A 144,179-nucleotide genomic window follows, 5' to 3' on the forward strand; every position below is an offset into this window, starting at 1 on the left:
ACACATAAACATTCGACACATCTTTTTCCATACTCAATTATACCTCAAACTTTACATGCCACTTTAATTTGCTTTTGTAAATATTTTCAATCCTTTTTTTAATGTCCGCTTTCAAGTCATTATTTCAATATTCTCATATTGACAACAGTGCCAAACATAACATAACATAACAGTTCAAATATCTAAACCCTTTCAAATTTTACTACATTCCGTACGTACGTTGTGTTCTACTCATGATGTATTCTCATATATATATCAAAGGAATTTGATTACATATAACAGTAACACCTTTCCCTCGAGTTGGTCAATGAAGATTTGTGGCACAAACCATTATGAAGATCGAATCAGTCTTTAATAAATATTGATGTAAAGAAAACCTTAACACAGAAGAAAACCAAGATTCATGTTTGGAATGAGGTTGTCTCTGATATAAAAATAGAGCATTCTGTAAATGTCTGGTTCTTACTGAGGAAACTTTTGATGATGGCATTTGATTGTGATACATCTTACCTTAATGGATGCCACTTTTGCAGTGAGGTTTTTGATTTGGTTATCTTTTATTTGCCAAAATTAAGGGAAAATGAAAGTTCATGTCACATATGGTCCCCATAAATAAGACGTGATTCTGGTCCCTAGATTTTCATTGACTTATGCCAACTGCTATTGTACCTGCTTCACTTTGCATCGTTTGGCAAGCCAATTTCACCACTCCTTTTACCAGTTGGCAGTGCTCAGATTCTGTACCAATTCTTATTGTGTCCTACAGCTAACTCATTTTCACTGAATTATCAACAACAGCCAAATATGCATGTACTATAAAGGTCCACAAACACAAGAATTGCTATCCCTACGTTGCAGAATCATCCTCATCTCTCTGCGTGTCCTCAATGTATTGGGTTAAAGCAAACTCCATGATATCAAAATTGAACATTGCTGTGTGGATCTCAATATCTTGCACAAGTCACTTGGAGCCACAAAGGACATTTGTTAAAAAGACAGCTTTGTATGTAATATCATAAACAAAAACGTACGCATTATTCTCTTCTGCTCTTCTCAACCCTTCAATTACCATTCATTACTTAGGTTTAAACAAAATTGTCTTATCAGTATCATAGAAAAATATACCATTGTTAGAAATTCAAAAAGGAATAAACCTGATATGATGCTGACAAATTCTCAATGTTTAGGCTTAAAAAACCTAAAGCTGTTTGCCTCGCGTCTTTATCCTGTGCTTCGAAGAGTTTCGAAATTTCAAACCTACTTGTCGTTCCGTACATACCTTGAGTTTCATCAGAAAGCAACAAGTGGATCAAATTAAGCTACAAAGCACCACTTTGTTTCTTCAAACCATCTCAACTAAACATTTTCAATGTCAAGTGTTTGATGTTATTCAGTGAATAGAAGACACTCAGATATCACAAAGACTCCTTCAAACCCTGCAAAGTACAACACTTTTCGTAAATTTGTGATTTGATTAAGGTGAAAATCAGAAATGATTGAATTTAAATTCATGTTAAGAAATAAATTTTAAGTTTCAACAATATAAAACAGACTTATAATATAAGGTTTTCATCCTTTTATATATTATAAACATTATATACTTATTGTATGTCAAGTCCATAAGAGATTTTCAATAAGAGTTTCATATGATAGTAACTGTGTTTTGCGAACTCTGCAAGGTATGGCTTGAACAGTTACCTATCTTTTTTGTGTGTAATGAAAAAAGAATGGAGAGGCGAATCTAGATGTAGAGAATGTGACAGATTCACCGTGTTTAGAAATGAGCTAAAAGTGCATATGGGATTGTAACTGGTGAATATATCCATATATGAGGGATAGCTATAAGGTCTAAAGCTTCTCCTACTTACCAACCAAAAGTACTAAAAACCATTACCTCATAACTACTTTTCATTGCTGTTAAAAACTAATAAAACTCACTCATAAAGTCACCCTTTTAACTAATATTGTTCTTCATAGATCCAATTTGTGTTATAGATTACATTATAAGTAATCTTTGTTATTTTTCCTTGAGGATTATTCTCATGATTCAAAGAAAAAAGGAGCTTACCAATTGCGAAGAAGTTCAGCTTTCTGATAAAGAATTATGTCTATAATTACAACTGCAAATACAACCAAATTTCATCAGCCTATTATGAAAACTTGACTTTGTTTTTTAATTTTTTTTTCTTAGAAGTACTTATGTATAAATGGGTTTAAAATACTCAGATAAAGTTAGTTGTTTTACAGTGTGGGTGTTTTCATATTTTACTGTACTTCTAATCGTTGCAATGATGGTAAACCTGTTAAAGCTCCTGAAAAATGTTTTTAATGAATTTGACCTTGTATAACGCTTCTGTTTATAAGCTCTTTAACATGTTGATAATGCTTCCTTAAACTGTAATAATGAATCATGTAAGACATGTGCAAAATAGACAGGAACCCAAGTACGAGACAAAGATAAAGAGTCATATTTTTTAGAGGTTCATGTTTTATCGGTGTAGATCGATTAAGGACAAAAAAAATTCGTTTTTCGTGTATTTATACATAAATTTCTCTTGTACTTTAAATATTATTGAAATAAATTATTATAATTCAGTTTGAAATTTATCAATATTATGTAGTGTATTTTATTTAAATTTATAATTAAAATATGTCTTTAAATAATATTTTTTTTAATAAATATCCTAAAGCTATTATTCCTATCTACCCGTTGAGACGCTAACTGGATTAATAATTAGATATTTATTATTTTGGTTTTTTTTCGTTCGTCCTTATAACTGATGTTGTAAACTGCTCAATATAACTTTCTAAACTTAGCATGTAAATTTATTTATTTATTTTTGGTATTTTTTAATGATTGTTTCATTGATCTATTTTAATTTTAATTTTAATTCCTTTCTGTTTTGTTTTTTTGACTTGTCATACTATAAATATATTATGGTCATAAATTAGTCGACGAGATTATTAGATAAAGTTAAATTTTAATTTTAATTGCGTTTCTTGTTTCTTACAAGAATTTGAGTTTTCTAATTAAAAAACATCAATTCCTTAAAAAAAATTTATATATAATGGAAAATATAACTTAATATAATAATAATAATAATAATAATAATGGGAAGAAGTAAATATCACTTGCACAAACATTAAGAAAAATATATATGAAATTCTTTGAACTTTAAAGTTCTTTTTTTAATCGCATTATCTAACCCAAGGCAGTGTTGTTATTGAATAATCCAATAAAAATGCATTTCTCAACTAAAATCAAGATTATAGAAAAATATCACATATTCTAGATATTAATTATTAATCTCTTACTTTTCTAAATTTTAATGATTTACACTTTATGATTTTGTGGTTTTTATTTTCTATAAATAATTTTGAATATTTCCAATTAAATTATAAAAATTAATCTTGGAAGAGACTTTGCAAACTAGAGTTTTTTTGACTTAAATATAATTATATTTAGATTTGAATGAGCTACCTTTATTTGTAGATAGGGAGTTAAAATAGTTCAAAACTTATAATTTTGTCTATAATTTTGTCTAGCTTTAATTTGTATTGAGTTGAAAAAAAAAATTAATTAATTATAGTAAATTAAGATTCAACCCACTTATGATTAGACTTTCGCAATAAGTTGGACTGATATGTATAATTTACTAAACTCAATAAAAAAAAATTTAAATTAGACAGAAATATGCAGTGCAGCACAAGATGAATGTCTTAGGTGTAGAAAACAATCAAATTGTAGTTTTTCATTTTCATTTAAGAATGGCATGGACCGTCCACATAATATTTGGCCCATGGGCCTTCAGGCTAGCAATTACTTGTTTTATATTTATTTTTTCTTCATATAGTGTGAGATTTTAATAATTTTTGTTTTTATTTAATTAAATTAGTAAAAATAATAAATTTTATAAATTTGTTTCTTAAAATGAGTAATATTTTTATTTTTATAAATTTTAATTTTTATGTACAAATATATTAGAAAATTATTAACTAGTTAGAAGAAATGAACTTTTAGTTTAAATCGTTTTAATTTTCTATTAAAAGCAAAAGAAATTTATTTATATCTCAAGAATATAGAAATTATTTGAGAAATTGCCAGTATAAAAATAAAATTAAGTAAATATTTCTTACGCAGATAAAAACAATTACATTAAAATTTACAGCTATTTTTTCAACTTTGAAGTCTTTCTCATTGTACTTAAGCAACGCTATTATTTAAAATTCGAAAAAAAAGTTTCATTATTCAGTGAGAAAATAAGTTTACCAAATTATCTCGTATTTTAAGTAGATATCAATTTTTCTTTTTCTTTTATTTATTTCACTTTTTATTGTTTAAAAAATAGTATTTAGTATTTTTTAATTTTATGAATTTTTTATTTCTAGTAACAGCAAATATTTTATTTAGTAAAACTTATTGACTAAATCTAAAATAATATTATTTATATTTGAAACTAGATATTTTATATAACATCACTATTTTTTTAAAATATGTATTTCTACTTTGATATAAAATTATTTATGGTAAAGATAATAAATCAATGTTGATCATGTGATTTTTCACGTAAAGTAAATAATGAATTTTAAAGTAAACTATTCATTTAAATATTAAAATATCACCTCTTCTAGTATTATTTAAATAAAGGTTATGCTTTTAGTCTTCACAAATTTAAGATTTTTTAATATTAATTATCTAATATATTTTTGTGGTTTATTAATTTTTTAAAATTTTAAAATATTTCAATTAAGTCTTATAGTTAAATGTTGTTGTTAATTTTGAGTGTCACTTGCTTGCACAATTACTCCTTAAATATTATTATATAATATTTTGTTACAAGAGATTATAATGACGATATTTTTTTCAAATATTAATTGTATTAAACAAAATTATTTTTAAATTAAATTAAAATTATAAAATTCAAAAGAAGAAAGTAAAAAATATAAAAAATATGAAATTATGAAATACAAAATTATAAAATAAAAATTACAAAATTACAAAAAATTACAAAATTACAAAATTATAAAAATATATAATTTCATAATTTTAAAATTATAAAATATACAAATATACAAATATAAAAATATATAATTATAAACTATAAAATTATGAAGTTGTGAAATTATGAAGATACAAAATTATCAAATTGTAAATATTTTAATTTTAATTTTTGTAATTTTATAATTTTATAATTTTATAGTTATGTATTTAATTTTTATAATTTTTTTTATTTTTATTTTTAAATTTATAATTTTAATTAAGTTTAAAAATAAATTTCATTTCATATAGTAAATATTTAAAATATATCTCGTCATCGTAGTCACTTATGATAAATATTATGTGATGAGATTTAATAAAGGTGATAGTACAAGATAATTGACATATCACAAAGTTAACAAAAATTTTCACTTGTGAAAAATTTTAAAGTATCAATGATTTAATAGATCACCAAAATTTATGAGATACTCGGCTAAAATTTCTTAAATTTATGTGAAACTAAAAATATAATTATGCCTTAAATAAATAAATAAAACTATTTAACATGTTGAAAGTATTAAAATTATATTAATCTCTCCCTATATTATACATTTTGCGAAGACTACATTGCTTAAATTTTTTTTCTTACCATTTTTAAGAAGCTAGCGAAATATATTTTCACAAAATATCTCTTTAAGAAAAAGCTTATTCCCAACAGCATTTTTTTTTACATTGTTACACTGTTAATGAAAAAAGTGAATATATATATATATATATATATATATATATATATATGCTTCCAAATAATTTTTACATTATGTAACCAAGAAAAAAACTAGTAGTTTTTTTTACAATAAAAAAGTGTATAGAAATGTAAAATAAGAAATAACATGAAAAAATGACAGGAAAGTATAGTTTATGTTAAAGATTACATTTTCAGCTACTAATAGTATTTTTTACATGAAGTGTAGAGTAAATCGAGTGGCAAGAAGGGGTTCTCTTCTCCATGTCGACAAAGGGCAAAAGGTTTCTATCTGTGCCGGTGTTGGCAGTGTTTTCGTTAATGTGTTTTGTGTATTACAGTTCAATCTTCGTCTTCCTCCATGACTGGCTCAATTTGCAGAGTTCCCCTGCCACTTTGAATGCCTATCTCTTCTCTCTCTTTGCGTTTCTCTCCCTTTTCTCTTTCTTTTCCTGCGTTTTCACTGATCCCGGTCACGTGCCTTCTTCCTATGCCCCAGATGTTGAATTCTCCAAAGATGTAAGCTTTTCTCGCATCTATACAATGGGTATGTGTTGAATGAATCCTGGGGATGCTTTGCGTTTACATTTGCTGCTTCGGAATACGATCTATGTCTTTAAACCTGTAGCTTCTTTGTGTCCCTTGCGTGAATTGAGTAGGAAATTGAAGTGAATTTCTCTGAATTTTGGTTTATTTGTGAATCGTCAATGATCAATGCTGCAGGTGCTTCAAATTAGCTGTTGTTTATGATTATTGAATAGTTTATTGTGTTTAACGTATGGCTTTTTGATCTTGTGTATATCTTCTTGTGGGAGATCCCAGTTGAGTAGTAATATGACCAAAATAATGTATATATTATGAATGAACTTTTGGGCATGAGTTAGGTCCAAATTTGAATTTTATAATTTTTATGATTGGATTGGATTAGATTAGATTATATTAGATTCTCTAGCATTACCTTCTCACTCATTGTGATTTCTTGTGGCCAAGGATTTAGGTGTTGCTTTTACATTGTGTAAAGTTGTTGATGTGTTTATGACAGATTAAGGTGTTGATATTGTTATTTTTTCTTACATATTGATGATCTACTTTATTTGATCTGTTGCTGAGTTCCTTGATTAACTTGCTGCAGAGTGAAGCACCGAAGAAATGTGACAAGTGCTTTGTGTACAAACCTCCGAGGACACATCATTGTCGAGTTTGCAGAAGGTGTATTCTGAAAATGGTAGGTCAGTTGTTGTAAGTTACTTTGAGTTCGATTTAACATTTCAGTTCACAAAACAAGGATTTATTTTGACCTTTTTTTTTGTTGCTAAATTTGATGTAGGATCATCACTGCTTGTGGATAAATAATTGTGTTGGTTATTGGAATTATAAGGCTTTCTTTGTTTTTGTATTATATGCCACCATTTCAAGTATTTATGCTACAGTAAGTTTTCAATCTGGCATCTGCTGATTCTTTTGTGGATAGATTTTTATTTGACATAAGCATTTACAATGTGCAGGTCATATTTATAAGCTGTGTATTTCAGAAGGACTGGGACCTCATTAAAGGGAGTTCTCTTAAGATCTTTTATGTAAGTTAAATGCTATTGTTATTTAAAGATGTTCTAACATATATGCAATTAATTTGTACTCCTGTCAAATATATAAAAAAAAACTTGTATGCTATACATATTTATCCTTTCTAAAGGCTGTAGTCTGTTCATTCTTCAAAATCTTTCAACACATTTTTTACGTTTTGAATAATTAAGTTAATTTCAGATGCTGGAATCGTCACAGTTACTCGTAATCTATTCATGTTATTACATGTCTCCTAGTTTATTCAATTGCAAATAATTCTAATTTCATTTTTCTTCCACTTATAAGCTAAGGCATTCTCTTAAGTTGAGAGAACCCTTGTACCTTTCCTTCGTTCATTTGCTTCAATCACATTTTTTCTTCATCTTGCCTGATATATATATATATATTGCATGCACCGTAATGGGGTTATGTTGTAACTCTGACAACAACCACACTAGTCTTAACAGAGTATCCCAATGCAATAGCTACTACACAAAGTTAGCAATTGATCCAAATTATCATAAACTGAAAGAACCAACGGTGGCACATAAATTGAATTTCATCTCGATGGGATTACTCCTCAGTTTTTCCACGGAAAACTGATCCAGATCGAACTGCACCTATATTTTACTTTGGTACTGTGTCAGATTAATTTACTAATTTTGTTACTGCTTGTCTAGTGTTTCCTTCTACTAGTAATGGTGTTTAAGATTGGCTTAGCATAATTTCTATTTTAGAATTTGGACTATTTAGCATATAATGTCACGTATTGGAATTTTATGTTTGTCTTGGCATAATTTCATTATGGGTATTGGATTGTGTAGACAAGGTTTATTATGCTTCGGATATGATTATTGATGTGTGTACTTCATCATTTTTATTTATTTAAAAAACTGGAAATCAATCCAATTCAAACTTATTTAAATTGGATTGGACCAGATATGGTTAAAAAAAAAGCAAAATTGATCAAATGATGAAAGCTAAAACCACAATGATTGGAATAGGTTTTTTTCCCTCCAAACTAATCCAGTCCAAATTGTGAGCTTCTTTAAGTCTTATCTCTCTTAGTGAGATAGGTTACACGGATTACACAGTATCATTGGATATTATTCACCATTTCACCCGTTTTAGTAATTTCCTTTATTAGTATTGGATTGTATATTGTGTCACAAAATTTTATTATTTTTCCAATGTAATGATTGTGTTGTGTATTGTCACAATTTATTTATTTTCTTAATTTGAAAAACTGAAAATTGATTCAATAACTGATTTAAATTGGATTGGATCAGTTTTGAAAGAAAAAAAATGATCAAATGATGAAATGAAAAAACCACGATGATTGGATAAGGTAGGTTTTCTCCCATAAAACCGAACCAATTGAAATTGCAATCTCCTTTAAGTCTTATCTAAGTGAGGTAGGTTACACGGATTACATGGGATCATTGACTTGGTTAAAAGCCAAATTCTATGGGATATATTCAGCGTGTCATCCCTTTTAATGATTTCTTGTAATGTTGTTCTTGGCTTGTTTTGGGCATATCTATGTTGGAAGAAAACGGGATGGGCAATGGCTGATGGGTCCCAAACTGACCCAATAGTTAGTTAGTTAGTTAGAGTTGTTATAGTTGGGAAAGGGGCTTTTACTGAGACTGCTGATTGTTTATGTGATAGGAGAGTCTAGAGTCTCTTGGAATTTCTGTATGAATTTCATTTGCAATATAGACAGTTTACACACTTTGCTTATGCAAGCATGATGCTGCATAGTGATCCTCGGCTGTACCATTGTATAGCGAGGAGTCTTTGGCAGAGGGGTACATTAGTTTTAGACCCACTTTACAGTGAGTGTAGTCAGGAATTCAGTTCTTTAATAAAGTCAAATCCATGTTTCTTGTTAATTCTGCAGTCCCAATTGGCCTTAGAGTTCTTAGATCTAGAGAATGATACAAGATTCAATTAAGATAAGGGTTGTGGGAGACCACAAGACTCGATAATTTTGGCCAATAGGGATCTTCAAACCCATCTAGAGGATTTGTGACAGTAGGTAGAGGAACCACATTGATAGTTGGATGTGACGGGGAAAATCTCAAGACCTGGGGACATTGATGATTCTGGTGCAGAAGCTGTGCAATAGAAATCCTGTGGTGGGTATGGAACTGGAAGGATAGATTGCCTTTCTCCGTGGGGATTATGCATGAGCTTATAGGGAGAAACCACTTCGATTTGTTGCCCATGGGAAGTCTAGACTGATTTTCTGCTTGTGTCACTCAGGTGTTTGTTGTGAGACAAACCATTTCATACTCTATTGACACTCATCCCAAGGTTAGGTAATTTATTCGATTGTTTGAGATGGTGTCACCTTGATTATGTGCTGAGATGAGGCAAGAATCTACCAATTTAAGACTAAGGATTTGGCTCACCTTGTGAATTTTCTAGGTATTGTGATGGCTCAATCTGCCACTAGTGTTCCAATATCCTAGGCGAGTTTATGCTTGTTTGAAGACATTCCCATGGATCCAAATAGCAAGCATTTGCAGGACAAAAGAGTCATCGCATATACTTCTTTCTAGTACTTCTAATTTGTTGGAGATCTCACATCGACAAGAGATAAGATCAATTTAACAATATATAAATAAAAGCAAACCTCACCTTACAAGCCGGTTTTATGAGAATGAGTTAGGCTTAAACTCGCTTCCTAATTTAGTATCATAGTTTCCTCAAACGAGGTTTGTTGAGCCTATTGTGTCACTCGCTGTCCCCAAATGTGTAGAGTCTCATGTAAGAGATGTCCATGTCTGAGCTTAAATTTGCTTCCTAATATAATTTGTGGCAAATATGGTCTCTACCGTCACAGAGAGTGAAATACTTTAACACATTAAATAAGTGGTCTCTTGATAGACTACTTTCTCTATCCACAGTTATTTTCATCACAAGTAAATGATGAAGCAACCTGGTTTTATTTTCCCCCTTTTCTGATAATTATAAACTTATAATTTGCAACTTGGTATTAGAAAATGATGGGTGCTTTACATGGCTTTCTGTTGAGAAAACATTCTGAGAACATGAATAACTTGTTCTTGTTTTATTACTCTGTAATTTTCTTAAAACATAATCTAACAATAAGACTTATTAAATGGTGGTGTTCAGGTCTTGTATGGAACGATGATGGTGGGCCTGACCATAACCCTTTTGACTCTTTTTGGATGGCATGTCTACCTTGTCCTTCATAATATGACAACCATAGAGGTGGGTTTTCAGTTGAATGTACTCCACTAAAATACTGTCTTTATCTGTCATGGAAGATGTCATTTTGTGCCCTTTTCCCAGTATCATGAAGGAAATCGTGCAAAATGGCTGGCTATGAAGTCTGGGCAGAGCTACCGGCATCCATTCAACATTGGTGCATACAGAAACATTACTTCGGTCTCTCCCTAAACTGTGGTCTTTACTCCCACTAATTTGCATCTATGTACTCATACTGTTTCTTGCCTAACAATATGTGCATCTGTTTCTCCACCAGATTTTAGGTCCAAACATGCTGAAATGGTTGTGTCCCACGGAGGTAAGCCATCTAAAGGAAGGGGTTAGCTTCCCGACACCACGCGATAATTCTTAGGCCTTTCTGGTGAGGTCAAGTCCTGAATTAACAGCAGATGATACCTATGGATCTTGAAGTGAGGAATTAGTCCTGAATTAAGAGCTCATTGATCTGAATTAGATACCCAGGAAATTAGTCCTTTTGGCAAGGTTTGAAAAATCAAGGTTATGCAATGTGCTGATAGATATCTTTACCAAAATTGTTTTCCAATGTCACTCTTTCACCAGCTAGGCTCCATCATCGATTGTTGAAAATGGAAACTTTATCAGAGGATGTAAATCAGGTAGCACAATTTTTCTTTGATTTTATTCCTTACAGCAGAGTTGAGTCTTGGCATATTTAGAATAAATGCAGGCATGTCATAAAGGTTTTCTGATAGTGTTAATGGAAAATTTCAAGATTTTTTTTCATTTGTAGGTTTAGCCATAGCAGTTGCGGTATCTTTTTTGTTCATGTTATTGAGAAATGACCTTCAGTTTTATATTTCCTGTATTAATGACCTTCAGTTTGTATGTCTTCTACATATTTTCTTTTCATGTCGCTATATCGTGACTTCTATACATATTGTGAAAATTATTTCCATCAATACTTGTTCAAAGACGTTGCTATTATTCCCATTTTTACAAAGTAAACCCTCCCTCATGAAGGGAAGGAATATAATTGTGTCGTGTATTTTGGATATTTCATGCAGTTGGCTTTAAAATAATCTGTGGAATGCTGTCATGAGGTTTTACATTTATAACTAAATTACATTACTTTTTCTTTTGGTTCAACTGAAATATGAAGACTTTCCCTATGATATATTAGACAACTAATAAAGTCTCCTTTGCTGATGATGATGCTAGTAAACAAATTATTTGAAAAAAACAAAATAGTGTCTGTTCTCATTATTTTCATTGATACCAGTCAGTCACCATACATACGGAATATATTTTCTAGAGGAAGTTTCTTCCTTTCTGCACCTCCATAGTTTTCATCATCCTGCACCCCATATTTTTTTTTTTTTCATTTTCCCTCTTTTGGATTATATAATTTGAAAGTCTCTTTTTCCTTAGAAAAAAGAGAATTTTAAATTGGACAATCTGAAAGTAAAAAATGACTTGACTTTTGGATTGTTTAATGGAAAAATCATTTTTTATTTTTAGATTATACAATTTAAAAGTCATTTTGACTTTCGGAATGTACAATTAAGAAAAAAAAAGTCATTTTTGTCTTCCAGACAAAGGGTTTTGATTCCATAACCTGAAAGTTAAAAAAGAACTTTTAAGTTATACAATTTAAAAAGATAAAGCAGAAAAAATAAAATTAAGAAGGTGCGAAAAGAAAGTTGTGGAGGTGCAGGAAGAAGCCACCTTTCCTAAGTAAACCGAGCCTTATTTTAACCCTAATTATAAATATATAATAAAAAAATTAGTATTCCGTTACAATATTCAGAAGAATACTTGATGTTCATAAAACTAAGGGCCCTCAGAAGGGGACAGAAAAGAAAATGGAGAAAGTTTTGCAGTCAGAACATCATGTTTGTTTCAACCAGTTATGGAATATAATTGGACAATGTAAAAGTCCAAATGGTCATGATGGATAAAATTCTGAAAAGATAGAACGAAAGATCTTAATAATATAGTGCATTAAATAAAAAGGATCCTGTTTATAATTTTTCTTTCGTCTAATTACATTTTAAGTTCCTCATAGTTTTCTTAGGATTATTTAGTAAATTTAATTTTTTATTAAGCTCTTATTATTAACTTAGTGATGTAACATATTATTTTATAAAATTATAAAATTTTCTTAACGATATAGCATCAATGTTTGAATAGAAATCCTAAACTTCCTGGATGTCGTATTAACAATATAAATATATAACACTAAATTGTAAATAATTCTTCAATTATTAACACTTATTTTATTAATACGTTTATTTTGGTTACTTGATTTTATTTTAATATCCACGAAATTCATTAATATTAAAAATTGGATATCATCAACAAATAGATTCATTTTATATTTTATCCACAATATATCTCGGTAACAAATTTTTTATCACTTCATTGTTAATAACAAATATTTATTTGAATAACAAAAAAATATTGTTAAGTGGTGGACTTTAAACCTAACAGAGTCTTACATAATTAGTTCGTAAGACGATATACTAACTTTTATACTCTAAATTGATTTTATTACTAGTTAATATAGACCTTTCAACACACCCTCCTCATACCGAAATATATATATCTCGTGGGTGATCCAATAGTGGATGACACAATATTCTCAACAAACAATAAATTTCTCGATAACGGATGGTACAATAGACCTAACAAATGATAAATTTCGCTAAAATAGACCATAACTCATGACTCTCATATCATGTTAAGGAATAAACTTTAAGCTAACTCAATCCTATAAAATTAACTTATAAAATTAAATTTGTGATACTTATATATACTAATATAGGCTTATGACTAATCAACATAAGATTTCCAACAAATATTTATTTAAATGAAGGGATAAGATTATTGAATCACTATAGTTCATGAATGGCCACTCTAACTAATTAAATCATAAAAGATAGGGATATCCACATTCCACAATCTCCTAAAACCCTCAAGAAACCTCTTATTGACTTGAAGAAGCCCTTGCACAACCACTGAGGTAACTGTACTCTGAAATTGTGTTCACAAAAGTAATGATACGTTTTCTTATAATTATTATTTAATAATCTTCTTATCACTATCAGCAAATAAAAATATAATATTTTTAAAATATAAAATAGTATTACTTTGTTCTTTGATAATTAGAAAAGTTGTTTATAAAAATGTCACTTGGGAGAAGATTTAAAACTATAGGGTAAAAAAGGTTGAATTATTTGTCCTTTATGCGCAATCATGTGTGATGTATAAAGTGATTGAAACTTTACATTAACAAAACAGTTTCGGCTGAATATAATATTGACATGAGCACCCACACGTCATCATTCATTATCTGAGAAAAACTTCATAATTCAGACCAATCAACTCAATCCAATTTAAACCAATCCAATTTAAATTTGTTATAATGCATTTCTGATCGATTAATCTCATCGCCTAAATGCCTACAGGAAATGTTATATTTTATCTCAAAAGGTCTCATATATTTGGTTATTATAAGATATAAAAAAGTTAAATATATTTTTAGTGTTTGAACTTTAAATTAAAATTAAAATTTGTTTTTATTTAAAATTTTGATATATTTTGATTTTTAAACTTTAAAAATGAATGAATATAGTCCTTATAATCTAATTACGTTAATTTTTGTTAAGTGCGTTTCATGTTAGTATTGAAGTTGTTTACACCATTTGACACATTATCTACTGAAAAATGTGTTCGACACAAAAAAATTAACATATTTGGGTTAAAAGAACTATATTCATTCATTTTTAAAGTTTAGGGACTAAAATGTATCGAAATTTCGGACATGGACAAATTTTAATTTTGAATCAAAGTTAAGAAACTAAACGCATACTTAACAATAAAACCTGAGCCCAATAATATAAGGGATTAACCTCATTCTCAACACAATACCTTCAAATAATAGATTTATGAATTTTTAGGATACTCCACTCTTTTATTTTTATTGAAGCTGAGAAATAAACTTACATTTAGATTCCTAAGAGTCTCATTATACTTGAATTGTATAATTATTAAGAAGAAAAAGACCTATGCATTAACTCCGAAAAAAAAATCTTGCATATATGTATAGTAATTTATATAAAAAAAATTAAAAATCATAGTAATAATAACATAAGATTAAACGATTTTAATTATATTTTGAATAAGTAATAATTAGAGATGACAAATAAAGTCGTTTCCGTGTGTATTGTCCAAATTCGTCCCCGTTTTGATCGGAATCCCCGACTTTTTCAATTGGGTATGAGAATGAGTATGGGGATGTACATATTCCCGCCATAATATTCGTCCCCGTTTAAATTATTAAAATATTCGTCACTCTATTTTTCATCTTATCATAACTTTTATGTAATTAATGTTAAGATGTTAAAATGATGTATGTTAATTAAAAACATTTATGTCTCACATTTGAATATTTCTATTATTTTTTAATATTTTTATTTATTGTATATTTTCCTTTTACATAAGAATGTTTAATACTCTCAATTTAAGTGTTTAATATCACAAACCGTTCATTTACTAAGTAATATAAAAAAAATTCCTTATTATTATTAATTTTTGTTTCATTTAAAGAACTTTTTTGTTTCACTAAAATAATTTTTGTTATTTCTCAACCATTGAGTATATATGTTGATATTTGAAAAGTTTTCTTAGATGTCTAAAACATTTTTCATTTTATCATACCCTTAAGTATACATTTGTTTTCCGTTGTGAGATTTCTTTCAATAATCTCTTAAATTATTTCTAAACATTTGTTAACTTTTTAATATTTTTATTTGTTGCTTATTTTCATCATGTAGAATATTATTTCGTTATATTTTATCTAATTATTTTTTATTTTCTAAACTCATTATCAATTATATTATAATATTTTCACTATAATTGTATAAATAATTTTTATTTACTACAATATAAAAATTTAATGTAATTGCCATGAATATTTTTTATCACCATTCAACATATATTGGAGTTTCAAAGATAAAAGATCTATGTTAAAATTTTATTATTATGTTTATTATTTGTTCTTTGCATCATTTTGATCAAGTGATGTATTATAACTTTTATTAGTGTATAAAAAAAAGATTCTTTAGAATTTAAAAAAATGAAATAAACAAACATTTAAAATATATTTTAATTTGAATATTTGTTTTCCTTTTATATTTTTTTGAAAATATTTTAAAATTTTATCAACTAGGTTTCATTAATGTTTGCAAATTTAATAAATGTTTTGGTTCTCATGAAATTTTATTTGGTATTCTATTCTAAAATGTAAACAATTATAATTTATTTCAATGTATTTGATCTCCAAGAAACAACCATCGTCGTAATATTGAATATTTGATAATATTATGTTTCTTTTACCATACTTTTTTATTATTTTATAAAAATTAATTAAAATTAATATTGAGGTAATAAGAAAACGGGTACGGGTATGTGTATGAGATTATACTCGTTACTTGGTGGAAGTGGGATGAGACAAAAGTTTGATACCTGTTGGGTTTGGGTATGGTGATGAATTTTTTCTATGGGGATATCCATAGAAAAAAAGTTTAAATATATCAGGGACCTACCTGCAAAGTTTTAAAATTTATCAAGAACCTACCTGCAAAGTTTTAAACTTGATCAGGGACTCAGAAGCAAAGTTTTTAAGTTTATCATGGACCTATCTACAAAATTTTTAAATTTATCATGGACGTACCTGTAAAGTTTTTTAAATTTATGAGGGACCTACCCACAAACTTTTTAAATTTAGTAGGGATCTACCCGAAAAAGTTTTTAAATTTATAGTGACCTAACGTCAAAACTTTTAAATTTATCATACACCTACATGTAAAGTTTTTGAATTTATCATGAACCTAACTACAAAGTTTCTAAATTTATGAAGGACCTAACTATAAAGTTTCTAAACTAATCACAAACCTAATTGAAAATTTGTAAATTTGTCACGGACTAATTGAAAATTTTGAAATTTATCAGGGATCTACCTATAAAGTTTGTAAATTTATTAGGGACCTACATGCAAAGTTTTTTAATTTATGAGGGACCTACATGTAAATTTTTTTTTAATTTATAAGAGACCTACATGCAAAGTCTATAAAGTTATGATGGATCTACCCGTAAAATTTTTAAATTTATCAAAGACCTATCCGTAAAGTTTTAAAATTTATTACGGATTTACCTATAAAGTTTTTGAATTTATCAGGGACGTACATGCAAAGTTTTTAAATTTATAAGGGACCTACTTGCAAAGTTTTTAAATTTGTCAGGGACTTAGATGCAAAACTTTTAAATTTATCATATCAGGAACCTAACTGCATAGTTTTTAAATTTATCAGGGACTAATCTACAAAGTTTTTAAACTTATCATGTACCTACTTGCAAAGTTTTTAAATTCATCAGGATACCCAAAAACTTTTTAAATTTATCAGGAGCCTACCTAAAAAAGTTTTTAAATTTATCAGGGATCTAACTGAAAAATTTTTAAATTTATCAAGGAGTTACCTGCAATGCTTCTAAATTTATGAGGGACTTACATTCAAATTTTTTAAATTTATCAAAGATCTAACAAATTTTTTTTTTAATTAATTAGGGACCTACTTGAAAATTTATAAATTTATCAAGGACCAAACCACAATGTTTTTAAATTTAACAAGGACCTAATTGAAAACTTTTAAATTTAACGTAGAGATACCTGTAAAGTTTTCAAATTTTATAGGGACTTACCTACAAAATATTTAAATTTATCAAGGACCTACCTGTAAAGTTTGTAAATTTATCAAAGACCTACATGCAAAATTTTTTAATTAATGAGCGATCTACCTGTAAAGTCTTTAAATTTATAAGGAACCTACCTACAAAGTTTTTAAATTTATCAGAGAAATACTTGCAAAGTTTTTAAATTTATGAGGGACCTACCTGCAAAGTTTTTAAATTTATCAGAATTCTATCTACGTCCAAAGTTTATAAATTTATCTTGGACCTAATTACAAAGTTTTTAAATTTATTAGAGTTTATCTAAATGCAAAATTATAAATTTATTATCAACCTAAGTGAAAAGTTTTTCAAAATATCAGGGACCTAACAACAAACATTCTAAATTTATCAAAGACCTAATTGAAAATTTTAAAATTTATTATGGACTAATTGAAAACTTTAAAATTAATTAAAAAATTTTAAATTTATAAGGGGCCTACCTAAGAAGTTTATAAATTTATCAGGGACCTACCCGTAAATTTTTTAAATTTATGAGGGACTTATCGGAAAAAGTTTTCAAATTTATGAGGGACCTACCTGCAAAATTTTTACATTTATCAGGGACCTAACAACAAAATTTTTAAATTTATTAGGGACCTACCTATAATATTTTTAAATTTATCAGGGACATAATTTTTTTTTTAAATTTATCAGAAACCTACCTGCAAAGTTTTTAAATTCAATATGGACCTAACTGCAAAGTTTCTAACTTTATCAAGGACCTAACTATAATGTTTCTAGACTTATCAGAACCTAATTGAAAATTTTAAATTTGTTATGGACCAATTGAAAATTTTAAAATTTGTTAGGGACTGACACACAAGTTTGTATATTTATCAGGGACTTACATGCAAAGATTTTTAAATTTTTAAGGGACCTAACTGCAAAATTTTTAAATTTATCAGGGATTTACGTGTAAAGTTTTTAAATTTATCAGAGACCTACGTGCAAAGTTTCTAAATTTATGAAGGACCTACCTTCAAAGTTTTTTAATTTATGAGGGACCTACATACAAAGTCTATAAATTTATGATGGACCTACCTACAAAGTTTTTAAATTTATCATGCACCTACCTGCAAACATTTTAAATTTATCATGGACCTACCCGAATAAGTTTTTGAATCTAGTAAAGACCTAACTGCAAAGATTTTAAATTTATAAATGACTTACATGCAAAGCTTTTAAATTTATTAGGCAACTATCTGCAAAGTAAATTTATCAAGGATCTAACTGCAACATTTTTAAATTTATTAGGGACCTACCTGCAAAATTTATAAATTTATCAGGGATCGAACTACAAAGTTTCTAAATTTAACAGGGACCTAATTGAAAATTTTTTCATGGGCCTAAATACAAAGCTTTTAAATTTATCATATTAGGAATCTAAGTGTATAATTTTTAAATTGATGAAGAACCTAACTTCAAAGTTTCCCTTGACTTTTTATTATTACCATTCAGAAAAAAATATTTCTAACTTAGTCTCTAATTAATTAGTAACCAATTTAGCGACCAATTATAATATTTTATTCATAACACTGACTATAATAGTAACTAACAATTTTTTTTTAAATTAGTATCTAAATTGGTTACTATAATGACTAATAACTTTTGATTATTAAAATTAATTGTTAATTAGATATTCTTCTCCGGAGAATATTCACATGTTCTTCTTTTATATGTTATTCAATTTTTATTTATTTCAATTTAATAGAATTTTATAGAAAACTTTAAACTTATTCTTATATTTCAAATAGTCATAATTCTTACATAAACCTTTAACCTTATTTTTATATTCATAACTGTCATAATTTTTTATATAGAAGATTTATTCAAATATCACTAGTAGTAAATATAGACATTTGCCAACAGTAATAGAATCGCCCCCTAATAAGAGCTCTATGTTTTTAATATACATAGACAGACAAATATGAAATACCAATGGCATATGTAAGGTGTGATGATGGTGTATGTATATACCTTCCAAAAAGAGAGAGGAAAAGAAAATTGACAAGGCTATTAAAATAATACCTATTTGGAACTTTTTCTTACAAGACACTAATGAGACAAAGAGAAATTTGTATTTATATATTTTGTGAATGTGAAATATGACAATGCTATTATTTTAGAGAGGAATAAATAGTCTTGCATGCATAGTTGGTGTTGCCAAGTGATTGATTATTGATTATTGAGGAAGAAGGTGTGTCTTAGTGGTCGATTCTGACATCTGGATAAGCATGTCCCAATTCTACAAAATTAATATAATAATGTCATTGCATCTTGGTCGAGTTAAACACAGTATCTTATTACGGTTCTGCCATTTTTTTTTTCTTTTTTTGTTTTTAAGGCCGAAGACAAAATCTTCTGTAGCCAAACAGAATTGGGAATCATCACCATTGTCATTATTTTTTATTATTATTATTTTCATTTTTAAATCAAGCTTGGCCACATGTATATCATTCATTCATTATGTTTTGTTTTAACAAGAAATAAAAAATAAATAAAAAATCAACGACTTCATCAGTTATATCATACCAAGTGCAGAAATGGATTTAAATGATACAATCCAAAAGAAAAAAACCTTATTGCCAATCTTTTTATAGATAAAAAGCAAGTATAAATCAAAGATTGTGATGAAGATAACTTGCATTTATATATCAACCAAAAAAGAGAGACAAGAATAAAAAATAATTGTTTATGCATAAAAATCATTTTTTTTCTTCAATGAAGAAAGATGAAAGGTTGTCAACTTTGAAAACTAATACAGTATTTTTCATGATAACGTGCACATGTCTTGTAATGTTTTTTCCTTACCATAGGTTAAAAGCAATATTTTGCTTTTGTATGCATGTCTTATAATAATGTTTTCCCTGACATAAATACAACTATTTGCAATACTTTTATTCGGTATGATTCCCATTTGAGATCATGTGTTTATCATGTTCTTTTTTCCCTTTCACACTTCAAATTAATTAGTTATATATGTTAAAGTTATTACTCATCTTTCATAAAGTTATCATCCATTATACGAGTTGATGCATCTATAACGATGTATTGATGATACCTTTTATGTGTATATTTTGTTATTTCAGTTTTATTTTTAATTATTATTTTAAAAATTAATTATTTTATAAATAATTTATCTTTAATCTTTATGTTCTCCATACAAGATTTGTAACCTAATAAAATTCAATGAAAAAAATAGTTAGTTTTCGATTTTATAGATTTTAGGTTTGTTCAGATATTGATATTTTAGGGCAATTATTGTAGTTTGTATATTTGACTAGATCTATATCATTGAACACTTCCATAGTTCATGCCATTGTTGTTACATCGGCTACCGTTTAACTTTTGTCTTCACTGTCCTATTGCATATTAGTCTAGATCTACAAAAGAAAAATATTAACACCCTATTACTTTGTACGTTTCTAATCAGATGAGTCAAAATAAAACCCAATTCAATTAATAATTATAGTCATGTACTCTAACTATTTGCACAATATAAACATAATATTTGTCGTTTTAAATACATTTTAATTCTAACATTAAAAATAAAATTTAAGTTATAGACTTAAATCGCTTTACCAACTACTGTGATTTGGTTCACAAAAATTATACTATATTTTAATTGAAAAAATAGACAGCTCTATAGTTCATTATTAATAAATATATGATATTGACAAGGACAAATTTCAATATATGTAAATCTTACTTTAAAATCCAAATTTATATTATATTTAAAGTTCGTGACTTAATATAATATCAAAGTTATTTAGAGTTTTCTAAATGAGATTTATTATTTGTTGTACCTAATGTGTAACCTGTTGTGGGTTTATTATTAAACCAGTTACAAATATTAGTTTCGTATTGACACAGTGAATTTGTAATAGGGTTTGTGGAAGTGCATGAACTGTGAGTTGCGTTGATCTGTAGTGGAGTTTGCGTTGTTTGGCGAGTGTGCTTCTGTATTTGTATAGGAGGTCATTGTTTGTGCTCGTGTGACTCGCTGAGTGAAGCACAATAGAGATCTTATTTGTGTGAGTCGCGAGTTGCGATATGTGCATGAAGGAAGTGCTATGCGGTTTACAAATTTGCTTCAATTGTTCATACAATGTAGCTTGTGGATCTGGGTTGTTGTGTTTGTGGATATGCGTTGTGTCTGACTCTGATGAGGCGGGTGAAAATTGCGAGATGCAATAATGGCTTCTCAGGTGACGCGTGTTGGGTGGATGTCTGATCTCCAATGACGGTATTGACAGTGAAGATCAATGAATATGTGTTTATTTTAATCATGATGAAGATTGTTGGGTTGATGAAAATAATATGTCTTAAAAAGTCTTACGTCACCTAAGATAAACTAGGATGTTATTGTGTTATTCTCTTATTGGTATGCATTAGACAACATGTCATTGTTTTTCCTCGAGTTTCCACGTTATATTCTTTTGTTCCTTGTATTGACCTTATTTCTTTGATAATAGATGATTCTTAGAAATAAAAAAAGTAATGTTCTTAATCGATTATGTAGTTTTTCCAACTATATAAATGGTTAAAATTTTATCTTTATATATGGCCGAATTAATTTAAATAATTCAAAGTTCTCTTCTTTAATACCATGATAACCAAATTCATGTTATCATTATGTCATTTTTTTTATACAAAATGAGGCACTACAATCCACCACTACAAATGAACAGCAAGTTAGAGAATAAAATATACATTATGAAATAACTGTAGATCTGAAAGAGCATTTAAAAACTAATAATCACTCAAATTATTATATATGTTTTTAACAATAATACTATTGATATTATTAAAACTTGACATCTTATATTGTTTTAAAATATGATAAATATTTTGATATAAACTAAATATCTAAAGTGACGTATAATAATAGTCGTAGTAAGTATAACAATCACGTTGTTTGTCTAGACAAAAGAATTTGCTAGAAATTATGAAAAGGTTAACTAGTTCCAAAATAGAAGCAATTTGAACGTGGCATGGTATGTATGGTGTCTAAGTTCAATGTAACATCATGGAACTGTTCCACCTACCATATGTTTTACAAACAATTAAAAATTTCTGTTTTTAATAATTGTTGCCAATGATTTATCTATTATTTTTTAAATTTAATGAATCCCTTTATTAACATATGGAACGGATCAAAATTAGTTTGATTACATTTTCGTAATTAATTTCTTTTAAATGGATTGATATCCAATAAAATTAATGGATGAACTTAATTGAATTTTCATTAAACGAATAAGAATAAATTAACTTTTTGATAAATTAAAACGAATTAATTAAAACCAAAGTAGATTTATCTAACTCATCATCTTGTTATCCTTCTCTATGCATAATTTAATGTACATATCATTAGTGTAAGAAGGTTACACAGTCAATTAAAATTATTATTATTATAATGAATTTTAAAATAATGATTAAGTAATTAAATAACATTATTATTATGAATTTAAAAAAAAAAGTTTCTCTCTCTCTCTCTCTCTCTCTCTCTCTCTCTCTCTCTCTCTATATATATATATATATATATATATACACACACACACGCTAATAATTCAGAAGTATGACAAAGCATCTTATCAACAATATGTGAGATTATTTTAGAAAAATAATATCTCTAAAAGATCTGAAACTTGCATATTTAAACAACTAAAATAAACATAAACATAACCATTTTTTAAAAATTCAAGTTTTAAGCTTTCTAAACACGACAAATATTCCTTACTGTAAAATCATAAATTAAATACGGAAAAAGGCATATATCACTATGATTAAAAAAGTTATGATTGGAACTATTGTATGCAATAATGATATCATTGGTTAATATTTTTTGTCAAAATCAAATGACAATGACGGTGTAAAAGTAAATTAAATGTAAAAGTAGCATAGGATTTTCCAGAGAATAAATGAAGATAATGACAAGACAAACATTGCACTTTTTAAAGGAAAAAGTAGTATCCAGTTGAAAAGTGATATTTTAATACCTTTTTTTAAAATGATGTAATTGTTAAAAATATTCGTATTTGTGAAAAAAACAATGAATATCAAATAATTATATAAATTTATCAGGTTATAATATATAATTGTCGGATCTGTTTTGACATGGATCTGAAGTATAGTTAATGTGAATGTCTCCACACACGTTCATTCACATTAATTATTTCAGAGACAACACGTACGATATACCATAATCCTTAACGTCTGTTTCAGAGAAGCGGAAAATCGAAAGCGTAAGTTTCCAATAATTCATTCAAAACATCAAAATAATTAACCAAATTAACTGCTACATTGAACGCATTCTCAGGAATATCAGAAACATAAAAATGATTAAGATATTGGATATTTGTAAAATATATCAAAGTTCTGAGTAAAACTTGTATCTGTAAATTATATAATATCATGTTTAAATTTGTAAACAAAGTTCCTAAACTTTCAACATTGTGATGCTGACTGAACCTTGATTTGGTGATGAACGTGAACATGTATGTTTGGTGAATAAGGTTAGGTTACGTACTGGTTATTGTTTGGAACGTTGTTCACAGGAAGACCACATGTTTGATGTTTTATCATGCTTTGTTGTTTCTTTTGGGATCAAACAACAACACTCCATCACATGCTTCGGCTCATCTTTCAATAATTTACGGAGTAAAATTTGCTATCTTTGATTTAGATGTATGATGAAGATATTGGTGCATATAATAATAACTTGTGGAATTTTTAAATTAGTATTAAAAGGCATGGTTGATTCCTTTATATGATGTCTCACTTTATCCATTAACAAAACATACTCTCGGAATATTCTAAAGCATCTCTTCCAACATAATATTATGAAGCCATAATTTGTGTACAATGAGTGAGCATATGCTTCTTTTGGATTTTAGTTAGTTTTTTATAGAGCTGTTAAAACGGATAATTCGGCCCGACCCGACTCGACTCACAGCGGGTTAATGATTTAGTGAGTCAATCCAACTTGGCTCACTTTTAAGCGAGCCAAAAAAATTCGAACCCGGTCCGGCCCACCACAGGTTGACTCACGAGTTCACTTAATTAAAAAAAATATTTTTTTATATTTTTTCAGTCAAAACTAAATTGTAATTCTATTAAAATTTAAATAAACTCTAATACAATCCAAATACAAACCAAAATAAAAAAATTCAAATTATTTATGTGTTGGCTAAAAAAACAACCTAACATGACCCAAATGTAAAGTCCAACTTAATAAAAAAATACTTGTGTGACCCTTTTATCTGCAGGTTGGTGAGCCAATCCGGCTCACCACGGGTTCAACCCGGATGAGTCGGGTTCTAGATGAGCCGGGTCAAAAATCAACCCGTATTGAAATTTGTAAGAAAATTTCAACCCAACCCGACCCGAACTCGTGGTAAGCCGGGTTGACTTGCAGATTCCAACCTATTTTGACAGCTCTAATTTGTTAAAATAATTATTTTTAAAAGGTAAATTCTTTGGTTGTTTCGTCTTGGTAATAATGTTTTGGAGCAAGTAAAAATTAAATTAAAAAGCATTGTGAGTCGCTTGTGAAAAATAAATTAGATAGTTAAAAAACAAATGTTATCATATTTTAAGTTGACTTTAATTTGTGAATCTTATAAAAAATATATTTGTCATCACTTTATAATTGATTATTAGGTTATGTTTGTTTGAAAATGAGAGGAGAAAAAGAAATATTTGTTTATAATTTGCAAACCAAAGTTTTTTTGGTTTCCAAGTCATATACTTCATGATCTAAAGGCAGTAGTTATTTGTCCAAAACTTATCATCATAGTTGTGGAAGAACCTACCTTATTTTTTTATTGTCTCATTAGTTGATATACTTGATTTAGACCAACAAAACAATAAAATCTTCTTTTCATTAATAGATTCATCATTTAATAATGTGACCATTGGAAAAACAATGTTTTATCTATCTCTTATCACACACTTATGAAAAAGTGTCTATACCATATTGGGTATGAACATACACATCACTATATGTTACAAGAGTATACAAATATTCAAATATAATATACATTAATAAATATAAGTCCATGTATATATCAATTAGACAAAACTTTATCATGTGTATGTCACTTGAGTGAACTCATCTTAATTAAGCAACTTTTCTTCCTAAAATAAAAAAGAATATTTTTGTTTGACCAAATTGACTTCACTTCAAATGAGAAAACCTATGTGATCTCTCTCTTAATTATTCGCTTGTCACTTGAGTGATCATCTTCAAATTAGAGAGAATTGTTTTTATTTTTCTCTCACCTAAGTCTTTACTCATCACCTAAGTGGTTATCCATTTTTATGGCATTGCTCAAGCATCATAACAACGCTTGAGCGAGAAAAGATGTTTACAAGTTGTATAAAGCACTCTCACACTTTGATGACAAGACTAGAACATATATATAGTGTTATTTAAAACAAAAAAAAATTGTTTCAAGATCTCTCTCACTCAAGCCTCAAACCATAAATTAAACTATGTTTACTTGAGGGTCTCTCTTAGCACTTGAGCAACACTGATAATTAACATTATTATGTTTTATTTTTTGTTTGTTTTTATCTTTTATTGTTATTTTATTATCATCAGTGGCAGATCTTCAGCCAAAATTTTGGAGATGCCAAAATTTTGGTTGAATTACTCTTTTGGTTTATCTTTTTGTTCAAAATTGTCAAGTTGCTCCTTTAGTTTTTTTAAGTTACAATTTGTTTGCGATTTTTTAAAAATTGATGTACTTTGATCTCTTTCGTTAAATTTTTTAAAGTGAAAGAAAAAATTTTCATAAAAAATTGATACTAGGATTATGTCAATTACACCAACAAATCAAATAATCATTCTTATTCACAACTTTAATTTTGATGAAAAATCTGATTCAAGAAATTTAACGAAAATGACAAAATTGCATCACTTTTTCAAAAGTTAGAACTAAATTGAGCAAAAAAATAGATTGGAGGATCAACTTTATATTTTTGGGAATCAAAAGAATAATCTCAAAGATTTTATATAAACTAGTAAAAACATTGTATTCGTTTTTTCATAATAATAAAAAATAATAAAATTATAATTATTGTTATTATTATAATTATAAAATTAAATATAAATTATTTTTATAATTTTACTATAATTAATTTTTATTTATAATGATTAAATTTTAAAAAATAATCAAAATAAAAAAATAGTTAAATTACACAAATAATCATTTAAAAGATAATATTAATAAAATAATTATTTTTATTTAAAAATATTTAAAATATAAAATTAAAAAATAAATATGGACAACCCAACAAAACTTTTTCTTATATATAAGTATAGATGTATATAAATTTATTAGAATATTAAATATATGAATTATTTGAATAAGAATAAAGAATTATTTGAATTCGTACCCTTATATATATATATATATATATATATATATATACCCACTTATTTTTCAAATAAGAACAAAGAATAAAGATGGACAATCCAACAAAGCTATTACCCGTACCCCTGGATAAATATACGCTCTGTATTTGTATCCATATTTGTGCAGGTATCCGCTTATTTTTTTAATATCCGCGGATACTTGCGGATATTACAAAAAGAAAAATTTAATATTTAACAATATATTTTAATTAGAAATTCAAATAAAAATACAACACATAACATTTATAAATTTTAAAAAAGTGCAAATAACTCATTTAAACAATGTTAAATGACAGTTTACAAAAGTATGGAGATATTTTAAAACCAATTGATAAAAAAATAACCTATTCAATTTCAATGTGTTAATGCTTTAATCATGTTTTTTTTTAATTTTTTTAATTAAAATTATAATATAGCGGGTATGAGTATCTACACGTACGAATACTATGATACTATCATACTCGTATCCGTCCTATTAACATTCGGGTATAAAAAATACTTGTAACCGTTACCCACGGGTATCCATTTACAATATTCATTTACTACCCGTTGTGGGTTTTATTCGTGGATACCCGCAGGTGCGGATTTTTTTGACATCTCTAATTATAGTATTTAGAACGTTAAGGAGTAGCTAACCCCCTTATTCTCTCCATCACTCTTGTGTTCTACTTTTTCTTTTAACTGCATATTCTAGATTGATTGCATCTATACTCTTTGTGAATTCCACTATTCAATATAATTTTTTCCATCACTCTTGTGTTATATTCTTCTTTTAACTGCATATTATAGATTGATTGCATAGATAGGAGTACCTGCTGATTGAAAGATAGGTAGGGAAAAATTATTATGATAGAACAACAAATGCAGAAAGATAAATGTGAAACATTTACTCATTCATAACATCGTAATTTGATCATTAAGACGAACTTATAATAAAAAATTTTAGATATAGGATGTTTATTATTTAAGTTTAGACTTGTCGGTAAGACATTACGACTTGTTACAAAATGTGTGAATGCTAAAGAAGGAATTAAAAATACATTGTTTGATGTTTTTTGCTTTGAATTGAGTCATGAAACTCAATCCCAATGAAGTCTTTATCATATATTGTTGCATATTATATGTTTGATATAAATACAAAAAGAGTTTTATTTTTGTTTTTGTGAAATTTGTTGTTTAATTGAGTTATGAATTACAAGAATTGTCAAATGTTATACAAGTCTCTTGGAGAATGATTACATATTCGTGATGATATTAGTCCAAAATTACAAAATTTTTACATCATTAAATGTAGTTTCAATCATTATTGTACTAAATGTTTGTATCATCTAAAACACCAAATATACATTTTTTTTCAAAATTCACTTCAACTAAATTCAATTACTCTAATCAATAATACAAAATATATAGTTGTGTACAATTATACTATATCTTTAAATATATATATCATGCATTGTTTTTTATACTTATAATGGTTAATAAAAAATGTAGAGAAATTGTGGAGAATGTAAATAAAAAGCATATTTTTTATAAAGAATAAAATAGTTATAACTTATTTGAAATCTTTTTATTCTTTATTCAGTTAAAACATATTAAAAAAATCTCACGTAAAGGAAAAGGGGTTTTCACTTGTAAATATGTTCAAAAAAACAGTTTTTTTATAAGAATTTTGAAAAGGTTAATAATTGTATTATTCTATTAATAAACTGAAAAAAAAAAACATGCACACTTTCAAATTTTTTATGATAATAAAAAATAACAAAATTATTACTATTGTTATTATTATAACTAATAAATACTAGTGAAAATATGTGCATGTGTGTTATTTTTTATTTTAAAAATAATTAAAAATAATATTTTAATTTTTATTATAAATATTTTTTTATTTTGTTTGTAATTTTTTTATAAAAGATACTTAATTTAGTTTAAAAATGATTAATTTAAAAAATGAATGAAACAATTAAATTTAACAAAGCAATTACTTAAAAGGTACAAGTGGTAAAATATATATATATATATATATATATATATATATATATATATATATATATATTTAATTTAAAAAAGTTATTTATTAAAGAGTCAAATTAAGAATAGAAATTTGGACAAGAGTATCCCTTGATATATAGGTATAGATTATAAATTTAAATATACATAAGTTTTATAATTTTATCAATCGTGTGTAGTTTTTATTTATTTTGTAGGTAATTTTTTAAATCAAAATTAGTTAATTTTAAAATATGGTCAAATCGAAAAAATAGTTAAATTTAAAAATATTATTTAAGAATCTAAATCTCCTTTATATATATTTATCTAAATTGTTAAAGGGGATCAAACTCATAATCTTTTTCTATCTTCCCTTCCATCTAATCTATAAATCATCTTATCATTCCATTAGTTAAAAGAAGTTACCTTTTCATTTATTTATTTTTTTAAGATTAATCGTAAAGGAGTTTTATGAGTTCTTTAGAAGCACCAAACAAGATTTGAATTGTCTTTATAATTATTATTGTAGTGATGGTTGGTTAATATTTGGAGCTGGTGGAAGAAAACAATGAAAGATATTATTTTTATTATATATATATATATTGAATATTATTATGAAATTTTACGTCTCAAATATGCTCTGACAACTTAAAATTTATTAATTATTTATTTTTACATGAAAGTTTTTATTTAAAAAAAAATACAAAGTATGAGAACCACATCAAATTTATAATAAAAACTACATTTTACGAAATATAAATATATTATACCAATTATTATACTTTTTTTTATCAGCAATTATTATACCTATTATAAAACAATATAAATAATTACATGAAAATAAAACATTAAAAACTATTAAGAAATAAGTTTTTCTTATCTGCAATAACTATATCGTATAAACCAATATATGTAAAAAAAACAAACAAAACAGAAAACAACATGAAAAAAAAAACATTACGATAATATAATACTAGATAATCTCCACAATAAAACAGAATATTTTGTTTTAATTTTTTTTGAAGCTGTTATTGTTAATTGGGATAACCATAATTTGTGATGTAGTTCAAAGGTAGTTGTTGAATTCAAATTATGTCATTATCATTGTTCTGTATTCATATCTTTAGGAATAAAAGACTTGTCTATATTTAACTGATCTACTGTTATGAATTAAATCCATATTTCTGTTACATTCATATCACTTTTAATCACATCAAATCACTAAATAATCTGGTTCCTTCTTGCATATCTTTTCAAGTTATAATGATGATAATAATAATAACAGGTTTTTGAAAGATAAAATTAATAATTACTATTAAAATTATTATCAACTTCTTCTCATGTTATTAATTTTTTATAGTTGTAGATTATTCATATCTTATTTTACATTTCACTGCTCCTAAAGCACTTTTCCCGTCTTGAAAAATGCTAAACATACCCCCTGCCTATGAGCTCATATATTAAAGAAAAGATAAATAAAAGCAAAAAATAATAAATAAACACATAGTACAATAATATAATCTCACTAAGAGATAATAATGTAACCAAAATAAACGAGAAAAGTAACAGAAAATAATAAATTACTATTTTTCTTATTTGAAATGTATAATCTAAACGGGGATGATGATTTTGTCAGTTTAAAAGCTAAAGATATCAATAGCAATGAATATTCTTGTTATTCATCCAAAGAGTTCGAGAAACTAATTTTCTTAACTTAATCACATTATTTATTGTTTATTTATTTTCTCAGAAAATGTATAATACTATGTACTAGCTTTAAAATTTAAACAAATTTTTGAAAACGTAATGAATAATTTAGGTCAGTTAAACATTAAAAAAAGAAGAAGAAAGATGCAATTTAATTATTAACGTATGTACGGCATAAAAAATACATAATAAGTAATTAAATTTAGAAAAATAGATGAAAATAAGGAAAAAAATAAAAATATTTATTTAAGGTTAATAAATAATGCGTTTTAATTATAAAAAAATGATAGTTTCCAATGGAAAGAAAACAGTATTACCTATTACAGGGAGGATTGAGTCCCTCCAAAATGTGAAAATCAAATGCTTGTAAAATTATTATTATTATCATAAATTGAACAGGAAATACTGACGTGTAAGCTTTCTTTCGTTATCTTCCAATTAAATGCAAACGGATTACAGGACAACAACATTTTTTAACTTTACCAAGGGATTTTTTCTCATCGACTTACCTTAAATATAGAAAATTTTCTATAAATCTGTAACTGTATGATTTATTTTATTATTTTATAGCATTAGATATGATGATATAATCATATTGTTATACAAAAATTATATCGTAAGGTAACAGCTACAGTAGATAAAGTGGTTACTCGCAGCAGCATCGTATGATCTGAAGATTCATGAGCTCTTATAACAAACAAAAGAAAAATGGGGGCCCATGCCAGCATGACAACATGGGAATTGGCTATCTATTATCTCCCACTAATGTACGGCTACGATTGCTTATGTTCCTGCACTGTCGAAGACAGAGTACACATGCGCATAACAATAAACTGCTACACCTTCCATCATTCTTCTGCTCTGTCATCCCAAGTTTTTCACTTCACACACACACACACACACACACACCACCAAAATCGCTATAAGAGTTCCCAACATTCAGAGTGTAGTATCATTCAAACCACCACACAGCAAAGGTAAGTACCCACCTCTTTCTTTTATCTGTTTTTCACTTTCTTTCTCTGCAAAAATTTAAGGAAACATGTACAAAACAAAAACCATAAGAGGAAACACTTTAAAGCTCTTACCTTTTTTTCCTTTCCTGCCTTGTCTGTGTTTTCTGGTTCGACTTAATCAAACTGATGAAAATGCATGCATATGTAAAATCTTGCTGGATTCGTGAGTACAAGCTTCTGAGCAAGAATACTTCAAAGGAAGCTTTTTTAATCTCACCCCACGTGAAGTTTTTTGTTTTGGTATTAGAAAAAAAGGTTAAAGAATAGGGTAGGGTTGATCCCGTCGCAGATTTTATGCTGTGAAATTGCCTTGAATTTGTTATAAAGGTTTTTTCTTTCTTTCTGCTCGTTTTATGAGAGTGGTTATTCTGTGAAGGTGAAGTGTTGAAGAGGTTGAGGATTTTTGAACGGAGAAAGAGCTTGAAGGAAGATGAATAATTCTGTTTCAGAGAACAGTTTTATCATCGAGAGTGATGAAGAGGATGTGGAGAAGGATTCGAACAAAGGTGGAGGTGATGGTAACGATTCTGATTCTTCTAGCTACTCAACTGAAAACCCTCCACAGCGAAAGCCAAGTTCTTACAACATCTCGTGGCCTCAGAGTTACAGGTCTTCTATTTTCCTTGTTTTAACAACACTGGATTCGTGAATTTCTCATGATTGTGTTTTCTCATGTCCCTTTTTCTTTTATGTTTCTAAAATGTCTCTAATTTCTCTACAAATACGGTTAATTTTTTAGTTGTCTTTTCTTTTCCTCCTTTTTCATTACGTTTTTGAAAAGTGATTTTGCCTTTTTTAGGGTGAATGTAGAAATTGTTAGGAACCTTTTTCTGATTAGTTTTGGGTTTTAGAAGAAACCAGAACATGCCACTTGTGCTTGACATAGTCAACAAAACATGTCCTATGTTAAACTGAATACTTATGTTATTGTTGTTGATGTTGTGTTTCAGGCAATCTATTGATCTATACAGTAGTGTGCCATCACCAAACATTGGATTTTTGGGCACACCCTCATTGTCAAGACTAAGCAGTTCTTTCCTTTCTACATCACTAACAAGGAGGCACACTCCTGAAGCACTTCCTTCAGTGACAAAGCCTCTTTTACAAGAACCAGAAGATGAACAGCATCAGAGACGTAGCTCTCACACCTTGCTTCCTCCTCTTTCTTCTAGAAGGTCTTCTTTGATTAAGAAGGATTCCAAGGTTTCTCATGAAGTTCCCTCTCGCCACTGCTCTTTTGGACAAGCTACGCTCAATGGTAAATTCTTGTTTCTCTGTTTCTTATGTTCTTGGTCTGATCTATCTATGCCACAATTCTGTTCTATTATAAGAAAATAAACTGTTCAACCTTATCTTCTTAATAAATTGAAAGGGAAAAGGAAGGAAGAAAAAATTGAATGCATAATGAATGATACATGTACTGTATATGTTTGTTGCTTGTCATTATTATATACTATGTTTCCACATTTATATCAAAAAATTTGAACTTCATTATATAGTTGAACAATTTTTCTACATGCAAACAAAATTTGGTGTGTAGTGTAATTCTCTTGATGTACATGATTTTTTTTTCTTTTGCATTCGGGCATGATCATGATTCTGAGTTTATAGAGCTTTGAAAATTGATATAATGCACGACTTGCATTATAAAGAAGGTAACAAGCAGATAACACTCTAAAAAACAGCGTCTTTATGAGTTACATGACAAAAAAAAAACATGGTGGGTATATACTCTGCCCCACTTAATGGATTTGGATTGAAGTATGGATCAGATTTGACCAACATTTAAATTGGGAGGTGGGAATAGATTTGAGATATGGCCACTCACATAAACCATTTTAAACTGATAATGGTTCTAGTGTAACATATTGTACATGGAACAGAGTGTAAATAATTTAGTGATTATTTTCTAGAAAATTATTTTAAAAGAAAGGTAAGTTAACACTCCTAAAAAGTATACACGCTTGATAACCAATATATTAACATTTTAATTTTTAATTTAAAATAATAATATATATTATCATTTTGTGAAACTATCGTTTTTGTTCTTTATAATAAAAAAAATCAACTTCTAAAGAATAGTTGATTTTCGTATAATTTGTTTTAAATAGTTTATAATCATATTTATGTTTTCTGATTATTTATGGTTTTTATTATTTCAAAAATGATTTTTTTTAAAGAAGTTATTATTTTTATGACAAACTTAAACAAATATTCTCCGTGAAAGTCACTTTAAGCCCAAAACTGAGCACGGTATATTTATATTATATATTATAATAAAGTGAATAATAGAGTTAAGCTTCAAATAATTAGTTAAATTTATGAATTATTTAAGTTAAAATTACTTGAACAATATTTTATTAGAAGATAAGGTTTGGGTATTCATTTATTGGTGACAATGGAAATCATTCGGAACATATATTATTTTTTCTGCACTTCGCAATGAAGAAGTCCAACAGACATACTCAATGAATCCTCTGACTGTGGGGACAATATTAGGCAATGATGTAACTTTTGCTGCCTTATCAGGCCTACCCAAGTGATGATTAAACCACTTTGTCAGCATCACTTGTTCAAAATCCTACATAAACTCATTTTCTCATTTTTGACTTGACCATGATCTTATATCTAGATTTAATCTGCACTAAAGCTAATCACATGCATCTTTATATTCACTAGTATATTATAAATTTTGAACTGCATGAACCTGAATCATAACAAGTAAGTTTCTGTACCTTAAATTGTAAAATGAAACGGAAGATAAAATACTTTACACCATCTGGTTTGAAACTGCATGATTCCTTACCCATCATAGTTTGGATTTTGTAGGCATAAATGTTCTTTGTGGAGTTGGAATCCTTTCTACCCCTTATGCTGCGAAAGAAGGTGGATGGTTTGGGCTCTCAGTGTTGTTTCTTTTTGCAATTATTTCATTTTATACTGGGCTGCTCTTGCGTTCCTGTTTGGACAGTGATCCTGAGCTTCAAACATATCCTGATATTGGCCAAGCTGCTTTTGGTACTACTGGACGTATTGCCATTTCAGTAAGTCTTCCCTTCATGCTGCTTTATAGGAATCCAAGTGCTCTTTATAGGAATCCAAGTGTGAGTCTAAGTCTCACATTGAATAAAAATCTATAAACCCATTGCATTAAGGTTTTGGTTGAGTGGTGTCAATGCCTTACCTGGTTGGGCTCAGGTCTTGTATCTTTCCAGTGAAACTTCCTCCTCTGTAATCTTGATGGAGGGGGAGTGTACCAATGTGGTTAAAGGAACTCACCCTTGAGAGGGAGATTGTTAATCACTCATCCTCATTTAAGGTTTATGTTTTATGTTCATTTTATAGGTTGTGTTATAGTCGTGTCAGGTCTTGAAATTTTAAGATTTGTTATGTTCCCTTGTCTTTATCATACATTTCTAGGTGGACAAATGACATGTTAGTTAAAAATAACTATGTTTCTAATCATTTTTAATTCTTTCTCCTTTTTTTCTTTGGATGCAGATAGTGCTGTACGTGGAATTATATGTAAGTACAATTGCATTCCATTAGATGTCTCATCCAATGTAATTTGTTACAGCCAATGAAAAATGATGAAATTTACAATTGCATTCCATTAGATGTCTCATCCAATGTAATTTGTTACAGCCAATGAAAAATGATGAAATTTCTGTGGCTATCTGTTTGGATTTCACTGTTACCTTACATCTTATTGGATTCCTGTTATAATTTCTGTAAATTTATAGCAATTACTTTGCATATTTGAATGTTCCTTCATTCAGGCTTGTTGCATTGAATATATAATTTTGGAGGGCGACAACTTGTCTTCGTTGTTTCCAAATGCACGCTTGAATTTGGGTGCATTTGAACTGGATTCACATACACTTTTTGCTGTGATTACTGCCTTGGCTGTTCTTCCTACTGTTTGGCTCCGTGATCTAAGCATTCTCAGTTACATATCTGGTAAGTGCTTCTTTTTTGGTGCAAGAAATGATCACTTGTCCATTATCTGATTAAAAGTTAAAGCTTCGTCTCATCTAGGTTTGCCTCTAAGTCATTTCTCAAACAAGGTTTTATCGTACTTCATGTTGTTCTTTTCTGTATTGGGATAGGCTTTGTTTTTGCTGTGAAATGAAGTTCATGTGCAGCTTCTCAAATTTTATTCCTCCAATTATAATCATTTTGTGCTGTTGAAAGTTTCACATCGATCAAAGATAATGTCAATTTATAGTATATAAGTGGAGGCAAACTTAATTTTACAACTTTTTTTTAAAGTTGAATTAGACTTAAAGTTCACTTCTTAACATAATTTCAGAATTATGGAATAGAGTTTATCCTAGTGAAATTTGTTATTTGTTAGATCTAATGTTTTATGTTTTGGCAGACAGTAGTCATATATTGTGTTGTCATCATTATCTGAAAAAGCTTATTATAACCTTGTACCATGTTTTTCTTATAGCTGGTGGAGTTGTTGCATCAATTTTGGTGGTTCTCTGCTTGTTTTGGGTTGGCGTAGACAATGTAGGATTTCATAGCAAAGGGACCACACTCAATATTGCAACTTTTCCTGTTGCCGTGGGTCTTTATGGTTACTGCTACTCTGGACATGCTGTTTTCCCAAACATTTATACATCCATGGCAAATCAAAACCAATTCCCTGGAGTGCTCTTAGCATGGTAAAAAACTTTTGGCCATAATCTATAACTTGATTGTCACTAGTCCTTCTACTTTATATTAGATCTAAGTCTTGTAGAAATGCAACTTACAAGTATATATATAGAAGATATGATGATTTCTTTTAGGTAAACTAGTAGAGAAGTGTAAGCAAGGTAAATCACAATGCTTCAAGATGTGGAATATACCTGCATAGGATTTTTATTTTGTTCACTGGAATTTCTTTTTCTGAACCTAATGTACACAAGTGTGGTTTTTCCTTTCCTCAGTTTTGGTATTTGTACCTTATTGTATGCTGGAGCTGCTGTTATGGGATACACAATGTTTGGTGAAGCTATACTCTCTCAATTCACTCTCAACCTGCCTCAAGAATTGGTAGCAACCAAGATTGCTGTTTGGACCACGGTACACATACTCTCTTTGGACCTGTTTGTGTCAGTTTTTTTTCTATAAGCACTTCTAGGAGAGAAAAAGAAGATAAAAAAAATGGGATTTCTGCATAAGTTAAACTATATGAGAGGGCTTCTACAAATTAACTTATGCATCAAATAATTTTAACATGTGAAGAAGTTGCCATTTTTCAATTTTCGTATGCCTTGTTTCAAGAAGTTCTTTCTCATTCGTTATTCTCATACTATACTTAATTCTGTATCAGCAAATTATCAATGTTCAATAAATTACATAAATAACCACCATTTTATCTTTTTCTTTTATTTTGCAGGTGGTTAATCCATTTACCAAATATCCTTTTTATTGGGGCCATGGCCATGCATCAGTAGTTAAATACATGAGAGAGATAAGAACAAGAAATGGTTTTGTTTCCATCCTGCATTTTGTGAATTTGAAACTCCTTCTAAAGTGATATTTGAGAGAAAAAGGAAAAAATTATCATTTGCAAAATGCTGCACAACTGAAAACATTTCTACTTACCATCTTGCTTTACTTGGGGAAAAAAATTATAAAACTTGAGAAATGTTTCTCCTTGTATTCCTATTCATGTACAAAATGTTGATTCAATGTGAACGTATTTGACAGGAAAGAATGTGTTATATGAATGTGTGTTTGAACATGTGTTCTATGAATAGGAGTGTGAGCAAAGGAAGTTGTTTTTAACTTAATTAGAATCACATTTGCATTGACTATATCTCCGGTGGCAATGAGTCTGGAGGAGTTGATACCATCAAACCATTCCAAGTCTTATCTATATTCCTTCTTCATCAGAACAGGGTTGGTACTTTCCACCCTCGTTATTGGTCTCTCAGTTCCCTTTTTTGGTGAGTATTTCCTCCTCGAATCCAGATTCTATACTAAATTTTTTGGTACTGTCCTCTACTAAACATTAATATTTGTATTTTAAATTTTTTTTAATATATTTTATAACATTAAAATCAATGTCTATCTGTGTATTTTGAAGACACAGCATATGACCAGCACTGAAAATTCAATAGAGAATCTAAATTCTCCCTTCATATTCTCATGTGCTCAATATTATTTCTTTAATAAATCTGGTTGTACCATGACATATGAACAGCATATATGATTTTTCTCTTTTGCAGGTCTGGTTATGTCATTGATTGGATCATTATTCACAATGCTTGTTGTAAGTCTCATTCACTTTATCTGTTCTAGCTTACTGATCTCGGCATTTTATTAATTAAAATCATCCTTCATCACAGTCTTTGATACTACCCTGCGTTTGTTTCCTAAAAATCTTGAGAAGCAAAGTGACACGATTGCAGGTATGATGATTTCACTCTCAATAATACTGCTCAATATAATATAAATTTGATATCTGTATTTTTCCTTATAGTTTTAACTACTTAATATGACCTTACCATTTATCTATCTCTCATTATGAGAAATGTGTAAATCTTTAAGAATTACGTGGACAAAAGGTTATACTTGAAAAGAGAGAAAATTAGGTTGTCTTAAATTTCTAAATGGAGAATAAAAAGAAACAATTTTCCTTAAAAGATGAACTGATAAAAAGTATAGCATTGATGAGAAAAATAAACTCTTTAGGACTCTACAGAGTATTGAACATGGTGGCAGATGAATATTAACACAGCTTAAAACATACAAATGGAAAACAATTTTGAAGCAGAAAGGTATCATTTTGACACTAATACACTTAAACAAGACACTCAAGAATCTATGGCAACACCAGTAGAAATTTCATATCAACTGATAATTTTCTTGCACAACTAATTAAGTTCAAACATTACCTGAAGAGTTATAGTAAACTCACTTGCGATGTTTCCTTTTATTTCCTATGTCTACAGGCAGCAGTTTGCGTTACAATCATCATAGTAGGAGTTGTCTGTTCTGCTTTTGGAACATACTCTGCCCTCTCCGAGATTATCAAGAGTTTGAGGGGATGAACATATAGTCTGTCCAATTATTCTATATGTTTGGATTACACATCCACAATTTTGAGTCAAATTTTCACTTGACAAACTTTTCATTTATGTTTTTTGTGGTTTTTTTCTGGTTCATAGTACCTTGTCATAAAAGTTTTACTCATGCTTGTTGAGGTAATGGTAATCACAGATTGTGCAGAGAAACACTTAACAGTTTTTTAAAGAGAATTTTTTGCTCTATATTGAAAGTGTTGAGTGCAATGTTTTGGTGACGACGATAAAGGATCTCTATAACCATTGAATGCAGAAATGTTGAGTAACGAAAAGGGCTCCCACATAAATTATAACAGAATGAATAAATGGCACATGAGTAGTGTTTTCAACTTTTCATTGAAGACAGCAATGTTTGTTAGCTAGGGTTGATAGGTGCAGCTCATACTTGTGATTGTTGTCGAAGCTTACTTTGTTTCCTTCTTCTTTCTGCATATTTATGGAGCATCAAAACTTGGTTGAATAAACTAGATTCTCATCCATGAATATGTGGTTGCACTGGTGAAGCAAGTTATAACACATTAATTTTTCAAGTCTTCTTCCTTCATTACTCTTTCAAGAACCGTAATTAACTTCAACAACCATCAAAAGCTCTAACGTATTTTTTCATCACTCTGCCACTGATTCATTGAACAAATACTGTTACTGCCATCAAAATTAAATCATGCATGGCTGGAAAATTGTGTTCGTCAAAAGGTTAAATTATTAAGTTCGAGTAATTTTGTCAAACAGTTGAGATGTGAAAATTGATAATGATTTTTATCGTGTCTTTATCGACTCTTTGATCATAAAAATGTCTTTGAAATTAGTTTACGAGGTTTTAAATTACCAAAAACAATAATAATAATAATAATTCATGATGATTTTAAAATATCAGAATATTTTAATCAAATAATTACTTCATCAAGACCCAATTACAAGCTAGATTGAAAACATGTTGGAAAATTATCAAAACATCCTGATACTTAATCCTTTAACTAAAATTAAATCAATTATATGTTAACATAAAATTACTTATAAACCAAATTAACCGTTATCTCAGTTTAACTGTAAATAATTTATCAATCTAGTACAAACTACTTATTCAGCACCTCTTGCATTTAATACCTCTACCAGAGAATTCCTACCACTTGATTGAAATAACGAGAAAGCTTTAAATATTAAAGTTATATCATTATAATATATATATATATATATATATATATATATATATTATAAAGATATATATATATATATATAAAGAGATAAAAATTTAAAATATCCAATAAAATTAAATAATAATATTATTATTATTGTACTAATTTTAAATATTAGAACAAAATAATAATATTATATTTTAGTATATTAAAATATTTTTTTATTTTATCACATCGATAAAATCTTCCAGAGATTTTACTTCCAAATATTATCACTTTCACATCCGAATCTTTAAAATAAACAGCACGTATTCATCGATATGATAAGTAATGCTACATACTAATTTAAACAAATAAGTTATTACTCTTTTATTAATAACAGAAACGATTTTAAAAATCAATAACTTTTGTTTACAAAATCTAGACCGTCACTTAATTAGTTTTGTCCTGAAAATAATTAAAATATATTTATGTTCTCAGCTTATTATAAAATATATTTATTATTTTCTTAATCAGTCTCTAAATTTATTATTTTCTTTTAATAAAAATAATAAATTACAAATTAATAAGACTATTTTAGAAAAATTATTTTAAAAATGACATTTATTTTCATTCCTAATATGTCTGAAATAACTTTGACAATAATAGTAAGTGTGAGACGGAGAGAGTATCAATAAACTTTATTAAAATTACTCCCTCCTCCACAAAAACAGTTTTATTTATTTTTTCTTAATTTCCAATTGACCAATTATTGAAGTGTTAATTTTGTTCATTTTATATTATCCTAGCCAATTAATTATTATTGAGAGTAATTCAGTAAAATGTATTTAAAATACTATACATTTATTATTATTATTTGTAGGGGGCCGGCTAATATGCTAATAAGATTAAAGCGATAAAGAATAATAGCATAATAAACATTAGTTAATAACCGAATAGCATTATGTGGATCTATCCTTTATTTGACATTATAACTACATAATAATACCATATAATACTTAATAGTATTGTCATTTTTTGTATATGATATAAAAAAATTATGCGATTAGTTTTTCAAGTATAAAAAATTATAAAAATACTAAAATTATATCAAATAATCATAAAAAAAATAAATGTTTAGACAAAGTGGTTTAAAAGCACCAAATTTCGTTAGAAAGAATAAATCAATATAAGATTAAATATTATTTTGTCTCTTAACTTAAAAATTAGAATTAATCACTTTTCGAAATATTGTTTTAATTTAATTCTTTCAACTTTATAAATATATGAATTTAGTAATTTTAATAAAATTTTGTTGAGTTTATTTGACATTTCAAATGCGTTTCTTATATAACATGAAAAGATGTCAACTGGGATCAACGACTCAAAATGTTATTATAAAACACACTTGAAATATTAAATAAACTTAATAAGATATAGTTAAAATAATTAAATTCACACATTTTTAAAACCAGAGACTAAATTAGGTAGAAAATTTTAAAATAGACTAATTTAAATTTTTACTAAAAATTAAGAGATAAAAACATATTTAACCTATTAATATAATATAGTCAATCAAAATTCAACTTTTTCAATCCTTTTTACTCACACTGTGTTCTTTTGGGTGGATGTACTATTCACAAGGAATAAGAAATGGTGATTAATGAGTGAGTAGCGTGTTCTTTTGAGAGTGATAAAAGGAGAGAGAATATGATTAGGAAATTCATTGAAAATTCAATCCTAGTATCCATAGTGAGATTAGAGGATGACATGGCCAAATTTACCAAATTACTCCCTCACTTATATTCATTCTTCTTATCATAAAAAACAACATAATAAAAATTAGTAACACAAATAATAATGTATTATGATTATAGTAAAAAATTATTACTTCTAAAATTACTATTAAAAAGAAAAATTTGTCTCCATGTAAATAAATTATTTTTCACCTTATATATTAAATTTATTTTCATATAAAATATATTATATTATTCATTTTTTATAAATGATTTTTTTTATATTATCAATCATTCAAAAAATTTATAAAAATAACTCTAATATCATTTATATATAATTTTATATTACATATAACAATAGGGACATTTTGGTAATCTAAATTTTTTATATATTAAAATTTTTTTTAAAATATGTCACATCAGTCAACTTAGTGACAAACTTTTCCAAATTTCACTTCTTAATCCATTCTAAAATCATTCTGAATCCCTTAAAAGAAACATCACTAACTTCATACTTTAATCATTTCGATCTTTTCCTCTTTCTTTTCTTTTAATCATTCATCTAAAAAAGGTACAATCTCAAGTACAAGTAAGATTTACATAAAATTTCACATGAAAGCTCGCAATGAAAAAACATCATACAAAAAACTTATTGAAAAAATAAGAATCTTAAAAAAAATCATACAAAAGTGTGCTTAAATTAAAGCAAAACAATTAATTAAGTCATAATTGTTGCATTAATAATTTCATATATTATATAATGTAAAAATCCCCATTTCCCATCATTCTTTTTTCTCCAATTTTCTCTTCTCTTATATTCTTTCATTCATCTCCTCCTTCTATTTAAATTTATACTTGCATGAATATGATGATACCTCATAATAATTAAGAATTATAGAACATGTTTATTTGATCAGAATTTTATAGAAAGTTTTTATTTACTCAGGTTTATTAGTCAAATCAATTGAGAAAAGTGATTTTCTCACTTTTTTTCTTATTTGTATCATATACTGAAATTTATAAGGTTTTTGTTATGATAATAAATATTATAGGTAAAGAGGGCTATTTGTATTGTTGATAAAACCTTATAATAAATGTTGTAGATATGGAGGGCTATATTATCTTGAACTTAAGTGTTGTTAGGTTTAATTTGATAAACGATTATTTAAAATATTTTAAATTGAATATTGTTAATGTCAGTGGGATGTACTATCTAGATTAGAGTTTTCTCGATTAAAATTAAGTATAATGTAGATAAATAGAGTAAAATTATACAATATTTTATGATAGATTATGAGTTTAAACATGCCTAATTTGATCTAAGGGGACAAGATTGAATTGAAATGATTAAAAGATGAAGTTTGAATATGATTTAGATGAATAGATGATATTGTTTATGAGTTATATATTTAAAATAATTTTGAAAATTAATTGATTCCACTTTTTTAATTTTTTTTTATATTTTCGTCCAAATAAAAATACCACATAAACCCCCACTTTATTCTTGATCATGTTTTATTCAATTTTAATCCAACTAAGAGAATCTTAAATTCTCAGTTATTATGGTACAGATATATTACATTAAACAAATGGTGACACGTAGTACGTTAGAATTTGACTCAGACATGTCAATGAGTTAGTTACTCTAAAATTGCTTATTAATATCCCAATGAGTTACCTCTAAATTTTGTAATACACTTTAAACCTTTCTCATAAATGTTATCACTTCCTACCAAAAATTCATAGGAATTGGACCGTGCCTTAATTAAAAAATAAATAAAAAGACTAAATTATCCTTTTATTATAATTATTTTACGAGATTCAAAAGGCAAAAATAATTAAAAAAAAGCAAAAATTTGATGATCACTAACAATTATATATGTAATAACAGAAATGAAAGAAAAAGGCAATGTGATCAAATCGGCCCAAGGCCCACCGCATCATCATCATCATCTCTCTGCAAATAATCCCTTTTTCTCAGAATTCTTGTTTTGAAGATTTGGAACAGAAAACAAAGCAATTTCATTTTCAGCTTCCTCATCCTCACAACTCCATTCTGAACGGTAACTCTGATTCCCCTTTCATTAATCTCTGCAACTTGTTTTTCCTTGGAGGGAATCTTGATTGATTTCCCTGCTTGATTTTTGTCGAAATGTGCAAGATGTACGTGTTGATTTGCACGGGAATTGTCGGAAGTGGTTGTCTTGTCTTTTTTTGATAATGGGTTTCTCAATTTTTGTCTCAGAAAGGATCGGATTTCGGGCTTTGTTTGGGTTGATGTGTGACGGTTGCGTTTGGGCTGTGGAGTCTTAGGTATGATTGTTTCCCTCCTGTAATTAAAATTTCTTCATTTATTTTTGCATGTCAAATTTCTGTGTAAAAGGAAGAGAGAGAATGTAGTAGGGGTTGTGTTTGATGAAATGATGGGGCGGGGGATTTTCCTTTTGGACGATATAGTGAAAGAGAAGAAACCGTGATTGTTATGTTATTTTTGTGTTTTGCTTTGTTTCCTCTGATTTCTTGGCACCAAGAAAGTGGATTAAGGTATGGATATGTTTTTTATTTTTATTTTTATTTTTTTCATTTTGTGTTAATTTTTTTTGTTTGGTTCAACTGTGATGGAATATTTTTTGGTGGCATTGGTTGGTGACTTCTAGTTTGGAAAATGCAGATGACCAGTGGGAGTAAGGTAGGTATGCAAACATTAGATGACGATTTGCATCCTTTGTCAAATGGGACTGTTGAAGACTCTTTGCAGAGTGAGCTGGAGAAGATACTGCAAGAGCAGCGTAATCAGCAGTTTATCAATCGAGAGAGGGATTTCAATATTTGTAGGAGTGGAAGTGCGCCTCCAACAGTGGAGGGATCGTTGAGTGCTTTTGGGAGCCTTAGGAATTCTGATTTTGGGTTGATCAATGATAGGAGGAGTAGTAACAGTGGACTTTTGACTGAAGATGAGATCCGGTCACATCCTGCATACCTTTCGTATTACTACTCACATGAGAGTATAAATCCTAGGTTGCCTCCACCGTTGTTGTCCAAGGAAGACTGGCGTGTTGCACAAAGGTTTCACGGTGGCGGGTCTTCTTCAATTGAGGGATTTGGGGACTGGAGGAAGAATTTGGCCACAAATGGCGATAGTTCATCTCTATTTTCAATGCAGCCAGGATTTTCTGTGCAACAGGCAGAGAATGATTTGATGGAACTGAGGAGAACCAGTGGATGGAATGTCTCTAGGCAGGCTTCAAATCAGATGCTTGACAGACATATGGATGGTTTGACAAGAATGTCAGGAGCTGGTCTTGGTGGGAGGAGAATGGGTTTCACTGACATCATTCAGGTAATTAATTCAGAGAAAGTTATTTAATGCTGGTCTTTGAAAATATGATTTTTAACTGAATCCAACTATTGTTGTTGTTGCTGCACGTGTAGTGATTTTAAATTCTAAATAAAACCTTTTCTATGGGCTATTACCTGTGAGGTTTCATTTTTTTTGTCACAACATTTTGACACCGATTTAGATGGTAAAAATTGATTTCATTATCAGTGTTACTCAATTGTATAATCAATTAAACTGTCCAACCGTCGATGAAATACCATACCATGCGTATCAGAATTTGCAGCATTATCACTATTTTTTTCTTTTTGCGTTTTATTTTCAAACATGGATAATTGGTTTGTTATTTTGCCCGGGAAAAATTGGCTAACTATTATAGTGGTTAGTGATTGCTAGTTGCTGGCGTGTTATGGTGGTTAAAGAAGCTTTTGGTGTATGTTATTAAATACAGGCGCTTTTATCTGAGTTTTGCCAAAATTCTGCTGTCAACATTCCGTAACATACTGGAGATGTCTGCTTTTCTTAATCTGGAGTCACTAGTTCATGTCCGTTTATCATATTCATATATGCAGTATACTAGATACTAGTAGTCAAAAGTATATAAATTGCCTTGCATTGAGCTATTTCAAACTATTTCAAACTGCATTAAGCTACAAATTGCCTTGCATAAACTATGATACGGTGTGTTCTATCTCAACATGAAATGGGGCACTTGTCATCCATTACTTTCAAATTCTTCATTCATGTATACATAAACGTGGCAATCACAAGAAAATTGCTTCATTTTTGGACAAGCTAGAAATTTGATTGTTATGACTTACATACTTTGTATCTCAAAATGAGTTTTTGTAAAGTCTGATTAAATATTGGTCAAATTTTGGATAAAAGGTTTGAAGTACTTAGTGGGGCATTTCTAATTTTGGTGTCTGCTATGGTAGAGTGTCCATAAATATCTATATTAAATTATTAATATTGTTCTGGGTTTTCCAGGTTAAGTACATATTTCCTCTTAACGCATCCTTCCTTATTCTTGAATCATTTGAATTTTGAAATTGAAAAGTGTCTTATTGATTTGGGTTTGAATTAGTGTTGTTAAATACATCTATTGTGATCATAATTTCATCGTTATCCTTCAATCTCTATTGTTAACCATAGTCATCCAATGAAACAGAAAAATGCTTTTCACTTCATAATTTAAGCTGATAAACTGATAGGGCATGTGTTGTTATACTTTCAACTGAAGTTAGCATTTTAGCAGGAAGGACTTGAACAACCTGCTTCATTGTCTAGCACCATGTCACGTCCAGCAAGTCACAGTGCATTTGGTGATATTATGGGTTCCACTGGGATTGTTGATCATGAATCCTTTGAGGGCTTGCGTTCTTCAGCTTCTACCCCTGGTTTGGTTGGACTTCAGAACCATGGTGTAAATCTTTCTGGTAGTTTTGCATCTGCTGTGGGTACGTCTCTGTCAAGGGTGAAAACCCCAGAACCCCAGGTTATTGGGAGACCAATGGGCAGTAAAGTTTTCAATGAGAAAAGTGGTATTGGCTTGGGCACCCAGCATGGCCACTCTTCCAATATGACTGATCTTAGTGATGTGGTGTCATCTTTATCTGGGTTGAATTTGTCAGGTTCTAGACATGCAGAGCAAGATAATCTTTTGAAATCTAAGCTACAAATGGAAGTTGATAATCATGCTGATGTTCTTTTAAGCTCCCAATGTAATGTTAATTTGCATAGACGAAATGAGATTATGTCAAACCTTAACACTTATAGTTCAAATGAGCAAGTCAATCTATTGAAAAAAACTGCATCTTCTGCTAATCTTCGAGCAAATATGCATTCTAGTGGAAATGCAACAAGTTTGCCAACTGCAGACTTCACTGGCCATATGCCCAGTGCGCATCTTGTAAACTCGAAGTTGAATTCAGTTTATAATAATAATCTTGAGACAGGTCTCTCTCTTGAACTCCTTTGGATGTGTGTTTTTGTGAATTAAATCATTTCATTTATATTCAGTCGATTTTAGCTTGATTAGATTGCTTTAACAATTCAGCTTTTCCATTCCAGCTATGAGGCTTCGTAGGGATGCACAAAGTTTAGATGCACAAGTAAACCAAGTTGGTCCTGAACTTCATTCCACAACTCTAGACCCACGCTTCATCCAATGCTTGCAGCAGAGTTCTGATTATTCGATGCAAGGGATGAGTAGTTCTGGTCATCCTCTTCAAATAAGGAATTTCCCTGATCCTTCTTCACATGGAGATTTGGAGGGACTTAGGAAAGCATATCTTGAGACACTTCTTAATCAACAAAAGCAACAGTTTGAACTTCCACTTCTGAGCAAATCTGGGCTTAATAATGGGTTCTATGGGAATCAGCCATATGGTCTTGGCATGCCGTATCCTGGAAAGCAGATTGCAAATTCCACACTTCCTGCACTTGGATCTGGAAATCCACTCTTTGAGAATGAACGTATATCACGCATAAATTCTATGATGAGAAGTTCAATGGGAGGTTCTGGTGGCTCATGGCATCCTGATATTGGCAATAATATGGATTCAAGATTTGCTTCATCCTTACTAGATGAATTCAAGAACAAGAAGACCAGACCTTTTGAACTTTCAGATATCGTTGACCATGTGGTTCAATTCAGGTATCAATCTTGCACCTGCACTATTTTTATTTGCATGGCTCTGGGAGTCTGAATTAACAATCAGTGTCGTAATGCAGCACTGATCAGTACGGAAGCCGCTTTATTCAGCAGAAATTAGAAACAGCATCAGCAGAAGAGAAGACCAAGATATTTCCTGAGATCATTCCTCATGCTCGTGCCTTGATGACTGATGTATTTGGCAATTATGTTATACAGAAAGTATAATTTGCTTCTACAACTGAATATACTGAGTACTCTCCTCCTAAATATGCTACATTCTATTTGGTTATTCATTTAAGAATTTCACGCTTGACTTGCATTGGTGCAGTTTTTTGAGCATGGTACAGAAAGTCAAAGAAAGGAATTAGCCAGCCAACTTTCAGGTCATGTTTTACCTCTTAGTCTGCAAATGTATGGTTGCAGAGTGATTCAAAAGGTGCATAGCCTTGTATTTTCCCGTTATTTCCCTGTCTTGCAATTAACATATGCCTGAGTGTTAGAATCCCATTTCCTAAGTTTTGCATAACCTTTTTCTCTTGCCAAACTTCAGTCCGCTGTTTTTAGACACAGGTGATCTCTGTTTTTCACATCAGTAATTTTGGCTTAGTTCTTTTTCAAACTGATGAATGTATGCTTTAATATCAAGAAAATAATGAAACACATGGGATACTCTTGTTTATTACTTTCTAATTTCCTCAGTACTGAAATTTGTTAGTTTGTTATTTATTTGATATTTTCTAGTGATATCTCTTCAAACTTATAAGGTTTTATAGTTCTTTGGTCCATATTAGAAATTAAAAAATGTTAATTTAGTTCTTATTTGGTTTATTGTGATATTATAAATATTTATTGTTACAAGGTTAAAAACTTTAGGGTACTGATCCCCCTCCCATTTATTTATTCTCTTGATTACTTTCTTTTAGATAAGCGGAAATGAATGCACTATATCAAACTTAGTTAACTTTATTGACAGGCCTTGGAAGTTGTTGATGGGGATCAGCAGGGTCAAATGGTGTCTGAGCTCAATGGTGCAATAATGAAATGTGTACGTGATCAAAATGGAAACCATGTTATTCAGAAGTGTATAGAGTGTGTCCCTCAGGATAAAATCCAGTTTATTGTTTCATCCTTTTATGGCCAAGTTGTTGCTCTTTCTACTCATCCCTATGGGTGCAGGGTTATTCAGGTCAGACTATTTGACATAGTGCGTTTTCTATTGAGGCTATGATGCGCTTTTTTTCTTTTAGCATTTTATTTAACTACTAACAGTTTACATGGGATTCAAACAGAGGGTTCTCGAACATTGTGATGATCTAAATACCCAACAAATTATAATGGATGAAATCATGCAATCTGTCAGCACTTTAGCACAGGATCAGTATGGAAATTATGTTATTCAGGTATGTATCTTTCAATATACGAACTTTTCCTTATAGTATAGGAAACACACGTGCGCATTAGGGATGCACATTTTATAGTTTGACACTTTGGTGCTTAATACCTTCGCTTGTAATATGCATTATAGTTTTGGGACATTAGTCGTGTCTCCCATTTTAGAAAAGTATGGTGTTTCTATTTCGTCAAACAGCATTTTCTACTTCTGTCTTGGTCTAAGTGTTAGGTCTTTATGCATGTTGCTTGGCTTATTTGACCAGAAAATAGCATTTTAGATCTGATGCACAGTTTGTTACTGTTTGTGCGGCTTACTTATATGATATAACATTTTATGATGAAAAGGTCAATACCTTGGGCATGCTCATTTTTTCCACAATTAAATGAAAAACACTATTGAGTAAAGTAAACTGATAAACTGACATTTATTGTGCTCATTTATTCTGTCACTGGCAACTGTTATTCCAGTTTTATATTTTCTGTATGAGTTATTATTATATGGAGGTTTCATTATCAAGTGATACAAAACTAATATTATGATCTCGTCCAGTTGATAATTCGATGTATTGATTTTCATCTTATTGTTCTGAAGTTTTAGCACCAATTTACGTATCGAATATTAAGATGGTTTTTATTTGTTTTCACTTGTGGATACATAAACCTTATTTTTCCTCTTTTTTTTTAAAAAAAATTACTCATTTATGCCACTTTGATTATGGTTGCTGTATAATAATATCTATTTTATGTCTATTGTTGTGTACTAATTCCTTTGATACTTGTATACTATACTTTTCTTTGGTAGCACATTGTGGAACATGGTAAACCACATGAACGGACTGCTATTATCAACAAGCTTGCCGGGCAGATTGTTAAGATGAGCCAGCAGAAGTTTGCTTCTAATGTTATAGAGAAGTGCTTGGCTTTTGGTAGTCCTGAAGAACGTCAGATTTTGGTGAATGAAATGCTTGGTACTTCTGACGAGAATGAGCCCTTACAGGTTTGGATCCATTTATTTGTGATAAAAGGTAAAGTATGAATTACGTTGATAGTAAATAAATGACATAACATAATTTGTAGGCTATGATGAAAGACCCTTTTGGAAATTATGTGGTGCAAAAGGTTCTTGAGACTTGTGATGATCGAAGTCTGGAGCTGATCCTTTCTCGCATCAAGGTTCACTTGAATGCCCTGAAGCGGTATACATATGGGAAACATATAGTTTCTCGCGTGGAGAAGCTGATAACAACTGGAGGTGAGGAATGGAGTTTTGATGAAGTATTTTTTGGTTTGTATTTTGTGTTTGATTTGTGAATTTTGATGATTATTTGCAGAAAGGCGTATTGGATTGTTGGCCTGAGGCGTGGAGAGAGTCCAAACAAGCTTTTGTTTTGTACAGCTAACATGAATGTTTATATCACCAAGTGTCGCCTGCAAGCTTTACCTCGTATAAAGCATTGGAGATAAACACGGTCAGCTGAGCCATTAGAATAAATTATGTTTGTTATTTTGCTTCATTTCGTTACTATAACTTGACAGAAAAATCTCCGCAAGGAGAGTTAACATAGGATGTCAAGAATAGACGGCAATGTGTATTTACTGTGTATGTATATGAGCTCCATTGTCTGTAAAGAAAATAATGCTAAAATGACTTATTGCAGTATCCAAGAGTCATTATTAGATCAGGCTCTCAACTTCTATTTCATCTATGTAAATAATATGCTGCAAATTTCCTGCCTTCATCTTTCTTTTTTATTTCCTCATTATGTCCCTTACAAATGCTAGGTTTAACTATTCTTTTACAAGGTTTTTCACCATCTTCCCTTATTCTGGAATGAGTTTCTGAAATATCATATTCCTTTTGGAATAAGTGGTGGGTGACATGAAATGAATGTCGTATAATTATAATTATGTTATTACACCACTCCACTTTTTATTCAAATATTTCTAAGGGTGGAATTGGTTGAAATTTACACCATTGATCACCCAATTCATTTTAAAATGTATAACTAAGAGATTATAATTAAACATATTTTTATCTTATGCGACATACTAAGCAATAAATTAGCATATAATATAAATATAAGTAAATTAAATTATTATAATTTCTTTTCCGGCTCTAATATCTGTTTTATTGTGGTTCCTTAATTTTACAAAACCTTATGTAATACAAGTGTATGCTATTATTTTGTTTCCAGAACTTGTTGATGGAATATTAGTGCTACGTCATCACTTTCATCTATTCCTATATACGAAAGTGATTTTCTTTTTTGATGGCCATTTGTTTTTCAAATTTATCTTTTAAAAGTTTTTTAAAAATTTAATCATTTCAACTATTTTTTAACTATTTTTTAATTACAAAATTACTCAAAAATAAATAAAATTTATTTACAGGATAAGTAAGACCTTCGGTAATTACATATTTATAAGCTTCTGAAAAATAATTGCACTTTATTATTAATTATTAAGAGTGTATAACTGTCACGGAAGTATGATATGGATGGGGATGGTTGTGACGATTCAGTGAGTGACATGCATCATATCAATTAAGTCCGCTTTTCCTTTTAAACTAATTTATAATTTATACCTATTTTGTACAGTCATGTCCACTTAAGTTATATTGAATGTATAATTTATAAGTATAATTTTTCAATATTTTTTTCTATTTTCTTTTTACTTTTTTTTAACCTTTTAAAGCTAATTATAATTATTTTCTTGATAAAATAGAATTAATAATTAATTTTTATTCGTCAAGCAATTTTTTCTCTTCTTTCAATTTTTAATTTTTATTTTCTTATTTTGGTTTTTGACGGAAGTTTTTCTTCTTCTATGCAAAATTAAAGTCAAAATAATGAATCTTTATTCAATTAGATACAAATAAATATATATATATATATATAATTGTTTTTTAAAAATATTATATATATATATATATATATATATATAATTTTAATACATTATAATAAAATTTATACAATAATTATATGGATAAAGTATTGTATAAGTTGATAGACATAACTAAGAAACTAAAATAAAGTCTAGTTAAAACTACCCCTAATATTAGATAACATGATCGTTTTTTAAGGATAACCCTTAAAAAAAAAAACTATTTGTTCACATTCGAAAGCTTACCCCTACTATAATGAAGAATATATTTTAAGGAATAAAATAAGAATATATTGTAAGAACCAAAAGTATTTAAACTAATTTTTTATAAGATAGAAAAAAATTAAATAAATTAAACCCCTAACCTGTCCGGACTTTTCTTTCTCGGCTAAAAGCTTTTTACACTCCACCAAATTTCACCTCTCACTCCATGGCTCACTTGATAAAAAGCTTCTAAAAAATATATTTCACAAAAGAATGAACGATTGATTTCTGAAAATCATTTGTAAAATAATTTATTTTGTTGAAAAATTGTTTTGATGATAAAATGTTCTCACAGTTTTACTACTTGGAATGGTGTCATTTCATTTATTACCTAAAAATAAAAAACGTGAAATTCTACTTAGTTTCTTCCAGTTCAAACATTACTCACTAAGTTGAAATTAAGACGTTGACTATTACATCAAAATTAAAATATGGTTAACTTGAGTTAAATTTACGATGGTTAAATATGTTTTTATTTTTAATTTTTAATTTTTAATGAAAATTAATTATTTTTGGAAATTTTAATTTAATTTAGTCCTTTAACTTTAAAAAAATGTGGATTTAGTCATTTTAATCAAATTTTGTTAAGTTTATTTTATGTTTCAAATGTGTTTATGATAGTATTTGAGTTTGTTCGTTTGACACATTCACTTTAATGTTAGATACTTCAACGTTGGATGAGAAATGTGTTTAAAACGTCAAATAAACTTAAAAAATTTTGATTTAAAAGACTAAATTCACATATTTAAAAAGATGAGGAACTAAAGTAATTTAAAAAAAAATTTAAAATAATTAATTTTAATTTTCACTAAAATTTAAGTGACACATTTAATTTGATAGGGTAGAAACATCACTCAATTTGTTGTTAAGATTTAGATTTTTATTAAGATGTTGACAATTACATGAAAATTGAAATATGACTCGACTCGACATTAAATTTTTAACTAAGAGTGACTATAATTTTTTAGCTATTATTTTTTAGACTTCCAATGATTCTAGTTATTTTTAGTCAATGTAGACTAGTATTAATCCTTAACCTCTATTAGTTAGAATTTCCAATGTTAATATTATGAATATTTTAAACTGATTTCAAACAACCTTTTCAATGAACACCTAGGTTGTTGTTTTTAGTTGAAGTTGTAATTTTTCGTCAACATTAAATGTTTTTTTTTTTCGGTTAACACGGGCAATTTTTTTATTCAGTCAATGTTATTTAAGTTCTTTTATTCAGTTATAAGATTATTTTGAAATGAATATATGACAGAGTTTCGTCCTTTATAGAAGTTATTCTCTAAAATTGTTGAAATTATTTTTTTCATCGATCTAAGCCAAATCTATTTCTTTGGTTACATCTGTCAAAATCTGTGAGCAATGGACAACAATATTTTGCCACAAATGATAATTAAATTTTATCTATTAACATTTTTCTAATTATTATTTTTATCAATATCAATATATGTAACAATTGTTTCTTGCTAACATCATCATTAACATTTTTCTAATTATTTTATCAATATATATGTAACAATTGTGTTTCTTGATAAGATCACCAATACTATACAACACCAAATGGGAAAACCTATTAGCTAACCTGAGACTACAACTAATTTGGTTAGTCAAAAGGGAAATTTTTACTCAACATCAATTAAAATGTTAGCCAAGAAAACTGGCCTACAATGACAAATATATTTTACATCAACCGAAATAATTATAACATCTTAAAATAAATTCCACCGAAAAAGCTCCCTATTTCAATGATCGAAGGAATCTTACAAATTTTAGACAATAAATAATCTCAACCAACTTCAAATGAATAGCATTACCAATAGATACTTTTCAATTATTAAATATATTTCATACTATTTTTTTTTTTACTAAATAAATAGTAATTAAAACAATCTATCCAAACAGAAAAATTAAAATTTAATCATTTTTAATTATTTTACCCAAACAAAACATTAAAAAAATAAAATACTTTAAAATGAAAACAGGTCCTTAGTCAATCATTCTTCAAAACTACGCAAGAAAAGATAGGATAAATAAAATAAAATAAATATATACAAAAGAATAAATTATATACATAAAACTAAAAAATGTTCATATATACAAAATAATGGAGGTAGCGTTAGCAACAGCTCTAAAAACATTAAAAGCTCATAATTACAATGCCGATGGAAGCCACTACTGATGGTGTATGAAATAGTAGCATCAAAATGTGACTGACTGTACCTATGCACCAAAATTCCACCATTTCTTCTTTTTCCTTGTCTGAAATGAGGGCAATTCTGAATATAAAAACACATGCTAAACATTAGTGCCAAGTCAATTTCAGCAATCAGCAGGGAAAAATAAGTAATGTTCTTTTTTTATTTTCAGTGCTGATTAGAGAACAAATGAGGAAAAGCCTCGAAAATATTTCTTCAGGTAAAAGTAAAACTATATTCACAGGCGACAGCAACTCATAAAGTCCTAATATCACATGCTCCAACTTTGAAAATCAAATAGTGTATTATCCCACAAGGGGTGATATTCAGTATTGCAATTGTAGCTAGAGAGATCTTTAGCTACATGTCTACTGTTTGGTAAAACAGGATTCAAGGTAAAATAATTAGTAAATGGTAACGTTGGAGGACATGGTATAAAGATTTAATAGAGGATTATCAAGATTAGAAAAATGTATGTGGAAATACATTAATTGTAAACGTCTAAATTTTTACAGAGAGCTTCAACTTGTATTCTATTCATATAGAAACTAAAGATGTTACCTCCTTCTGGATAGATTGAGTTGTAATGCACCTCTGCCCAAAAGCTCAGAAATATCACTGCAGAAATCACACAAGCCACAAACTAAGCATGCTGATGAAGCATAACTTCAAACTCTATCGTATTACTCACATGCACAGACATGTATACATACTAAACAAGTGCTAATACAATCTTACCTCTTCCAGACTTCTGTATCTGTGGAAGAATCTCTATGTAACACGTGTCCTTAAAAGATGTAATAACAAGAATTTTGACACCATACTGAAAGGACATCAGAAATGACCATATCAGTCCCAAAGATAAATGAGAATACATCAACAAAATGGTTATCAGATTTTATCCACCATTTCAAACAGGCGATATACAGTTTAAATTCTACCCAGGATACTCATTTTGTTCATAACTCCTACGGAATGGAAGCAACATATCTCCAAAATAATAATAAACTACAAAATTTTACATCAACAAATTTAGAATGTAAATCTCATATCACCATTCATAACCACTTTCATATTTAGTCCTAGAACTTTGGTATCCTGAATCAACCTTCTACCTTGACTGATTTCAGTTAAGATGGGCAGACTCAGTTAAGGGGACAAAGCTCTTAGCTCCCGACCTCTATGGCAGTTTTAAAGCCCCATATCTTCATTAAATATAAAGATTATAATTCTAATCATTTTAAACCTTGGATAAATCAGTGGTGGAATAAAATAATAGCTTGAAACATTTGAACTTTAAAAGTAACAGAGTAGTATTTTACTCTGTAAACTATTTCCAGTACCAGTTCTTTTATGTCTAGGCCTCGTGACAGCTGTACAGTTAGTTACAACCTGTTAATCTGTTATATCTTATTAAACTCCTAGAGTTAGACAGATATATACAGCTTGTCTCTCGCCTATTGTAAATTGGCTAATTCATTTTGCCTGAGGATACAGAAACTCTTCTCTCATTTCTCTCTGAACTTCAACAAAATAAATGCCGAAAAAACCAGTGTAATTTTTTGTTTAACTTAAACATTCGGAAAGATTTTCCACTTTGAAATCTCAATTACGTTTGCAAAGGCATTAGACAGCATAGACAATAAAAAAAAGTATTATAGGGGAGGCAAAATAAAATGGAAAATGTTTATTTCCTCGTACCCAATCTGCAGCCGCCTGCAATGTGACATGATCACCCCATTCACCACTCCTGGTACATTCACACAGAAAGCTATCAGTAAACACATAATCTAATGAAGCCACATCAACAAAAATAACATAGCATGATTAGAAATACGAACATACTTGCTCATCTTCTTCAAATAATCACTATAACCCATGGGAACATAACCAGAATACAGATCTGGGGAAGATTTGAGCTGACAAAAGACACAAACAAATAATGTATGAATACCAATGAATATAAAGCAGTGCACTCAAGAGACAATACAAGACACACTTATGAACCTGTTGAATAATCTGCTCCCGCACAAATTGGTGGTGGTCTGGAGATCGATAGAGCTGGTCTGACAAAGAACGGAACTGAAATAATATGACTCCAATAAGGCACATTTTCCATTGAAAGAGTATTATGACTAATGAGAATGAAAGTTTATGATTCACTGACATGTAGTAATGCTCATAAAAATTATATTCAGAAAATTCAAAATGTTTAGCTATATAACTGTAAAAAATTCCAATAAATACTCCACTACCAAAATAACAAAATTGTAAATAGAGGTGGTGGAATTTGGAAGTACTCCCGTGTCTACCTCCATAACCAGAAAGTTCAGCCAATTTTTTTTTTCTAGAATGAGTTGCTTCCATTATTATCAAGTGTAATTACCACCAATGTTTTTATCCAACAACCCCTCCAAATCTTGACACATTTTGGCTGGATTCCATTAAATTCTGGGTTGCCTATTACTTCTTAAAGATTATGATAAGGCTATTGGTATAAATAGATGTTAGAAGCTTTCAAAGGAGTCATAGGAGTAGGCAGGTTCAGGCTTTTCCATAACTAATGAAAAGGCACAAGTAGGTTGCATAGTTTGGGAGGTGCCAAACCCACCATGTTGCCAAGCCTATTTTCACAAGATACAACACCAAAGTCTAAATGCGCTTTTCTCATAATAAACTTACAAATTCTCTAGCAACAAGAGATAAATATTCAATGCAGCAATTGAACTACATCCCAATAATAAGAATAAAGAACCAACCTGGCAGTTACCATCTCCTTGAACCTTATTCTCAATCAGATCATATAACTGCAATCTAAGAAAGACCAAATTCTTAAATTTAGATAAATGCCCAATAACAAAAAGACAAAGATAGACATACATTTTGTTCAAATTTAAATGCAAAGTGAAGGAGAAATAAAAAGAAGAAAGAGCTAGATAGAACAAATTTTATTCTATTTGACTAATTCAACCTCACTTGTCCAATATTCCCCCTAACTCTTTCTTATTCGGACGGATTTGGACTAAAGGATAAAGAATACTACGAAGGACTTCTCACAGGCAGATGTGGGAGATCCGATAAGAAATCATGTTGATTCAGTTTTACATTTCCAACCTTCTTGAAATGGGAAAATGTTTAGGCCAAGAAAATTTTGTTTCTGTAGAAAACTAAATCATGAAAGCACAACATTATTCAAAAGCTTCATCACAAAACACAAGGGGTGATTTGATGGTTGCTTCCTCTTCTCTTCTCTAGAGAAAGCATCAAAACTACAGTTGATAAGGTATAATTTGACCTTTTGATGAGCAATACTTTTGTCCCTCCACTCGGCATAGCTATTGCTTGGTATTTTAAAAGACAAACATCTCTGTTACACAAAGCAACTGATCAACATTTCTGCAATACCAGTTTTCTGTTTCCCTGTTACTTTTTATTTTCAACTCTTGGAGATGAATTATCCTCACAGCTCATTAAAGATACACAGGGCGGATTAAGACAGTTTTTGGTTGTATTTCGGGGTTAGGGAGTTCTCTTCTAATTATTGTACAGAATTTCACTTCTATATGGAAAACTACTCAAGCCAACAGATATAAAAACATAAAATGAAGACCTGTCTAGAAGCCTTTGATGATCTGATGTCTCTTCGTCATCAGATGGTATTTTTTCATTGGTTTTAGGAATATGCTGCAAACACGAGCAAGAGAAGTAAGCGCATAAAGTGTTATTTAAAGAAGAAATCTATCTAAACAGTAATGTTGATAACCTATCACACTTTAGTCTTGTACATAGCAGAAAAAAGCAGATAACAGCACATAATAGCAGCCACTTTTATAAACTATAGAAACTCTTGTGATTATAGTAAGTCTACAGTTCTATGTACATATATACTACATATTTTTTCTATTACAGTAGATAACAGCAGATATATAGCAGCCACTTTTATAAACTATAGAAACTCTTATGGTTATAGTAAGTCTACAGTTCTATGTACATATATACTACATATTTTTTCTATTACAGTATACATATTTGTTTCTATCATAATATACACATTATAATTATGTATTCATATTCTTTTTAAATATTAGAGTACCTTATAATAGTATAGTATATGATTAATAATAAAAAAAAAAACAGCAAGAAAATCCGTCTCAGATTGTAGGACTGCTTGGGGTGGAGAGTGGGCCAATGTGAGGCTTAGACCCAACACCCTTTCTCACCCAATAAAAAAAAAGCCTCTTTCTAATTTCTCCCATTATTTGTCACCTCCTCACGCAAGAAAAGAAAAAACTTAGCCTCTTTCTCCCGTCAGCCCACAACTTCACCCCAACCATTTTGTCACACTAGAAGTTGTACAACAGACGCAGAAAAAAGGTTGCTCAGCACAACCTGGTCGCATAGACTGTCCAGGAACAGTGCAAACAGAGGTGCGGTGGCATAGCCCACAAATTGCAGTGATTTTTTGTGATTTGTGGCGTGAGGGCAGCAACAGCCAGACACTCTATGATGAGTGCCTCAGGAGCTCTGTTCTGCCACCCCACAATTGTACCCCTACTGCTCATAATTGATTATTTTGTTCTGGTGTGTGTATAAATTATAATTATTAAGCTTCAGCGTCACGTTTAATATTACAGTGTAAAGGGTGGCACATAATTGTTATACATTGAACTTTGTTTCTCATGATCTGAGCAGAAGAGATACATCATGACCATAAAACAAAATTAAGTGGATGGACTAGAGCTACACTTACGGGGATGGGAACCATCTGGTATAATCTTTTGCCAACTTCGCCATCAAGAGAAGATTCGTCTGATATTTCCAAAGAATCCCAGACATCATCTCTAATAACAGGTACCTCTCCTGACCTAGAGGAACCAAAAACATCAATGTCATGCATATCATTTCCCCTTTCACTTGGACCATAATTCTCCACATCTTTCATATTGTACGGGGACTCATCTACAGAGTTCTGACAAGACTCGTTTCCTAAACGATGACAAATTTATCACGACAGGATTAGAAAATGCATTAAATAAAAAATAAAACAAAATACAACTAGCAAAGCAAAAAACTAATTCAGAACAGCAACTTTCTACCATAATTATAGTTTCCATTTGAAGAATGAGGCCAATCTTGTGTATAGACAGTTCCTTGCATTCCCTCATTCTGATAACTGGGTGTCCCAGAAGCTCCCATGGAGTCAAGTTGTGATAATTCTTCTTGATAAGCTCGTGCAACAGCCTCGTCATTCTCCACATACTCATGCTGACAGTATCCTTCTCTGACATATTCAACTCGACTAAAATCAGGATCATAGTGGGTAAGGATACTAGGCGAACCATGATGGGAAAGCGTGCAAACATCTAGAAGATGAAGACCCCAGCGAACAACATCGGGATCCATGTCATGTGTTGCCATCTGCCCACAAAACACATGTAATTCTAACTACTCCAGAAACCAACTTGCTTTACCTTTATGCCTCTGAAGAGTTCAATTGCTGAAAATAAACAAAGGTTGATAGTCAAACTGTGTAGGATGATCCCCGCTTTAATACGTGTGATGCACATCATAGTGAAATAAATACAACCAATTTTACACAAGATTTAAAAAGAATAATATGATTATATGATATTCTTTTTGTCTGACTATTAAAACACAATTCATAATGAAAATAATGAAAAGTGAAAACGTATTATCACTCATCAAATCCACCATAAGAAAACATAGATCAGAAGCATCACACCAAGCCAGTTTCCACCTACTCCAGAAAATGCTCAATCTAACCCAAAAAGCCACAAGAGAGGAAAATTGGGATATCATCCACCATTACGCCCACTAGAAGGCTAGTTTAACGTCAAGAAAGATGCTAAAAGTTGAAAATTTAGCATACAAAAGACAAAGAGAACCCTTGATTTGCACTCCCAATGCATCAGAATTCCAAAGCGAAAACCTAGAATCATTAAAGAAAAACCCTAATACCTTATCCAGATTAAAAAATATCCGATCACCCAAAAAGAGGGGGAAAAGAGAAAAACACTTAAAAAAAATCACGAGGAAGAGATAACAGAACAAAAAAAGAACAAACCTTGCAGAAAAAGAAAAGAAAGAACTGAGAGGGAATAGGTATTGAAAAAAGGGATGGGAAGATGGAGATGGAGAGCGTGAAAGGTTTGTTGAATGCTGAAGAAAACAAGACAATAAAATGCAGAATATCAGAGTAACCAAGCAACAAAAACTTGTTACTTTAACCCTGCAACCTCATAAGTAGTTTTTCTATTTATAGTATAATTATATTAACCTAATGTAAATAATATTAGTAGTTTTTACTTTCAAAATTAATAAACAAGCACGATAAAAATTTTCCATAACAAATATTTTTGGGGGATAAATAAATATTTTAAATATATCAAACATAATATGTTTCACATAAATCGCAAATAATATAAAGCTATTTAGTACTATTAAAAAAATTAAACATAAAATTCAATTTACAAAATAAAATAAATATTGTCGGTTAAAATAAGTAGTTTGAGATTATATTGTAAAAAAAGCGTTAATATAGTAGAAAGTGATATAAACAGAAAACAAAAATATTTTAAAATTGTTTAATAGAAAACCGAAACCTTGTTATGGAGATTTTTATTATAATCTATCTATAATATAATAATATATAAGTATTGGGCCAATATGGGAATAAATTAAATAAACAAATTGGGCTAATATGGCAATAACCGGCGCCGCTATTCATATGCATGCTGTCTTTTCTTGAAATTCCATTCATTTGCTTTTTGTTACTGTTTGTGACATCATATCTTATCTTTTTCACACTTACTTTTGGATTATTTAGTAGCTCTTTCTATAAAGGTGTTGTCATGACTAATTGTATTAGTTTAAGCAGGTTTTTTTTATTATTTAAAAATAAATCAATTTTACTGTGATCTTATAAAAGTTAGATTTTATTTTCATTTTGTTTATATTTATACTTTTTACAACTTAAGATTCCATATATTGTATTTTGTTAAAATTTAAGATTATTTCTTTTTTAGTTTCAAGATTCAGAATTTTAGTTAAATTGATCTTAATTTTTTTTTGTTTCATTCCACGTAAACTTAGTTTGATGAAAATTTCATTAAAATTTAGGTCTTCAAACTAAAGAGTTGAATATGACACTTCTACATTAAAATTATTTCTAATTGTTAGAAAATGATGATCTGATTACTCATCATCTTTATTTATAAAGAGTACAATTAATAGGTTAACAAACTGATTTAGAATTTAAAGATTATGAGGGTTAAATCGATATCATATGATAATAATAAATAAATAGTATTAAAGAAACATGAAAATATAATTCAGTAATATTGTAACTAGAAAAATATAATTTAGAAGTTTTAAACATTAAAATATATATAAATTATAATCATTAGGTTTAAGTTTCAACAATAAGATAATATTATCTAATCATAATTATTTTCTTAAAAAAAATATAAATGCTGTAAATTTTCTATTTTAACGAACAAATCAAAATAATATTGTGTTAACATAATTTACTCGATTTTTTGTACTAACAAATATTTTAAAAATATTTGTATTGACTAAAGTATAGATCAGCTTTTGATATTTTAAAACTTTTGACCAGTTCATAATCTTCAAATTAATTTAATTAAAATTCAGTTTTATGATACAAATGGATTGAGTCGTCAATTTTTATTGGTTTGTGTGGATTTGTTAGTTTATGCCTATTTTAGGATAAGCTCGAATATTTATTAGTTTTACACGCTGAAAATTAAACGATTATACAAACTGACTGTAACAAACCACATTAATTAACAATTATAATTCATGCATGTGATATATTCATAAATCAGTACATTAACACGTATCGGTGCCACTAAGAAATAATGATTTGTTTGGCATTAATTAATTATTGGTTGAAGATGGAAGTAGAAGTGATTATTGAATTCACAGCACAAATTAGAGGATTTAGTTAACAGTTTATTTATAATACAAATTTTCTTTACACTTGAAAATTAAAACTTAAAAAAGTATATATTTATATCATACATATTATTGTTTTGTACAATTGTTTACATTCAAACAAAATTGTTTATATTGACATTTCAACCAAATTCTCAAACAGAAATAAGGTGTAATAATAATAATTCATTACAAAAGTAATTAATCCTTAAAATATATTTTTCATTAGAAAAACCAAATTTAACTAATTTGGAAAGTAATTGGGTCCAAAACTTTGGTTTGTCAAGTTCTGATGGCAAGCTAGATTTGGCTTTATCGAGACTTCGGTCTTATTGTAAATGATCTCTCAACAAGTAATCAGAAACCTCTCAGCAGAGACCAAAGATTTGTTAACAAAGACCAAGAACTTCTCACCAAGTGATTAAAGACTCTCAACAAATGACTAGGGATCTTTTTGTAGAGACTAGGGACCTCTCAACAAGTGATTAGGGACCTCTCAATAAGTGATCAGAGGCCTCTTAGCAAGTGATCAAGGACCTCTCAGTAAGTGATCAAGGACCTCTCAATAGAGAACAAAGACCTCTCCGTAAGTGACCATGGACTTCTCAGGAAGTAACCAAAGACCTCTCAACAAGTAGCCAAGGACCTCTTAGCAAGTGACCAGGGACATCTAAGTAGAGACTAAGGACCTCTCAACAAGTGACCAAGGACCTTTCAGCAGGTGACCAGGGACATCTTAGCAAGTGACCTGCAAGTGACCAGAGGGATCTCTTAGCTAGTGGTTAAGGACCTCTTAGCGAGTGACCAAGGACCTCTCAGCAAATGACTAGGGAGCTCTACGCGAGTGATTAAGAACTTCTTAGCAAGTGACCAGAGACCTCTCATCAGGTGACTAGGGACCTCTCACGAGGTGACTAAAGACCTCTAACAAAGTGACTAGGGACATCTCAGTAAATAATTAGAAACCTCTACTAGAATAAGATAGCAATTATATCTTTATAATAATGAAAAAAAATTAAATAGTAAATACTTAATTGAAAACTATGAATATTTAATTAAAAATACCTAAATTTTACTTAAAACTTAGTTAAATATATTTTATTTCATTAAATTTAATTAATTTAAAATTGATATTATAACTTTTTTATTTATTTTAAATACATGAAATACGTCATTCAGAGTAAAAATACAAAAAAGAATATATGTATGAATAAATAAAAAAGAAGAATTTCTTTTTTAAAATTATATGTGTCAATCACACCACTTGACTGTGACATGTTCTAACATGTCAGTCCAGTCAGTATGACATATAATCATTAGACACTTCACCTAAAAGTTAATGTTGTCCCAAGAACAAATTTCATGCATTACTATTATATAAAAAGCGGATTTTTTATGAATCTTAAGAGAAAAACAAATTCCAATTTCGTTATATAGTTAACCCATAAAAATAATTCTTATTTTAATATAATTTCTGTAAATATGATTTTCTTATGGTTTTGTTTATACAAATAACTTCATTTGATTTTAAACATGTTTAGTCTTACTGGGTCGCTTATAAGTAAGTAGAAATTGAGATCCTGAAAGAGTAGATTCCTTTCTGAATTGAAAATCTGACATTTTAACCAAAACTCGAGGCTAAATTAACGGAATGTCTTTCTTTTTTGTACACTATAATACTATAATACTTGTCTTCTCAATGTATTAAACAGATTTATACAAAACCTCGTTCGAACGTGGTGTCACGACTGTCCCTTTGGCGGGACCCACCACTACAAAATCACTTCTTTCTCAATCTCTCTTTTCTATTGCTATGTTCCCATCATGGCATGGCATTCCTTGAAGCAGAAGCTCAAAACCCTTTTGCTGTAGAGTGCCAATAGGCTCTGTTCTATTCATTTTCAACCTTTGGGGTCACTCCAAAATGTGTAGGTGGAGCACCAACTCAAAGCCTTTGTGGGTGCCCATTGTGCTTTTCAGCTTGTTCCTCTGGATGACGCAGTTGCAGTGCCAACAAATGAATGACTATGACCAAATTGATAGCCCTGCTGTTCTTCCCCTCGTCACTCAGCTTGTGTATAGTCAAATATCCAATTTGACATCAATCATCAGCCAGGAAATTAGCAGAGAGTCCACTTTCTGTGTCAAAGATCCGTGAGTTTCTCGCTTTTAATAATTTTTTATTATACTATATACCATTTTTTCCATCTATGTGGTTATTTTTGCAACCTGGTGTGCTGGCGTGGATGGATAGACAATAGACAGTTTTATTACCAGGATGAACGGATAGATCAGTTTGTGTTGTCACAGTGATTGCTAGCATTGTTGTGATGGTTAGAATCAGTGTTGTATTTTTTATGTGTATCACTTGGTTTGCTAGAGGAACACTCAAAAGAATCGTTTCATTGCGTTCATTTGATATGATGGACATTTTAGTGAGAAATGCAGTTGATGTTGAAGCTAATCATGTGAAATTATTCTACGGGTTGTGGCTCCCAGATTTAGTTCCATGTAAAATTTAAAAGAAAAGAAGAAGTTGAATTGTCTTATAAGATACATTTAAATTTGATTGTGAAACGGGATTTTACTTTTTTCAGGGATGCTGATTGGAATCAAGCATTTAATTTTTCAACCGATCTGGACTTCTTGGCATCTTGCATTAAGAAGACTAGAGGTTAAAAATATACCTTTTTTTCTTTTCTCTTAATCATTTCTTACAGTTACCTTATGTTTCTCAGCAGCCAACCAACATGTTCATGATTTAGCTAGAAAATCTGATTGGGCAAGTTCATAGATCCAAGGAAACAGAAATTTGTAGAACTTGATTGGTCTGTGAGGATGAATATTATAGATATATGGGTTATAACTCATGGATGTAACTTTGAGAGGGATAAATTATAGTTAGTACAAAACTGTTTAATGTTAGGATTTTTTTAGTATCATATTCACTTTATTAAATAGTATGTTAAAACTAATAGTTAGTTAGCCAGCTGTTATTCTATTGGGACAGTTGGAGTCTGTTATAAAACAGTTAAATCTTAACTGACTAGCTTATAAATCAAGCTATCAGGTTGTATATATACTTGAGTGCTGTAACTCTATATTCAACATTACAATACATTTTACAGATTTCAGAATTTCTCTTCTCTGAATTCTTTATAGACAAACATGGAGTTCATGAGTTATGCTTTGACTATATTGTTCACTGTTAACAGAAGGTCCTCATTATTTTCTACTAGCCATCTTTTATAATTGTGTCTTGTTTGTATTCTATAACTTAGATCACTGTTTTTCATTTCATCCTGTAATAGTAAAAGTGGGGTCTGGGGAAAAGAAAGTGTTTCTTGCTACGACAGAGGTGACTGGATGAGGGAAGGAACATCATTTTACTTTTCTTTGAATACAAGAAATCTGTTTGTGTCATGAGACAACTCTTCTTCTTATGTTTTGGACTCTGATGATGTAACAGGAGATATTGCAAAACGTTTGTGCACAGCGGCAGAAGTGAAGTTTTTCTTGGATAGTTTATTGGGGAAATCTGTAAGTGCCAATTATTTAAAGCCTAACAAGAACTGCAATTTAACCTCGTGGGTCTCTGGTTGTGAGCCAGGATGGGCCTGTAGTGATCTCTCAAGCCACAAGGTTGATCTTAAAAATTCCAAGGAGATACCTGCAAGAACTTCAAACTGTCAACCATGTTGTGAAGGCTTTTTTTGTCCTCATGGTATCACATGCATGATACGTAAGTACACTGACTGAGAATCTTTAATTTGTATTTTTACCAAGATGACTGCAAATAGCTTTTTTAGCAACTTTTAATTCATCTTTTAAGCATCTACATGCTGTTTGGCACTTTTTAACTGTAAAGATTTAACAAAGAATTTATTCAAAGATTTATATTTGTTCTGTGTAATTCTTATATTTGGAAATATATCTTGTACTAGTGAGTGTGCTTCATGTGTAACTTCTGCAATGAAAAGCCAATATTATTATAGCATATTGACATCAATTATAATAAAACTAGCCGTTGTCGATGTATGTATCTTAAAAACTGTCTCTGATGCTTGTATTATGTCTTTTTCGGCCTATGCAACATTGTTCTTGAAGCATGCCCTCTAGGTTCCTATTGCCCTCTTGCTAAACTCAATAAAACAACTGGCGTATGTGAACCGTGAGTTCTCATTCTGGATCAAAGATTTGATATTTTTCATTGATTTGTTGCTTTCTGTTATGAAATTAATGAAGAAATATATTTCTGCAGATATCTTTATCAGCTGCCTCCAATGCAGCCAAACCATACCTGTGGTGGAGCAAATGTTTGGGCTGACGTTAGTAGCAGTAGTGACATATTTTGCTCAGCTGGATCGTATTGTCCAACAACCACAAAAATAATTTCTTGCAGTAGTGGGTATTATTTTGCTCCAAAACTTTATGACTATACTCTATCAAATTTGGGTTCTAGAAGGAACAGTTTTGATATATCCTCTTGAAGCATTCTCCTCATATTTAATAAAATACTGTATTAAATGAACAAATATGCATTTTACATCTTGGCAGCATGGAAAGCATCTAATGCTGTCTTCATTTGATAATTGGAAATATTATTAAGAGGATTTATAACTATTCCAAAAAGTAAAAAGAAGTGGTTAAAGCTTTTTAATAGTGATCTTGCATAGTTGCAATGGAATACGTTAAGCTTTTGCTTATCTTGACTAGACAGGACCAATTTAGTTAATTTCTTGGTATACTTGTTAGACTGTTTCATTGTTGGGAAGTTCGTTAACATTTTCCCTTGAAATTTCAGACATTACTGCAGGATGGGTTCCACATCCGAGAAAAGTAAGATACTATGAAGTGTGAATTCTTGCAGCATCATTCAAGTTTCATATTTACTGATCAATTTCTGACTGTATATATGCAGAGTACATATGACCATTTACTGATTATCTTGTAGGATGCTTCAAGTTGAGTTCATGTAATTCAAACACAGCAACCCAAAATATGCGTGCATATGGAATTATGCTCATTGTAAGTTATTTCTGAACCCAAATATATGGAATTGAAATAATGATATATAGTTGCATTGGTTGGAATTTAATTGTTATGGGAATTTAATAATTTGGGTTTTAATATTAGTGTACTTTAATAAATTGGGAGTTATTAGTACTTTAAGCAACTTAGCATTTTGTTTTTCTAAATTTAACTGGAGGGATGGCTTAGTACTTTGATTTTTAGAGAACTACACAACAATGAATATAGTTGAATTGGTTGGAATTTAATTGTTATGGTAATTTTGTAATTTTGGTTTTAATATTAGTGCACTTTAATAAATTGGGAGTTATTTAGCACTTTAAGAAATTTAGTATTTGTTTTTCCAAATTTAACTGGAGAATAGCTAAGTAATTTGATTTGTAGAGAAATAAACATTTGAGTTGAGAACTGAAAATTTTCCTTGACTTCAATTTCCCGAGAACTAAACATTTGAGTTTAGAACTAAACTTTTTACCTGTTCTCTTTATATCCATCTTTCAGTCTCTCTTCATAGATTTCTTCCTTTCCTTTGATCTACATCACTGAAAAGTCGAAGTCGTATTTTAGTTCATGGTCAATTCTTAGTACAATGTCATGTTGAGAAACGTAAATAGAAACATGTGCACACACAGAGACCATGTGGAAGTTAACACTCTTTAACTGCTTATGCAGGCTGCTTTGAGTACTTTGCTACTCATTATTTACAATTGTTCTGACCAAGTTCTCACTACTAGGGAAAGAAGAGTGGCCAAATCTAGAGAAGCAGCAGCTAGAAGTGCAAGGAAGACTGCAAATGCGCGCCAAAGATGGCAATTTGCAAAAGATGCAACTAAGAAGGGTGCAATGGGGCTGCAAGCTCAACTATCTCGCACCTTCAAGAAGGATGCAGCAAATCTGGAAAAAGTTAAAATTCTGGCACAAGCAAATTCTGAAGCAGATGTTGAGTTGTTGTCACATTCACGACCTACAACTTCAAGCATGGTTGCAAGTTCATCTGTGGCAACAAATAAAAAGGGAAAAGAACCCAGTGGTCTGATGCAGATAATACAAGAAATTGAAAATGATCCTGATATTGAAGACAACATTAATACAGAAGTAGAAACTAGAGGTAGAAGTATCTCAGCAAATGTGTCAAAGGGAAAACAACCACATACTCATAGCCAAATTTTTAAGTATGCATATTCTCAGCTAGAAAAAGAGAAAGCTCAGCAACAAGAAAACAAGAAGCTTACCTTCTCGGGGGTAATTAAAATGGCTACAAACACTGAAAGAAGGAAAAGGCCTTTAATTGAAATTTCTTTCAAGGATCTGACTCTAACATTGAAAGCTCAAAACAAGCATATATTGAGATATGTTACTGGGAAAATTAAACCTGGCCGCATAACTGCTGTCATGGGTCCATCAGGGGCAGGCAAGACAACATTTCTTTCAGCTCTAGCTGGAAAGGCATTAGGATGCTCGGTCACTGGTTCAATTCTTATAAATGGAAGGAATGAATCAATCCATTCCTTTAAGAAAATTACTGGCTTTGTGCCACAAGATGATGTAGTTCATGGAAACCTAACAGTGGAAGAGAATCTCTGGTTCAGTGCACAGTGCAGGTACATCACATTGTTTGACATTTTAATAGCTATATATCCTAAAAATGATATTAGATTTCTCTCGTCTTAGCCTTGCTTGTCTTCTTATACTTATGCCTAATTTTAATGAACTTTTGTGAAAGGCTATCTGTTGACTTGTCAAAACCAGAAAAAGTTCTGGTTGTCGAAAGAGTTATTGAATTCTTGGGGCTTCAATCAGTGCGTAATTCGTTGGTTGGAACCGTGGAAAAGCGAGGGATCTCTGGAGGTCAAAGGAAGCGTGTAAATGTTGGATTGGAAATGGTTATGGAACCTTCACTATTGATCTTAGATGAACCCACGTCTGGCTTAGACAGTGCATCTTCTCAGCTGCTTCTAAGAGCACTAAGACGCGAAGCTCTTGAGGGAGTGAACATTTGCATGGTGGTTCACCAACCCAGGTAAAGTTTTCTGCTCTTTTCTTTTTCAGCTGCCAGTGCCATTTAGTGTACAAGAGTTTTATCTCATTCTTAGCATGATTAATGGGCTTTGATACCACATTGTGATGTGCATATCTCATTCTTCTGTACGTTTTTTTCCTTGAATTAAGACAGATTTATTATCATAACTTGAATACATATAAAATATGGATTGGTTGACAGTAACACTAGTATCCCTTTCATTTTTAACGGCTGTAACCTTCTGCTTCAGCTATGCTTTGTACAAGATGTTTGATGACCTTATACTTCTGGGAAAAGGTGGTCTTACTGTGTATCACGGATCTGCAAAGAAAGTTGAAGAATACTTTTTAGGTTTGGGGATGAACATTCCAGAGCGGATTAATCCTCCAGATTACTTCATTGACATTTTGGAGGGCCTGACAACACCTGGTGGAAGCTCAGGACTGAGTTACAAGGACCTGCCAGTTAGATGGATGCTTCATAACGGATATCCAATACCTCTTGATATGAGGCAGAATGCAGTTCAATATGATATGTCACACAGTGTAAATTCAGCTAGTGAAATTGATCCCCATGGATCCAGTCATGCAGACAAAACATTTGCTGGAGAATTATGGCGAGACATGAGAAACAATGTGGAACTCAGTGGGGAGAAGATAAGACACAATTTTTTTAAATCCAAGGATTTATCTGACCGAAAAACTCCTGGCCTTTTCAAGCAATATAAGTATTTTCTTATACGGTAAGTCATCATATTTTCCTGATGTCTTGCTTAAATCAGATAATTGTTAGTTTATGGTTCTTACTCCATGCTAATGTTATTTCAGGGTTGGGAAGCAGCGGTTACGAGAAGCTAGGATGCAAGCCATAGATTATCTTATTTTGTTACTTGCTGGAGCCTGCTTAGGATCTCTTACAAAAGGCAGTGAGCAAACATTTGGTGCTGCTGGTTACACCTATACGGTGATTGCAGTATGTAAGTCATATGAATATCATTGCAAATAATCTCCCTAGCATTCACGTGATCATCTTTATCCTTATCCATTGTTGTAAATTTCAGCTCTTTTGTGCAAAATAGCGGCCTTGAGATCATTTTCCTTGGAAAAATTACACTACTGGAGGGAGAGTGATTCTGGCATGAGCAGCTTGGCTTATTTTCTCTCTAAAGACACCATAGATCATTTCAATACAGTGATCAAGCCTGTGGTGTACCTTTCTATGTTCTATTTCTTCACCAATCCGAGATCAACTTTTGCAGATAATTATATTGTGCTGCTTTGTCTTGTGTACTGTGTTACTGGTATAGCATATGCACTGTCCATATTTTTTGAACCTGGTGCTGCCCAGCTAGTAAGTATAAAACTTTTACTAATCCCAATTAAATACTACTCGCGTCATTATTCTAAAACATTTATGTTTTTTGCAGTGGTCAGTACTTCTTCCCGTGGTTTTAACTCTCGTTGCAACACAACCAAACGATAGTAAAATTTTGAAGGATTTAGCTAATTTATGCTACTCTAAGTGGGCTTTACAAGCATTAGTTGTTGCAAATGCTGAAAGGTAAATAAACCGCTTGAAGAAACAAATCCTTAATGCAAATGATGAATCCTCTAAAATTTTTGAAATATATCTTGTTAATAGTTAACACTCATTCGAATCCGCATGCTGAATATACAGTTAATTTCATTGTACAGGTATCAGGGGGTGTGGCTCATAACTCGTTGTGGTTCACTTTTGAAAAGTGGCTACAATCTTCATGATTGGAGTTTGTGCATATCCATCCTCATTTTTATGGGTGTAATTGGTCGAGCTATAGCATTTTTCTGCATGGTAACCTTCCGAAAGAAGTAAGGTTCTACCAAACTTCAGGCCATCGAATTTTACCTCTTACATTACAAACCTGAGTTGTACAAATTGGAGTTAACAGAGGTTACATTAGGATTCTCATGATTTTTAGAATGTCCGATAATTTTTTTGGGGATGATATTGGTTTTTGGCTAACTATGCATGTTCGATGTGATCAATTAGTCATGTCATAGTTGCATGTCCACCTCTTCTGGCTGTGTTTATGTATTCTAGTAATGTTAATTTTCGTTGCTATTAATTGTTGAATTTTACAGTTCGTTTCATAAACACCCATATTTGAAAATAATGAAGATCATTCGAACTTTTCTTATATATTGTTTGGTGAGTGTATCAAGAATATCGTTCTCTTAACAATTAAAAACATAAAAATCACTATGGCTGCCTAAAAGACCCAAATGTGGGCAAGCTAAAAAAATAGTGCAGATACAAGATGATTTATAACGTGAAAAAACGTGAAAACCAAAAAGTTTTCATGTTTCGAAACTCTAGCTTGTAAATATTGGAAGGCAGTGCCTAGTGCGATCTCATCTGCTTTGTAGCTTTCGTTACATAAATAGCCTTGATGTGATCTCATGTGACCAGCGGCCAGCTTCAGCAAATTCCTAAATTTAACCTAACAATGAAGAAATTCAAATTTCAGCGTAATTATAAACCATATGATTCGGTCAAAAATAATCATAAACTATATGATTTGATTCTAAAAATGCTGTGACAAAATGATTTAAAAATAGCAAATTACCTAATCATAGCTTGATACGTGTGCAAGTCATTTCCAAATAATGTCACCGAGAAATTTGAGAGCCGGAACACCTCTTATCTCAACATCAACGAGTGGTGCTTGGATCATCAATAAGCTGGAAAGTTCTGGATCACTCTGAATTAAATCAAGAGCACGCATCTGATCCTGAAAAGTTTTCATAGTACGGTAAAAATTTGTCATCCTCAAAATAAAAAAAACCGCAAGTTCAAGACACAGGTATTCTCCCTTTCTCTTTTAAGGTTTTATCAAATAGCTTAGTTATTCATTAGATAGTTCAATGAATACCCTGAACTATCCCAGATGAGTATATCATTCAAATTGAATATGGTTCAGTGCTACACCAAGTGGAACAGGATTACAATGTAGCTAACCACTCAGATGAAATCCATGCAAAAATTAAAGAGAAAACGGTTAAAATTACCTTTCTTTTCATAGCACAAAACTTGCAATCAGATGGAGACGGTGGAAGAATTTGGTTGACAACCAGTCTCTTCACAGGAACACTTTCCTTCTTAAGGGAAGCACTCAATCTAGATGATTCGCTAACTGCCATCACCTTTGGGGAGTAAAGACACAAATATCAACGATTAAGAAATGTAGTATTAAAGCTATCTAACATTCATTCAGTAAACTACAACAACCACGAAAACCTTTGCCTAGTAAATGTGGCTACACCAATTAATTGACGATATTTTGTTCAAAAGCCAAACTGACTTTTTTTTTTAATAAATCAGGTTAGGCATCACTATGAAGCTTCAGCATCACAACTATTCAACAATCATTTTCCATCACATGTACATTCACAAAAGAGAAAAATAAAAAATAAAAAGCCAAACTTATATAGTGGATTCATTTTTTATTTTAATAATTGAATATTTGATTCTTATAGTGAAAGTAGTTCTTGCAATAAGATTAGATAGATCCAGTTCCATTTCACTCAGGAAATTGGAGATCAAAATATCCAGTATAGATGCCCAACACATTCTTTCTTTCATTTTTCAACTTATCTTCTTCTTTACTGCGAGCCAAAAGGTAAACCAACCCGAACAATTTATCTTGGTTACATTTAACAGAATTTTGATACCCCTCAATCGTATTCTTTTGAATTGAAACCCAAAGCTTTTGTCCAACACTCCAGTCTTCCTTCTACTTCAAGATTTCAATTATTTAAATAGGAAAATGTTAGTGGACACACAGAGACAGTGGAAGGGAAAGGCAATAATCAACGTGCACAGGAAATAATTTCACTGAAAGACACAATAAACTGGAACAGGAGAGGGTCGTTCTTTCTAATTTGACAAATATGGCATTCCCAAAAATGTAACATTCTTTTTCATACTAGCTACCAATTCCTAGCCCTACACCACACCTGACAGCAAATATAGCTGAAAGTTGTAGTCCTTTAATATTTTTAGTAGGGTTGGTCACAAAACAGTATACATCAATTCATCATTATATCGTTATACACACCAGTCATTCACATATTAGTCAATTGTGGAAAGAATTTTATAAATCATACCGTGGGGATTGTAACAATGACAAATTCAGTTGAATCTGTGTCACGAAAAAGTTCGCGCACTTTTAACATTCTCTCCCTAAGTTTCTCCAATTTGTCAGCCTGCACAATTTAGTATAACAAATGTGTGAGCATATTAAGATGAAACTGAACGCAACAGTAATCCCAGGTATAAATAAATCTTACAGCATTCTGTTGGGTATTTTCTTGCCCAAACACAGATTTAATTGCTGATGTAGCAGACGCAATCTTTTGTCTTAGCTGCAGAAGAATAATTGGTATCAATTATGATAAAGATTATTTCTGACTGTTCACTTTGAAGAAGGAAGATTAAATATGATCATGTGATGCATCATTTTGGTCAACCACTTACTTCCCCTAAACATTTGGTGAAATCTGGCAAGGAATCAGACATATTACATAATGCTTAGGGGGCAGAGAAGAGAAATTGTGAATACTCTCAAAAGACAATTTTCAACAATTTATTCTTTTTGCTCCTTGATAGATTGCATGTTGGGTATAAAGATATCAGATTTAAATCTTTCATGAAAAGAATATTCAAATTTACACTTGAAATACTGGGATGCATTTGCACAAACATAAATTGGGAAAGGAAAGAGAAAAAACGAGGAAGATGGAGAAATGTAGAATTGGAACAGTTTCCAAGCACGATCTGATAAACATTGCAACATTCCAAACTTATAGCACAATATTTTTCCATACAATACAATGTTTTAATCACATTATTAGGTAATATAGATATTTTTAAAATTCCTAAAATGTATTATATAGGTAAAAGAACATAAAAAAAAACTATTTAATAAATATAAGAACAAAAAAAATCACAAAAACAGTTGATTAACAAAAGTTAAAATTACAAAAGAAAAGAGAGAGAAGTGATCAGCTAGCAGAGCTTATTCTTCTCAAAGCTTATCACTTTCAAATGAGAGATCCAAAAAATCAAGTATGAATGAAAACCAAGTCAAAAATCAAATTAAATTTCAACCAAAAGCAACCATGTGCAATTGGCCTAAAAAGGACATGATCCCTCCCTTCAATTAAGCAAAAAACGAAATACAGAAATTTAAAGAGCGGAGAACTTTATGCGAGAATTGTGAGCAATAAAATTTGAGTAAAGCTGTATCAAATTTTTATTATTCTCCAAATACCTTAGTAAAGGGAAAAAGACATTTATCATTCTTATACTTATTTATTTGTTTATTTTATCATTATCATTGATTAGTGGGATGTTTCTAGTCTATCTTATTTAATTATTTCATGTTATTTAGCTATTTTATGTGTGTGTCTATATATATATATATATATATATATATATATATATATGCAAAAAAAAAAATTTAGAATATTATAGGGAAGAAGTGTTCAAGACATCTTCACAGATAACCTACTCAAAACTGGTTGAGTGGCAGGGCAATTTGCATCACATTATTATATATAAAGAACATAATCATTTTATTTAAAAATTGGAACAAGTTCTCGCATTGCATAGGGTTATGAAGTTCATTACTGTAAATATCAGCTTCTAAAACAAGTGAATCAACTCAATTCTATTGGGGAGGAGTTTCATAGGATTAAATTCAGTAGTCTTACCTTTAGTATCTTGCCAATAGATGCATCCAAGAAATCGGGCAAGGACAACAACCGTAATGTATGACCCTGATCAGGAACATGGTCAATCCTACAATGTAAGGCTAAAATACAAAAGGTGATCTGAAATACATAACTATCAGTTTTTTGCTTACCGTAGGTGCAGTGTCAAATACTATTCGAGTAAACATGCTATATTCCTGTGATTCAAGAAATTGCATAACCTGACTAAAGGCTTTAAATTGTTAGTAGAACCAAAAAGGAATAGTTACATGAATAATTAGCAACGAAATAAATGTACACAGCACATAAAATGCATGCCTTGGAGATCGCAATAGCTTCATCCAGCCCAGGAGGAGGTGAATCCAGAAGTTCTCCCAGTTTTAGCTCTCCCAACTATTGCAACAAAAATACATAAGAACCTGTCTTAGAGAAGCAAGCTTATTCTGAAGTAGAACCAATTATCTTTGAGCATTTCTTAGTTAAAAAAATGTTTAGTTGCATAACATGAATATATAAATATTAAACAGCAAAAGGCAAGTAATTTAATGGAAATATTTTTTAATTATTTTAACAGAATACTGCATGTTAGTTTCCACTGACTTTGTTGCGCAGAAATCAAACTTGGGTGATGTGGGACTCCATGATGCATTGCTTCAATCAAGCAGTGGAGTTTGTTAAATACTCATTCTAACAGAAGCTGTCATTGGTGTTCAGATTGATTTAGATGCAAAATGCTATTAGATTATAAATCCTGTGTGTGTGATGTGATCATGGATTAAGAGGAACCAACACAAGGAGGAATAACAGCAAGAAGCATGACTAAGAACCAAAAAAGGAAGAAGAGAGTTCAAGACATAACAAGAGCTTCTAGGGGTGTCCTGTCTAGAAGCAAGGCTAAATAGCTTGAGGAGGACCTTCATCAAACCAAAAAAACTTAAGGATTCTAAAACCCTTCCAACAACAAACAACCAGAGCTTTCTTCTAAAACTCTTCCAAGAACCCATCAAGAACCAAGCTTCCATACACCTTGACCGAACTTAACACATTCATACACCTCTTAGAGTCGAGACTCACTCCACCCTGATTCAAACACACCAAGAAACCAACCAAACCTTCTACAGGTGCAAGGTTCTTTCCCTTGACCATTCTTGTGTGCTTTGAAGCTTGAGCGGAAAAATCTACTCATTCCTACAAGCCTGATCAAGGCTTTTATCAGTATGTGACATTGTTCTTTTCTCCATTCATATTTTAGTGCCTAAAGTTCAACTTAGTCAGTCCTTAAAGGTTAATCGGGCTTTCTAAGAGGACACACGTTAGAGTCAATATCATGGCAGGTTGATAGTATACAGAATTATGGTTTAGACTTCTGATAAAAAAAAATTGCTTTAAGAAAATTCATCACCCTGTGAAAATTCAGTGTAACTGTGAAAATACACACATAACAAGAAATGTTGAGAACATATCAATAAATCTTTACCTGGTCTGCAATCATTCCAAGACCCATGCCATCCATGAAATCTTTGACCCCAGTTCCACCATTTTTTTGAGCAGCATTTCGAAACTCTTCCCTAGATTTCTCAGGGTTTATCTGCAAACGAAGTAAGGACCTACAAACTTAAATAAGTGGAGAGTGGTAATCTAATAAATGGTATACAATTATTCCCACAAAAATACCAATTATGCCATCAAGTAAACTGGATACTAACTATAAGCTAATTCATTCTACAACAAATGTTAGCTTACTTCGAGGGCAAAAAGTGGATAGTCAGGTCCTTCCACTGGCACCAATGCTCCCCCTGTCAAATCCTAGTGGACAATTTGCAAAACTTGTATTAGGCAAGGCAAGGCAACCAGATCTTGAAGCAGCTAACATGTGAGTATCATCAGAACTATAAGGTTAAAAATGTAATAAACCTGAGCAAAAGAATCACTCAAAGAATGTGCTGGATCAGTGGAAACCACAAGAGTTGGGTGTCCATTATTGGCAAATTTAACAGCAAGTGAAGCAGCACAGCTTGTCTTCCCAACCCCTCCTTTACCACCTAGCATGTAATACTTCCTCTCAGTCCCAGAAACCATTTCATCAAACCCTGATGCAGCTTCTGTAGTGCCAACAACCGATCTCACTGAAAATAAAAAACAATAAAACCAAAAAAAATGTCATTAAACACTCCATATGTATCTCAAAAGTACAATTTGCTATAGAAAAGCATCATTTTCGGAGGATCTTACCTTAGAGCAAGCAGTAACATATCATGCAACCACAAGTTTAAAGCAAAAATATAATTTGTACTTGCAAATAAGTAATGGGACTGCTAAAAAGCGTCATTGTTCATACACTACAAGGTTAAACCCAAATTATGGTGAACTCTAAACTAGTCACATAAAATGACACTGAACCTATCTATTTAAAATAAAGATAAATGAGAATCCTACTCAAAAAGATTATCTAAAAAATCATCAAAAATAAATTCACTCTCCTCGTTCCTTCACTTGCACTGTTTTTTCATTCTATATCTCTTCAGCAATTTTAAATTTCTAATAACTCGTTGCCTTCTCCAATCCCCAAAAATACCAATATCCACACTCCTTAACCAGAATAACGAAAATGATAACATCAATTCACGGGCACAACAAATAAAATCAAGTTCATTCAATGGACGCAAGTGACAATTCCATATATATGAGCACATCAAACAGAAAAACTAACTGAATTACAAAATCCCAAAAAAGTAAAAATAAAACAGAAAAAATGAGAAAACCTTGAAATGACTTCGTGGGAGGTTTAGTTGAAGCAGAAAGGGAAACAAAGGCGACGGCTTTGGGGAGATGATGAAACAGAGGAGGGTTAGGTGCGAAGGAAAGAACACCCTTAACGGTCATGGAGTTTGTCATGTGAAGGGAAGATGAAATAACAGAGCGACATGCCATTTCTCGTACTCACTTCGTCTGGCCTTTCGTTTTGGTTTGGTTTACTCTATCTCTGTCTCTTCCACTCTCACGCCGCAAGAGGTTTCTTTATTTTTCTCTCTCCCAATAAACAGTTAAATAAAATAAAAAAAAATTTTAGTTTCTATTCCTACAAATATCATTCTTTTAGCCTATTCATGTATTATATTTTTTCATGTTCTTTTAAGTAACAATTAAAATAAATTAATAATAATGCTGTAAATTAAAAATATTTAATATGTATAAATTTAAAATGAAAGTTTTTATAAATATTAACTGTAAATAATGCGTTATTCTGTGCTGCCTGTATTTTAATAGATTATCATCAAAATAAATTTATATTTATTAAAAATAAAATAAAAAAATAAATATTGATAAATTGATAAAAAAATTATAAAATATTTAAAAATAACGTTAATTTTTAAAAATTTAATAAATAATTATATTTTAAAAAATAAAATTGAAATTATAAATTATAAACATAAAAAATATCTTTAAATGTAATTATATAATTACATATAAACATTTTATATTTACATATAATTATATAACTATATATAAACTCTTTATATATAATTATATATAAACTCTTTATATATAATCATTGATAAATACCTATTAATTGAACCATAACTATTCAACACAGAAATGCTTTGCAAACATTTTGGTTTTGGTATAATAGATGTATAATAAGCATATGATTCCATATGTTTTATAAAATTAGGATAAATTGGAAAATTGAGAAAAAAAAAACATTAAAATGACAAAAAAAAAAGTGAGAAGTCATTTATTTTATCGTTGAATTAACTGAATTGCATCTTCACCATTGGTGTTTAAGAATTTTAAGGACTATAATTTTTTTTAAAAAAAAATGGTATATAAGTTATTTATTTTTCTTTCATTATTTAATTTTTTAAACCTTTTGTGTTATAAAAATATATTATTTTACTCAGTTTTTTATATTACCTATTGTCTGTGTGTGTAATTAGAGATTTCTATATCATTAAACATCTATTTTTACACATATTTTTCGGTCATGCCTAATTATAAATATTTTTAAAATCAAACTTAACATGTTTGTATGCTTAGTCTAATATATTATTTTCATTAATATTTTATATATATTTTTTCTAATGAAAGTATAATTATTAATGTTTATACACTGTTTGATATATAAGCGGTGATTCGATATATTCAATTTATCAAGACTGTAAATTGAAATTAATTTAATTTAAACAAATAAATTTGAAAAAAAGAAGTGAAACTCGTACTTTTCATCTGAGTTCTATATTACCATAAATAAAATAAAATAAAATACTTCGACAAAAAATATAAATAAAATATTTAAAAAATGAAAAAAAAAATATGACTAAAAAAATATGCTACTGATTAAATAAAAGAATATAGAAAAAAAATAATATATATATATATATATATATATATATATATATATATATATATATATATATATATATATGATACCAGTTCAGGGTGCAGTTGTAGTAGTTTATAAATTTTTCTTAAAAATAGTTTTTTATAAATTGATTAATAAAAATGAAAAATATTCTGTAACTTATTTTTGAAAAGCTGATAAATAAATTAAGGAGAAAATTAAGATGATCAACATTCTCGTTTTTCTTAAAATAAACTCCTGAATTGTCTCCTCAACTTAAAATCCCTTGATTGTAAATGTGATCTATAATCGTGGATACGTTATCAATCTGTGAAAAGGGATGCTACGTTGTTAGAGACAGTAAAATATGTATAGACATCAAATTAGTATTATTACTACTATTATGTGTTACATTTTTGTATATAATGATATTTGATAGAACTAACTTTTATTTAATAAAAGCAAATAAAGATTTGCAATTTATTCAAATGTTAATTTTAATTAAAATTATTAAATATTCAAATTTAAACTGATATATAAATTCATGTTAAGGACTGATATAACTTTGTGTGAACTGATTTTCAGTGTTTTAGATTATTTTGTAGTTTTTCTTGCATGTAGACCAATCAAACAAGTATCAAAACAGTAGATTTTATAGATTTCATATGCTTATATTTTCATTCTTTATGGATCATATTTTGATGGTTCTTACCCAGTATTAAGAATTGTCAAACACTCCTCGGTACCACATGCCCCAAAGTTAAAGACACCTTACCATCACCCCAAGCTTAACTTTAGAACACAATGTTCATCAGAAAGAACAAAAAATCATGAAACTATACGAAATGAGATCTCCAAATTAGTAATTTCAAGAAATTTTGACGAATAAAAAATATTTTGCTCAAAATAGTGTCTCACTAACATTGCTCTTATCAACTATCATTACAATGACTTGCACTTATAATCTATTCTGTGACACCCTATTGCAGAACACATACTAGGTGAGATTGTACCTTTCAAGGTTTTCTTCCAGCTAAATCTTCCAACGTAAGATTCAGTGTGTCAGTTGAACCTCTTTTCACTTCTTCTCCACGAGAAGCCAAGAAGTCCTCAACGCTTCCTGGTTCACCAAACCATCCAAGGTGATCTGCAATCAGATGAAGATTATTACACCCCCCACATCTTGCCACCACCACACCTTTCTCGTATGACTCACGACAAACTGTCTTGATGGATCTCGTTTCACACACCTTGCAGGTGAAAATCATGGCCAGATCATGCCTTGAAGATGTCTTCAAACTTGACTTGGCAGAAAACTGTACTGAGGAGGTATCATTAACACTAATGGATGTAGTAACATTATCAGGGTTTGGACTTAGTTTTAAGGTGTCAGCTTCACTATTTTCTACATCTTCACGAACTGGTTTGATTGGATTTGTATTCGTAGCGACCCCCCTTTGATGGAATCCAAATCTGTTTAATATTGCACTGGTAGGAGAATACCAAGAAGATTCTGCAAGTAAACAACATTCACATTAATACTAAAAACTTTCTGCTCACAGACAAGGTAATGCACAGAGAAAAAAGTGAGAGAAATAGACAGCTCTTCATCTTTTATAGCATAAACTATGCTATTAACTGAATGATTAAAGAATGGCTTTAACTACAGATATTAAGCATAAACATACTGATATTCTGCCACAAAGAGGGAGACACCAGATAAAAATTAACAATATCCACTTTTTCCTGTCATTCAGAAAACACTGTTTTGCATTATAGGAGATACAGAGTTAAAATCTTTCATGTAGCATAAATCTTCATTGCGTATTCCATTCCTTTGAACTAAATCCATCAAAGAAGCAGAAAGCTAATTCGATGATTTTGTATTAATTAAAAAATAATAAATAAATAACCTATATAAAAGAATATTTTCAGGTATTTAGACCAACCTATTTGTTATTCAACATCTGATGCTTCAATTTCCATATTAACACTTATTGTTAAAAAGGGTTGCCCAATGTATCTTAGGATTAAGTAAATACTTGTGCTGCTGTAAATGTCTTTTATTGCCTCCTAATTGCTTAATTAATGGTAAAATACTTTTATTAAGTTTCGTGTAAAACAAAAACAAAATGAAAAAGATATTTCAATGCACCCAAAAATGTTAAGATATGACAAAGAAAGACAGAACCATCAAGGTATTAAACTAAAGCTGTGAAGAATCCCTGAAAACAACTAAAGAGTCTGGTCGGTTCAGTTAGTTGCATAACGTGTGCGAATTGCTATAACCTCTAGGTATCCATGTTCAGTTCCGATAAACAAATAAATAAATAAACAAATCACTGAAAACATAATGGCAACAATTTTCAGAACCAGTCATGAGAAGCTCTACGGATAAAATAATTGCCAAAAGAAATTAACAATGAAAGGAAAAAGTAAACATACAATAAACTCAAAAATTCAAATTTGAGAAGTTTGGAAAGTCCCTACTGAAGACAATTCCGCAGACCAGAAACCAGAAACAAGTAATTGTTACCATTTGCCGTCAATTAAATTTAGTCCTCAAAACTTCAAAACCGGGACTTAAGACGTGAAAAAAAAAAAGGGTTTAATTGAAGAATAAAAAAGGGGTGGAAGATGCTAGTATTGAGTTAAGAGGATCTAAAAGAACGCACAGACAGAGACACGGAACTGTGAAGAGAAATCGGAAAATAAAGAAGGTGGGGACATACCTTGAATAATGGGGTGATGGGTTTGTCTTGGGAAGATTGAGATGAATCGCCTCTGCAACATCCTTGCCGCCATGGGTAATGCTCAAACCTGTTACTTTCTCCGTTTTTGGGCTCTTCTTATTTTCTATGACTTTTGGGCTCTGTCTTTTCTTATAGGCCTTTACTGTTACACTCCCCTACTTGTTGAATTCACTCTCCCCTCTCCTCTTTCGTGCGTCAAATTACCTTACTAACGTTATTTTCTTTCTCTTTTTCAAACTGTCGTTATCATAAACTCCACGTGTGAAAACTACTACTTTTTGTTTTTTAGTTTTCACATTTGTTCCTCATTCACGTTTATCTTCCTTTTCTCCTTTTTTTTTCTTCAACAGCCTCGCCTTTACCAATATTAGAGTTGTAGTAATCAATATAAAAAAAAAAGTTTTTTCCAGAAAGTAGTAGCATCGTAAGTGCTTAGGTTGTTCAAATGTCATTGCTTTGAATTTATTTTGAGAAACTTCCGATTAATAATTGCATTTACTCTATTCCTATCCGTAAATGTTTGACATTGAGTTGCCTCTTATTACCTTTTCCTTTGAGTAATATATATATATATATATATATATATATATATATGAGAACCATGAGATACAAGCATTACAAAAAAATATAAGCTACCAACGATGTCTTATTATTATCCCACATCGTCAACTCAATGACACAGCCACCAAATTATGAATGATGACTGAAAAAGAATATCAAATCCCATTAAAACTCATAGAACTTGATGACGGTATCCTCACATCACAAGCTTTTTAAATTTTGGGAACCGCATAAAAAAGAATGCGGTCAAACATTTCCTGATAGTGTTTGCTTAATTACACGTGTGCCATTTTAATCCAAATCCAAATTCTACAACAAAACACAAAACATAGAATCCTTCCGAATTTGTTGAGTTCTTCAAACAATGAAAAGTACCTTCTTCAATCACCAACGTTTTACATAATTCGTAATCGTATACATGTGTGAATTATATACATCAATGTCTTTCTTCTTTACAATCAAAATCTGTGCAGTGAAAAAGAATGGAAATAAAAAGAAAAGAAAAATTCCACAGAACAAAAAGCCGTCACCGTGGGGCCAACGAGACCGTCAAGTCAATATCGGTTCCCATTTTCTGATCCCAGTCCTTCGATTCCAGGTACAACTTTGACACCTCAATCGAGACCCGACCCATGTCGGGTCGCTCATTCGGGTCATTCCCGACACAGTCCAATCCGACCCGAATCATCCTCTCCGCCACACTCAACGGAAAAGAATCCCTCAGCCTCCTATCCACCCACTTCCTTACACCGCCGTATTCCCCAGCCGCCACTCTCGCCGTATCCACCACGCTCGTCCTCTGATAACTGCCGTCGTCGTTGAATTCGAATTTCACCGCCTCTTCCCCGCTCAGCAACTCTAAAACCACCACTCCGAACGCGTACACGTCGGTCTTCTTCGTCGCTACGCCGCTGACCTGAAATTCCGGCGCCATATACCCTCTCGTCCCCTCGATCCTCACCCTCCGCTCACCTGATTCCCCACGGTCGCCGGCGACTGCCTCGCCGCAGAGATCGGACAAGCCGAAGTGGCAGATTTTCGCGCGCAAATTATCCTCCGTGATAACAATGCTGGAACTCTTGATGTGATTATGAACGAAACCAGAACCGGATCCCGAACCGGAGTCGGAACCGGAGAAATTGTGGATGTAATCGAGGCCATGCGCGATGTCGGAGGCGATCTGCATCCTAGAGGTCCACGTGACGAGATCGGTGTAGCTAGGGTTCCGGCGGTTGCGGAGGCAGTCAGAGAGGCTGGCACCGGGGACAAATTCATAGACGAGAAAGATGACGGCGCCGGAGACGGAGGCGCCGAGGAGCTTGACGAGGCTGCTGTGGTGACTCCGGCAGATGATGGCGAGGCGGCGGGATAGCTCCGGGAGGTCGATTTGACGGCGGAAGTTGCGGCGAGAGACAACAACATCGCGGTGGCGGATTAGGCAGCGCCAGGAGGAGGAAGAGAGGCGTGGGGCGGAGAAGTTGGCGGTGGCGGCGGAGATCTCTGAGAAGTGGTAGATGTTAGGGCTTTCAGGGAGCGTATCTTTGAGGCTTGAGAGAGAGGCGCGGCTTGAGATGGAAGAGGTTTTTGACCACTCTAATAAGTCATTGGTGTTGGTATTGGTATTGGTGTTGTTGTTTTCGAATACGTAGCTTCTTGATTCTGTGACGGGGACTTCGCTGGTGGAGGTATCGTAGTTCGACGACGACGATGTTAGGGTTTGCGTCCGGTGAGGACGAGGGGAATTCGTCATGTTTCTATCTGAATTGGTGCTTCGTCTGCTTCCTGGTTGTGTCGCGGCGGTGCTCTTTCTGGATTTGCACATCGAAGGGGAACAACCTCATTGCATGTCTTAGCTTCGATGTTAGGTTCGGCTTCGTGGTCGTGAGAATAACGTACACGCAGTTTTAGAAGCTTAGTGCTGTGTTCCAATTCCAACACTTCTGTCTGTTCCGTAGGATGTTGTGTTCGTGATTGGGCGGCGCCTTTATTGCCTTTGCCTGATGTTTTGATGAGCTGTAGATTCGGCTCACACGTGGCTGCTGCTCCCACTTTCCCCTTCACTTCATATTTTTATTCCATCGATAATTTTTTCCATCGCTTTATATTATTGTTTTATTCTTCATTCTCTTTTTTGTTTGAAAATATAAAATTGTGAAGTGAATGGTGATGTATTAGAATATCATTTCTAAAACCCACTTTATAATGATTTAACAAATATTCTGTAAAAGATATGAAAAATAAAACAATGAATATAATCTTATCTTATTTTACCTCAACTCAGCAACCAAAAACTTCACCGGAGTCAAACTCCGACTTTCGTTTTATAGCTTCCCCTATTACTTCCAAATTTAGAAAGAAGTATGAAGGAGTGAATGCATTATTTGTAGGGATGGATAGGCTTTATCTACCAATTTCATTAGGCAAGTGATTCTACTAGAAAACTGTGACTTTTAATTTCAAGTATTTTATATGTTAATGCTGTGAATTTTGATATATTTCAGTTACAAATGCAAACAACATGATATATTTAGTTTAATAAAATTTAGCAATATAAATTTCTTTTAGTTTGATAGACTTCGTTTAGAAAAAATATTTTACTTATTACTATTTCATTTATAATTAAAGTTATTTTAAGTTGATTGTTTTGAAGGCTTATGTTTAGAAATGTGGTATGTTAATGAGTCACGATCTTAAAACAAAAAATTAAACTTGCTCATAATAATCTGAGTATTTTTAGATTCTTCATTTTTAAAAGGTTAGTATGAGAATTATGATAGGTTCGGAATAGTAAATCTGGGTCTTAAGACAATTATAATCACTCTAATATATTTAGATTTTGAAATTGGACTCTAATATATTTAGATTTTGAAATTGGACTCGAAACTTACTTAAAATAAGAAACTTTTTTTTTTCACAAAATTCACTGTCTCACAATTAGAGAATAGAGAAATAGAAAGTATTTCTTATTAACCAAAATTGAATGATACAAGTGTATCTTTTACAGAAAAAAACAATATTGAATAATTATCATAATACGTTATTGTAGTTGAAGAATATTTAGGATTACAACAAAACACCTAATTCAAAATGCTAATCGGTCTGAGTCTTAGCAAGTCTCTCAGCTTTTCAAACATGTTTTGTATTAGAGGCTTTGTGAACACAAAGCTACTTGATCTTCTGTAGAGCAACATACAAGCTCCAATTTGGCCTTGTAAATTGATCTCTCAGAAAAATAAACTTTGTTTCTATATATTTGTTTCTACCATGACATACGGGATTTTTGGATATGCTAATGTCAGATTTGTTTTCTATCAAAAGTTGAATTGTTTTTTTGCAATCAAGGTTTAAGTGTTGCAAGCCACAAACACTGACAAGTTGTTTTTATAGCAGTAATGTATTCTGCTTTACACAAGGATAGTGTCACAACATTCTGTTTCCTCGAGCACCAAGAAATTGGTGCCTGCATGAAAAAATAGCCAAAAGTACTCATTTTATCAACTCTATCTCCACACCAGTCTGTGTCAACCAAACTTTTATATTCTCTTCGTCTTGATTTGTTATTCTTGAAAAGAATAAGCCAAGTTCTGTCATACCCTTCAGGTAACTTAGTATATGATTTGATGTAGTTAAATGTGGTACTCTGGGAATTGGTTAACAAATCCAACACCATAATTAATATCTAGTCAGCTATTACAAACATATTTGTTGTTGTTCAGTTGTACTGTTTGTCAATGGATAGCACCTGTTAAAGATGCTCTGATCCTAAAGTTAATGGTAGATCGATTGGTGAAAGTCGTAAATGATGAATTAATGCGAGAGAAAAAGTTTCAACAACTATACATTTGACCTGTATTTATAATTTTTCACATGGGTCGGTGATTAAGGTTAGCCTAATCATGATCCAATTACTTTTTCATTTTGATTACTAGCATTTTTTGTACTGATTAGATGATTGGTTAATTCATTATGATGCCGGTCAGCATGACTGACATGATGACGTGATCCATAATTTGTGTAAAGGACAACGATGAAACTCTAGTGACTGTCCAACTCTTAACACCAACAACACTTGAAGCCGAATAATTATTGATCATATTAATGAAGATCTTCTTCTAAATAATCTCACACGACCGATGAATGCGTGTTTGATTGCACCTCTACAAATTTTCTTCAAAAGTAATCTCACGATATACATCCTATCACATTTTTAAAGATTTTTCCAAAATAATCTCATATAACCGGTCAATAGAGCCCAACCATACAGTACAAAAATGTTTCTATATCCTTAAAATAGACTTTGCATTATCATTATATAGTTTACGCCTATCTTCAGCTTAAGAACACGAATTGAATACTGATCTTGAAAAAAAATAATTTTACGAACTCAATTTATTTAACCCAATTAAAATGAGTTTCTAATCAAACTTTAAACAAATTAAAGGAACCTGTTACCTCATACTTAAATTCGTTTACTATTTAGATTTGATTTGTAAATTATCCATTTGAGCCAGTATACATATTTATTTTTCATTTTTATCCTTTAAATAGTTATTTTTTAAAATTAAAATAAATATTTTTTCAATTTTACCTTTTAAGTAATTGTTTTTTAAAATCTACATTTTGTATTGACTATTTTTTTAAAAAAACTTAACCATTTTTTTAAAATAAAATAATTATCTATAAAAAAATTATAAAAAAAATCATATTTACTTTTATAATAATAATAATAATATTTTTATTTTTATTTTTATTTTTATTACCATAGTAAAAGTTGGTAAAATAAAACCTCAATCATCAACATTAAAAAAAACCCTAATCAATGTTAACCTAAATAATTAAATTTATTATTAAATAAAAATAATATCAATTAATTTCAATTGTGATATAAAGTTTTGTAAATACTATTTAAAAAAATCTTGACAATTTTTGATAGAAAAATCACATAATCCACAATCAACTACAAAAAATAAAAAATTTTGATATTTTAAAAATTTTAACAACTATTAAATATTTAAGTTTTTTCTTTTGTATTTTGTATTAATGAAAATACATTACTAAAAAAATTAAAAAATTAAATTTTAATTTCTTTATTAAAATATATTTTAAAAAATAAAACAATTCAAAATAAAATTATTTCATATTAAATATATTTAAATATATCTCAAAAATTTTGAAATTTTCTATCCCAAACACAATATTCAACCCCTAAAGTGATTTTGTGTAAAAAATAGTAATATATTAGAAAGCTATTGCCAATCTAATTAAATCAAACCAAAAAATATATTAGAAAGCTATTGGCAATCTAATCAAATCAAACCAAATTATGATCCGAACCAAGCATGTTTAAAACATTGAAATAATAAAACTAAACTGGTTTATATTTTACAACCAATTCAACTACGGTAAACCATAATCCGTTTTGAGCCAATTAAAAAATTGTCTTAAGAAAAAGTGTCTGGTTCTCGCTCAGATTTGAGTCAATCAAAATTAAACAAACAAGCGTTTGATTCTTGTACTTTGAATCACTCTACCAACACAAAACCAACCAAAACCTAAAATAACTTTTTGAATACATTTAAAATAAATCCAAAACTAAAAAACTGTTTTTTCTCAAAAACTAGTTCCACCGGAACCAAGCTAATTTAAGAAGAGAAAAGAAAGTTTTTTTGTATTGCAAAATTCAATGCTAATTAGATAATTATCATCCACCAATATTGTAAGCAGAACTAACATTAATATTCGTAATTTAAATAAAAAAATTATTGCAGAAAACCAATTCAAAGTAGGAATAAATAATCTGTTATAAGTAGGGTAGCAAAAGTAAGTTTGGTGGACTACAAAGTCTATTTTGTCAAATAAAAATCCTTTTGAGGAATTTGAAACGTGTTTCACTTTAACAGTAACCCAATTCCTAAGTTGCAAATTGCCACATCTACGCAGCCAGAAAAATCAATCAGAAAATTTCAATTTAAGCATTAAAGGTTGAATATGATAAAATGACAAAAACAAGTCATCTACTCAAGAACCAATATGCCAACTTATTTTGTTAAAAGTTGTGATAAAAGGATAAAAAAGAATTCAAGATTTCTAGCTACCATTAAAGAACTAAAGAAAGCTGAAAGATAAACAACATTCATATTACTCATTGATGATCATGAATAAAGAGGAATACAAATAATCTAAAGCATGCCAATAACTAAATAATGAGCTTACTACAAGTGTCATGAGCTCATTTTAACAATTTAAAATTAATTCTAAACAATATTATAATATTTTAACTACATCCTATGAGAGTTTATTACACTAACAAGTATTAAAGATAAAATTTAAAAGAAAAATGAAAAATCAAACTACCTAGAAAAAACAGCAGGAAATAGTAGAAAACCAGTAAGAATATGCAGTGTCAACTTAATGTTTTACCACTGAATTTACTAGCCAGGAGGAAAGTACATAAAATCTTTGAGAGCACAAATCTTGGTTCTTACTCTCAGTTTTCTTGTCCCCCTTAATAACAAATGATGTTAATCCAAAGTAATATACAGCCGTAATGAACAACTACATATCCAGAAAGATGAAGGACCTATGAACTCCTTCAAAAGAACCGTAAGTACAGGAATCAACAAAAGTAAGCTATCAGAGGCATGACCAACCAACATGATGCAGCTTCCTTAAGGAGGGTTTTCCCTTCATTAGAGGCTGCTGCTAGACCTGAATTCTAGTTATAGAGAAAGATCAAAACTCTCTGGAGTTACCAACTCTAACTGCCTTCAAATGAATTGGATATTGAGCACCTACAGAACAACCATTCTATCCTAACTTTACAACTAACCAGAATGCTTATGTATGGTCAGACAACACTCCATGCCTCATTTCTTACCAATCTAACTGCAAATATGCACACGTTTGCAAGAACAAAAAGTTCACATGAATATATATCAAGCAGGAGGTTTCACATGGTGTCCCGTTTTCCGTCTGTGTCTGCTAAAATCAGATACAAACCTGAATGAAAGGCCGCATCCCTCCACCTTGCAGTGATAAGGCTTCTCCCCAGTATGTACGCGTATGTGCTCTGTCCTTGCCCAAGCCCACTTGAACGACATGGAACAACCTTTCCATGGACACTTAAGGGGCCTCTCATCATCATGAACTCGCTGGTGAAGTAAAGCATATTTGTGGGAACTGAACTTCTTACCACACCCTTCATGTGGGCAAAGGTTTCGTTTGTGCAACAGTAACTCTGCCTTAGTCTTGAAACTCATTCGGCAACCATCGAGGTCGCACTTGTGGGACTTTTTAACACCATCTTTTTTATTTTTGCGAGGAACCAAAACTTCAGAAGATCTCCTTGCCCGTTTAGCCACCTGATTTTCCTTGTCAACTGGGTTGATTTCCACTCTACTTTTTTCAGCGGCAATCTTCCCAGCTCTTGGCCTCAGCCCCTCACATGGACTTCTAATAAAGTTGTCAGAATTAGATTGGTTCCTTGTTCGTTCCACTTTCCTCATTTTTTTCTTCCCGGAATTTAATCTGGGAACTTCTGTAGCTAACTCACAACTCTCCAGCCCCCTTTTATAATGTGACAAATCAGCTTTGTTTTCATTTATCTTTTCTGTAACATAAATCTCGTTCTCAATTTTTGAGCATTCCTGCACTGACAGAGAAGAGTCTTTTATCGATGTATCCGTGCCAGAGAAAAGTTCCTCATCAATTCTATTAACCGACTGGTTTTTCATTTCTTTTTCTTTATCCGGAAAAAATTGCATACAGGAGTCTTTGTTAGGACAGGCTTCCCCTGAAACTTCAGAACATCCTAACTCTATTGAAGTTACGCTTTTATTTTCACCTTCTGCAGCATAACTGCAAACAGGGCCCTCATTAATTTTATTCGCATTTTCAATCTGACACTGCACAGACGATGGACAACATTGTTCAGTTGAAACATGAGTTATTTCCCTTTTGCTATTTTTTCCACCCTGAGTTACTTGTTGCTCATCATCCAAGATTCCGTTATTATGCAAGTCTACAGAAGCAAAAATCTCTCTTCGAACTTCACAAACTTCGTTTGGAGTATGTTTGCTAATTGGTCTTTCATCAATTCGAGGCTCCTTGTCCATTTTACTTATAGAATCAATTCCTTCCTCAGTTGTTTTTTCTAGGAAAATAGGACTCCTAATTCTTTCTGAGATATGATTATTATTTGGACTTTCAACTTTTCCATCCACAGAAGTAAGTGTAGATTGATTTACCATTGAAGCAGTTGATACAGCAGCTTCCTCATTGTTGCTTTTGTTGGTAGACTGATATTCTTGATGCCCTTGATCATCCAATGTTAACCTATTACAGTGGCTATCAATGATGACTGCTTCTGCAATTTCAGTTTTTTTAATCATTTCAATATTTCCATCTGGTGCATCTGAAAGTGTGCTAGAACATTTCTTGTCCTGACAATCCTGGCTCTCCTTGCTACATATTTCTGAGACACTGGTATTGTAGTGCATCTTGGAATGACTGGGTGTTAAATCATTATTTCTGTCTACATATGATTCCTGCATGGTTTGATTCTCAATCTGTGCTCCAGCTTTATCAATCATTAAAACACGATCAAGAATGGAATTTGAAGGTTGTGACTTAGCAGCACTCATATTCGTGCTAATGGGCATTTCAGCAATCTGGATTTCAGGATGCATTGCAGACATTTCAGTACAAGCAGAAGCACATGGCAATGCACCCTCGGTCCTTAAATCCTCAGTTTGAAGAGTTTCAGAAACACAATTATTATGTTCCGCACTTAAAGTAGCAGACACTTTTTGGGACTTCTCTTGGAGTTCACAGACCATGCTTACTACAGGGAAACTTTGCTTTGACTTGAACTTCTTTCTTGCATATTGAATTAGCTTCTTGTCCCCAGTGGAGTCATTTATTCTTCCACCCGACTGATCATCCTTCTTTCTCTCAATGCTGTGAGAGGATTTAGTCTGAGCTAAATGGCTTGACCTTTTCGACCGAAATCTCCGAGACTGCCAATTTAAAGCTAAAATATTTGAAGCAGGACATTTATCATGGAACAATCTCCCAAGCGTCCAAGGAACTTGATTAGAAGGAGCATTATTTCTTGTATGGACCCAATTCCGTAGGTTAATGCCTAGTGTTGATGTCCAGTCTTCACATTCATCAAGCTCTTCACCATCAACAGCCAGATCTATCAGGGTCAAATTTTCTGGGGATGCTGTATCTAATGGAACCTCATTATAATCAAAAGCACCGTGTATCTCTTCCGCAACTTCCCTGGCATGTGCCTTTATTTTCTGATAGTCTACAAAAATGCAGAAAAGTATAAGAAAAATAAATACATTAAATAATTAAAAGACTCATCTATGCTTGTCATGCTATTTGAGTTATAAGATAAAACTTTCACTCTTTAACTAATAACAAAGTGATGTAAACTGGATTGCAACATAAATTATATATCGATCAACAACTGACTTGTGCATATAGATTTCATATCTATCAGGCCTGTGGTATGCGTATGGTTTATACCAGAAATGGAGAAGAGAACAACATGTGATGCAAAAGAATAGCATTATATCTTATTTATACTTTTTTTTTATCAGAAAGAACAGAATCTAATTTATACTAAAAAAGGCCATTTAGACTTTTGATGCTAATAAATAAGAAAACAACAGAAGCCTTAACCCTCTATATGAGGTCGGCTACATACATCAAAGGACCCTATTCTCTACTTCATCACCATAAGAGCCCTCGCAATAACGTCGTTCAATATCTTTCTCACAGTAGTCAATAGCGTATGGCGATATTGTGCAATTACTCCAAAAAAATTATTGTGGAACATTGAGACTGGTGGAGCAATTAGAAGTGAAACACAAATAAAAGAGGGAAAGTGTGACCAAAATGTTTTTCTATGGCCAACAGAACAGTGAGAGCTGACAATTGAAAAACAGAATACACCAAACAGAAGAGTTCCAAAGTTTAGGAGTTTCAGGACTAATTTTGGGGGTTAAGGTGTGCTTGGGGCTTTGGTAGGGAAAGAAGGAAATTAGAAAATTGAAACTAACAAATTTATACAAAAAACTAAACATTAGGCTCTATTTTATGCTATAGAACCATGATCAGAGCCTAATTAAATAAGAAAAAAAATTATGAAATGTGGAAACCACTTCTAAGATATCATCCAAGATGTAAGGTATTCAAAGATACTTCAACAAACCATATTTAGCTGAAACTGATAGGATTGTTATATACAAGAGCCACAAGCTTTCCTTACTATATTGAAGTTGAAAGCAGCAGAAAACAGAAAATCATACATCTCTTGCAATTTGACATTTGATTTTACCCAACTTTTACAGAATGATAATGCAGGTAGATTTGCAATCTGCAAACTAACCTGAATGGCAAATTATAAGCACATTGGCTCCACCTTTGCTCTGCAACATATCTACTATTTGAACAGCATGCCCCAGGCAGAAAATCCGAGGCCTAAAAAATTTACTGGACGTATTCCAACATTTACTGCACTTATTTAATGATTGATCTGGCATCTCCTTTACTGATGAAAGTCCAGAAAAAGAAAGATCCCCTGAAGAATAGATCATACAGTAACTCATTTCAGTATTAAGTGTCATCTGAATGGAAAAGTAAAGGATACTTCAAAAGCTTCAACTTCAACTGTCAAATATGTCTTGGTCATCATGTAAGCTTCCATAATATCATAAAAAAGGAAAATGCACACAGAATGATACATAGTTGATATAATCATGAGATAAGGAGTATGCCAAATTTCCAGTAAATGCTGCAGAGGATAAAATAATATTTTGGTTAACGTGATTTGGTATTTTGGTTCACTATTACATAGAGGAACCAATTCAGTGTATAAAAATTATAGACACGTATCAAATGCCACTTAAAAAAGGTGCAGCAGTGATATTAATAAGGTGTCTAGCAGGATGAGATCCACAACACAACTGATTTCCTAATAATATTTGTATTCTATCTGATCCAGGAAGTTAGAAGATTTTTTAGAAACCAGTAATAACTCTAGAAGTTAAAACATTCCGCCTTGCCCACATCCATAATGGTTGACAAGTTCAACTTTACCCCATGATATTGCAAAAAAAGGCATAAAGACCTACACATGAAAATGTGACAAAAATAAATATATACAGTATGACAAAGCATGAAAGTATTACGTGATATGGAACTATGAAGACCAGCAGTAGAGTCCGGAGAGGAAACTTGAATTAGATGATTATCAGGAAGTTCCATTGTCAATTTCTCAGTTGGTTGTATCACAGCCATAAATGGAAAACCAAGGATTCCACAACCCACACAAGCCAATGCTCCGGAATCAGTTTCGAAGTGATAGGGAAGATCATCACCACCAATATCTATATTAGTCAAAGAATCCATATACAAACTCATCTCATCATCAAGCATATAATGACCACTTTTTTCGGCAGAACTAATATTTGACATGTTTTCCACAGAGGTTCCAGTTGTAGAAGTTAAACCATGTAACTGAAAACCTTTGCCGGAATCTGGCAACAAATCAGCATTCCATAGAATAGCTCTTTTAGCAGCTTCCTTTCCAAGAAGAATGGATAGCAGCTTGTTTTCCTGTAGCATGTCTTCTATGAAAGCCTGTTTTACTAAAAACTCCCTTTCTTCTTTCTGACGGTCTCTCAATCGAGAACTGCGCACCCCAGGTAATAGTGTTCTTGGAACTCTATCAAATAAAACATATCATCATGAACAAAAAATAAGCAATTCGTTGAAACCTAGATAAACCAAAAACATCTTGCATAATGCATCTGAATGTTAAAACAATCTCCATGATAGCAAAACAAGAATGCAGACAGATCTATACCAACATCTATATCTATACAATCTAAAAGCCAACAGAAATATTCCACTTCAAGATCAAATAGAACCATATACATTTACATTTTAAATCTAAAATATCTCAGCTGGGTTCTATGTTGTACAGACTAAAAGTAAGTGATTCTTATATAAAACAGTCGAGTAAATATATTTTAGAGATTTTAAGAAGAAAAACAACATAAGCTAATTTGTGTTTGTTTATAACCATTAAATCACTTCAAAAAAACAGGTAATTTTATGAGAAGCTATTCAAAGTATCACTTGATTTTAATTAGATTTTAGACATTTTTCAACTTCTGATTATTTTGAAAACTTGAAACAAGAGCGTTAAAAACTAAAAGAAGTTAGCATTGTTTTTAAAAAAAAAAATGAATTTTTACAAGAAACTCTGTAACAAACAGTCCTTACGCTAGCAAAGCCCTGAACATGCTATTTTGAAACTTGAATACATTAGGGTAATTGCAAAGGACTTGTAATATTACTATCCATTTGTGCCATCAGAGAACTGGTATATTATTTAAAAATTACTAACAGCAATCACAAATAATTAAGAACAATTATCACAGGCATTATTGGTAAACAAAATAGGAGCTACATATTTATTGAAATGATAATATAATCTCCAGAGGGCAATATCTAGGTATACAAGCAGTGGTATAAGATGCACTTACCTTGAAATAAAAGACATGGTCAGTAAGTAAAGCAGTTGCTGATGGGAAAGCATGGGAAGATAGTTCATTGCAGCTCTCCGAACTGCAGCTTCCTTGGCTACTCTAAGCCATTGTGGAGTTCCGAAGTTAGCAGCTTCCCCACAGTTAAAACCTTGATTTCACCAAATCGAATACAAAATGAGAATTATGTTGACAACTTGAGAGAATGAGAATTATGGTGGATAAAAAATAGTGCTTCTACAGTCCTGTGGGCGGATAAGAGGTTTCTTTTTTAACTATAGAAGCCATTATTAAAATTTAAAACTAAAAACAATTTGGTTCCAATGATTCCTTGTAAAAAGTTCAAAGTCAAGAAAAGAAGTTGAAAAGGAAGAGAGAAAACAAATCCACCCGAAAATTATGAAGAGTAAAGAATGGAGAGAAACACACAAATCAAACTATTAGAGAAACAGAACAAGTAAACTATCTTTACACGATGAATAAGCCATCAACCCCTCTGAATGCTCAACTTTGAGCACAAAACCTTATTTCATTATCCCCTTATGTCTCTCTCCCCATATATCTTACATCAGTTTCTTAAGTTTATCTCGTGATATTAAATTCCTAAAAAAATATATTTTGTTGAAAATACTACATCAACAAGAGATATGACCAGATTATAGTATTAGTATATAAGTGGATAGAAACTTCACCTTATGAAAAGTAAAAAATGGAGAGAAATATATGTAAAGTAAGATTTGCATCTACTTATATATTATAATTTGTCCATATAGTCGACGCAAAATCTCTAAGAGGCTACGTAGCTGTCGGGTAGAACTATTAGGCCATTTATGATCACACGTTATGCCTAAATACCATTCACAATACCTCCAACCCACATGGTATATTGCAAATGCCAAAAAATTATTGGGCTCGCACTAGCACTTAGTTAAAACTATATCTTTTCAGAATGCATGGCCAAAATAATATCCCTCGCGTTTAAAAAACAAAAATGGAAATTATTCTTTTTATCAAACATTACCGAGTATATATTGATATTCTAACTGAAACTAATTAAACTGTAGTCTTCATTATGCAACTTATTTCATGTACCAAATGTCAAACACTCTATATAGCACACGTTGCAGAAAGACCACCACAGTCCATCCATTAGTCATAAGCTAAAAGCCTACGACACTAGTTTACTGCAAAAATCAGGTGTACATAAACTTCAAAGCAATTACCATGGCTGAATCCTACATGATAAGCTCTCGGAAAAGTCACAACGAATTCACCAGGGTTCTGTGTCAACCTAGAAGGAAAAGCCAGTGCATACGTGAGTTTGATGTTCAATAAAGAGAACTACATATTTGAAATGATAATATTTTTTAAGTACATAATTCAACATCATAGATATTCTCAAAATAAAAGAGTGTCGAATAGTTAAGCAACTGACCTGCAACAAGGAATTCCAGATGCAACAATTACCTCAGGTGACAAAAGAGTTGTTTTTTCACCCAAAAGTTTCAAAGCGGCTGGCAAGAAAAGCAAATGTACTTGAGTTACAAATTCCCTGTAGATGTTATAGCATTCAACTACCTTAACAATAAAATGGATCTACTAAATGGGAAAAAAATGAGATGAACAGGTTTGAATTCAAACAAAAACAAATCTTACTTTCATAAGATTGTCTAGGAAACCATAAAAATAATTTATAATTTGTTGTTTTCATCTCTTTCACCTTTTCTTATATAAACTAGAGAAAACAGCGAACAAGGTGAAAACAGAAAAAAACTTTCACAAAAACCAAACAACACCTAATATACAATATCAATTAAGAAAATTGGTTTTGCCCGTGTCCATGTTTGACACAAGAGTTCATACTTCACTTGTACACAGTAAAGTAAGACTGTCAAGAGGCATACACAGACACACAGTTCTTAGCTATTTTCTGTACATATTTTACCTTACAAAGTACGTGCTTATGTAATTTTCAGACATAAACTTCTATCGAAGATTTTCTATATCACCACAACCATGTCATGTTGTGTCCTGTGTACACTGCAATTTCATATGCCTTGAAAATTACTTGTGTTTGTATAGATGAAATCAAAATAGAACAAAAGTTAGAATAAGGAAAACATATTAATAAATTAGAGTATTAAGGCACCTTCTCCACCCACAAGTTTTAAAAATTGAAAGAACTGACAGAAAACAAAGAAAACCTTGTCAAAGCCTTTACAGAATTGCATTACATGAACCACTGAGAGAAATTACCACACTTTTTATAGAGGAAAATAAAAATGCCAAAATAACCTGGCTATATCAAGATAAGAAAATTATCTTTGTGTTAGCTACTTTATCATCCTTGTTATAAGATAAATAGTAACTAGGCGGATAAATACTGCCTTTGTGTTACCAGACACGTATACAAACAGGACACACATTTACTGGCAAGGCATGGTAGCAACAGTCCTTCCAGCACTTTTTAATCGAGTGAAATTTGTTGGAAAATCACAAAATGTGTTGGTTCCACTCCTTATCTAGAGAAACCTAATTATGATTTGGTAAATTTAAAAAGATTTTAAAAATTAAGAGTGTGTTAGAAAGGGTGTTTTAGAGAGTATGTTGTCAGCTCTTTTCTGACCAGCACATGTAAGTAAAACTGTCACTATAAATCACTAAACACTTTTCTCAATATATCATGCCAAAGACATAGATCAACCATAATCAAGTTTTTCCATCCATTCGTATGAAAGAAGGTACAGAATCCTTTTAATAAAAACATGAAAGTATTAATGTCACTTCAACCACAGGTGCCAAATCTTCTGTAAACAGATAATAGTCAAAGCATTCACATACCTAAATGATCAACATCACCACCATAACCCTCAGTGCGTATGACTTCCTCAAAAGCAAACGCATAATCTCCAGGAACAGCATACCATGTCTTTGATGAGCCAGTGTGAAGAAAATTCAAGCTGTGAAGCTCATGATCCTCTACGTGCCAAGCAAACCAACTGAACAGCATACCAATGTATACCATAGGTGAAGTGACACCAGGAATATCATCCGGCATAAAACGTGTCAATGAGCCAGACGATCGTGCAATAACTTGCAGGTTCCAGGGACTGTTTGAAAGCTTCCAACCAGCAGTGCCTTGCATATCATTGCCGGTATCTGAACTCTTTTCTTTAAAAGATTGTGAATCGTCATTCGATGAAAATGTTGACACAGTATCAACTGATTTGGTCATCCGTAAACATTTGTCAGCGTCACTTTGGACAGAAGCACCCTTAGTCTCATCAGTTTGGGTATCTCTTCCGCAACCCATTACAGTTTGTTTACAATCAGAGCTATCTAGCCTACTCTTATAATAAGTCCTTTTTCTCAGCCTTCTATGACTATAATGAAATTGACCCTTTGACTCTTCAAAAGCAGACCCAGGCACGTCATTGGCATACTCCACATATATGGGCTTTTCTAAAGTTGCCTTCCAAAACATAGACTCTATAACCAGCGGAGAAACATCCTTCACCGACCCTAGCAAGCTTCTTGCAAAAGACTTCGATTTAGACTCAAACTGTTCCAGAGTATAAACCTCCCCACTTTGCCATACTTGCTTATGAACACCTGGCTGTGGATTCTGAATAATTCCTTTGGCTTTTTTCACACTCTGACTCTGCCCTAGTTCTTGATGCCTTGTCGTAAACACAGCTCGAGACACCCCATCACTACTACCATCCCCAGAACCGGTTTTCAATGAATTACAGACGCCTAATGAACTGTTATCTGGACCCAAATCCGGGCACTTCAAAAGTGACCTATTCAAATTAGAGAAAACATATTTTTTTGAAGGTTTGGGCAATGGTGGGATAATCTTACAAATCCCGAAGCTGGAAGCTTCCTTCTCAATCTTTGAAATGTAAGCAATTGGGTCAGCAAATTCGGTGTCCGTAGGGCGAAACTCTGGGGCCAGTGGCAACCCTTTCAGCCAATTGGGGATTTCAACACTACCCATTACATGAAAAATAAAAAAATAAAAAAAAAAACAAAAAGGAAAATTGAAGATTTGTAACAGCAATGTAAGTTGGAGTAGGGGGCTAATTCTATTCAATCACGTGCAGCACTAGATTCCCTTAAGATTCTCAAAAACCCTAAAGAGGGTATACGATTTGGTCAAATGTTTCATAAATTTGAAGCAATTGGGAAAACTATAAAGTCGTGGGTTGGGCAAACTAACGAATTGCGAAGTAAAAGCTGAAGGAAGAAGTGAGTTGCAGAACCTGTGACTGCAAGGCACTGTGCATGATTTGGCCTTCAAAGTTCAAACCCACCGTATAAATTTTTGAGACACAAAGAGAACGCTGGTTTTTGATTATGTGGTGAGTGACATTTTCAATCCGCTTATGTTAGTCCTCTCCGGGTTCACTCGGCTAATTTGCACCGCAGGAACTCGCCAATTATAAAATGTCTTTTTTTTTTTTATCGACAAAATGTCTTGTACTTTTAATCATTAATTATTGCTAATTATAAATTATTTATTGATTTATTAATATTAAACAAATAATAATTTATTATTATATCTTTTAAATATATACGTTAAACATTGATCTCATATAACAAATATTTTTAATATATAAACTATATTTTAGAGCTATAATGAATAACTTAAATTACAATATTAGATTACTTTTATCGATTGATATTTCAAAAAATATATATTAAAGATTTTTCTTTTTAAAGTATGTAGAAAGAAAGTATGAGAGACGAACATGTGATTACTTTAAGGGACAAAACTTGATTGTCTAAACAATTGATCAAAGGTTTTGAAAAATTATGATTAAATTATTTTTTCAATATTCAAAATTGCTTAACAATTTTTAATTAAAATGTTAAATTAGATATAATTAATAATTTGATATTCCAATTTTTTAGTTAAGTTCAAAGTTAATCTTGTATTTTTTATTTGTTCATTGAATCCTCCTTTTAAGTTTGATGCATCGTGTTCTAGTATAATAATTTAATTTTAAAAAATGAAAAAAAAATAGAAATCGAAAGATAATAAAAAGAAATCATTCAAAAATATTATCATAATTTATTAAGGGTTTTTCAAAACAGGTGTTCAAGTTTGAAGTTTTTAAGTCTTATTACAATCTTAAATATCCCAAAATTATTCAAGTATCAGCAATATTATGGTGAAATTGATCAAAGGTTTTGAAAAATTATGATTAAATTATTTTTTCAATATTCAAAATTGCTTAACAATTTTTAATTAAAATGTTAAATTAGATATAATTAATAATTTGATATTCCAATTTTTTAGTTAAGTTCAAAGTTAATCTTGTATTTTTTATTTGTTCATTGAATCCTCCTTTTAAGTTTGATGCATCGTGTTCTAGTATAATAATTTAATTTTAAAAAATGAAAAAAAAATAGAAATCGAAAGATAATAAAAAGAAATCATTCAAAAATATTATCATAATTTATTAAGGGTTTTTCAAAACAGGTGTTCAAGTTTGAAGTTTTTAAGTCTTATTACAATCTTAAATATCCCAAAATTATTCAAGTATCAGCAATATTATGGTGAAATTGATCAAAGGTTTTGAAAAATTATGATTAAATTATTTTTTCAATATTCAAAATTGCTTAACAATTTTTAATTAAAATGTTAAATTAGATATAATTAATAATTTGATATTCCAATTTTTTAGTTAAGTTCAAAGTTAATCTTGTATTTTTTATTTGTTCATTGAATCCTCCTTTTAAGTTTGATGCATCGTGTTCTAGTATAATAATTTAATTTTAAAAAATGAAAAAAAAATAGAAATCGAAAGATAATAAAAAGAAATCATTCAAAAATATTATCATAATTTATTAAGGGTTTTTCAAAACAGGTGTTCAAGTTTGAAGTTTTTAAGTCTTATTACAATCTTAAATATCCCAAAATTATTCAAGTATCAGCAATATTATGGTGAAATTCTGGTTGAAATTTAATAACCCTGTAATCATTATTACCATTTATACTTGTTGATTATCTTAGCAGCATGTTCTATACAACATTAATATTGATAATATTTAATTTTTTTCAAGATCTTCCATTTAATCAATTTCAATGATTTGAAAGCTGTAAGTGATCACTTAGTATGATTAATGATAATGTCTAAAAGTGAGTTTGCATTGAATGCAAGATAAAGATTTCAGATATTTGTAAGTAAATATTATACTAATATTATTATAATTAATACATGTATTAGGTAAATCGTAGATAGTAATTGATAATATACCACAAAGTTGTTTCAATATTATTCGAATATTAAATTGAAATATCTTTAAAAAATTAAATTCTACTGATATATTTAGTCCTATAAATAAGAAAAAGAAAAAATTTTGATGTTAAAAAAATCCATATTATAAGAATTTGTTGGATAAAATTTATTCCAAACCAAGTATAGCAATGAGTGTTTATTCATGTATAAGTATTTAATATAATTGTTTTCTTTTTTATTTCGTAATTTAAATACGATTGCATTTTAATGGGCGATAGTTCTTCAAAAGAAAAAAACATGAAAGACATATATAATAAGGATGACAATTCGGGACAGGTTAAGTGGGCGGGTTCGCAAGTCCGAAAAAAAAATGCGGAACAGGTTGAGATGTTAAATTCACTGGCCCACAATGGTCTGCTCCGCATAGGCTCGCAGTCCACGCAGGCTAAAGGTGGAGTAGTGCGAGCTGGTCCACTGACCCACTTACAAAATTATATGTTCTCATTCTAGTTCTCACATCATTTATTATGTTATTTCTTTAAGTTCATTTTATTTTTATTAATATTTTTATTATTATTATTACAACACTTCGCTGGATAACACGAACCAGTCACGGCCACCACAGTTGCCGCCGGCAAGTCGAAGCTTTGACGGAGGACGCGCACCAATGGCAGTGGCCCTGGGGTTCGCGCGGAAGCAGGCCGAGTCGCGGGGTTAGGGTCGATGTGTGCGCGAGAACGAAGTGGTTGGGTCGTCGAGAGGGATGGTGATGTCTCCAGTGTCGATTAGTGTCGCCGGCAAGCTAGCTGCGTGGTGGCGTGGTGAAGAGGAGATGGGGGCGTGCGGTGGCAGATTGAAGTTGTGGTGGTTTGAAGGGGAAAGGAGAAGAGGCTGCTAGAAGAAAAAACTTTATTTTTTTAATTAGGTTTACCCATTAGGCCTTGGTTATGAAAAAACTGAGGCAGTAAATATTAAATATGACTCGGGTTTGTAACCGAGGCATAAAGTACTACCTTTTTACCTCGACCGTATATGCCTCGGTTGTGGATCCGAAACCAAAAGCTGGAAATAACTGCTGTCATTTCCCTTCCCTGCACTAGTGTTATTATTATGTTTATGTATGATCATTGTATATAAGATAATAATTTTAATTTTTGAATATGAAATATCTTTTTATGCATTTTCAAGTAAATGTCTTGTAAGGTAACATGATGTTATTGTATTTTAACTATAATCTTCGTTGTTATTTTTCTTGTCTTTGATTAGATAAACTAATTGGAATTATTTCGATAGAAAATGAATACCAATTATTATGAAAAAAATTGCTAAACAAAAAAAAAGCACTCATCACAAATGCAAGCTAGCCTGTGGACTAACCTGCAGGACAGAACGGGTCAGAAAAGTAAACCTAAAATTAAACTGCGAGGCGGACCAAAACTCAGGATGAGCCAAAACGGGCTGGCCACTTTATAAACTTTTGATTTAGTTTGTGTATATTTAATTTGTACAAAATACGTATATTAAATACGAATCTCACCACATGACAATAAATAGTTGTATACTTTATTAAATCTAAAACTATTATTTTTAAGTGTTACTATTGGATATGGTTCATCTTAAACTATTGTTAACATAAGTTGTGATAAACTTTAAATATTGTTGTTTTGGAATAGAATTATCTCATTGTTGGTGGTTCTGTATTGGAATATATCTACTCGATCGTATCAATATTCTCGTCAACTTTTACAATTAATAAGTTTTGGTTTCAGATACATGTGACAAAAATGACATGTAATGTAATGCTTTGATTATGATGCTTTTGTATATTTAAAAATATTATCGTGTTAGATTACTATCAAACAAACATCAAATTTAATTAATTAATTCGAGTTTAGAATGAATTGCCCTTTATTAATGCAGTGACACATGTGGTGCATGAACTATGTTTTAAAACAATTTTTTTTAATAATATGATATGTAATAAAATAAGTTTGTAATATTTAATTCACAATGTGTATGTTAGTAAGTAACTGATACAAATATTTGCTCAACAAATTAATAATTTAAAATTTTAAGATATTTTTGTTGTAAAATTTATATTTAAACATCTTTATGCGCTATGACATTTAAGTTCACATTAAAGTATATCAATCATTCCATTATATAAAAAAGATATCATTAAAAAAATAATAACAAAAAAATATGAAAACTAAACTTGTAAAAACAGTACATAATAAATTTTGTTCTAAATATGAAGATAATGCTAATTATCATTACACGTCTTATGAATAATCAATTTTAGTGATCAAAAGTTTTTATTGATTAATTTATATACCAATTTATAAAATAAATAAATTATTAGTTACTAAAATAGTCAATATTATAAATAAACAATTATAATTGGTCTTTAAATTGATTTCAAAAATTTAGATACTAAAGTTTTAACTACCAAAAGAAATTTGTTACTAAACATTAGTTACCAAAATTGTTTCTATTCAAAAAAATTAGTTTATAAATTAGTATCTAATTAAATTTAATAATTAATTATAATTTTTTGTTCATAATAGTGATTATTTTAGTAACTAATAACTTTTTATTTCGAAAATTGGTATCTAAATTGGTATTATAATGACTAATAATTTTTTGACACTAAAATCTATTGATAATGAAATATTGTAGTGTATAATATTTTAATTAATAATAAGTATGACAAATTGAGATTTGAGAGTTTCACTTTTTTTTTTCTAGTAAAAAGTAACTTTTTTTTCATCATAATTTTTTTAGGATAATAGTGCATGCACTTATACTCACTATTCTACTATTTTGAATATTTATTAAACATATTTTTTATAGAAAAATAACAATATTTTTTTCTTCAATATTAAATATCGATAAATAAATTATAATTGCATAATTCTCAAAATTAAAAGTATATATATAAATATAATAAAAAGTAACACTAAAAAAAATAACACTTTTCAAACGGAACCAATTCATACCGAAAGATATCATAAGAGGTCAAAATAAAGGTAATGATGAAAATCATTCATTGATAATTAATGTTTTAGGTGGACACGTTAGATAACTTTTATTTGTTACTATAACGGAATAAATATACAATGTTGTTAAATCTTAAGTAATTACTTTGAAATATGAAAGAGTCGTAAAGTTTTAACCTTTACTAAAAACTATGACGTTGAACATTGCAAAAAATAATGAAAGCGTAAGGGATGTTAAATAATTTGTCTGTAAATACTAAATATTCAAGATAAAGATATAAAATTAAATGAAAAGGGTAAAGGAAACACCTATAAATCCTTTAATCAAAATCAATCAAAATCTTTTATTAGTTCAATTTATCTCCAAAGTATTGCAAAAACATGTGGTATGCTACAAATGTTTAATGAGGTTACAATATTTTGTCCAACTATGAAATGGGTAGACCAATCACGAGTACATGAATAAAAAACTCTTTTTTAATTAAACACCTAACAATGTTGTTTTTCGAATGCAAGTATCACCTTTTAAATTAAATATTTTTAACTTAAATGTTGTCATAAAGCAGTATCAGTGTACTCATATTACATTATCTTGATAATTTACAAATAATTTTAACATATTTTAAAATGATAAAATTAGTGATTATGATTAGTGATTATGAGTGTATTTTGAGAGTACAACAAAAAGACATTACAAGAAAACCAACCCATAATCCAAATTTATTTTGGACGTACTCATGGATATAACTAGGTAGTAAAAATTCGGAATTCATTAAAAAAAATAAAACATTTAAAAGATATATCAATAAATAAACTCATCTTCATATTCAATAACTCATAAATTGACGCAAAGCCAAAGTAAATAAAGAAAGAGGAAAATTAAGGGAGATAGATAAAAATTAAATAAAATTACCTACAATAATTTTGAAGAGTACATACAAGTTAAAAATTATGTCATTTATCTTGTATGAATATTTGATACATATAATAAGATAATAAATCTTTGAAGTGTATATCCTTTAAAAAAATTCTGGATAAGCCGAATCCAACCTATTTTACGATCTTATAAACAAAATCATTACTTAGAAAATGAAAAGGTGATAGCAGAAAATTGCAATGATTTAATTGAAGGAAAAAATGTTGAGTATATATTGTGAATGTGCTAAAAGATAATGCAAAAGAATATGAGGGCGTTACCTGGTGGAAGAGGGTTCCAAAAGTGGCAGATATCTTACCATATATGCGCCATGTGAATGAGACTCCTCAACCTCCAATTATAGCTTCCAAAAATAATTCACACAAACCCATCCATATATTTTACAAATCTGTTGGCTCTCACAATACAATACTTCTTCATCATAATTAGGAAACATAAATCTGTTGGCTGTCTTTTTTGGATTTCTGTGTCTACCAGAGGATCAACGCATTCATGCATTCAACTTCATCCACCATCTCTGCATATGTCTCATAGTCAAACAAATTTATCATCACTCTCAAATATATATAAAAAATACTATTGTTTACAATATTATACATAATGATCTAATTAATTAAATATGTGTCCAAGCGCTACCTCACTAAGAATTTCTCTTTTAGACTGTGATTCGGCCCACCTGCCATAGGATTATTGTACAACCTACAACAATCTCTCTCTAAACAATTGCTTACTGGGAATCAAACTCATAATCTTGAATCTCTTATATCAATTACTAGAATCGAACGCTTATCACTAGACCAAAAATTATAATTATTGGTCAGGGTGCAACTCCTTTTACTTAAAAATATAACAGTCTAAACGTCATGATTTGATTGTGACTCGACTCACTTGATCTCGGTCACGAGATAATTGATACCACCTGCAACATGTAGATATAAAAAAGTTGAACACATAAAAATAAAAATAAACTATAAATTCATTATCTTAAATTTTAAATCGAAAATAGTATCAATTTCTAATGTGTTGAATTCATATTTTATTGGTGTTGTATCTTTTCCACTAATTCTCTTTCTAGATATATACACCCATCAATAATCCTAACATCTTTTAATTATTTTTCTTATTTCATATAAAAAACTAATTTTATTGGAGTTATATAATATTGTTTTTGATTGATATAGATCCAATAATTAGTTTGTCAAGGGAAAAGGGAACTGTAACACTTGATTCCCTTGGCATAAGTGTCCGAAAGGGGATCACAACTTGGTACTTTGATATTAATTGTGCATCTTCCAACCAGCAAACTTTTATCTCTCATGTGTGCCTTTTTCCTGTCACTCCCATTCTCCCATGATGTACGTGCGGTACTTCCCTACGTTGCCCTCTTATCAACCACACCATAAACAACAAAAGGTCCTATTTCGTACCCTTAATGCATGCAAAACTCCACTCATATACCAAATTAAAATATTCCACCCACCATCCAAACCAAACCATACATAATATGATTCTTTTGGCACACTAAAATATAAGCTCTTTGACAGTTATAATAACTCTCTCACATCTACACGTATAAATAACCTCACTTACTTTTAGTTTTCAGTGTGTGAGGGTTTCACTCTCTGTCTCTCTCTCTCTGTCTTTCTCTGTGTTCTCTCTCAATGCTATGTGTATGATGAAGACGAAGACCAAACTTTTGAAGTGCTGCATAAGGGAATTTTCTAAACTCAGAAAGGTGAGAGTTCATTTTCCCAAATGTGAAACACTGGAGCACATGCGAATGTTACTTTCATGTTGTACGAAGTCACACTCGTACGTGCCCAAGGATGTTCCAAAGGGTCACTTAGTTGTCTACGTTGGTGAGGATTGCAAGAGATTTGTGATCAAAGTAGGTATACTCAGCCATCCACTGTTCCAAGCCTTGCTGGACCATGCAGAGGACGTGTTTGGATTCACCAATGCTTCCAAACTCCATATCCCTTGCAACGAGAACATTTTTCTTCATGTTCTTCATATTGTTCAGGATCAAGCGCTCTCCAATTGCTTCTAATATGCTACCTATTTTCCATTCAGAGTCATATAGGCAAATCACGATAGATATCTCAAGATACTCTTATGATTTTCCTGGCAAACTTAATCTGTACATTCCTTCACGTTATTAACACTTTTTGTGCATCAACAAAGAGAATCGTGGAAGTGTATTAGGTAGATTTGGCAAAAACATTGTAGAGAGCATTTATACAAACACCTTGAGGTCAATATTTTACTTTCATGAGTCTGAATAAACCCTGCCAAAAATCTCGGAGAATTTCTACCCTTGAAGGATTTCACGAGCTATATAGATTACAAATCCTTAACCATTGATTTGGGTGATTCATAGCAGAAAAAAATATTGTCTTTGTTCTTGTTTAGTTCAGTGTACAGAAAGTGAAGCAGCTTTAATGTTGTTTTATTATTTGATTATGACAACATGGACACGTGAAGAGACTGAATAGAGACATTGAGTACATCTAATAAAACATAAAAGTTTATTTGTCGCAGTCCATATCTGGTTATTATATAACTCGCACGTAACTTAAACCTACTTAAACCTAACTTATCCTGTTATAGCGACCTCAAATCCCAATCCCATATTTGTCCCCAATTTTAATTTGTTTCTTTTTAAAGTTGTTTTACAAATTAATTGTATTTTACTTGTCATGTATTTATTATAATAATAATAAATTTGTATATTGAACTTTAATTATATAAATATATCATTTATTTAACTATTATGAAATAAATATAAAATTATAAATGTGATAATAATTATGAAAGAAATCACAATAACTCTATTTAATAAATTTTCGTATCAAGTATTCAGGATAATTTTTTATAAGAAAATATTTAAATTTTTTATAATATATAGTAGGGAAAAAAACAAATTAATTTAAAATGAACGGGAAAATATTGATTGTGTTGGATTAGAATTTCATATTAAATTAAAAAACAAATTAAACCGAGACGAGAATAATCTTAGATCGAAAGGTCTTTTTGTTCAAACAATTTTCTCAATAGTAATAAAAAAATTGAATAAAGGCAAAAGCGTTAAATATATTTTTAATTTTCTACATTAAAAATACTTTTTTTCAGTAATTAAAATAATATCTTATAGTTTTTTAATTTTGTCAACTCTATTAATAGAGCTAAAGTATGTCAACATTCATTGCACTCACGGGCCGTATAATCTACATGTTTTTTTTGTTAATATAGGATTTCAAATTAAGATAGAGATTTAACCAAAGTCTGTTATATAAATATATGTATGACCACAATTCTAAATAAAGTAAAAAGTATATACAATGGTGACATAAAAAAGTGTCGAGACATAATAGAGAATTTAATTAAATTTTAAATATCTTAATATAATTTTTATGAATTTAAGTACTTTTGTTTTTTAAAAATATTCTATTATGTGTTTAAAATATATTTTTTTATTCTATTCATTTTATTGAATTTTGAAAACATTTTTTATTTTCATCGATTTACTTCAATTTTTTTATGTTCACTCTTTATCTTTTCTTCGTTGATCTTTTTTCTCTTTTCTAACAAAATTCACTGTTAATAATGAGGTGTGATGTAAGATGCATGCTCAATCTTGTAAAGAGGTTACTTATAATATAGGAATTGATGTTTATAATTTATATTTTTTTTGTTTATTATGTTATATGAATTTTTTTAACTAAAATTCTATTACGAATTATTTTATTATTTCTTATAATTATTTGAACATATTATATAATTTGATATTTTGGATTTGAAATAACTATTTGACTTTATTTTTTACTCCAGCAACATAGTTTAATTTTATATTAACTTTTTATGTATTTTCATGGGCGATAAGAGATAATGGGTTTATCCTTTTAATACCTAATCAATTAACTGTTTATATTTAATACTATTTTTAAATTTGCAATATTTTTCTTTTAATTTCTTTCTTACACTATCACAATTTTATTACTCTTCCTTACGTATGATTAAATACTCTTTCAGTGACAATAAAAAAAAAATCTATTTATTTATTTATTACAATATACTTATAAAAGTTTAGAGACAAAAATTTATACACTAATATATAATTATATTTAAAATATTCATATATATATATATATATATATATATATATATATATATGTATATTTACAATATTATATATTTCCTATATCCACATTGTTTAGTACATTTTATATTTTCTACACTAGAAGAGGAAGAAGGGTTATTTATTTACAGTTTTTTCCTCATATGCGGTTTATCAAACAGGTGGAGGGAAAAGGTTATGGATAGGATTCACTTGGACTGTTGGGGGTAAATAAAAGGTAACTCCGATTTGTCCTTCGATGACAATCGGCGCATTTGGAGCAAAGGTAGAGTTTCCCGTTTCCTGAAATGTTACAGAATTATTCACTACATTGGTTTGCCATGCATTTCCCGAAAAAACAGCCACAATGTTGGCGAAGAAGGGATCATACGTGTTCGGAGCAGCCATCTATGATAATGTTATAAAATTTTGTTTTTCACACACAATCATAAAATAGGAAAGTGAGACAAATATCACAAAAAAAATATAGCATATCATAATAAAATAAAATGAAATGAAAATTCTCCCAATTCCATAAAACGGGATCTTTATTGTACTTTTTATAAAGATATTGATTAATTTTGTAGTGACTAGTCAGGATAAATGAGCTCATGGCCAACATAGTAACTCAAGAACATATCATCTTGAGTGATACTAACTCGTTTAAATCCCCAAGGTCATACCTCCAACTACAATAACCAAATCTTTATTTATCATAATTTTTATTTCAATATTAAACCATATAAATAAATAAATAGATAGATAGGATCAATGAATAATTAAAATAGATATAAATAAATAAAAAGGGTCAATACATAACTAGAGATAAATATAAATAAGTAAATGAGAGTAAATATAAATTGAATAAATAGGACCAGTGCATAACTGGAGATGAATATAAATAAATAAATAGGATTGGGAACTAAATATAAATTAGAATGAGGTTAGGGACACCTCACTTAGGGTAAATATCGAGATAAAATAATTATTAATAGATAAAAAAAATAATCCAAGTAAAAAGATAAAGTGATGGAAGTCTTCTTCCCTTACCTTAGTTATTGTGAAAATTATACCAAGGTTGCACGGAGATTTTGATGATATTTTTTTTTTCCTCTTTCTTTCTTCTCTCTTTCTTCTCACATACACAACTCTTCTCTTCTGTTTTTTTTTCTTGTCCTCCCCTGCATTCCCTCATCACCTATTTATACTACTCTAAGCAATGATTAACATTAGTTTTATTTGAACCAAATGATCCCTCACACTGTGTCAGTTACGTTACTAAGTAACTATTCATTCTTGATATTTCACTTTGCGATAGACTTTCTTTTAATGCTACTCGTGGCTGTAAGAAAGAAATCATTTTAATTGAAATGTAATAATAAGAATATATATATATATATATATATATATATATATATATATATATATATTGATTTGTGCTTACGTGACTGTAAGGAAGAAATCATATTAATTGGAATATAATAATATATATATATATATATATATATATATATATATATATATATATATATATATATTTATAACATTTATAATATTATGATATTAAATATATATATATATATTTATTTATGACCGAAAAATAATTATTATAACTATTCAACCATTTTTCTTATACTGAAAACATTGTGGCATAAATTTTGAGATGTTACATTTTCTTCCCCAGATACATAAATTTCGTCCTCGAAATTTAGCTTTTTATGTATTAAAACAAATGAGGATAAATTCCTCTTATTTTTTCTTCCAATTCCCATGTGGCATCTCCCGTAGTTTCATTCCAAATGACTTTTACTAGAGGAATTTGTCTGCCTCTGAGTTCCTTGACCTTCTTGTCCAAAATCTGTATAGGCATTGCGTCAAATGTAAGGTTATTCTTTAATTGTATTGTATCATGTCTTATCACATGAGTTAGGTCAGAAATATATTTTCTTAATTGAGACACATGAAAGACATTATGAAGGTTTGAAAGGAACGGAGGTAAGCAAATTTGATAAGCAACAAGACCTATTTTTCTAAGAATTTGGTAAGGGCCAATAAACCGGGGAGTGAGTTTCTTTGATTTCATCACTCTACCAATTCCAGTGGTTGGTGTTACTTTCAAGAATACATGATCACCTTCTTGAAATTCAAGAGGTCGTCTTTTCTTGTCAGCATAACTTTTTTGTCTACTCTGAGTTGTTCTCAATTTTTTCCTAATCATTTTGATTTTTTCGGTTGTATGTTGAATCATGTCAGGACCTAACACTGAATTCTCACCGGTCTCAAACCAACACAAAGGTGTTCTACATTTCCTTCCATATAATGCCTCATAGGGTGCCATACCTATGCTAGAATGGAAGTTGTTGTTATAAGTGAACTCAATCAAAGGCATGCATCGATCCCAACTACCAGAATCTTCTAATACACAAGCTCTTAATAAATCTTCCAAAGATTGGATTGTCCTTTCTGATTGTCCATCAGTTTGGGGATGATATGCTGAGCTAAGATGGAGTTTAGTCCCCAAGGCCTGTGTAAGCTTCCCCAAAACTTAGAAGTAAATATGGGATCCCTATCAGACACAATACTTGTTGGAATTCCATGTAACCTGATAATTTCTTTTATGTACAATTCAGTCAATTTTTCCAATGAATACCTAATGTTAATGGGTAAGAAATGAGTAGACTTTGTTAATCTATCCACGATAACCCATATGGAATCAAATTTCTGAATGGTTCGTGGAAGACCAACTACAAAATCCATTGCTATACTATCCCATTTCCATTCAGGTATATCTAAGGATTGTAGCATTCCTGTTGGCTTTTGGTGTTCTATTTTAGCTTTTTGACAAACTAGACATTTTGCTACATATTGTGCCACTTCCTTTTTCATTTTGGGCCACCAAAACATTTTCTTGAGATCTTGATACATTTTTGTTGTGCCCGGGTGTATGCTTAATTTGCTTTTATGTGCTTCTTCTAGAATCATTTCCTTAATTTCCTCATTATTGGGTACACACATCTTGTCCTTAAATATCAAAGTTCCGGTTTTATCTATGCCAAAATTCTCCCCACCCCTTTGACCTATCAATTTCTTTTTCTTGTTAATTAACTCATCCCGTTCTTGTGCCTCATGGATTTGTTTTTGTAAATTGTTAGTGATCTGAATGGAGTTTAATTGCATTGTATCATGGCTTAGGGTGACTGACAGATTCATGTCTCTAAATTTTTCTAACAAATTTATTTCATGAATCATTAGTGAGGAGATATGTAAAGATTTTATGCTTAACGCATCTGCCACTACATTTGCCTTACCTGGGTGGTACTGTAATTCAAAATCATAATCTTTCAGAAATTCCATCCATCTTCTTTGTCTCATATTTAATTCTTTTTGGTCAAACAAGTATTTGAGACTCTTATGATCACTAAAAACTTCAAACTTTCCACCATAAACATAATGTCTCCATATCTTAAGTGCAAAAACAATGGCAGCTAGTTCTAGATCATGGGTTGGGTAATTTTTCTCATGTGTTCTTAATTGTTTAGAAGCATAAGCCACTACTCTTCTATCTTGCATAAGAACACAACCTAATCCCATTTTGGAAGCATCACAAAATATAACAAAGTGTCCAGTAGGATTGGGTAATGCTAAAACAGGAGAAGTGGTTAATCTTTTCTTGAGTTCTTGAAAACTTTCCTCACATTTTTCTGTCCACACAAAAGGTTGTCCCTTTTTGGTGAGTTGGGTTAAAGGCAAAGCTATTTTAGAAAATCCCTCAATGAATCTCCTATAATATCCTGCCAAACCGAGAAAACTGCGAATCTCAGTCACTGTTTTTGGTGGTTCCCAATGTAAAATTGCTTCTACTTTAGTCGGATCTAGTGACACTCCCTTATTAGAAATCACATGTCCTAAGAATTTTACTTCCTCTAACCAGAATTCACACTTAGACAATTTAGCATACAATTTATTTTCTTTCAAGATTTGCAAGACAATCTGAAGGTGTTCTTCATGTTCCTCAAGAGTCTTAGAATAAATAAGAATGTCATCTATAAAAACAACCACAAATTGATCTAAAAATGGATGGAAGATCCTATTCATGTAATCCATGAATATTGCAGGAGCATTGGTCACACCAAAAGGCATCACTTGATATTCATAATGACCATACCTAGTTCTGAAAGCAGTTTTTTGTATGTCTTCTGCTTTTACTCTAATCTGATGATATCCGGACCTTAAATCTATCTTAGAAAATACAGAGGCTCCTCTCAATTGGTCCATCAAGTCATCTATTCTAGGAAGAGGGTATTTATTCTTTATGGTGAATTTATTTAATTGACGGTAATCTACGCACAACCTAAAACTTCCATCTTTCTTTTTAACTAACAAAACAGGGGCTCCCCAAGGTGACACACTAGGACGAATGAACTGTTTTTCAAGTAACTCTTCTAATTGTTTCTTCAATTCTGCTAATTCAGAGGGTGACATCCTATATGGTGCCAAAGAGATTGGTCCAACTCCAGGTATCAGATCTATGGAAAATTCAATTTCTCTGTTAGGTGGTAAACCAGGAATATCATTGGGAAAGACTTCAGGAAAATTTTGAACAACTGCTATATTTTTCAACTCAACTTCCTCTTTTATTTCCATAGAAGATAATAACAAGTACCCTTGAATTTCATTCCTTAAAGGCTCACTTTTTGAACTGGTAGGTGATTTCAGAAGATTCTCAGAGTTTGGAAATATCACTGATTTCTTAGCACAATTCAAAAGGACTTGATTGGAAGATAACCAGTCCATACCTAAGATTACATCTAATTGAGATAAAGGTAGACATATTAAATTTACAAGGAATTTTCTATTCTCAATGAACAGTGGACATTCTAAACAAACTCTATTGGTAATTACTGAGTCATTTGTGGGAGTTGAAACAACTAAACTAGTTTTTAGAAAAGAGGTCGACATATTGAGATGTTGAACACAATAATTGGAAATGAATGAGTGAGTTGCACCTGAGTCATATAGTACATTTAAAGTTTTTCCTTTAATAAAACACATACCTTGAATTAGATCATGGTTGTTAGCAGCTTCAGCTCCAGTCATGGTGTACACTCTCCTGTTGTGGTAGGTTTTGTCTTGGTTGCAGTTGGATTGAAATGTGGCTTATGTTGTCCACACTCAGAGAATATGTGACCAGGTTTCCCACACTTGAAACAGACTGGTCCTTTAAGGTGACAATCTTTAGCATGATGACCTTGTCCGCATTTAAAGCATCTGATAAGATCATATACAAGTCTACTAGAATTTTCTGATGAAGATTGGTTGGATTGGGTCCTCCATTGTGGGCGATTGTAAGGTTTTCCCTCATTGCGATTATTTTTATTTGTCTGGGGTCCAAAATACTTTGGTTTGATATTTTGGTTGTTCTAAAAATCTTTCAAAAATCTACACTTGTGAATAAGCGTAGGAAAATCAGCAATTTCTAGTATTCCTACTGCTTTTCTCAATTCATCTCTAAGTCCATTTTCAAATTTTATACATTTCATCCTTTCTTCTGGGTGATAAAAGAAAGTAGAGTATTTTCCTAATTCTTCAAACTTGGAAGCATATTTCCCTACTGTCATACTTTCTTGCTTCAACTGCATGAACTCTATTTCTTTTGCTCTCCTCACATCATTAGGGAAATATTTTTCTAAAAACCTTGTTCTAAATACATCTCAGGTAATAATTATTCTTCCTCCTTCAAGTAATCTCTTGGTACCATCCCACCAATACTCGGCTTCTCCTATTAACATAAATACAGCATAATTCACCTTTTGGTTGTCAGCATAGTTCATAACTCAAAATATTTTCTCCATTTCTTTAATCCATAATTCAGCTTTTGCTGGATCATATCCTCCAGAGAATTGTGGGGGTTTGTTTCTCATAAATTCAGCTAATCCTTGTGATTCAGGGTTTCCTTCAGGTCTTTGATTCCTCATTAGAGCAGCAGCCATGTCTCGGATAGCTTGTATTGCTTCAGTTAATTCATTGTTTCTTCTAATGTTTGCCATCTGGAATTGTATGAGTTAGAAAGAAACAAATATATATATATATATATATATATACGTATATATATATATATATATATATATATATATATATATATAATGAGCACATTTCATAGATCTCGCATGAAACGTCGCTCTGATACCATCTAATGTGACGATAAAAAAAAATTCTATTTATTTATTTATTACAGTATACTTATAAAAGTTTAGAGGCAAAAATTTATACACTAATATATAATTATATTTAAAATATTCACATTTATATATATATTTACAATACTATATATTTCCTATATCCACATTATTTAGTACATTTTATATTTCCTACACTAGAAGAGGAAGAAAGGTTATTTATTTACAGTTTCCCCCTCATATGCGGTTTATCAAACAGGTGGAGGGAAAAGGTTATGGATAGGATTCACTTGGACTATTGGGGGTAAATAAAAGGTAACTCCGATTTGTCCTTCGATGACAGTCGGCGCGTTTGGAGCAGAGAGAAAAGTAATGGTAGAGTTTTCCGTTTCCTAAAATGTTACAGAATTATTCACTACATTGGTTTGCCATGCATTTCCCGGAAAAACAGCCACAATGTCGCGAAGAAGGGATCAGGCGTGTTCGGAGCAGCCATCTATGATAATGTTATAAAATTTTATTTTTCACACACAATCATAAAATAGGGAAGTGAGACAAATATCACAAAAAAAATATAGCATATCATAATAAAATAAAATAAAATGAAAATTCTCCCAATTCCATAAAACGGGATCTTTATTATACTTTTTATAAAGATATTGATTAATTTTGTAGTGACTAGTCAGGATAAATGAGCTCATGGCCAACATAGTAACTCAAGAACATCTCATCTTGAGTGATACTAACTCGTTTAAATCTCCAAGGTCATACCTCCAACTACAATAACCAAATCTTTATTTATCATAATTTTTATTTCAATATTAAACCATATAAATAAATAAATAAATAGATAGGATCAATGAATAATTAAAATAGATATAAATAAATAAAAAGGGTCAATACATAACTAGAGATAAATATAAATAAGTAAATGAGAGTAAATATAAATTGAATAAATAGGACCAGTGTATAACTGAAGATGAATATAAATAAATAAATAGGATTGGGAACTAAATATAAATTAGAATGAGGTTAGGGACACCTCACCTAGGGTAAATATCGAGATAAAATAATTATTAATAGATATAAAAAAATAATCAAAGTAAGAAAATAAAGTGATGGATGTCTCCTTCCCTTACCTTATGAAAATTATACCAAGGTTGCACGGAGATTTTGATGATATTTTTTTTTCCTCTTTCTTTCCTCTCTCTTTCTTCTCACATACACGACTCTTCTCTTCTGTTCTTTTTTTTTTCTTGTCCTCCCCTGCATTCCCTCATCACCTATTTATACTACTCTAAGCAATGATTAACATTAGTTTTATTTGAACCAAATGATCCCTCATACTGTGCCAGTTACGTTATTAAGTAACTATTCATTCTTGATATTTCACTTTGCGATAGACATGCTTTTAATGCTATTCGTGACTGTAAGAAAGAAATCATTTTAATTAAAATATAATAATAAAAATATATATATATATATATATATATATTGATTTGTGCTTACGTAAGAAATGAAATCATATTAATTGGAATATAATATATATATATATATATATATATATATATATATATTATATATATATATATATATATATATATATATATATATATATATATATATATATATATATATATATATATATATATATATATATATATATATATATATATATATATATATACACGTTTTAAGATTGTGTACTGATAGTCAAATATATTACGTACATATATTCTTATTTATAACATTTATAATATCATGATGTTAAATAATATATATATATATATATATATATATATATTTATAACATTTATAATATTATGATATTATATATAGTATTATGATATTAAATATATATATATATATATTTATTTATTTATTTATGATTGAAAATAAAAATTATTATAACTATTCAACCATTTTTCTTATACTGAAAACATTGTGGCATAAATTTTGAGATAAATTTTGAGATGTTATACTTTTTGAAGAAAATTGAAAATTTGTTTGACTAGATGAACAAATCATTATACCATTAGAGAACAAAAATAATTTCATCTATACTCCTTCCTACTTTTCTTGTTATTATATTAGGTTAATAAGATACCTTAGAGAAATATATAAAAATAGATGTATTTTTGAAAAAACACTAAAAAAATACAATAGGAAAGTCCATATAAAAATATTTAATATTTAATTATTCAAAATATAAAATATTTTTATTGTTTCATTGATATATTTATCATTTAACTTTTAACATAAGCACACGGTAACATTAATAATATGGTTCTTTTGTCACTTGAGTTACTACATGAAAATGTTTCTTTTACTACCAATTGTAGTGATTAAAAGTTGTTAATCACTTTAATAACTAGTTTGATACTAATTCATAAAGTAAAAAATTATTAGTTTCTAAAATAATCACTATTATGAATAAAAATTTATAATTAGTTTGATTAAAAAATTATAATTAATGACTAATTATAAATTTTTATTTATATTAGTGACTATTTAAGTAATCAATAATTTTTTATTTTTTAAATTGGTATATAAATTGGTTAATATAATGACTAAAAAACTTTTGTTCACTAAGTTTGGATTACTAATTAAACATTTTCTTGTAGTGAGTAAGTCATATGAGATAAATTAAATTATTAAGTTTAAAATATAAATATTTTAATCCATACAATTACGTATTTCAAAAAAAAAAGGAGACTAAGTTAAAAGAAAATTGGAGAAAACAAATTAAATTATAATGAAGGACTTATATTAGGATGCCCAAAATAATACTTTTTTTAGTCCTTATCTTAAACACAACTTTAATACTAAGTCTTTAAGTTTTTGTTTGAATAAAATAATAAAAAAGAAAAAATATTTTATATAATAAAAGGTAACATATAAGTCATAAAAAAATGATACTTATATATAATTCATTTAAAGGATTTAAGTACTAGGCTGGGAAAACCTGAATTAGTTGGTAGTTTTAAATTTAAAGAATTTAGATTGAAATGTTAAATAAGAGATAAAGTCACATGAATTTTGAGTTTTTATATCACACCCTGTACATTCATATTTAAATTATAATCTTGTGAGTAAAAATAAGAACACAATGATAAAAAATAAACTAGATCACGTTCAGTTTATTTTTAAACAAATAAAAGTGGAAATTAACTCTACCGAAGCTTTTTTATAAATTATTTAAATTCTTTTATAAATTCTTAATCCATAACTCATCTTCATTAATTTTGTATTTTTCAAAAGCAAATGACACAAAAACTCAAAACCTAACTTTTTAAAATTAGATGGTCTAATTTACATACAAAAGCTATTTTCAAAATAAAGTATTTATGTCAATATTTCCAAAAACAAAAGTTCAAACCTATTAACAAAGTAAGCTTAAGTTCAAATTTGAAATATATAAAACATAACATATTTACACGATTTGTTACATTTTTACATCAATGTCATTAACATTATGTGTTCTTTTTTATATTACTTGCAAGAAGTTATGTTTGAGTCAAAGTAATTGTGATTCTGAACCTATCATGGGTGTATGGAAGGTATAGTTTTACAAGGTAAATTATTAATTATGGGAGTATTTTATAATTTTTATCTTGCATTGTTAATATTATTTACTTTCATTTTTATTTTTGATCTAAGATCAGCTCTAAAGGGAGTTGTAGCTTCATCTATTGCCTAGTGAAACTTATAGAATATGTTTAATTCAACATTTTATTTGATTTTTTATTCTTATATAATCTTTTCGTTCCACTGGCTTGTAACATACGCGGTGGGTATGATTTGTTGTTTAACTCGTTGCATCTCGTCTTTACTGTGGCAAGAAATTTCTATTGTGGCTAATTACGTTCATTTTTTTTATACACTTGGTCCTAGATTTTTGAATTTTCAATAGTAAAAAATTGCATTTCGCATTTTAGGAAATCCTTTTCTTCATAGAGGTAACCAATTGTATAAAATTTTTGGGTTGACATCATTTGCAAGTACGATGTATCTGTTCATCAACTTTAATCGTTTTTATGACTTTATTTGTTAAAGTTAGGATTTGATTATGAGTATATTAGGTTTTCACTGAAATAGATTGGAGTGAAGAGTGACTATAGTACTGAGGACGAGGTGACTCTGTAAATTAATCTTGTTAATCATTAGAACATATACTATAACATATCCTAATATTAATCATTAGATTCTAATATTTAACTATTAGAATATAAAATTTTTGTATTGTTTGATTGTGACATTTATTATTTAATTTTTATGACATGAGGAAAGAAAGGATAAGGTTTATTTTGCAACTTAAGTATAATGTAATATGTTAAATTATTAACCTTTAAAATATATGTTTTTAATTTATAAGATCAAAAATTGAATAAAATACAACTTTAATAATACTAAGTCTTTGTTTGAATAAAATAATATATATATATATATATATATATATATATATATATATATATATATATATATATATATATATATATATATATATATATATATATATATATATAAAGGGTAACATAGAAACTATAAACAAAATTATAAACCTATATCCTTCAGAGAATTAAGTACTAGGAGCCTAAATTACTTTGGTAGTTTTAAATTTAAAGAATTTAGATTGAAATGCTAAATAAGATAAAGTCACATGAATTTTGAGTTTTTATATCACACACTGTACATTCATATGTAAATTATAATCTGGTGAGTAAAAGTAAGAACCCAATGATAAAAATAAACTAGATCACGTTCAGTTTATTTTTAAACAAATAAAAGTGGAAATGTTATCTCTGCCTAAGCTTTTTATAAATTAATTAAATTCTTTTATAAATTTTTAAACCATAACTCATGTTCATTAATTTTTATTTTTCAAAAGCAAAGGAAGGACAAAAAACACAAAACCTAAACTAATTAGATGGTCTAATCTTACATATAAAAGCTATTTTCAAAATAAAGTATTTATGTAAATATTTAAAAAATAAAAATCCAAACCTCACCTCTGAACAAAGTAAGCTCGAGTTCAAGTTTGAAATATGTAAAACATAACAAACTTATATGATTTGTCACATTCTTATAACAACATGTCATTAACTTGTTATCATGTGTTTTTTTTATATTACTTCCAATAAATTATTTTTAAGGCATTTGGAAATTTTAAAAACAATTAGATGTCAATTTTAAAATACTATATCAATATCTTGGAACATAATCAAAACATCTAAATAATATAATTTTAAGTTTGAAATACATATCTATACCTCTCTCTATATATAATTCATTCTTTTATATATATTTCATAATTTTAATTTTAATCTTTAAAATATTAATTGACTTTTTAGTAGTAACCGTTAGATTGAAAAATATATATATATATAAAGTACAAATTAAGAATAGAAAACCGGTTTAATAAAATGGATCATTAACGGTGTAACGTCCCATTTAATTATTAAGCGAAATTAAAGGAAAGCGTCACACAATATAAGTACAGTAGCGTAGTCTTGGAGTCTTTAACCCAACCCCGACAAAACTCGGGCACACCACGATGCCAAAAGAAAACTGAATACAATACAACATAGAGTGTAGCGTAGAAATACAGAAAGAGATACATGGGCCATAGCCCTAAATAGAACACAAGGAAAACTCCAGCCCAGATGGCTAAGCAGCGGAATCACCATTCGCTTGTTGACCATGAGAACCTCGCCCATCTGCTCCCATCAACCAAGTTGATGATCCTCGCAAGGAAAACGGCCACATACAACACAAACATGTAACGAAACGGGTAAGCTAGAGCCATCGACATATTCATCATGCAATCAAATATATTTTCATCATCGCATATCCACATAGCAACCAAACATGTTATGACTCTTCATTCAATACACTACGACTCGACTCGACTCATCCGGATACGTATAACTTGGTCGGATTCAGCGGACGCTCGCACTTGTGGTGAATACCCCTGCTCGACTCAGAGCTGCTCATCTCTGAGCTATGTGTTACAAGTGTTACGATGAATCAAATCTCTCTCACCACAAGGTTAGCCCTTAATGAATTTCAGGCCTCCTGCTACTCTCACCACAGGAGTCAGTCTGCTCTAAGTGAGACTAACTGACCCTTTAGAGTGTCAGAATGCAGTCCTTACCTTGAATCCTTACCTAGTTATACCGATGGGGCACCACCATGGGCACCCACTAACAGGGGTCATGGAATTACGTCCCGACCACTGAAGCGCGACCCCAGAGGTCTCACCTAGAGACCCCAAGGAATTACACGCTGACACGGACCAACATTCAAAAAACAACATTATGAGAACATCAAAAGCATGTTTACAATCCCATACTCATCCATGAGATTTATTCCTCATACGCATAACCTTTTGAATCCATACCTCTGATCATTACCGTCCCATGAGTCTAGGGTCTCCTCTCATGTCGATACCATGTTCCTTTAATTTCAAACCACCCATTCATTTCACATGCTAAGTCTCATACCAACCCATTCATCCACAATTCATGAATCATGCCAAAAATATACTTCATGCTCCATTATATACATGTTCATCATCACACAATCATACTCAACCAACATGGATCACTCGGGAAACATCAAACATCCAAATCACAGCACTGTCTCGCTCAGCATCTCGCTCAGGCTGAGAGGTCTCGCTCAGGCGAGACATGCTCGCTCAGGCGAGCCTCCCCCTCGCCTAGGCGAGAGCACCAAAGGCAAGAGCAGGAGCAACGCGGGATCTCGCTTAAGCGAGATCCCCCTTGCCTGGGCGAGTTGCCTGCTCGCTCAAAAGTCAAGCGAGTCGCCTGGGCGACCTTTCGTGCAAAAACTTAGGCGAGCTCCCTGTTTCATCTCGCCTAGGCGAGATGGACTCGCTTGGGCGAGATTAACAGGTCTCGCCACTGTTCTTCACTGCAACAGCCATGAAAATCAAACCAAACCAGCATACGAAGCATTCTCATACACCAAATCGAATGATTAAATCATACAAGCAGAAATCAACACCATTACAGACCAAAACCTACTGGAAAACAAGAGTTCTAACTTCCCGTACCTGGATTAAGCTAGCAAACGACCCAACACGCCCCCAACACCGAACGTACGAGCACAACAGCTCACGGAGCGAATGACAGAACTGAAAAGATCGCGAAACAGAGGCACGATATGGGTTATTTGGAACCCTAGCTGTGAAAGGAACGAAAAAAAAGGAACAATGAAGACGAAAATGGCTAGCATAGTACTTACATGGAGTAGGAGGCAACTTCGAACTAGCTCGACGACGGCAAGTGCCTAACCCTAGCAGAACGTACTTTTGGCGCACTAAGGGAAGTGACGGCTATGATTCTGAAAGAGTGAAAGTGAGTGTGGGATTAGGGCAACATAGTAGGATCTTATATGCTGGGCCAACCCTTAGGCCCACTTACAAGGGCAACCCACTAACTTTAGGACAGAATTAAAAAGGGGCCTTACAAACGGATCAAAGAAACATGATCAGATAGAGCGAAAACATTTTTTGTTTCACCCTTAATTCAATCCCGCAAACCAATCATTTCAGTAATTTGGTGTTTCTTGAATCTTTAGTTTAATTGAAATATTTTAAAATTTAAAATAGATTAAACGTTAACAAAAATACTAAAAAATGCTGAAGTTGTTTATAGAGAAAAAAAGGTGTATTAAATTAAAATACAATTTTTGTGATCACAGTTTGAAATATATTATATTTACTATGATTACAATAACATACATTACAGTGAAAGAAAAATGAAAGTTTGTATTTATAAGTGGGTAGAAGAATCTTAGCATATTGGTAGAGGAGAACCATTCCACTTCTTTAGGCAATCCATCATAGGATCAATAAACTTTCCTTCACATAATGCAGTAAAAACCTTGTCACATTCCTCACCAGGTGACTTCACCTTCTCCCCTGTTAGCAAACTTGTACCCAAGCTTTCTCTCACAAACTTATATAATGGGTAAGACCTGCATTCTTTAATTCTATTAGGAATACTTGAATTTCCATTCTCAACTTCAACCCTAGCATTTTCTACCTCCTTGGGCAAAAGGGTTATGAGTTCTTCCTCAAAGGCTCTTATCTTATGGAAGATTGAGGTACTTGAACTTGCCTCTTTCTCACCATTTTGCAATGCATGATCAACCAGAACTGATCTCAGCTTTTGCATCAAAGGGTAAGTTACACTACAGGGGTCATCAATGTAAGCGAAGACGTATTCATGATCAACAATTTTAAGCAAGTCCTTCTCACAGAATCTAGAAGGGTGTAACTCACCATTGATGCCAGTTGTGAGAACTCTTTTGGCCACTTGACTCACAGCGTTCTTAACAGCGTTCTTCATGTTTTCCTCTAAATGTCGTAGATCAATTGCTTGACATAATGCAACTAAAAAAGTGGAAGACATGAGCTTTAATATTTCTACTGCTTCAGCAGTCTTTCTTGAGGAAACCAAGCCTAAGGAATTCACATCTTGGTTATGTTGCTCAGCACTCTGCACGTGATTAGTGACAGGGTTCGCCAGATACTGAAGTTCTGAACAGTATGATGCCATTGCTATTTCAGCACCTTTGAATCCATAATCTAAGCTTGGATTGCGACCAGCTGTTAGATTTGAAGGTAAACCATTATTGTAGAAGTCATTCACAAGTTCAGAGAATTGGGCAAACATAAGCTTCCCAATTGATGCAATGGCCAAACGGGTGTTATCCATTGAAACACCAATTGGAGTACCTTGGAAATTACCCCCATGAAGTGCCTTGTTCCTTGAAACATCGATCAAGGGGTTATCATTAACAGAGTTTATCTCTCTTTCAATCATCTTGGTTGCATGTCTGATTACTTCAATCTGTGGTCCAAGCCATTGAGGTGATGTTCTAAGAGCATACCTATCTTGCTTTGGCTTTTGAAGTGGATCAATCTCATGTAACTTTTGTGCTTCCTTAATGTATGAGCTTCCATCTAGTATGTGTTCCATTATAGCTGCAGCTTCAATTTGACCAGGGTGGTGCTTCAATTTATGAGTCAAATGGTCTGTGAATTCTGGTTTTCCTTGCATAACTTCAGCAAAGATTGCAGACAAAACTTCAGTAAGAACAACAAGTAAGTTTGCCTCAAAAAGAACAATGGAAGCCAAACCAGATCCCACTGCAGTGCCATTAACCAGTGCCAAACCCTCTTTAGGTTGCAACTCAAAGAAACCTCCATCAATTTCAGCTAATTTAAAGGCATCTTTAGCATTGAGTACTTCTCCATTGGGTCCAATTGACTTGGAGTTTGGTCTTCCGATTAAAAGACCAGCAACATAGGACAAAGGAACCAAGTCACCTGATGCAGTGATTGTACCTCGTAGTGGAAGACATGGAGTTATGTTGTGATTTAAAAACTTGGTAATAGCCTCCATAATTTCGAATCTAATGCCTGAATATCCTTGAAGCAAAGTGTTAACCCTAACCAACATAGCTGCCCTTGTAGATGAATAAGGTAATGTATGAGAAGCCTCTGTACCATTACCGAAAATGCCGGCATTCAAAAATCTGTTAAAACAAAACCAACATTAATTATATCATGTGAGTGTGAATTATAAACTAAAATCACAACAAAATGACAAGAACTGCATAAATACACGTTCGGTGAACGGCAAACAGAACAAGGTGGTCTTTTTCCAAATGTTTCATACTAAGTCAAATAATTGCGTTCATAAAAGTCCAAGTTCATTAAAATAACAATCTCAATCATTTAAAGCCACTCAATCTCTAAGAATTCATAGATAACTCCGACATAGCCATTTAATATAACAACTGGTTGAAACATGCATTAGAGTGTTATCCTTGTTTTCCTTTTTTCATGACTATAAAACAGTAATGAAAGGAAAAGGCAAATAGAACATTAAATGTAGAATAAGGTTGTGGGATGAATGGTTATGGTGTTTTCCACGTAGATGGGCCTAACGAAGAACCGTAAAATCGGTTACTAATTAATGTTATGACATTCACGATAACATTTTTTATCTAAAAAGGTTTATAGTTTTATTTATATTTATTTATTAAGATCACAAACTTTTCAGACAACTTCACATGCGGTCTGATATTTTCTTACTTCTAATTCTCGTTCATTTCTTTAATACTTATTCGTACAGTATTGTCTTCATGTACAAATTTCGTGACCATGATTTGACTTTTAGTTGGATTATATCAGCTCAAAGACAAACGACAGAAGAAAAATTAAGAAATGACAAGTCATCTCTTCGTTTTCTGTGACTAGGATTTTTTGTTTATTTTCCGGACTTAATACACCGGTTTCCTCCCAAACTGGTCTTATTTTATAGGTTTAATCAATTATATAACTCATTTTTATTCAACTCATTTTTATTTATATGTGTTAATCTGATATTTATTTTATTTTTAAAGAATATTAATTAAATCTTAACTTTAAAAAGTATTTCAATTAAATTTTTTTTAAAATAAAATTATTAATACAGTTCAACTTTATTTATTATTTATGATTTTTATCACTAAATTTTAATATAAATATTAATACTTAATTTTATAAATCATTTTAAATATTAATATCGTTAATCGCATTAATAATTTTGTTATACAAATATTTAATTATGATGTCTTTTCAAAAGTTGAGACTCAATTAGCATCTTTCTAATGATAAATACTAAATTAATATATATAAAGAAAAGTGAGTATCATCTAATTAATTAAATCTATTTAATATTTTTAATATTAGACCATTATGACTTTTTCTTGCATTTATATAACAACGATAATAATAGTAAACATATTCAACACGTAGATAATGACTTATTTGTTCATATTTCAGATAAATATTAATGTAAGCATGGTTTTCTTAATTATACTTATCATTTTTATTTAAAGGGACATTTTTATACCTTTGTATCAATCCCTAACTTTTGTATCTATAAAACCAAACACATCGTGGAATGGAGACCACTCACCTTGTGCTAGGGTCGCCGGCCTAGAATAAGAAACAGAGAAATGTAATTCGGGAAAGGGTGATCAATGCTTCGTAGAAAACATGCATTTTTTTATACGTTTATTTCAATTTAGTGTTTTTGAGTAATGTAAAATATAAAAATTTTATTTTTAAAATTTATAAAAATTTACTTCCACATCTATTTATTCGAAAAATAAAAGTATAGGCTATTTTTCAATTTTAAATTAAAACATTTTAATTAAAAAAAATTAAACTCACAAACCTACCATATTAATTAAAATTAGACATGTTTCACGTTTGAGATATATTGGTTTCACAGAGGAATGAATTCTGCGAGATATTGTCTGGTCTATAAACATCAAGGTACCCACAACAACAGCAAAGTTAATACTAGGGAAATATATATTTTTTATACTTAAAATAGAATAAGGTTATTTTTAATTTAATTATTTATAGAATAAAATAGTAAAACTTTATCCAATTTAAATTTTTAAACATTTAATTATCTAGAAAAGGTGTCCCACCCTCAAGGACAAAATTTTAGGATAACACTCTCCGTCACTGACTCAAAAGTAAATTTAGAATGGAATGTGATATGTTGATGCAGTTTTTTCCATTTTAAAATATTTGTCAGAAGTCTTTTAAATCTTTTGTTATTTAAAAAAGTCTGTTAAAATAAAGGCATTTACTGATAATATAAAATAACTTTATAACTATTTAAAAATAATAAAATTATGTATAATTGAGTTTAATATTAAGTATCTCAAAATTTTCTAATAGTTGGCCGCTTAAAATAAACACCTCATTTGTCTCAGCTACAAAAACTAGCTTCAATTATGAACCGACAAATAACCTTGTTTCTAAATTTACTCAACAAATTTAAGATATTCGTAAAAAAATTCTTAAAATATCCCAAGCCGGTTATTTATTTATTGACTTTTTGTAACCTCATATGATCTTTCATTTCCACAACTTTTTTATGTTACTCTTTTTTAAGTATTTCATTTCATAACATAATAACAGGAGTTTTCTCAACAACAACAAAAAAACATCATAGGAGTTTTTTTGTTTTTTTTTTCATCCTCTCTCCCTAACCTTCCAACCCTAATAAATAACTAATGCACCGAAACTAGAGGTTATTATAGAAGCGTTATGTTATGGATTCTTTAATCATGAACTATAATTATTTATTTTTATCTCTTTTTTCATTTACTCTACTATATTTGATTTTATCTGAATTGTAATTCACGTTATTTTGGGACCGACCATGATGAGAATTTTTTTAATTAACAAATAATAAATGAAACTAGACGCAAGTAGAAAAATGACGCACCAGTGTCAAATCTAAAAAAAAAATTATAGATGACGATCTCCACCTAATTGCTTCTTGCACATCACTGATAACCCACCTACTCCCCATGTACCCAAAACATTAAGTTATTCAGTTATAAGTATAAAAAAACACCAAACCCACCACAACATACTAGGTACAATTAATTAATCTACAAAAAATGATTGTTCATATAATTTAAAATTAATAATTTTATCATAAATTTAAATTCAGAGATAGTGTAAAATAAAAATCAAGAGATAGTGACGAATGAATGACCTGATGAGTTCGTTTTGGAGGGCACCACCTTGCTTGGTTCTCCGGTGTGAGGTTGCACCGAAGCCCGTGGTGACTCCGTAGCTATCGGTGCCTCTGCTCATGCTATCAATCACCCAATCACTGCTCGCCTTCACTCCCCGCCGGCTCTCCCCCGCGAGCTCCACCGTGACGCGGCGGTCATGGCAGGTGGCAACCGCCGCCACCTGAGACACGGTGAGGGTCTTCCCACCTAACGTGACCAAGGGGTTACGGTAGTCCTCCACCATGCGCTTCACCTCGTCCAGGTGGCTACCTTTCAAAGCTTCTGCAGCCATGCCCCAGTTAAGTGGGTCGCTGGCGCCATTGCAAAGGTTGAACGAACCATTGCCATTGCTGTGGCTTCCATTGGAATATTCCATCCTGAAAGATAGGAGTTATATGTGGAAAGAATCAAATTAAGGTTGTTTTTTTTTTTTTGTGAAGATGTTGTGTGTGAATAATAAAAGTGTGGGGTTATAGGATGAAGATGTGCTAGGTGGATAGGTAGGTAGATGGGAAGTTATGGGGAATTGGGAAGGAAGAAAATGCACAAATGTGGGATTGCACGAGAATGGGAAATGGAAAGTTTTTGTTTTGGGGAATGGGGAAGAAAAGTTTGCTGAAGAAAGTGGGGGAAAAGGGGTGTATATATAGATGGGTTGGTGACATTGAGTGTGGGTGGGTAAGCCGATGGGTTAGTTGAGAAGGGGGAGTGGCCGTTGGATGAGGGAGGGGAATGGAGGGTTTGGATGGTGGCACGTGGAAGGGTGAAGTGTGTGTGTGTGAGGGAGAGTAGCTTTGGTAATGTAGGTGTTGGAATGGTGGGTCCAATCCAAGTTTTATTTGGTGGTGATGGGTCAATGTTGAGGTGAGTGTGATTAATATGAATTTTAAATTTATAAATTTAGAATTTCAAATAGATGATATAAAAAAAAAAAATACAACACTATGAATGTTATGATTTAAAGTGTTCAGACTTATTGAAAAGAACAATTACGTTATTAAATATTAGATGTTAAGCAAAAGGGTTGGTTATAATTATATAAATAAAAGGTTTAATTAGTCGAATGGTACTCACTTTTATTTATATGTCTCAATTTGGTGATCACTTTAAAAAATGTGTCAATTGAGTCTCAACTTTTGAAAAGATGTCTCAATTAGGTCCTTTTCAACAAAAGATTATTAACATCGTTAATGATATTGATATTTAAAATGACTTACAAAATTAAGTATTGATATTTATATTAAAATTTAGTGATAAAAGTCATTAATTAAGTTAACGACTTTAGTAATTTTTGTCTGAAAGAGACCTGATTAAGATATTTTTTTCAAAAGTTGGGATTAGATTGACACATTTTTAAAAGTGGATACCAAACTGACACATCTGAACAAAAGTGAGTATCATTCGACTAATTCAACCTAATTAAAAAAAATGTGATCGATCAAATTGGTGAAAAGAAAGTAAAAAGACAAAAAGTTGTAGTTATGTGAGAAAATAAAAGAGTAAAAGTAATTAAAATATAGTAAAAATAAATTGGAATGCCACAACCATGCATGTGGTGCACCATGAAAACAGATGTGCCAACTTTATGTGGAAAAATAGGTGCACGAATTAATGGTTCGCCTTCAATAATTTTACAATCATAATTGCTAATCTTACGATAATTGGGTTTAATTAAGAGAAAGAAAAAAATAATATAGTCCATTGCCGGTGAAGTGTTCTAATTGACATTGGAATATATATTTTGATAGAAAAAGTTAAATTTGAGATTTCTTGTGGTTTGAGGATTACACGTTAGTAATCCATATTGGTTTGACAAGCAGAGGGATTAATGAGATGGTTGTTTCAACCATTGATTATTTTCTCTCTAACTCTAACCATATCAACTGCGTTGACTTTTTCTGTTGTTAATGGGAATATACACTGTAAAAGTTTTTCCAACTTGGAAAGGATAATAGAAATTTTGGATCCATAAACTTTGTCGTACCAAACAACCAAAGAAATATAATGACGTGGAAGATACCATTACTTAATTTTAAGCTTAACATGTTTTGAATGTTAAATAATATTATATAAACGCATCCTATTTTAGTACATATCACAAAAAGTAGTATTCATTATTGTGTAGTTAATTCATTAGCTTCTTTTACAGTTTAAGTGGTCTAATCTCATAAATAATTTATATATTCTTAATTGTAATAAACTGAAAACATAATGGAACAATGTATTTATCTTAATAGTAAGTGAATTAGTTCGATCCACCAGGTTGTTTAATATTTTATTAATGAAAGAAAAGTTTAATGGTTTTCTTTGGTGATGGTTTCATAATTCACTAAACAAGGAAGCGATCTTTATGTTTTGCTTTTACTTTTAAACTTTGTTTGTATATTTGTATTAAAGAAGAAAATCTTGTTTGTGTATTTCTATTAATTTTATGGATAAGAATTTTGTTTCTAATACATGCATGACCTCTTATTAACCAATATGGGAAATGTTGGTTATATGAAAAATAGAAAAACATATATTGAATTGAGCAATAAAGTCATGTCGTCATATAAGTATATGTTATAGGAAAGTTTAAAAATAACTTTATTTCTTAAGTGTAGGAATGAGTTGGTAACACCATTTTATCATATTGGTAAAGGTGTTCCATTCCACTCCTTTAGACAATTCAACATAGGATCAATAAATTTTCCTTCACACAATGCAACAAATACCTTGTTACATTCCTCTCCCGGTGACCTCACTTTTTCACCGGTTAGTAAAATTGTGCCCAAAGTGTCTCTCACAAACTTATATAATGAGTAAGATCTACATTTCTTAATTCGATTAGGAATATTAGGATTTCCATTCTCAATTTCAATCCTAGTACTTTCCACCTCCTTGGGCAAAAGAACTTTGAGCTCTTCCTCAAAAGCACTAATCTTTTGCAAAATTGATGAACTTGAACTTCCCACTTTGTCACCATTTTGTAATGCATGATCAATTAGGACTAACCTCAACTTTTGCATCAGTGGGTAGGTTGTCCTACAAGGGTCATCAATGTAAGTAAACACATGTTCACCATCAATAATTTTAAGCATGTCCTCATTCAATCTAGAATGGTGTAACCCTTGATTAATGTCAACTGTGAGAACTTTCTTTGTCACTTGACTCACAACATTCTTCACAGTGTTCTTCAAGTTTTCCTCTAAATGTCGCAGATCAATTGCTTGACACAATGCAACTAAAAAAGTGGAAGACATGAGCTTTAAGATGTCTAATGCTTCAACTGTCTTTCTTGAAGAAATTAAGCCCAACGAGTTCACCCCTTGGTTATGTTGCTCCGCACTCTGCGCATGAGTTGTGACAGGATTTGCCAGGTATTGAAGTTCTGAACAATATGATGCCATTGCAACTTCTGCTCCTTTGAAGCCATAATCCAAGCTTGGGTTGTGACTAGCAGCTAAACTTGAAGGTAAACCATTATTGTATAAGTCATTCACAAGTTCAGTGAATTGGGCAAACATCAGTTTTCCAATTGATGATATGGCCAAACGAGTGTTATCCATTGAAACACCAATTGGGGTACCTTGAAAATTCCCACAATGAAGTGCCTTGTTCCTTGAAACATCAATCAAGGGGTTATCATTAACAGAATTGATCTCTCTTTCAATCATCTTTGTTGCATGTCTGATTACTTCAATTTGTGGCCCAAGCCATTGAGGTGATGTTCTAAGAGCATACCTATCTTGTTTTAGCTTTTGAAGTGGATCAATCTCATGTAACTTTTGTGCTTCCTTAACAAATGAACTTCCATCTAGTATGTGTTCCATTATAGCTGCAGCTTCAATTTGACCAGGGTGGTGCTTCAATTTATGAGTCAAATGGTCTGTGAATTCTGGTTTTCCATGCATAGCTTCAACAAAAATTGCAACCAAGACTTCTGAGAGGATGACAAGTAAGTTTGCTTCAAAAAGAACTATGGAAGCTAAGCCAGATCCAACTGCAGTTCCATTTACTAATGCCAAACCCTCTTTAGGTTGCAACTCAAAGAAACCTCCATCAATTCCTGCTAATTGAAAGGCCTCTCTAGCATTAAGAACTTCTCCATTATGTCCGATAGACTTGGAGTTTGGCCTGCCAATTAAGAGACCAACAACATATGATAAAGGAATTATATCACCCGATGCAGTGATGGAGCCACATAGTGGGAGACAGGGAGTTATGTTATGGTTCAGAAACTTGGCTATGGCCTCCATGATTTCAAATCTTATGCCTGAATATCCTTGAAGTAAGGTGTTGATCCTAACCAACATGGATGCTCTTGTAATTGAGTGAGGTAAAGTGTGACAAGATTCCTTATCGTTGCCAAAAATGCCAGCATTTAAAAATCTATTGCAATAAAATACTTATCAATACCCCAACCAAATTTATCTGAGTAACAAGAATCCACATGATAACTAATAAATACATATATTTAAAAGTATGTTCACTAAGTAATCACTAGTGCAAAATCACTCTTTCACTTCACCGTACCTAGAGGAAAATGATAAAAAGAATGTGTGGTGATATTTTTAAAATAACTATCAAAGAGATGTAATTAAAATAGGATATTTATCTTGGATTGTATGTGAGTCTGGATATAAATATCAAGTTTAACGTTACCTAACACTATTTAAGGCTACCATCATTTTTAGATTTAACTTTCAAAACATATGATTAATCTTAAAGTTTAATAACTAATTTGGTCCTCTACTTTTATTTGAACTTTAGGAAAGATTTCTAATATTTTAAAAATTAATATCATTGTCATTTTTGTTTGACTAACGTTAAGATTGTGTCTGTACATGTAATGTATTAATGGGATAATTTTTTTTTTAATTTAAAAAAAAAAACTGTTACATGTCATGACATGATTATGTCAGATGACACTATCACATGTCATGCCATTGTCACATGATATGTTTGTTTTTAATTTAGTTTCTATTAATAATTTTGATTTAATTTAATCCTCTTTTTTTTTTTAATGAAGTAATTTGGCTATCTCCAATTTGAATCAAAATTATGAATAGTGAATTAAATTGAAAACAAACATTGTCATGTCATGGTCACATGACAAGACCATAACTAGACACAAGATATTTTTTTAATTAAAAAAAGTTGAAAACTCCATCCATTAACATATCCATTAACATGTGGGTGTAAGGACATGATGTTAATAATTTAATAATATTTTATTTATTTTCTACCACCTTTATGTAGAACCTTTACACAAACATATACCCCATTAATTGTTTGTTTCTCTTTTAATTTTTCATATAATGACCAAGTTTGAAATGAAATTATAAAATGGTGTACATAAACAAATGACGATCATTATTTTTATCTTCTACTAATAGTTTGGAGAGACCATTTTGTCTTTTTCTTTTGCATTTTTGTATTTAAATGATGACAATCATAGTAACAAGTATTTTGTATATTTTTGTCGTTACATCTTATTTTACTTTTTTCTTTATTTAAACAGCATGTTCTTTTAAGATAATTGTTGGTGTAAACTTTATACTTTCTTCTACAATCTTATTTGAAGGGAAAATTATATCCTTTCTATTACTTATAACATTATCTTTATGAATTTTGTATAAAGAAAGATTTATTAAAATAAAGTTACGAGGAATTACAGAAAGAATGACCTGATGAGTTCGTTTTGAAGAGTAACACCATGGTTGGTTCTCCTGTAGGAGGTTCCACCGAAGCCTGTGGTGATCCCATACGTATCAACGCCGTTCACCAAACTCTTGAGTCACCCAATCACTGCTACTTTTTACACCATGTCGGGCTTCCTCCGCCAGCTCCACCCTCACGCCGCCGTTAGCAACCGCCGCCACCTGAGACACGGTGAGGCTCTTCCCACCTACCGTCACCACGGGGTTACGGTATTCCTCCACCATGCGCTTCACCTCCTCAAGGTGGCTACCTCTCAAAGCATCCGCAGCCATGCCCCAGTTAAGTGGGTCACTGTTACTGTAACCATTTCCATTCTTGCATTTTTCCTTTGAATATTCCATCCTAAAAAACACTGGTCGGATATACAGAAACTGTATATAGCACGTGGGACAAATCGAATTAAGGTTGTTTTGTTCGTGATTTGCACAATGTGGGATTTTCCTGGGTATAGAGAGAAACAATGGCAGGTATATATAGAGATCCATCAATGGAGGCAGTGAGTGAGTGCAGTATTTTATTTATTCATCATTGATCAGGGTGACAAGGCAAACATTATAAAAATAAATTTTCATTAATGTATACCACGTATTCGTACTTGTTTTGTAATAGATTAGAGTGGATTTCCAGAATTTAAATTTGGAAAATTATACTTTAAATTTTAAAAGTTTGGATTCCAAAAAGATTGAAGTTAAAAGGATATGATACCTTTGACACCACTCAAAATTTTCGATCTCTTCCCACAACTATTTTTATCATTTTTTTAAGTTAAAGAATGGTTTTATTCATTGATTTTTGACCGTAAACTTAGAATTTATTCATGTTTAAAATTTTAATATATTTTAATTTTTAAAAATTAAAAATGAATAAATATGATTATTTTAATTTAATTATGGTAAATTCTTTTGCTATGTCAAATATATTTTCTTATATTATTTATCTTATTTATATTTAACATATTTTTAAAAATATATTTAATACATAAAAAAAATTGATTTAATAGGTTAAAAATATATTTATTCATTCTTAAAGTTCAAATATTAAAATCTATCCAAGTTGATGAAAAACAATTCGAACTTCACATTAAAATTAAAGAACTAAAATTATATATGATTATTTTTTCACATTAAATGAAGAATTAAAAGCATATTTGATTTTTTTTATTTGATGTTTTTTATTAAAAGATGTTAAATGTGTTTAATGAGAAGTAAAGTTTGTCAAAATAGTTTTTTTTTTTCTAAAGTTAATCATTTACAACTTTTGCACATAATAATAAAATAATAATAGTGGGTTGGGTAACCGATTTTCTGCCATTTGAGATTCAGTGAAATGAATATTTTGTAGTACAGTAATCTTGCAAATTATTCGAAGGCTTCTTTATTCAGTCGTGAAACTTTTCTCCTTTAGGCTACGTTGTTTTGAGAGGAAGGATTAGAAGGAGAAGGAGAGGAAGAAATGGGAATGATTAGAAGATGAAGTTGATGTTGTTCTTTTTAAGGGATTAGGAAGTGATTTTAGAGTAGATTAGAGAGTAAAATTTGTGAAAGTTTGTAATTGAATTGAGTGATGTGACATATTAAAAAAAATTAATAGATAAAAAAATGAGATTACCAAAATATCCCTAATGTTAAAAGTAATATAAAATGCTATATAAATCATTTAGAATAATTTATTTAATTTCTATTAATTGTGTGAAATAATATAAATATATTTATAAAAAAATGAATAATCAAATTTATTTGGTATGAAATTAAATTTAACATTTATCAATTTAATATTTACATGAAAAATAATTTATTTATGTTATATATATTTTTTGTTTTTAAGTCTTTGAAATATAATTTTTTTTTATTTGATATGAACATATTTTTTTTAATTTGATTATGTTTGTTAATAATATAGGTAACATTTTTTAATAAATTTTTTTCTTTTTTTCAAATTTTATAGAATTATATATTGTTTATATATTTTTAACTTTTATATTTATAGATGTTTGTTAATAATAAAAATTTATTTATTTTTATTAATAAATTAAAACTAAAATTAAAAGATAAATTTATGTGAAGAAATAAGAAAAAAGACAACACTGTGTGAACACGTGTCAAAAAATTACGAGGATAAGAGAGGTTAAAAATAAATATGACGAGGATAAAATGGTAATTTTGTATCCATCACCTTCTAATATCTTCCATAGTAGAGGGATGGAATTTTTTAGTCATCCCTCTAATCCATCCCTGTCATTCCCTTGCATCATCCCAAAAAGAACAAGGTGATCACTCTCCATGCCTTCCTCTCCAATCCTCTTAAACAAGGATTAGGAGGAGAGGGAGAGGAAGAGAAGGGAAGGATTAAAGGGTGAAGTTGATGTTGTTCTTTTTAAGAGATTAGGAGGTGATTTCAAAGTAGATTAGATAGTGAAATTTGTGAAAGTTTGTGATTGAATTGAGTGATGTGACATATTAAAAAAATTAATAGATAAAAAAATGAGATTACCAAAATATCCCTAATGTTAAAAGTAATATAAAATGCTATATAAATCATTTAGAATAATTTATTTAATTTCTATTAATCGTGTGAAATAATATAAATATATTTATAAAAAAATGAATAATCAAATTTATTTGGTATGAAATTAAATTTAACATTTATCAATTTAATATTTACATGAAAAATAATTTATTTATGTTATATATATTTTTTGTTTTTAAGTCTTTGAAATATAATTTATTTTGTTTGTTTAATATGAACATTTTTTTTTAATTTGATTATGTTTGTTAATAATATAGGTAACATTTTTTAATAAATTTTTCTTTTTTTCAAATTTTATAGAATTATATATTGTTTATATATTTTTAACTTTTAGATTTTTAGATGTTTAATAATAATAAAATTTTATTTATTTTTATTAATAAATTAAAACTAAAATTAAAAGATAAATTTATGTGAAAAAATAAGAAAGAAGACAACACTGTGTGAACACGTGTAAAAAAATTACAAGGATAAGAGAGGTAAAAAATAAATATGACGAGGATAAAATGGTAATTTTGTATCCATCACCTTCTAATTTCTTCCATAGTAGAGGGATGAAATTTTTTAACCATCCCTCTAATCCATCCCTGCCATTCCCTTGCATCACCCCAAAAAGAACAAGGTGATCACTCTCCATGCCTTCCTCTTCAATCCTCTTGAACAGTACATCCCCTCAAAAGAACGTGGTCTTAAACTTAGCTTTTCTTCTTCTATTTCTTTTAATTTCTTAGTATAAATCAAAGTGTTTCAAAACTAGGGAGTGAAACATGCCTGTCTAGGATAGAGGAAACATATTTCAGGGCTTCTTCTCCATTTTCTCGCCTTTTGGACTTTTACACATTACAGGTTTAAGGGCTTTGGTAAGTGAGAAGGACTTTATTGTAAAACTTAATAAAAAGTACACAATTTTTTATAAATTTATTATAAATGTTAACAACATTTTTATCATATTAATTATTTTTTTATTAACATAAAAATATGGACACCAAATTTGCAGGGACTTATATTTCCACTAGTACTGTATAAACAATAAACAACTTACAAAATCTCTGAATTTTGTTATGGTTTGAATTGTCTACGGTGGCTGATCGTTTTAGAGGTAGGGAAGGGTCATAATCCCCTCAAAATTTTGAAATTTTCTTAATTATATACTAGTGTACACACATTACATGTGCTTTCGCACATGTGTGTACACATTTTTTAAATATACATGATATTAAATTATATTTATTAATGATAAAGTGAAATATAAAATGAAAAGATGAGAGAATAACGGTGGATAAATAGAGAGAAATAGGAGAGTAGAGATAGATAACTTTATAAAAAAATTTGTAAAAGTAACTGTCAATTTTCAAAAATTTTATAAATAATTATATTTTAAAAGATAAAATTAATATTTTAAAATGTGAAAACAAAATAAGGAATCCCTTATATATATATATATATATATATATATGTATATATACACGTGTACATATATATATATATATATATATATATATGTATATACATATACATATATATATATATATATATGTATATATATATACATATATATATATAGATATTTTGTAAATTAGCGTCCACACAAGGGTTATCGCGCTTGTGTATACACGCAACTTTTAGAGATATTTTTTTAGTTATGAATGATTGTATGTTAATAGGTGATAATAATGTGATGTTATTAAGTTAATATATAAAATAAATTTATATTTATTAAAAATAAAGTGAAATGAATAGAGAAATTAATTGTTGATGAATAAAAAAAATATATACAATTTTATAGAAAATAAGTAAAAATAACCATTAATTTTAAAAAATTTAATAAATAATTGTATTGTAAAGGATAAAATTGGTATTATGAAATGTGAACACAAAAGAGGGAATCCTCTTTATATATTGTTATAGATATATTTGAAATTTTTTAAATTGTAGGTAGTATATTTTGGGAATTGATGAAAATTAAATTGTGTATTTTTTTTTTATAAAGCACATCTTATGTTGATAGATAATTAAATATAATAAAGAATAAAAATATTTAGATTTAATTTATCTTTTGGTCCTTATTTTTGTCAAAAAAAGTGACACTAAGATTATGTTAATTACACCAACAAAGAAAACCATCCATATTAAGATTTTCAATTTTAGTGAAAAAGTCATTGATCAATTTCAATAAATTTAACGAAATTTATCATAAAAGATCAAATTGCATTCGTTTTTCAAAAATCAGGACCAAATTGAGACAAATAACTAAAGGACTAACTTAACATTTTTAAACAAAAACATGAATAAAAAGAGTAATTAAACCAAATATTTATTAAGATGATTTTTATTTTCCTTTTCATTGTCTTTTTAGTTTTTTACAAATTGTAGTCATCTCTCACTTTCATATTTTCTTATTGTTTTGAAGACACAATTTGTTTGCTCTCATTTCTCATTTATCCTATTCCTTTCTTGTCTCTTGTCTCGATAATGAAAATATTACTTTTTATTTCATGAGTTTTTTGTATATTCATTTTTTTTATAATTACGTGTCTTAATTTTTATTGGATTATAATAACTTATTTTTTAATATTATTTACAACGAATGTATATCGATAAAGAATAAAAAAATAAATTCATTTTTTAAAAGTGATAAAAAAGAAACTATTAATGAAAACAAGATAGATCCTACTTCTTCACATACTTTGAAACATTATACTAAAGATAAAATTATTAAGTTAGAGAAGCCATTTTTTGAAACATTATATTAATGATCGAATCTAATAATTTTAAAATTATATTACTTCGATCCTTTTAATACTTTTAGTCAAGATCCATCATTATCAATCCATAAATGGCATGGCGTTGTTTCATCTATTTGTTTTTTCCTAACTTTTACCTTCACGTTTCCTCTAACTTCTTCCATGTCTTTGACTTCTTTTTCTTTATGTTTACGAAAATATTTAAGAGACTATGAACCAGCCATTAAAAAAATATATAGTATGTAACAAAGTTTAATTTCAAGTTCAATCGATTTTAAATATAAAATACTAACATTTATCTAAAATTTCTATATTAATCCTACGTGAGGTACTAGAAAAGTTATTTAAAGTCTCTTGACCCTAATTGCTAGGATGACAATGAATTGTTCCTCACTATTATTTGTTCAACAACCTTTAATCAGTATAATAAAAGTCACTCTTCATTATATAATATTCTCTAATTATTTGTATTAACTATAAATAGGAATATGATCGGATAAGATAAATTACACCTAGTAATCTTGGTAGTAGTTTCTCATACTTTACCCACTAAATAAATATGTATTGTATCGATTCTCATATTCGTACGGGTATTCATACATTTTTTTAATATTTACATATATTTGTGAGTATTTACAAAAGAAAAATTAAAATATTTAACAACTTATTTTAATCGTAAATTCAAATAAAATACAATACATAACATTCATAAATTTCAAACAAAATTCAAATAACTATTTAAATAATGTTAAATGACAATTTATAAAGAAATAGAAATTTTTTAAAACCAATTAATAAAAAATAATTAATTCAAAATCAATATGTTAATATTTAATCATGTTTTTTTATAGCAGGTACGTGTATCCATGGACGAGTACGAATACTATAATACTCGTACCCCGTTAACATGCGGATATAAAAAATATTTGTATTTGTTACCCGCGAATATCTATTTACAGTATCTATTTTCTACCTATTATAGGTTTTATTCGCAAATACCTATAGATACGGATTTTGTTTATATCTCTAATTCCGAACCTCCTATTTTTAATAACATAGAGACAAACAAGTAATCAAATTAATATAATAGGATAAAATAACAAACACGTTTATTAGAAAAATTAGTCTTCAAACATTTAATTAAAAAATATAAAATTTTTGAGAGAACTTGAAACTAAAAAAATAAGTAGAAAATATAGTTTGTTACGTCATAAATTAATCAATGTCATTAAACCAGCAAAACATCGTACATTTATTTATAAAATATGATATAAAATTTGTAAAAAAATTATTATAAAAGAGAAATTCAATTTTATTTCAAAGTTTAAAAACTAAAGTATAATTAACCATTATAAGAAAATTGATAAAAAAATTCATACCAATTTGTAAACATCAATTAATTTTAAAATTTAAATGTATTTTAAAAATTAGTTTTTTTTTTCAAATCACTAGTTCTGACACATCTTTTGAAAAAATGTAGTGAAGCGACTTCAATTCAAACTATTTTGACTTAGGACTATAAATGATTAAATCTAGTTGGAATTAGTTTGAAGAAGTGTTTAACTAACCATCTTACTTTTATAATTTTCACTAAATCATTATCGATTGTTTGTTTGATTCATGGAAAAGTTTTATCATCCACAAAAGAAAAGCCACCCAACCCTTTAACCCTTATTGAATGATCCACTATGTTCAAAATAATTGTAGGTTGTGATTCCACTTCCATAATTTTCTTTGAAAAGCACAACAACACAAAGCTCTGTCATTAAGCACTCAAATCTTCTAAACATCAAAACAAATTTCCTTTTATGACAATTTGTTTCTTCAAGCCTTTATTTTTCATCATTGTGCATAACTTATGTTTTGGACAACTTATGAACTCATAAGTGATTTCCAGTGTCAGAAAACACTCATCAACCCCGTTTTTATTTTAGCAAAAGTTGCTTTGTAGTATTTGATTGATAGCAGACAGTGGAGTGGATCGTCTTCGTCACGTGAAAATAAATCATTGTTCTTTATTCCCTGTTCAAGATTTTATGCCTCTGTATTGTATAACCTATTAATATTTTTGGCCATGGTCAGGTGGCTCAAGGATAAGCAGGTAGATTATTGATGTGACAATTTCTTTGAAGTGATTTTAGGAAGTTTACAACCGAACGGCTCGAGGATAAGCGGTTAAAAGGTTGTCCGCTACATAACCGATCGATTATAAGTAATTGAAAATCACATTAAGACCTTCTTAATGTAAGTGTCGACCAACAGAGGTTATGATTTATCATTTTCGTCCAACTATAAGGGGACAACAACATGGCCGACCGGTCAACCAGATGGACCAAAAGGTAAAACTTAAAGATTAAAGTAAAACAAGTCATTAAGCAATTGGGTCATGATTAACAATATCCTAATTATAGGCCCATATTGAAAAGGATAAATAGAAGTCTAAGGTAAGTTGGTAGGAACTTTCATTCCGCATTTATTACAACATTAATTGTTTTTACCCGAACAAATTTTGAACTGACTTAAGCATCAGAGCCTTATCGATATGTACACCAATCGGACAACCGAACAAGAGATAAAGAAGGAGATCGAACGGAAGAAACGACATCAAAAAGAGAATAAAGATAAATTTAGTATTTTAGATAGATGAGGTCCCTATACCCGAAACACCCTGTAAACTAAATAAAATACCTCAAAAAATAACCATGAACAAAACAAAGAAGTCTGCTTAAGAAAAATTACAAACACAATTTACAGAAAACGATCCCAATTTTTTAGTAAAATTTGAAACTAGAAAAGAAAGAAGACAAAAGAAAAGAAGGAAAAGATATGTTCACTAATCTTGTTTGAATATCTCATAATTGTTTATTTATAAAAATTATTTAAATAATTAGTTATATGTAACTCAATCAATTATGTAGAATATTTCAAATGTAAGAAGATTTTTTTTTTTTAAAAGGGATGGAACCAAATTCATTGTTTGAATTGGATTTCACTACCGACAGGTAACAGATGTGTATGAGGATCATAAATTATTTTATCACAAAACAAATGCATTTGGTTTGTTTGGTATTGGAATACCATCTTGTGAGGTGCATGTCTTCAGCAGGATCTAAAAATATTAATGGACCAAACTTTATCGATATTAGTTCAATATTTATTATAGATGTGTGTGTGTTTTATATTAAAAAAATTGTCATATTTTTGAAGATATTTTTTCGTTTTTATTTTTTACTTCACTTTATATTTTTGAAGAATATGTTTATTATTTCGTTTATTAAAGGTCACCTTAAAGATTCTGATAGGGAGTAAAGTATTATTATCCAATCCAAAATTGTTTTTTACAATTTCCCTTTGCTATTTCTCTTTACGAATTTTTAGGAATTGGACTTGCATATGTCATATCACTGTTAGACCATCACCGTAAAACAATGTTCACATTATTTATTAAAGTTTTATGTGTAGAAGTTTAGTTTTATTTAATAAAATTTGTTGGTCACGTTTGAAATTGATTTGAATTTGAACTTTAATGTTTTGAAGATATGTGTTTATTTATGAGTTTAGCAAGAGTTCAAGTTATATTCGAACAAATTAAAGTCACGTTGATATTTTAAGGTATATAAAAGTACAAATTGTTATACTCATTTTCTGAAAAGGTTCGAAAACAAGTTGGTTATGCCATCTAATTTTATGATATTTTCGCTAAAATGACATATTTTTGTTAAGCGAAAATATATTAAAATTGTAGTTTTTGTTATTAGCTCTATTTTAGTTCAATTAAATATTTTTCGTTCAAAGTGAAAATGGAGTAGAAATGTGTTTCTCTTTTCGTTATATTTTTGTCCAAATAAAAAGTTTTCACTCAAACAAAAATAATTTAGGCTCAAACTATAATTTTTTTTCTGTTGATTATATATAGAGAGAGAGATGTGTAATGAAAGTTTTTTCTTCTTCTTTAAAATAAACTTCTAGCTTACATTATTTGATTATTTGATGTGATTGTATTGTTTATAATTTATACTAATCATGTGTTATAAGAAAATATATAATGTTTTAAGAGAACAGTAATAAAAAATAGTTGAAGATAAAGAAAATAAAATTTACATTTTGTAATTGTTTACTTTCCACAAAAATAGTTAAAAATAAAGAAAATAAAATTTATATTTTGTAATTATTTACTTTTCACAGTAAAGAAAAAAATATTTTAAGCAAATTTTAAAGGATAATCTAAATTTATGAGAACACGGATAGTTCTTTTTTAATTCTAATTTGTAAATAACTATTTTTTCCAACTAAATAATTATCATAATTTATTATTCCCTTTGAACATATACCATAACAAATCATATATAATTATTGAGGTAACTATTTTCACAAGGGTAATGATGTGGGTCAGTCCGATTTGTTTAAGCATATCCTACATTTAGCTCATAAATGTAGGTCGGGTTTGTTAGTTCTATAAGTTATGGCATGTCGATTGGTTTTTTTTTTTTAAAAAAAATTATGATAAAGTTTTCAATGTTCAATAAATTATAAAATTTTAACAAGTTTACAAAATTAAATAAAGAATTTGATAAGTTTGATAATAAATTAATAATTCAACATTTTCATCATATTCATAATTTTACTTTGACATATATAATGTATTCTTCAAATTTTAGTACATGCATAAATACATAATTGTTGTATTTTCAACTTATACAAGAATTTGAAACGTTCACATAAAAGTCTATAAAGAAAGTAATCAATATACACAAGTGCAATATTTTTTTTATGCAAACGGAAGACCAGCCTACGTGGATTACAGGTTATATGGATCGAACTTCTGTAGACAGACAAATTCAGACTTATCCTGCATTTTTTTTATGAGCTTGTGGGTCAATTTGCCAAACCAAACCCATATTGTCATCCTTAATTATGCAACATCCATCTCAATTAATGGACATAGGAAAAGACAATACCCTATTAGTTGGCAACAAATAATCTAGTATAGAGTGGGGTTGGGA

General features: G+C 30.2%; 10 protein-coding genes and 1 pseudogene across 18 annotated transcripts; 4 read left to right on the plus strand and 7 right to left on the minus strand.

The window, feature by feature from the left end:
* The first annotated feature begins 5,930 nt into the window (after positions 1-5,930).
* LOC114190102 (probable protein S-acyltransferase 15) lies at positions 5,931-11,386 on the plus strand. 2 transcript variants are annotated; one of them, XM_028078870.1, is made up of 7 exons: positions 5,931-6,239; positions 6,853-6,945; positions 7,048-7,149; positions 7,226-7,297; positions 10,428-10,526; positions 10,608-10,703; positions 10,801-11,386. In XM_028078870.1, exons 1-7 carry the CDS (start codon positions 5,985-5,987, stop codon positions 10,894-10,896), a joined length of 813 nt encoding a protein of 270 aa, XP_027934671.1. In that variant the 5' UTR covers positions 5,931-5,984; the 3' UTR covers positions 10,897-11,386. The 2 variants fall into 2 exon arrangements, with proteins under 2 accessions (XP_027934671.1, XP_027934672.1); XM_028078871.1 differs by lacking the exon at positions 7,048-7,149.
* Positions 11,387-31,184: 19,798 nt separating this feature from the next.
* LOC114192514 (amino acid transporter AVT1C-like) lies at positions 31,185-38,695 on the plus strand. The gene is made up of 13 exons (XM_028082260.1): positions 31,185-31,385; positions 31,801-32,033; positions 32,375-32,682; positions 34,254-34,468; positions 34,926-34,949; positions 35,204-35,384; positions 35,881-36,097; positions 36,365-36,500; positions 36,817-36,836; positions 37,224-37,369; positions 37,652-37,695; positions 37,772-37,834; positions 38,378-38,695. The coding sequence occupies exons 2-13, from the start codon at positions 31,855-31,857 to the stop codon at positions 38,474-38,476; spliced, it is 1,632 nt and encodes a 543-aa protein (XP_027938061.1). The 5' UTR covers positions 31,185-31,385; positions 31,801-31,854; the 3' UTR covers positions 38,477-38,695.
* A 4,550-nt stretch (positions 38,696-43,245) lies between these two features.
* On the plus strand, positions 43,246-50,484 carry LOC114192269 (pumilio homolog 4). Of its 3 annotated transcripts, none has more exons than XM_028081932.1 (12): positions 43,246-43,420; positions 43,603-43,670; positions 44,029-44,697; positions 45,950-46,652; positions 46,768-47,353; positions 47,431-47,572; positions 47,682-47,789; positions 48,327-48,539; positions 48,643-48,753; positions 49,548-49,742; positions 49,823-49,997; positions 50,077-50,484. In XM_028081932.1, the coding sequence occupies exons 3-12, from the start codon at positions 44,029-44,031 to the stop codon at positions 50,100-50,102; spliced, it is 2,928 nt and encodes a 975-aa protein (XP_027937733.1). In that variant the 5' UTR covers positions 43,246-43,420; positions 43,603-43,670; the 3' UTR covers positions 50,103-50,484. The 3 variants fall into 3 exon arrangements, with proteins under 3 accessions (XP_027937733.1, XP_027937735.1, XP_027937734.1); XM_028081934.1 differs by having other exon boundaries at positions 45,953-46,652; XM_028081933.1 differs by lacking the exon at positions 43,603-43,670 and having other exon boundaries at positions 43,254-43,420.
* Positions 50,485-53,948: 3,464 nt separating this feature from the next.
* Positions 53,949-60,334, minus strand: LOC114192270. 3 transcript variants are annotated; one of them, XM_028081936.1, is made up of 12 exons: positions 60,182-60,334; positions 59,987-60,046; positions 59,193-59,593; positions 58,847-59,082; positions 57,707-57,780; positions 56,856-56,910; positions 56,104-56,178; positions 55,942-56,015; positions 55,798-55,846; positions 54,835-54,919; positions 54,658-54,714; positions 53,949-54,177 (listed from the first exon to the last, which is right to left on the minus strand). In XM_028081936.1, the coding sequence occupies exons 3-12, from the start codon at positions 59,512-59,514 to the stop codon at positions 54,122-54,124; spliced, it is 1,083 nt and encodes a 360-aa protein (XP_027937737.1). In that variant the 5' UTR covers positions 59,515-59,593; positions 59,987-60,046; positions 60,182-60,334; the 3' UTR covers positions 53,949-54,121. The 3 variants fall into 3 exon arrangements, with proteins under 3 accessions (XP_027937737.1, XP_027937736.1, XP_027937738.1); XM_028081935.1 differs by lacking the exon at positions 59,987-60,046; XM_028081937.1 differs by lacking the exons at positions 59,987-60,046; positions 60,182-60,334 and adding an exon at positions 59,859-59,970.
* Positions 60,335-63,833: 3,499 nt separating this feature from the next.
* Positions 63,834-71,228, plus strand: LOC114191531 (ABC transporter G family member 28-like). Of its 4 annotated transcripts, none has more exons than XM_028080746.1 (14): positions 63,834-64,227; positions 64,671-64,747; positions 65,543-65,815; positions 66,181-66,244; positions 66,335-66,481; positions 66,878-66,912; positions 67,028-67,101; positions 67,777-68,705; positions 68,828-69,124; positions 69,375-69,866; positions 69,952-70,100; positions 70,185-70,474; positions 70,551-70,684; positions 70,819-71,228. In XM_028080746.1, exons 1-14 carry the CDS (start codon positions 63,998-64,000, stop codon positions 70,973-70,975), a joined length of 3,348 nt encoding a protein of 1,115 aa, XP_027936547.1. In that variant the 5' UTR covers positions 63,834-63,997; the 3' UTR covers positions 70,976-71,228. The 4 variants fall into 4 exon arrangements, with proteins under 4 accessions (XP_027936547.1, XP_027936551.1, XP_027936548.1 ...); XM_028080750.1 differs by lacking the exon at positions 63,834-64,227 and having other exon boundaries at positions 65,385-65,613; positions 65,684-65,815; XM_028080747.1 differs by lacking the exon at positions 63,834-64,227 and having other exon boundaries at positions 65,385-65,815.
* A 37-nt stretch (positions 71,229-71,265) lies between these two features.
* On the minus strand, positions 71,266-77,906 carry LOC114191532 (ATPase ARSA1-like). The gene is made up of 12 exons (XM_028080751.1): positions 77,640-77,906; positions 76,792-77,003; positions 76,621-76,683; positions 76,355-76,465; positions 75,196-75,270; positions 75,030-75,098; positions 74,878-74,943; positions 73,453-73,527; positions 73,270-73,368; positions 72,172-72,306; positions 71,730-71,894; positions 71,266-71,603 (listed from the first exon to the last, which is right to left on the minus strand). The coding sequence occupies exons 1-11, from the start codon at positions 77,806-77,808 to the stop codon at positions 71,757-71,759; spliced, it is 1,212 nt and encodes a 403-aa protein (XP_027936552.1). The 5' UTR covers positions 77,809-77,906; the 3' UTR covers positions 71,266-71,603; positions 71,730-71,756.
* A 2,144-nt stretch (positions 77,907-80,050) lies between these two features.
* Positions 80,051-82,083, minus strand: LOC114190499. The gene is made up of 2 exons (XM_028079411.1): positions 81,952-82,083; positions 80,051-80,732 (listed from the first exon to the last, which is right to left on the minus strand). The coding sequence occupies exons 1-2, from the start codon at positions 82,022-82,024 to the stop codon at positions 80,236-80,238; spliced, it is 570 nt and encodes a 189-aa protein (XP_027935212.1). The 5' UTR covers positions 82,025-82,083; the 3' UTR covers positions 80,051-80,235.
* Positions 82,084-82,779: 696 nt separating this feature from the next.
* LOC114190074 (protein LYK5-like) lies at positions 82,780-84,625 on the minus strand. Its single transcript, XM_028078839.1, has one exon. It carries the CDS (start codon positions 84,353-84,355, stop codon positions 83,060-83,062), a length of 1,296 nt encoding a protein of 431 aa, XP_027934640.1. The 5' UTR covers positions 84,356-84,625; the 3' UTR covers positions 82,780-83,059.
* Positions 84,626-88,658: 4,033 nt separating this feature from the next.
* Positions 88,659-99,437, minus strand: LOC114189916 (probable lysine-specific demethylase ELF6). Its single transcript, XM_028078644.1, has 7 exons — positions 97,941-99,437; positions 96,535-96,613; positions 96,323-96,390; positions 95,100-95,250; positions 93,738-94,273; positions 92,936-93,127; positions 88,659-91,846 (listed from the first exon to the last, which is right to left on the minus strand). The coding sequence occupies exons 1-7, from the start codon at positions 99,097-99,099 to the stop codon at positions 89,469-89,471; spliced, it is 4,563 nt and encodes a 1,520-aa protein (XP_027934445.1). The 5' UTR covers positions 99,100-99,437; the 3' UTR covers positions 88,659-89,468.
* A 23,833-nt stretch (positions 99,438-123,270) lies between these two features.
* On the minus strand, positions 123,271-128,829 carry LOC114191008 (phenylalanine ammonia-lyase 2). Its single transcript, XM_028080127.1, has 2 exons — positions 128,182-128,829; positions 123,271-125,143 (listed from the first exon to the last, which is right to left on the minus strand). Exons 1-2 carry the CDS (start codon positions 128,577-128,579, stop codon positions 123,394-123,396), a joined length of 2,148 nt encoding a protein of 715 aa, XP_027935928.1. The 5' UTR covers positions 128,580-128,829; the 3' UTR covers positions 123,271-123,393.
* A 1,865-nt stretch (positions 128,830-130,694) lies between these two features.
* Positions 130,695-134,336, minus strand: LOC114190125 (annotated as a pseudogene).
* Positions 134,337-144,179: the final 9,843 nt, after the last annotated feature.

The sequence above is a fragment of the Vigna unguiculata genome, chromosome 7, assembly GCF_004118075.2.
Source record: "Vigna unguiculata cultivar IT97K-499-35 chromosome 7, ASM411807v1, whole genome shotgun sequence".
Classification (NCBI taxonomy): domain Eukaryota; kingdom Viridiplantae; phylum Streptophyta; class Magnoliopsida; order Fabales; family Fabaceae; genus Vigna; species Vigna unguiculata.

Coding starts and splice junctions, on each gene's coding strand:
- LOC114191008 (XM_028080127.1), bottom strand. CDS start 128,579: ATGGAATATTCCAATGGAAGCCACAGCAATGGCAATGGTTCGTTCAAC. Junction 125,144..128,181: donor CTCCAAAACGAACTCATCAG/GTCATTCATTCG, acceptor TTGTTTTAACAG/ATTTTTGAATGCCGGCATTT.
- LOC114191532 (XM_028080751.1), bottom strand. CDS start 77,808: ATGGCATGTCGCTCTGTTATTTCATCTTCCCTTCACATGACAAACTCC. Junction 76,466..76,620: donor ATCCACTTTTTGCCCTCGAA/GTAAGCTAACAT, acceptor CTTCGTTTGCAG/ATAAACCCTGAGAAATCTAG. Junction 73,369..73,452: donor AAAATACCCAACAGAATGCT/GTAAGATTTATT, acceptor TAAATTGTGCAG/GCTGACAAATTGGAGAAACT.
- LOC114192269 (XM_028081932.1), top strand. CDS start 44,029: ATGACCAGTGGGAGTAAGGTAGGTATGCAAACATTAGATGACGATTTG. Junction 47,354..47,430: donor GACCATGTGGTTCAATTCAG/GTATCAATCTTG, acceptor GTCGTAATGCAG/CACTGATCAGTACGGAAGCC. Junction 49,998..50,076: donor GAAGCTGATAACAACTGGAG/GTGAGGAATGGA, acceptor GATTATTTGCAG/AAAGGCGTATTGGATTGTTG.
- LOC114192270 (XM_028081935.1), bottom strand. CDS start 59,514: ATGGCAACACATGACATGGATCCCGATGTTGTTCGCTGGGGTCTTCAT. Junction 56,179..56,855: donor AAGGAGATGGTAACTGCCAG/GTTGGTTCTTTA, acceptor ATATTATTTCAG/TTCCGTTCTTTGTCAGACCA. Junction 54,920..55,797: donor TGCAGGCGGCTGCAGATTGG/GTACGAGGAAAT, acceptor ATGTCCTTTCAG/TATGGTGTCAAAATTCTTGT.
- LOC114192514 (XM_028082260.1), top strand. CDS start 31,855: ATGAATAATTCTGTTTCAGAGAACAGTTTTATCATCGAGAGTGATGAA. Junction 37,370..37,651: donor TCTCTCAGTTCCCTTTTTTG/GTGAGTATTTCC, acceptor TCTCTTTTGCAG/GTCTGGTTATGTCATTGATT. Junction 37,696..37,771: donor CATTATTCACAATGCTTGTT/GTAAGTCTCATT, acceptor CCTTCATCACAG/TCTTTGATACTACCCTGCGT.
- LOC114190074 (XM_028078839.1), bottom strand. CDS start 84,355: ATGTGCAAATCCAGAAAGAGCACCGCCGCGACACAACCAGGAAGCAGA.
- LOC114190499 (XM_028079411.1), bottom strand. CDS start 82,024: ATGGCGGCAAGGATGTTGCAGAGGCGATTCATCTCAATCTTCCCAAGA. Junction 80,733..81,951: donor CCATCACCCCATTATTCAAG/GTATGTCCCCAC, acceptor GTTTACTTGCAG/AATCTTCTTGGTATTCTCCT.
- LOC114190102 (XM_028078870.1), top strand. CDS start 5,985: ATGTCGACAAAGGGCAAAAGGTTTCTATCTGTGCCGGTGTTGGCAGTG. Junction 7,150..7,225: donor TTTCAAGTATTTATGCTACA/GTAAGTTTTCAA, acceptor TACAATGTGCAG/GTCATATTTATAAGCTGTGT. Junction 7,298..10,427: donor GTTCTCTTAAGATCTTTTAT/GTAAGTTAAATG, acceptor GGTGGTGTTCAG/GTCTTGTATGGAACGATGAT.
- LOC114189916 (XM_028078644.1), bottom strand. CDS start 99,099: ATGGGTAGTGTTGAAATCCCCAATTGGCTGAAAGGGTTGCCACTGGCC. Junction 95,251..96,322: donor TCATGTAGGATTCAGCCATG/GTAATTGCTTTG, acceptor GGTGAAATCAAG/GTTTTAACTGTGGGGAAGCT. Junction 91,847..92,935: donor GCTTATAATTTGCCATTCAG/GTTAGTTTGCAG, acceptor GCATTTTTGTAG/ACTATCAGAAAATAAAGGCA.
- LOC114191531 (XM_028080746.1), top strand. CDS start 63,998: ATGTGTAGGTGGAGCACCAACTCAAAGCCTTTGTGGGTGCCCATTGTG. Junction 68,706..68,827: donor TGGTTCAGTGCACAGTGCAG/GTACATCACATT, acceptor CTTTTGTGAAAG/GCTATCTGTTGACTTGTCAA. Junction 70,685..70,818: donor GTTGTTGCAAATGCTGAAAG/GTAAATAAACCG, acceptor TTCATTGTACAG/GTATCAGGGGGTGTGGCTCA.